Source organism: Anoplopoma fimbria, chromosome 3, assembly GCF_027596085.1.
Source record: "Anoplopoma fimbria isolate UVic2021 breed Golden Eagle Sablefish chromosome 3, Afim_UVic_2022, whole genome shotgun sequence".
Taxonomy (NCBI): Eukaryota; Metazoa; Chordata; class Actinopteri; order Perciformes; family Anoplopomatidae; genus Anoplopoma; species Anoplopoma fimbria.
In genome coordinates this window covers 14603994-14748172 of record NC_072451.1, presented here as the reverse complement: position 1 = coordinate 14748172, position 144179 = coordinate 14603994, and the positions used below count along the sequence as shown (strand labels likewise).

Genomic DNA, 144179 nt, shown 5'->3' with positions numbered 1-144179 from the left:
GAGAAAAACACAATGTTCATGGCAAGGTCCCCTGAAGTTAAATACAATTAGCAGCAAAGAATTACTTTAAAACCAGCGTGGGCAGTAACGTATGTGTACCAGTGATACTTTTTTCAGAGCGTTCTAAAAGATTACAAAAAAATTCAATAATAACATGTACTTATCCCATTAACAGTTTGCCTTCTTTGTTGTTGTCTAACAGAGAGTTAGCTTGTGCAGGGGCAGAAAGTGTAGGGGGACAGTTAGCCTACCATGAGACGAGAAATGTGAGAGAGAAATTAATAACAATGACACAGGACACACTTAAAATACCAATGGTAAGCATCACAAAATTGTAAAATTATCGTACATAATGGCTTTTCTTCTCCTGCATGGTGAGTTTTTGTTACCGACATAGCCAGCTATCCACCATTAGCTTTGCCTACATTTGGCAAATAGCTCATTTTAGCTTAGCCCCAATGCTGCATGTGGTCAGTCATAGCGGCTAAGCTAGGGTTAGCTGTTTGTCAGTAAATATCTCATAACCGTAAGGTTGCTGCTTGTAAAACCACAATGCCATATTTTCTGTTTCTACATATGTGAGGTTTGTGGAAGCTTCTGGGCTGTTTAATGGTTCTTTAAATGATATTCAGAGCATCAATATTGTAGCAAACAATGTAAAGCTATGTAAAGAAATATTGGATTAATGTCTGCCTGAGTAGAAAATTAAGTCACTCTCCCGCTGTGTGTGTTGTAAATCGAGCTTCCCTGTGCTTTGTTGACATAGCCAGGCCGGCTGCACATGCTTTTTAGTGCATGTAAGTGAGCGTGCCCAACTGGCTAGCTCCCGCCTGCCGCTCTACACTGCGCTCATACAGCGCGGTCAGTACCGATGGCGTCGTCGTGGAAGCCGGTCCCCCTCAGGTAAACACTGTTAGCTTAGTCAGCACAGTTGCCTCTGTTTGCGCTGTTAGCACAGTTAGCTGCGAGCTGCTGGCTCAGTCGTTGCCATGTTGAGAGCTATGTGGAGGCAATAGAAATACTCAGAATTTCTTATTGAGCAGCTTCAAATGTTAAATGTTAAATAATGCCATAAGTAATATAGCGACTCTATTTAGCTTTTTAGTAATCTAAAGCAATGTAATTACCTTTTCAATAAGTAATGTGTAATGAATAACATATGATAATACATTTTTCACATATTCATGTCATGACAATATTTTTCCTTTAGAACGGCTTGAAAAATAAATGTAATCCTCTGCCAGACAGCACTGAAATTGCTCATAACATTCCTTTAAATCATGAGTCATGGTGGTGGGAGGACGAAGGTGTACAAGTGAAGAGCAGATGAAAGAACATGCAGATCAGTCACACAGCACAGCTTGCATTACTTACATGTACAAGGATAATGAAGGTGGAATCCACAAGGGGGGTCAAATCTCACTTAGCTGCACTGAAACAGAATGAGGCTACAATTAGCGGGTTAGCACACTGCATCTGAAATCACGAAATTTCATGTAAAATTAGGTCATCTCTATTTAGAAGTCGTATTAAAGTGATTCTGTTTGGTGCGAGTCCTAATCAAGCAATGGAACAACAGTTTTTCAATTTGCTCATTTTCATTGCTTTCCACTTCCCTGTTCCTATTTCTCAATTCATTCCTAAGCATTTCACCATGGTTTTACACAATTTGGGATGACTTTAATAAGCTTTGTGACAAAAGGTGTCAATGACTGTAACCAACGATTAGGAATTAAGTTCATCATACTCAGGAAATTAACTATTTTTCTCTGAACAATTGAATTGAATTTGCTTGTGCAGATGGTAACTCATTTTTTATCTATTTTTGGTGTTATTTATCCCTTCTGTGTTTTGGCTCATCTTTATTAAGGCTGACAGAAATTCTGTGAGAAAGGTAGGAGTGATGGTGTGTAGGTGTCTGCTTGGGCTGTTGGTGATGCGCATCCTCACGGCTGCATGTTCCACATCAGCTGCAGACGTGTGTGTGTGTGTGTGTGTGTGTGTGTGTGTGTGTGTGTGTGTGTGTGTGTGTGTGTGTGGCCATGACAGAAAGAAACCTACACTATAAGCTGCCACCCCTGACATAGGAGTCCTGTAGGAATTGAGTAAATCCTATTGTAAATTTGCCTCCTCCATGAAGATAATTGGCTTATTCCTGCGTTAAATAGCCGGTCCTGCAGGACACTGACTGGGCTTAGCATGCTCCGTGTAGACACTGTGTCTGTCGCTCTGCTTCTAAGGGACTTAGAGGCACATTACATACTGAATTACTGTATGACAATGATGAACTGATAGCTGAAGAGCACAGCCCAGAGCTCCTGTACAGGGACTGTCATGCGCAAGTGTCTGCAAGGGCGCGAGTTCGATTCCCGCAAGGTGCCTCTCTTACACTGTCTGGATTCTTTGCTGTTTGATGTATGAAGAGAGGTTTGAAGGAACAATCAATGCATGTCCGAGACTTCAGAGCTACATATCCTCATGCCTCTTAAAGCTCTCAATTTCTGGTTTTCATGCCCCAGTCTACACAACAGTTGAAGGCCCTCTGTTGAGCTTGGATGTGGAGAAAGTGTTGCTCCAGCCTTACCTAAATCATTATCCATACATCAAACACCATCTGGGTTTCACTCCGTTACTTTGAAGATCCCTTCCTCATCAGTCCTGTGCCTAAAGGAAACAAGGCAGATAAGTGTGCGCTTGCAAACGAGCTTACACGTGGCTCGTTCTTAACGCTCGTTTTAACCCTGTAGTTGCTCAGAAGCATCACTGGCAGCGGCTGCCTCTCTGTTTCTTGGCCTCTGGGCAACTGCTTATAATGAACCCTGGCCCCAGCTGATCCAGCAGCTCAGAAGGAGGGGGGGGGGAAGTACCAAAATGCTCAAACCAGAAAATGAGAGATTCGGAGATGGATGAATTGTCAGCAGATGTGCAGCTGTGTGTGTGTGTGTGTGCGTGTGTGGGAATCTAGAGAGCTAGCATGCACATTCTGGGACATGACCGAAAACTGTCTAGTTAGAGTGCATCAGGAAATGGATGAAAGGGAGAATTCCCCGCACGTAGCGAGGGAGGAGAGAAATGGAGCTCAAAATGCTTCATCTGTGTGTGTCCTGATGGCTGCTCAGTTGAACAAAGACTACGGTACCTTTTTTTTCAAACCGGTGCTGCGTCTCCGTCGAAACCTGCCTCGGACACGCCGCAAGAGAGAAATGGTTTGAAAGCAATTTTTGCAAAAGGTTGACTGATGATATTGAGCAAATGAAATGGAAGCACCTCGGGGAAGGCATTTTGAAGCTAAAAATACAGAAGCAAAGGGGATGTTTGTTCATGCTCAACCAAGTGTCAAATTGCGTTGATAAACACCGTGATTTTTAGCTTGGTGTGAAGCGCCTTGCCATGTTATGTGTTATGTGCAAGCTGCATTTTCTGACTGCGTCGAGTCCCCCCCCTACACGCGTGTGAAAACATGTGTCCAGGTGTGCGGTGCATCTGTGCCTCGCCGGGATCATGAGTGGCGGGCCGCAGAGCGCTTAGGTTCATCGGCGGCGTAATTAATGCGGCGCGGTTCAGTTGTCACGTGTGATATTTCAACGCTGTGATCTACTTGAGAGGGCCTTTTTGATGAATGGCCAATTAGAAACAGACTCCTCAAGCCTGGTGGCTGACTGATCTCTTTTTAATGGCATTCCTGTTTCTTTGATAAAATGCAAAATGAATCATCGATACCCCCGGCCCCCAAGGAGCACCGAGCACAGAGTGTAATTGTAATTGGGTGTGTAGCGGCGCTTTGGGGTCGAAGCTGTGCCTGTCTGTGTGTGTGAGAGCACTTTTGCGGTAATGGTGGTGGTCAGTCCCGGTCATACTCTGATGCACATGGCTGCTTTTTCCCCCATAGCATTAAATATATATAATTCACTAGTTATGTGCATCTTTATTCCTCATTCTGCATCATGTGCATTTCTGGGACTGTGTATGAGTAAGGCAGCCCAGCTGCACCGATTGAGTGTCATTGTCACAGATTTTTCATTTTTCTTTGTGTTTGATTGCTATTAAAGCACACTTCAATTAGGCTTTCAAATTTCCTTTCCCATGCTTAAACTGCGCCGCTGTGTTTTTGATGCTTTAATCAACAAAAAAAAAAAAGTCTCATTTTATATGAGTAATTAAGGCTACAGAAAGTAAAAGACCAGAAGACAAAAGAAAACTGCTTGAAACTTTCAAAGAAAGTCGTTTTTCTTCTTTATTTGCCAGCTCCTCAGGAGATGGCCGAGATGTGTTTGCCGCCTCTCTGAAGGGGGTGCCATGGCAGGGGAGGGTGTTGTTTTAACTGAAGCTGCGAAAACAAGGTGCGTGACAATTTTGAGCAAGCAGCTAGCATCTTGAACCAAAGGCCCCCCCCCGCTGGGAGGCTTTCGGACCACTCAACGGGCAGCGAAGATCTTTGCTATGCCATTTATATTTTGCTGCAACGCTTTTACTGGGCTGCTCAGCCGCTGGGGACACCTCGCTTCCCCAGGCAAACAGAACAGGTTCAGAATGAGGTGATTAGTGTTGTCAAAATGTCACTGAACCCCCCCCCCCCCGTTGATGCCGGAGGCTTTGGGACAATAATCTTATAATAAAAAATCTCCGAGGTTTGATGCGTGCCTTCCTCGGCCTCCGTTCCTCAGCTCAGCCCCACAATGCGTAAGCGGCTTCCAGCTGAAATTGCGGACCAGACCTTTCTCTCTCGGTCACAATGGAGTCCTGCTCGACAGGTAGGCACTCGGGAAGATACAGAGGGAATCTTATTTTGTGGATTTAGACTTCATAAACATCATTATCATCTCCCTCGACCTTGAGTCGCTGCGCTGTTCAGCGGCGACCCCAATTTTGTCGGAAACCTTGAATGGTGATGCGTGCGGTCTCTCGGGCAATTGAGTCAACAAAAATGTTTTTTTTTTAAGTGAGCGGAGTGTGCGGCGTGTGTGCCTGAAAATGGGGGGCGCACATGCATCCACGTACGTATGCTGACTCAGTAATCTCTCTAGCTCGCTGCCCGGGATCCGTCAGCATCTTTTCCTCCAAACAAAGTTTTCTGACTGTGCGTCTGCCAGATACAAACTATGTAGAACATTAGTGTAACAGCCCACGCTCTTAGAATACAGATTTGTTCTTGAGTGCACGCCAAACGGCCTCTATATTTTATGAGCCTTCTCTCGACTAACATACCGTCTTGAGACTAATTATCACGGTCGCACTCAAACACAAAGCTCGTTTATTATTGCATTGACATCACATTTGTTTTGGCTTGGCCTACATGGCAGGGACTTCATAGCGCTGCGCCGCCCGAATCATGTTTAGAGCTCGACAGAGCATGCTTTCGGATGGAGGGTCTGTTACATGCTGTGAGGCAGAAAGGTTGTTTGTACTTTACAGTCTTGACACTCGTCTCTCTTCAAGTGGACTGTAATTCTCTTCCCCCCCCCCCCTCCTCTCGTGCGTGGAGGGCTGCTACACACACACACACACACACACACACACACACACACACACACACACACACACACACACACACACACACACACACACACACACACACACACACACACACACACACACAGAGTGAGCTGCTCACTGGGGAGTCATTCTTAGGAAGCAGTTTTCCTCTCTTGGCCTAGAAATGCCTTGATACTTTTTTTTTTATTATTATAATAATACTTTTCCCCCCAGCATATTGTTTCTGTACACTGATTCCAGCTATTTTTATACCTACTGCAAGACTATTAATAAAAGCCTGAGTAATGTTGAAAAATGGAAACGGTACATGAAAGAGGAGTTGAAAATTTAAGGAAACTTCTAGTTGTTTGGAGAGAAATAAAAGTTGTTTCAACTCCCAAACACATCTCAGTCTATCTTATTGTTTAGGGATGCATCACTGATCCCAAATCTTTGAATAACGTGAAGTATTTTACCGATCTACAAGAAGAACATCCCAGCATGCACTGGGTGGAAGGCAGGACACATCCTGGGCAGGTTGCCAGGTCTTTCGCAGGGTAAGAACAGACAGACAAGCACAGATAGACTCACATACATGTCAATCCACTAAAAAAAGAGTTTGAACTGTGGCGCTTTCAATGGAATCCCTAAAAATACAATTTTGGTTAAAGGGCAAAAAACATGAAAACAGGGCATTGTAAAGAACATAAAACTAACAGACTTTAAATGAATAGAAGCTAAAAAAAAAGCCTTGAATACAGTCATCTACCTGGCCTGCTTCCAGACTTCTGCATCGCCACACACAAGTAGCTCCAGTGTATCGCCCATCGGCGTCTGTCGCTGTCCATTGGAGAAACAGTTGTAGCGTTGTTGCTGGTAGCAGATTCATTTAATATTATGATTTATAAACCCATAAATTAGTATAAATGAAAGATGGTACTCGGCTTATGCCATAAGCCACCATTCGTGAATGCAGTTCCTGAATATGCTTAATAGTTAAGATTTTGTCATTGTTTTGTCATCTCTTCTTGGATATCCGCTTCACAGTCGGCCATAAGTTTGGTAAGAAAGAGAACATCCTCCTCCTATGTAGCTAGCTAGCTAGCTGCCTAGACACGTTCACGAAAAACTACCAACTGAAAAAAACAAAACGTTTTTCTTAATCAATGTCAAAAACTCCCACCATTGGCCTCTTATAAACAGATCTGTCCTTGGGTATAAGCTTTAATTAAAATTTGTCTACACTACATTTAACAAAAACGTTTCACTGCTTTTGATCCTGTTCTCCTCGCATGGGATTAGGCCTTTTTTGTGTCCTACTGTAACACTTTGACTTGTCACAGTAGGAAAAGCAAGGTTGTAAATAATAAAATGAATGACACTTGGAATTAGGGTTCTGGTCCTGCACATTGCTGTCCCACTGTCACTCTCACTGGAAACACTTGAATAGAACAGGGACATCATTAGTGTTAACAACACCTGTGCTTTTCCTGCTACGACGAGTCAAAATGTCTGCTTTTAAAAGCACTATTGCTTTAACAGCCTCAGGAGGTTGAGTTCAGTGACCTCGACAATCTGCCGGCAGAGCTCTGCCTAACTCCAATCTAATCAGCCACAATAAGTGAAAACACCTGTGTGGGTGTGCCGAGCAGTCGAGGTTTATGCAGCTGTTCAAAACAGCTGAATATCCTTGATATCACTCAGTGCCACCATCAGCTAAATGAATCCCTATTGCACCCCGACAGATCTATTTCTGGTTGGACAGGGGTTGACTATGTATCACCACACACACTGGAGGGCCAACGATATATTTAATCTTGTTGTAAAGGTCATACAATGCAAATCGCGTTGGTGAATATTTATGCATATCCTTGATTTCTCCCAGCCGGAATATTTAAAAAAGAAAGTATTATTAAAGACGAGGAGACCATGAGCCATATCAGTTTGAACCTCCGTGACCTGAGGACAGGAGATGTGAGGGAATGGTACAAAACTAACGTTAGCTGGCATAAGTTCTCCATAGCCATGCTGATGTTAGAGTAATTAGTTAGTCATTTTCAGTATTCACTTGGTAAGATCTACCCGGACGACGGTAATGATATCCTCCATGGCACGGAACAGGTTAGTTAGTGTTCCACCTTTTTTATACTGCATGGTGGCTGTTCGCATGGTTGTGGGGGGTCAACAAATGAGATATACTTTCAGGACGTATCAAAGACTTTGGCTTAACTGAACTTTTCAAATCCAAAGAGGCTCTGAGCTGTTTTGAGAGGCAAAGGCATATTTTTTTTCGCATTGCTGGGAAATTCACATGGTGACAAAATAAGTCAATAAGAATCTATGAGAAAAAACCTAGAGTTCCTCTTTAGGGAGCCCCGCCGAAATATATACCTCCTACTGTTTTCATAGAAAAAGACGTGTATTGCAGTGCAGGTCTTGTTCAGTAGAACTCAGCTCTCCTGTGGCTCCCCTTTGTTTAAAAATCACGAATGGCACATCATTTGAAAGCCTGCCACGAACATAAACCCAGTATGGCACAGCTGGAGCAGATTGTTCCTATAGCTGCTTGACATTTTTTCCTCATCCACAAGTAAATAAATCTCGACTGTATTCAAACTGTAATCATATGTTCTCTTGTGCTCGACGACCGAGGTGTTTGCTCACCTGTTTGCCTCTTTGTGGGTTGTGTTGGAGAAGCTTTTCATTGTGGCAGCATGCGCTCTGCGTTTTTCAATCGTGATCACTGGCTGAATGTTGGCTAAATTGGCTCATATGTTTTATGGCCATTTACGTCTGAATACTTTCCAAATTGAATTTCTTTGTTCTCCTTTGAGTAGTTGAAATGCATCTGAACGCCAAATAATCTTTATTTTGTTCTGCAAAAAAATGACCGTTCTGGTGCCCCCCCTGATATTGGACCCAATACCAACATGAATCAGCTCCGCTCCTCTTTACTCTGTTTGATGTGTTTTCAGTGTGTCAGACTGACATGTTTACAATTGTTGCTTCGTTCCCGTGTTGTCCCATACACATTAACATTTTCCACTGTTCTACTTTTGTCACCATCTCTTTGCGTGCATCGACGCAGATATGCTGTGACATACCCAATATGGCAAACGTCAGCAAAGACAAAAGGACGCACTTGCAACAGATACTCCTCCGATCTGTAGATGTAGGTATGCACACAAACCCTCTACATATGCAGGGGGGAACAGCTGGAGATCAAGTGTGTGTGTGTGTATGTGTTCTGGTGTGACACATCTGGGTAGAGCGACGGGGGTGAAGGGGGGTCCTGACAGAAATGGGCTGAGCGAGAGCCTGTTTCTGTTGTGCTCTGTCACTCTGAGGCTTCTTCCACATGCCCGCCCTTCACTGTGTGCCTGACGCTTCCGCTAGCTGTTAGGTAACCTGATGCTAGTGCGTGCGTGTGTGTGTGTGTGTGTGTGTGTGTGTGTGTTTGTGCGATGATACCGCCACTCTCACACGGTTAAAAGCGTTGGAGCGTCGGTGATGCGTGGCATCGGAAATGCGCATGCGATCGGGTCCCATGAAAGATGGAGGGTGAGAGATGAAAAGGAACACGACACAAGGGGCGTGAGAGAAGCAGCGGCTGTGTGTTGTGTGTAATGGACGGAAAGTTCAGTTGACGAATGAGAGCATCGGTGACATCATCGCAATGACATGCGACCATTGAGATGATGTCAAAGGCCACAGCAAACGCAAACCATTCCCATTTTGTGTTAAATTCCATTTCTTTGTCTCTCTTACCACAATGTGCTTATAATAAGTTATGCTTTCAGTGCGAGATAAAAAAATCAGTATCAGTATTTCCTTTTTTAACTGTGTGAGCTCTCGTAGTAGTGTGTGTGGGCTCCCAGTGGGGATTGTATTTCGGTCGGTCAACCCTGGCCGATAACAGACCACTGTGCTCGTCACATCTATTATTGAAGGGACGGGAAATTGATCGGCCCTAATGGCGAATGCTACCCTGCCTTCCTCCGTCTGCCTCTCTCTACGGCTGCGCTCCCTGCGTTATTTGTCCTCCATCATCCCTCCTCACTGTCGGACTCCCCGCTACCATTGTTTTCAGTCATCCGGTTACTTTTTTTGCCTTTGGTTCCTCCCTTTCGTCTCTCAACCTCCATGCCTGTCCCACCTCCTCTGCAGCGTTCTCTGTATTCACATCCCTACACTCTCTTGATTCTCTTTCCTCAAAGTGAAAGTTTAGTGTGAAGACAGCCGCTATGTCTCAGTTTCTCAATTACTGGCCTAATTTGACTTCTAGTTGTCTGGCAAGCTCTTCTTCTGTTGAAGTTGTTGTTCTACAATGTATCAACACAACTCTTCCCCCTCAGTTTGCACAAGTGAGTTGGAGCCCCTTTCACCCTCCCTCGCTGCCTCCCTGCACTCTCTCTTCACCCCCCTTTGTCCTCATCATCCATGAGTCACGACTCCGGCTCACCTTTGATCGCTTTCCCTGGGACCTCTTCACCGCAGAAAGTCAAGTGTTTCATCTTTGTTGTGTGACAATGTGACTCAGGAAAAGACCACGCGCTGCCAGCCAACACGGCTGTTCGCGGCGCCGAGAAGAAGAAAGCCTAATTTGAGCTCAATTCATCATCATGGCAAGATTGCCCTGCATTTATTGATAATTGCTTTTTTCCGTTTAAAGGGACGGCGTTTAAACCGTCAGTCGTGTAAACATGAGAGATGCAGCTGTTGCCGCAATTAACTTCTCACTTTCCCTAATGAAAGGATTAATCCGCCAGCAAATCTCTCGGCTTCCTTTCAAATGCCATGCCTCCATTCAGCTGGCTGCCAGTGGAAGGAAGGCGGGGCCGCGTGGTACAGAATCTATAACCAGCAAAAGTCACATTCATCTGCTCAGCCGGGGTGTCACATCATCAGGGTCCCTTTACTGCCGTGGAACAAGAGAGACCCTTAACCAACTGCTGTTTGATGATTTCCTGAACGTAGCCTTCGCAAGCGTCTGTTTTCGCAAGCCGCCCCCCACACACCGCCTCCCCTCCTTTTCTTTGCTCTAGAATCGCGAGCTCCGATCTCTGTGCCCAGTCCCAACCCAGAAAACACACCATCGCCTCTTGTCAGAATCCCTCAGAATGGACGCCAGGGAGTGCTTTGCGAAAGCCAGAAAGTGAATAGCTGTCTCCTGTTGGAATAAGATGTGTCTCGGCAGCCAGGGATGAATGACAGCCCGTTGACAACGGAGCAGAGCTTAGGCTCAATCTTTGAAGCCATCGATCTGATGCATTGATCATGTCTTTTTTTTTTTGGAAAGACGGGAGACAGGCGACAGGTGTGGAGAAGACCAGATAGATCAAATCCATGACAAATGCCAATCACCCTTCCTTCTCTGGTCTGGCCATTGATCAGAAAGAGGAAGCGCTCCATGTCAATGTCAACATCTTCTCCGGCTCGGCTTTTAGACGTTAGTTTAGATTGGGAAACTGGTTAAGGACCATTTCGTTTTCACACTGGCTTTTTTTACAAAAAAAAAGAGCTTTAAACATCACATTAAATGGACTGTCAGCCCTTTAAAGACGCATAGTGTTCAAGCGGAGCACTTAAGTCGCGCTTGTATTAGCTGATTAGCATCAGCTGTCTCATACGTGCTTCACAATCACTGGCTCATTCATCAGCTGTTTGGGGTAGCATCAATCATATTCATCCAGGTGTACAGCACTGCAATTATAACATCATACTTCTCACTATTGCTCTGCCATCCCAGCCTCCTCCCTACAGTATGTGCAAGGTTTTTGGTATTGTTGATTTAAGTAATATTTAATGTCTGTGTGTGTTTATTGAGGGATTTTTTCTCTCTATCCGCAGAAGGCTCACCGCTACTCGGATTCTTAGAGATCCCTCAGAGAGCTAACCTAACCTTAAACCTGTTTGCTGCAAATATTCATATGTATCTGAATGTTCTCCGGTGGAACAAAGAGCACAAAGAAATTACGTATTATGAGCATCCTCAGTCAAGGCTGCCGCTTGACCGTGTGTTCCCATACATAATTATGAAAAGGATGTAACGAAAATGGTGAAAAACAAAGCTTAGAATAACTTAGAAGTTAAGGTTTTCAATTCATATTTAAATCAGATATCTGCTATCACAAAACCCTGGGGTAGATCTGCTTATTGCTTTCACTCAACAAACACCATGAGTTTGTTTCGAAGCGGACTGAAACCTGCCTTTTCATGAGGAGTTGGCCCAGTTGTTTTGTCTGCACCAGGTTTTGATTGACTGCTTTCACAAATGAAATTCAAAAGCTAAACTACTATAAAAACCATCAGCGGATAGTAAACTGTTAATATACCGATCTCCCGATCTGTTTAAATGGACTTTTAGCCATACAAGATTATTTTTGCACAATGCAGGGATTTACCCTGATCAGTCAGTTAAACCAGATGTGTGTTCAGCTTGTGTCCTACTCAGCAGCTCCCTGATGAAAAAATGAGTGAAAAGAAGCGAGCACACAGTAACTATCCTTCTGTACACAATGCATATTTTCACGTCTGTCCGCAATTAATTATAACGGTGGTCCTGCTGCAGTCCTGACAAATAATGTGCATGATCTAATTAGTTCTCTGTGACACATCAGGTTCAGAAAAGTGCAGCAAAACTTGATTTCCCCATGTGGGTCCGTGCGACGATGCAGGATGACAGTCACTAAAACTGTCCAATGGACGAATTACCCTTTGGTCAATTTAACGCCATGCTAACAACTCTTTATAATAAGCCAGTATGAACAAGAACTAAAAGGCTAAAATATGTATTTTTTTCCCTTGGTCCGGACCAAATTAATTGAACTGCAGGTGTGAAAGGTTTTTTAGACCCCAGCAGACTCTGTGATTGACAGCATTCACATCGGACTAAAGGAGCCCAACCACTCGGACAAATGTTTCTTTGACGGACCAAACAGCTTTGGTCTGAAAGCACCCTCAAAGGTGCTCAATTCAAAATTCACATCATATCTAGTGCCGCCATAGTCCTCTTAACATGGCAGCCAAAATAATGAGGATAAATAATGATGTTTTTAGCCGGGCCGAAGCAAGATGATAAAGGAGCCCAACCACACAGAAAAATGTTTGTTTGACGGACCAAACAGCTTTGGTCTGAAAGCACCTTAAAGAGTGCTCAATTCAAAAATCACATCATATCTAGTGCCGCCATAGTCCTCTTAACATGGCAGCCAGCAGCTAACAGTGCAAAAAATGGCAACAGTGTCGACGGAGCTAACACTGTTGGCCTGCAGGGGGAACTGTAGGGTGGGTGATACGCTTCCAGCCGATTATGGAGCCAGCCGGGCCAGCATTATCAGCTGTAGCGGCCCTATGAGAGCAGTGCAGAGCAGCGGCCATGAGAGAGAAGCAGTGGGGCACGCTCACATGCACTAACATGCATTTAAAGGCACAAGCGGCCATCCTAGCAATGTCAGCAAATCACAGAAAAGCTTGCATAACAACACACACACAGTGGGAGAGTGACTTCATTCTCTGCTCACGTAGACTTCGCTCAACGATAGTTTTACAAAGCAAATAGCTGTTTGCTGCTATATCAATGCTCCACATATTGTATAGAGAAGCTTTAAAGATTTTAAAGTTTGGTAGGAGTCGATTGTAAAAGGTGGCTAACCTCTCTCCTTCTAATATTACCCGAGTAAAGTCATTTATATGGCTTCACCCTCCTTGGTTATTAGTCCATCTATTGATTACGACTGCTCTCGCTAAAACAACCATTATTGGTCTGACCCAGAATGCCGTGTGTTAAGTGGCTGCTCACTAAATAATCGTCTCTGCGGTTGGTTGGACCCACAACAATTTAAATTCATTATTCCGTTTTATTTGTTTTGCTATTTTGGGATCTGTAGCCCATTTTCCTCATTTCTATCAAATTTGCATACATCATTGACACAGCCTGTGTAGTGTGCCTAGTTTGCCGAGGTAAGTGTTACAGGTTATCACTCCGAGGACGCTTTATGCACAAAGGCAGCGACAGAGAGAGGGACTTTTATCTGAGACAAACACCGAGTTCTTATTTATGCGTTTCTGTAAATTTGTGCCTCTTGTACTGTTTGTTCCACTTGCGTTAAATGAAGTGATATTTGAAGGGGGACTGAGTACCAGACTGCGTGCGGATTCATAAACAGCTATTGTCTTGATCCTGGGCTTGTGGACCCCTTTATCTATGTCATTAATAAAGTCTCTATATCGCTGCCTAGGCCTCCCACAATCCCTCCGTTATAATCTCACTTCAGAGCTCCACCCCCCCACCCCCCTCTGACCACCGCAGTAGCCAACTCATTTAAAAAAAATAAAAAAAGATTACACAACTGCCCTTCTCCGTATCTCAACCTCTTCATCTGTCACTCTCTAGCTCTCTCTTTGCTAATCCAAGCATCTTATCTCTCAGCTGTGACTGTCTCCCAACTGTCCACCTAATTCTTTCCGTCTCTCTCTCTCTCTCCCCCTCTCTCTCATTCTCTCTCTCTGTCTGTGCCTTCCTTGACTTTGCCTTTGCGCTCCTTACACCCCCCGTCTCCCCCTCCCCCTCCTCCCCTTTTGCGCATTTAGGGCTTCAGATGGAGTTTACTGGTATGACAGGCGATCATCAACAGAAGCTACAAAGCGTAATGGGTGCATGCACGCACTCGCGCATGCACGCTCAGCATAAAAGCGGGTGAAAACACAAACACACACACAAACGCACACACACACACACGCAGTCTCTTTCACGGCTGAATGAGCATCCTCTCCCCGCGCGCCTCGTTCTCTCTGTCTGCAAAGGAAGAGAGAAGGAGAAAAAGTAGCCGGCTTCGGACCCTCAGCAGATAGAAACTAATGACTGTCTGATTAATTCATTAGCCTGACACTTCATTGCCTGGCTGCTGGAGTCAGTGCTGTTTACTTTTTTATTATAGACCGACCCCACGTACACTGTCTGCTCCTAACACTCAGGCTTTCTGTCCTCTTTTCACTTCATCTCCGCAGCCTAAGAAAAAAAAAGAAAAGAAAAAAATAATGATGTTTTTAGCCGGGCCGAAGCGAGATGATAAGCTGTCTCTCAGTGCTCTTTGGCCGACTCTCGGTGTCTAGTTTTTCCTCATCTCCATCAAATCCTTTGTCTTACTCGCAATCTCTGTTCTCAGCTGACCCCAACTGTCATGGAGGCACAGACTTATTTAAAGTCTTATTTGTCTAAGGACAAGAGAAGCCGGGACCCGCTCCCTCGCAGCCCTCTGCGAATTCAGATTGATCCACAGGCTGATTGGTGATTAGCCGGCCCTCCAAGTTCTATCTTTAGTCAGACATGGAAAACAAAGTCGTTCTCAGAGCACACCGGCTGGCCAAGGAGTTTCAGAGATGAGAGAGCAACAGGCCTTGAGACGTGAGGTTAGCTAACTTGGCGCAGGGAAGACAAAAAAAGTGAGCAGAGCAAAATGGAATCCAAGAGTCAAGAAAAAAAAGAGAAAAGAAATGAACGAGCCGAGAAGAGATAGCTATCCTAAATGAGAACAGTCACCTGTGGGGAGTGATAAGAGCTGGCAGATGGATGGAGCGATAAATAGACAGATGGGTAGTTAGATAGATGGAGAGGGCTGATTTGCTGAGATGGAGAGGTTGAGAGAGATGATGGGCAGATGGGGTAAGGAGATACGGAAGAAGACAGGCGAAAACTTTCTCCCTGTGCAAGCGCTTTCAGGCTCACCGTTGTCTCTCGGGTTTGTTTCGCCAGTCAGTCAGCCTTCTCTCTCTCTATCCCCTCCCTGCCCCCTCCATGTTTGGCCTCCGTCTCCTACCGTCACTCACCCTCCCCTTCCCCCACCCCTTTTCTCCTCCTCGCCGTCTTCGTCTCAGCCACCACTGCACTCACGGGATACTTTTAATAGAATTAGGCTGCTCTTGTTATCAGCGGAGCGGGTAGCTACAGAGTGAGGCGAGATTGAAACAGCGATTTCCAATTTGAGATTGTGTCACACACATCTCCCTGCGCCCAGATAGCATCAACCAAATCGCTGCCACCATCTCTCTCTCACTCACTTTGTCCCCTCTTTTGCCTGTCTCTCGCCCTCCCCCTCTCGCCGCGTATTTTAGCCGCACGCGTGCGAGGGTGAAACATCTAAATGCATACATGCTTCCCTTTCTCTTGTCGCTCCGGATTCCCCGGCTCCTCCTGACAATTTATCTCCTTGTCTCTTTCCCTCTCATCCGGGGTGCGTTCAGAACACAACGCTCTTTCTCCTCCCAGGTCACTTAGTAACTTCGCATGCAGCTCCACTTTTTGCTCTTTTTGTCCTTTTTTTTTACACTTTGTGTTTGTCTTTCCCACTCCTCCCACACTTGTTCACTCCTCATACCTCCACCTCTCTGTTGGCTCTCTCTCCTCTCCCGTTAATCTGCTTCTCTCCTCCCACACCGCCTGCCTTCGCTCCGGTTTGCCGCCTCCCCTTCTTCTTTCATCTCGTCCGGTGTCACTCTCTCTATCCCCCATGAATATCCGTCCTCCCTTCATCCTCAGCTCCCTCTCCTCATCCCTCTCCCCTCTGCTGCCTCAAGGCGTTAGATCCCTTTGACTTGTCTTGTCAGGTCTTTGGATTTCTGTCTTACCTCCAGAGATATATAGTGTGTGTGTTCATGCAGTACAGGCCTCATTGCTTGTGGCCGTGTGCGAGTTTGTGTACGAGCCTTTCGCTTGAGAGACGAGATTGATGCTGCTGCTGCTGCTGTGTGTGTGTGTGTGTGTGTGTGTGTGTGTGTGTGTGTGTGTGTGTGTGTGTGTGTGTGTGTTAGGTCCTTTACTGGTTCCCATGGCCAGAGGACCTTCTCTCTTCAGCACAATGCCACAACTCCACCTTTTGAAAAAGCACGATTGAAGTGCAGCCATAACACGCAGGCCCTCTTTAATATCCTCTTCCATTAGTCAACCAGCTGAGCAACCTTGATTCTCCCACTTCAGTTTAAAAAAGTTAACTTCTCTCCAATATTTCTTAATTCAGCTAAGCCCCGCCCCCAGCTGCCGTGGAGTCCACACTGTCACTAACTGCACTCCCTGAATAGATATTATCAAAGAGAGAGCAGCAGACATAAGGGCCTACATCATGAGTTTGAAGAACATATCCAGGATGTCAAACTGATTCGGCAGCAAAAACAGGTTAAAAAATTAAAGATAGAAGCTAAAGTCTACAGATCACAGTATAAAAGTGAACCAACACATCGCCTGGGGATGGAGACAGAAGACTGCAATTAAGGAACAACACAGTTCCTGTTAAGACTGGTATGTCTTCATGCAAAAAGCAAGAGCAGCATGTGTTTACATCCAGTAGTTAGCGTAGCATAGACGTGCTAACTGCTAATGTTAGATCCACAGGTTTTAAGAAAACGTAGATCTCCTTCCAACCTCTCCGGGTAACGAGTATCACTATTACACAACGTTTAACCATGACCAGCTCCAAATCCACTGAACAATCCAGAAAATAAAGGACATCTTAAACAATTGCATCAAAGTCTTAGTAGCAGAGCTCTATAGTTTTCAGACCCTAGTCGTAGCTCGCCAATGGTACGCTATGATTGGCCAGTCCATGTTCGAAGGGCAGGACTAAGCCAAGGGTCAACTGCCAAATCCGCAATGTGTAATGGTTTCCTTTGCACACCTTCTTGACTTCTATATGGCAGTGAATGCAGAGTTTAACCAGTACCTGCTGTGTGTCTGTCTCCTTGTTGTCTCCCACCTCCTCCTTTTCTCCTTCATAGAATGAATTAACTTGTAAATCTTGTGTTGTTGTGCTGAAGCTTGTAGTAGCTTTACTAGGAGGCACTTAAATGGAACAGAAGGACAGGTCTTAGGTCGGCGCTGTCAAATGATTGTGAACATAAAAGAGTGGATAAATGAAGCATAGAGGCAGGAAGCCCACTCTTTTTGAGTTATTCGAGTTTTCAGCTCATGGGTTAATAGTTCAAATATGCACAGCAGAGAGTTGCAAACTAACTTCTATAATGTAGGCATTTTCATGCTGTATACACCCACATGCATGCGTGAAATGTATATGTGCACATGCAGCTGAAAGTGTTCTCTCTTTTCTAAGACTTGCTCAGCTACACTCTAAACAGCATGTGCAGAAGGCTGCAGCTGAGACTTTCATGTCTGGAGTAGTCCCTTAAAGCTTATCGGGGGATAATAAGATGTGGATACAGTATTATAATGTCAGCTGTCAAACGCCCACATGCACCTACACGAGGTTGTGCGTCTCCCTTTAACTGCAGCAGAGAGAATCTCTGTAATATTTTGTTCTCTGCTGTAAGATTTCACCTCTTAGCTGGTTCACACATCGGGGGGAAACAAGCAGTGCGCTGAGACGAGAACTGTTTTCTCTCTTAATTGCAGTCGGATATCTACTGGCTAAAGTAACTTTTTACCCTAAAGATTGCTTGAGACATTTCATCTAGTAGAGGGAGAGTTGTCAAAAGGCGAGATGGGGTTCTGGGCCTCAAATCTGATGCTTTAATCCCTGCTTCCTTTGAAACGACTGTAGTTTTATGTTTCTGACTGTGTGTGCGCATGTGTGCGCCGGTATTGCAGAGAGATCCTTAAGACAGAGCTTTTGGTTCAGACTAAAGAGGACAAACCCCAATGTGTTACTTATCTTTTCAGTACAGAGGTTTAGGGCTTAAAGGTGCAGTGTGTAGCATTTCAGGGTATCTTATTGGAGAAATGGAACATAATATGTTTTCATTAGTGTACAATCACCTGAAACTAAGAATTGTTCTGTTTTTGTAAGCTCAGAATGAGCCCTTCATATCTACAAGGGGTCCTTTTCTTGGAGTGCTATAGTAGCCTAGAACGGACAAATCAAACACTGACCTTTTTGTGTTTTTTCATTACCCAAAGCTTGTGAAACTGCAGTCATATGAGCCACAGAGTGTGAAAACCTGGTACTGCCAACCGGCGTCTGACTTCTGTTGCTCCTAAAGTAGTGTGAATGTAGTAAGGACGGTCTTTGAGCTAGGTGAACGGCGTCACCAAGGTTTCACATTTGACTGCTCACGTTACCACAGTCTTGGATAGGGAGGAGTGAGCATAAAAAGTCAGTTTGTTGCATTCTGCGACCACACTGCTAGATGCCACCACTTATTACACAATGTCCCTTTACACTGAAATAACAGCAACTTTATATGTTGAGGTTGAAAGAAGAAACAAGAAGTTGAAAAAAGAACTGACTTTTGTCAAATTAGGGGGCTATCTACAATGTTAAAGGGTAACTTCAGTATTTTTTAAATTCCTGATACTGCTGCCAAACTCGGCTCCTCATAATTACAGTCTGAATGATATGACATGAAGTCGGCATGAGAGCGGAGTCAGTACAGCCCAACACCCAGAAACTCAGTTGTATTTGTAAACTAGTTGTCTTTCCATTTATATTTATATATGGCTGAAACAATCAGAAGCCTAAGAAGTGTAGGCTGAACAAGTCTTCACTCCAGCTCTGTAACATGAGATTTGTATCTATCAAATATTCCCAAATTTCCTGTGGGATGAAAAAAGTTTAATCTTAAAGCTTGAAGCTGCTTAAAGCTTTGCATCTGCAGTCCCTTGGCAGGTCACGATTAGAACATACACACAATTATTTACGACACTAAACAACCAGGATAGGACACTTAATGTGATCATATAGAAACACAGAGTATAGGCACACTAATATAGTGAAGTGACTCGTTTAGCCGTGAATGATGAATTCCTGACGGGAGTGATATGATTACGTGGGCTGTTTGTCCTCGGATATCTTACCCTCCACGTCTCCGTCTCTCTCTCATCCTCCCCCCTCCCACCGCGGCAATCCATTCCCCTCTGAAAGTGACACTTTAAAAGGTTGATAGCTCTTTGGCCAAGTCTCAGAGCCTCAGATCGATGGCTGAGAGCAGCGTCGTGGTACCCCGCGTGTCTCACGTCTCCAGACGCGGGAGTTGAACTCCACACGCCAGGTGAAGATGCTTTTTTCGATTTGTTGCCACCGATCGGTCGTCGAGTCCCCGTGGACGGGAAATGGACGACGGGTGACATCGTTTCGCTTTTCTGAAACCAGCCGCTGCCGTATTGTTTTAGTGGAAGAGAGACAGATTAGAGTGCAGTTTAACACCACTGTGAGGATAAATGGACACATACAGGCTACAAAGACAGATAACAGTAAAAAAACAAGACAGAGAAAGCCACACACGAGAATTCATGTCCTGAAGGTGGACTTTTTTTGTACAACATTCATGGGTATAAAGAAGACAAAATCTTTGTTTTGACAAGAAAGTTTCCCCCTCCTCCACTCTTCTCCTTGCTGTTTCTTATTGTCATAGAATTCAATCAGAGCACTCATTCTGGCTCCTATAATTACTCTACCTCTTCTGTTCAGTTCGCTGCTCATGCACAACGTTGCGGTGAAAATGGAACCCATTTTTAGTGTGACAGCGGCTTCCGAGGTGTGCAGCTGATTGCGAGGGAGCTGGAGACAAGGGAGACACGCAGGGAAGGCTGGCTGTGCTCAGCCTGCTGCCTCTGTTTCTCCAAAATGGTAACCCTGTGGTTACCAGTGATCTCTCCACACTACCTAGCTCCGATTTAGCTCCCGCTGAGCTCCCCCACACCCAGAGGAAGACCTCCAGCCGGGCTCTGCTGCTTTCCTCCCCAAAGCAGCCTGGTCTTGGCCTCTTTGTGCAGCCAGCCTGGCCTTGGGGGAGCCGGGAGCCGTGGAGCTTGGATGGATTACTATCCAGGGGTAAAGCCCTGCTTGGGGTGCAATGGGAGAGGGGTAGCAAAGGCCCCCTGGAGGTGTGCAGCCAGCCAAGCCTGTTTCCACACCGGCTCTGTACACCCCAGGGCCTGTCACACGCTCAAACCATGGAATCAGGGACAAGAAGTAGCGAGAGCATGAAATAAAAAAAACACACACACACGTTTTCCCCCCATTAGAGACACAATGTCTCAAAGTTTGCAGCTTTATTCTCACATTCACATGTAGAGCATCACCCGCAGTGTAAAATGGCAGAGCTGAGATCAGGCTGTGTTAAAGTGTGAACAGTATAAATATTCATCAGTCGGCGAGCAGCAGCGTGGAGGCGAAGCAGTGAAAGATCTCAGAGGAGAAACTGAGATCTTGTTTTTTTATATCCTCACTGCCGTTGAAACCGCCAGTATCGTGTCGGAACATTTGCTCCGCCACATTAAGATATCTATCCGTGTGACTGTAGGTGAAATCTATTATCACCTCCTACCATCCTGGACCCACACTGGTGGCTTTTTGAAGCCCGTTTTTTTTGTTTGCTTAGTTTCTCTCAGGCCCACAGAGGAAAAAACGCAGGCTCTTAGCCCACTTTCATAAAGCTGGATGATGCTCCGCCTCCTGCTGTTGACCTCCCACGTCCCCCCTTCAGGCGCTGGATTGCGACCCAGCATGCCTGGCCCTTCGGGGGCCCTCTCCTCTGTCCTTCCTCTGAGCGCGCTCCCCTCGTATCGCTCCATCTCCCTGAGTCTTTATCACCAAAACACAGCACACCACATTTTAATCATGCCCCCCGAATAGAAGACACTTTTCCAATTAATGGAACTGCCGGTCTCAATGCACTGTGACTCCGCGAAGCCGCACTGCGCAACCCGGGGCCCAATAAACCAACGCCGCCGCTTGATGTATGACCGCCTCACAAGTTCTTGAATGTGAACAAGATGAATTTTTTTTTGTGGAAATAGAGAAATCTGTGGTGAATGAAAGGCTATTGGGGCAGCAGCAAAGAGGGGGGACGTGAATGAGTAATGCTCCGATGAAGCTGCTGAGTGGGCCAACAGTGGATGTCTGTGCTGGCGCTGGGCAGCTCTCGTGCATGAATGTGTAGAGTCGTATGAATGCGAAGCAGGGGTATTACTGAAAAGGAGCATGCACGCTCAGCAGAAAGCCACCGCGGATGAATAGTAAAAGGGTCAAAAACTGCTGTCATCACTCCAGATTGTGTCATTCTAAAATCAGGATCCAGTGGTAGGTCATTCGGTCACGCAGCAGACAGCCCCTGTTATCCTCCCAGTGAACTGAGTTATTTCCAACAAGTGAAGGGGTTTTAAAGAATGGGTTTTTGGTTTCCATGCCTGGCACTCTAAACAGCGAAAGGAAGTTTAGCAATAAATGGAAGCGTTGCAGGGTTTACTCTTGCTCCTGTATCAGCGCTGTATTTCTGGGATATATTTCCCAGCATGTATTTATAGCTCAGGGTTCATTCCAGCTTAGACAGGGGGCCTATCACTTTCCCCACAAACACACAGCGGTGGTGAGGGGGGAGACATGGTGTTGTGTGCGTGCGATTATATTCGGGTGAGAAGACATGGTACACGCCCTGAGTTATTTCTACTGGAGTTCGAATGTATGTGTGGGGGGGGGGGGCCTCTCATTTTAAGCCGCTTGTGTGTATGCATGGGCACACTCACAAGAGCACAACACTCGAGCGGCAGACGCCCTCCCGCTGCAGCTCTTTATGCATCGCCACAGTTTGCCTTTCTCGCTGCTTCGTATATTAACTCGCCCTCCCACTCCATCAATCAGCTTGACACCAATCAGCGTGACTCCGCTGCACGGAACATGTTTATGAAACGAAATAATTTTCCGACGCCTCACTAGTCTCAGAAATATGTGGAGCATTTATATACCTGGCTCAGCTCGAGGACACACTCTTTCGAAGCAGAATTAAGAGGGGGGAAACGGCGTCTCTCTCCGAGGCTGACAGGGAAGGTTGAACGGGAGTATTAAGCAGAGGTAATTGAATGTAGATGTAGCAGTGCACAGTTTAGTGTGGGGGGATTAACCCCTTTGCACCTCTGCTTTCTCAACCAAGCGTCTGGCATAGAGGGTGGTGAAGTTCGGGCCGCGGTGGTGAGAGGAAGTTGTTGTGTTCATCTGGAACATATTTAGAGTCCGGGGCCTGCGAGACCGCCATAGTTGAACTCAGTTCATTGTTATTTATCATGAGTGACGGGCAGGGAGGGAAAAAAGCTCAACACCTTTCTGCGTGAGCAATGGAGCTGTCTTATTACCCACAGTTAGGGAGCCAACTGGGTGCTTACTAGAGTTATTTTCTGAAAAAAAGACAACAATTCATTCCTGTTTCTTTTTCTTTACTGTTCTAGGGCGATTTCATTATTTTTAAAGAACAGCAGAGAAGGGATGTGAAAATAATAGAAAAGAAAAGTGCCGATGTTGGATTAAATCTCTACTCGTCCATGATGATACAGCAGGTTGACATTTGGAGCAACGGTCTCGACTTGAAACCCGTTTTTTTATAATAACATTGAATCTGACAGGATAAAGCAGATGGAACCTCATCATGCTAACGTCAGGATCTTTTCAGGATTCTGCAAGCATATCAAATCTTTATTTTATTTTTTTCCTTTATCTTTCTATTTGGCTCCAAAACTTTGTGAACCTTACCGCCATCGTGTTGGTATCAGAAGGTCATTCGGTGAAACATGGCCGTGTTGTCGTCCCGGTGAGGATGTCAGGGGCGGGCCATGCGCTCCGCCAGTAATTGGTTTTGAAGCATAATAAAGAGCAGGGTCAAGTTCCCATGAGCCGAGGTCTACCAGTAAAAGGAGGAGAGTATACGTAGTCAGATGAGGTCGAAGGAAAGGTGTGAGAGATCACATTTACCAACTGAGAGGCAACGCAAATCTTCGAGATGATAACGACAGGAAGGAAGGAAATAAGAGGCGGCGCTGTCAATGAGAACGGAAGTAAAAAATAGTACTTTCATTGCGCCAAAGGGACTTTGTAGTACACATGAGCAAAATCAACAAGAGGAGAAAGTGATAGGAGGGATGAGTTGAAAGAGCCAGAGAGTGGACGGAGGCGGGGGGGACTGAGCGGGGATAAAGGGAGACAAAGTAAGAGAGACAGAAACTAAGAGGGCTACTATGTCTCCATCTAGCTAGTTTCCACCAATTACATTCATGTCAGCGTGCGTCCTGGATTCAAAATGCAACAACAGCCCAGAGGGGGGGTCACTCTCCTGGTGCACACTCAAGAAATCTCCCTGCCTGCCACTCCAGCTTTCTTTGCCACACACGCACACACACACACACACACACACACACACACGGATACACACATCCACCCACACATGCAGACGCTGTATATGCACATATCACACTCGCACACTTAATAATCTCATCACTCCCTCTAGCTTTGTCTCTCTTTGTCACCCACCCACACACACACTCACTCAGTCACACACCCACCTACCAGCCAGCCAAACACATTACCACCCAGTATCCACTGACACACACACACACACACACACACACACACACACACACACACACACACACACACACACACACACACACACACACACTTCGGCACACACAAATCTCCTCTGTCACTTCCCTCCACTGTCTTCCAATTCCATTTCTCTCACTCTGTTCTCCTCAGGCTCTCCATCCATCCATCCACCCCCTACTTGTCTCATTCTGTCTACACACACACACACACACACACACACACACACACACACACACACACACACACACACACACACACACACACACACACACCTATGCCTAAATGTGCGTGTGTGGGTCTCAGTGCGTGTGTGCCCTCCTCTGAGATGATAGTAATAAGGCCGGTGATTGCCGGAGATGGAGATGAGGGATGGCGCCTATTGATGATGGTTCCTGTGACAGCCAGGCAGCAAGCTAGAAGTAGGGCCTTCATTATTAGTGGTAACAATAACAGCAACACTCGGGCCGTAATTGAATGAAGAAGGGCGCTGGCAGCCAGCCTCGCGATCTGGAGGTGGGTGGGTAGGAAGAAAAAGAAAATAGGATGGACAGGGGGTGGGAGTGACGGCGAAGTAGAAGGATGATGACAGAGGAGTATGAAAAAGGAAGAGTGCGAAATAGAAGTGGGTTGTTGCCTACAATGAGGGAGGGAATGATAATGCACAGAGAAAAGAGAGAGGGAGGGGGGGGAGAACAGGGAGGCATGAGATGAAGTGGAAAGTGTGAAAGGCAGCGGCCCAGAGAGTGTTCTGGAAGGAGCATGACAAGGTGCGCAAGAGAAGCGTGGACAATTAGGACATTATTATTGAGTGGAGAGATTAATAAATAATTGACAACATTCTGTTTGAGCGGCGAAGACAGGAAAAATGAGGGCTATAAAGAACAGGGGGCTGCCAAGAGAGGAGGGAGGAGCAGAGAGGGAAATATAGGAATAAAGAGGGAAATACATTAAGAGAGTAATACAGGCATAAAGAGGGAAATACAGGCATAAAGAGGGAAATACAGCAATAAAGAGGGAAATACAGGAATAAAGAGGTAAAAACAGGAATAAAGAGGTAAAAACAGGAATAAAGAGGGAAAAACAGGAATAAAGAGGGAAATACTGGCATAAAGAGGGAAATACAGGCATAAAGAGGGAAATACAGGCATAAAGATGAAATACAGGCATAAAGAGGGAAACACAGTCATAAAGAGGAAATACTGGCATAAAGAGGGAAATACAGGCGAAGAGGGGGAAAAAAACATTACAATGACCCATTTCCTTGCAGATCAGTTTTAATTTTTTTGCTCAGGTTTTCAGATATTCAAGATCTCTGCTTCAATCCAAATACAATGCGTCATGTCCCACTCTGTCCTGAAGTTGTATTTTTCCTTGTTTCATTCATTCATTTCATTCATGTTTAGTGCTTCCTGTTTTACTTCGTTACTATCAGTTTTGATAGTCTGCCCGCCCTGATTAGTTTCACCTGTCCCTTATTAGTCCTCCCCTCTACTCACCTCCAGCTCACCTGTTCTCACTTCCCCAATCAGCCTTTCACTATATATTTATCAGCCCAGTTCCTTTGCTGCTTTCAGGTTTGTCACTGTTGTTTACAGCCAGTGAGTAGTGGTTCAGCCGTTTTCTAGTTATTCCACAATGTGTAGTGTTCTTTTTCTTTCCCTGTTTACCGTTTTTCGCCTACCTGCCGGACCTACTGCTTTATTTGGACTGTTAGTTTATTTATTGAATAGATCTTTGAACTCTTTCTGCTGATTCCTCTTCAGTTCACATGTGTTCCCGAATGGTAACACTGTGGAGGTGAATGGAATTTAGTTTGTGGTGCTCACAGGAAAAACAATAACTAAAGAGAAATATTATTAATCTTTGATTGGGTTCTTTTTCATGGTACAGTGAAAACCGCCGATAGTGATCACGTCTGCTCAGGTCTAATAAGCAGATGATTATTATAACCAAATTTGTATCATTTTCTTTTTCATTTCTCGTGCAGATTACCAGCTAATTGACATTTGTATATTTATTACATGATTATAAAGTAATGAAATTGATAGCGTTGCTATTTACTCTTGTGAATTGTATAGACTGTTTCAAAATACAGTACAGCTGTTTTCAAGTGCTTTTCATACCACAGTACTGTGTATAATTAAAATACCGTACACTATAATGCAGTGCTGTATATAAAATATAGCTTACTGTAGGCCTGCTCAAAGGGACATTACGTGACCGGGAAAGAAAGTAAGTCCACTTGAACGATTAACGAGAAGGGCAGTTGATTATCCAGAGAAACAAGGACGACAGGTTGTTGTTGAAGTTTTTCAATGCTGTGATCGCCACGAACTCTATTCTATTCCATTTTATTGTGTTGGACGCAGAAATCTCTAGACTTCAGCGCATTAAGCCAAAGCTATCAACATGACTAGTTACTCACCAGAGGTCAGTGACAAAATAAATATATATATATATATATATATATATATATATATATATATATACAGTGGTGTATAAAGTACCCAAAAGCCATACTTGAGTAAAAGTAAAGATACCTTTACTGGAAAATGACTCCAGTAAAAGTGAAAGTCACTTATTAGAATACTACTTGAGTAAAAGTCTTAAAGTATCTAATATTTACTGTACTTAAGTATCAAAAGTAATTTTCTGATATTAAATGTACTTAAGTATTGAAAGTAAAAGTACAAGTAAATGCTGTTAATAAAAAAGCAAAGGGTTAGAATTTTGAGAATTATGAAGTTTATTCTTTTAAGTGCTGTGGCCACCATGACCAAGGACAAGGAGGTACAAACAGAGACAGCAGCCTAACATACACCATGTGTAGCTAAACTAGAAGATCAGACACCTGTCTCCCCCTCCCCCGCCAAAGATATACTCCACCCTGTGGGAAACACTAGATATCTGAACAGGTTTATGATAATTATGATAACTAAACATTAACGTTGCGGCTCATGGGATTAATCTTAATTGACCTCAATGTGTTTCCTGAGGTTGGATGGGGAGTGTTTGAATGCCAGTGTTTCAGTAGCTTTGGGCATAAGAGGCTCTTCATCCGGTACGAAGAGTCTTTCACTCCAACATAAGAAAACATTTCTCGTAGATATGGCCACGGGTGTTGGTCTTCGTCTCCACCGTGGTTTGTTGTGGGAGTAGCAGGTGCTTTCGTTTCTGCTTCCATCATGAAACCAGTCATCGTAGAGTGGAACTCTACTCATGTGGTCGCTCGCTAGCTGGCATCACTGGGAATCACTGGGAATCACTGGGAATCAAAAAAACGCGGCTTTGAGAGCACTTGTTTGCAATTGCGCATTAACGTGATTAACCAGTGATTTAACTTGCTAGCTAGGACCACTGATTCACTAACCTGCTTGCTTGCAGTCTGTGTTCCACCACAGAACCACAGGTCTGTGTTCCACCACAGTCCCGACGTTGGTCTCATGAGTCATTTTCTTTCTAAAGGTAGATTTGATTTTGTAGCGAGTAACGAAGGTTTCAGGGGAAATGTATCGGAGTCAAAGTATCAGTTCTCTTTGCAAAATGTAGTGAAGTAGAAGTGAAAGTCAACAGAAATATAAATAGTAAAGTAAAGTACAGATATCCAAAAAAACGACTTAAGTACAGTAACGAAGTATTTCTACTTCGTTACTATACACCACTGTATATATATATATATATATGTTATGTCAGTGAACCGATCCTTTAAAAGAAAGCAGTTAAATCCATGAAGCCTGTGGATAAAGGTGATGTATGAAGGAGGGATTTATTACAAGCAAGGATAATAAAAAAAGACAACTTTAAACTGCTATTAGGAGACATTGTAAGTGTAATGTGATAAGTGTGAATTCATTTAGTGTTTGTGCAAGTAGGGATCTGCATCTCGGTGTGTTTATGGCTCTATTTATCTCTGTGAAATTCGGGACTCAACAAGAGATGGCAGTCAATCTGTGACTCGCTTCCCCCCTTTCTTTGTTTTTGACAGACTTGATTTAGCAGTGTAATGGCTCCACAACCAAAGCCGCTAATCAAATTGTCGCGGGGCGCCGCAAACATGCTAACAACGCAATGAAGACAGGTCCAGGGATCACGCTAACGACATCATCACTCATGTTAATAACGCAACGTGCTTTTCCAATGCCCTTTCTCTCTCTGCTGGCATTAAAAAACACAGAAAAAAAGAAAACGTAATTGAGTAAAAATCAATTTTTGCATCTGCACCTTGTTTCCGCTCCGTCGTGGGAGAAGGAATTTATTAATCAGGGTCAAATCACGCTTTGCCTGACATGAAAAGAAGTGAAACAGTAAGGGGAGAATGGAAATTAGGTTGTATGGAAGAGGAGAGTAGTGGGAATAGGGCTCTGATGAAAGGAGGAAAGACGGGGGCCGGAGGTAAGGGGTTGAATATTGATATAGAGATAATGTCTGGAACGGAAGAATGGAAGAGGAAGAAAAAAAAAAGAGACGAGCGAAGAGACTGACAGGTCTGTCGGCCGGCACCTGGGGTGGCTTAATGACAGAGGGAAGCACTCTGGTGGCGACTGCAGGAGCTGCCCTGAATTTTTCATGGCCGGCTTCACGGTGATATGGCTGAGAAACACCGTGATATGTCTCACCCATGTTCCTCTGAGAGCAGCCTTTCATTAGCCCCGACCCGACCCGAGATGAAAAGCGTCGTGGAGACGAAGTCGTGAGGAAATAGAAGTCGAAATTGTTTTGAAAAAGAAGGCCAAAAAGAAAGTTAATACTGAGGAAGCTTGTGAGTGTATTTATGGTCCTCTATAAAATAAAAAAAAGCATTCGGTCTTTGCTGTTGGGAGCTGTTATGATGGATCCTGGGTAATGGAGTTTTGATGGATGAGCGGTGTCTGGCCAGTGCTGGGGTCTGAGTGGAGGGCGGGATACGACTGACTCCACATTGATATCTGACCACTAGAAATTACAGCATCTCCTGCCTCCGGCTCCCCATTCCCACCGTGTGTAGCTCTCCTGCTAAATTGTTTAGGTATGTAATATTGAATATCCCATAACTTTTTATAAGTGCTATAAAAACGACTGCAAACCCGCAGAGACAAAACCACAGAGGAGCCTCTGAAATCCACTTTCCCTGTGATCTCAAACATCAGATATTCCCTTCTGGCCCCCCTCCTTTAAAGACCGCAATTAGGCGAGGTAAAATGATAATGTTTTCGACTTTAGCGTCCCATTGGTAAACATTGCCGTTAGGATCAATTAACCAGCGGCTAATGAGCATAGTGGGGGTCTGCCTCAATATTGCACCATTGTTCATTGGCGATTTTTAATTAATGGGTTTTTGAAGTAAAAATCGCAAAAGTTTTTTAATTGTTTTTCTTTTCGATTTGAGGGGAGGGAGGGGTGGGACGAGATCAGAGTGTTAATTATAAAGCAGAGGCTTTAATGTGAGGAGGATTTAGACTTTTAATTAAAGAGGAATTTGATGAGACCCACAGACTTGAGTTATATTGCCACGCAATCCCCCGTTATTCTCCCTCGCCCCTTCCTCTTACTATCGGCCTGCCTTCCCCTCTGTTTTACAGCTTTCCATCTTCTGCCACTCATCTGGCTCTCTCCCCGCCCCTGTATGGTGTTGATGTCTCCCTCCTTGCGGGGTGTTGCTATCAGAAGCCGGATTAGGGACTTTGAGAGCTCTGCTCTGAAATGGTGGAGATGAGGCCTTGGTGGGGGGAGGACGAGGAGACGGAGGGAGGAGGGCAAAGGGTGGGGGGACGTCTCTGTCACTCCATCGGATTTTCCAAGATTGAATTAGTGAGGTTTAGACAAATCAGAGCCCTTTTTGGACATGTTGACAATGTAGCTTTCTCCATTTTTCGTCTCTCTCCGTCTCCCCTCGCACAGCTTTGCCGCCCCCCCCCGTCTCTCTCCGTCTCCCCTTCTCCCCTCCCCATCTGCCCTCTCGTAATGGCGCATAAGAATGTTTTCATAGCAGTGATAAATTAGGCTGAAGTGATTAGCGTGGTGTGAAACGTGATTACATACTGTAGCTTTGCCGATTTGTCGAACAGATGCCCTCTACCAGCTAGACTTTGGTAGGTTACCGTGTTAAACCCGGTCTGCCCCGCAGCTGGGGATCCCAGCAGACACACACAGGTTAATTGCCTTGATTGTGGATATAACTCCAGCGTACCGCCGGGGAAATGCAACCTGCAGTCCATTTTGTTATTGCGGTAGCTGTACGCACGCCGTTCACGACCACAAGCACAAACACACACACCTAGAATAAAGCCTGTTTGCAATCCTGTCTTTGCATAAATAACGGAGGACTGAAAAAGTGATAGCAGCTGGGAGGCAGCAATAATGTGGGATATTTTGGTGTTGAGTCTTGACGCCGTCACTTTTGACACCCAAAATTGACGACTGAACTTGTGTTTAATCAGAGGAACTCGATATTTGCCAATCATCGGGATTAATAGGCCGGTGATGTAACTTCTATCAGCGGCAGTAAAGATGTCAGACAGAGTGCGGTTATTTTCCCGAGGAGCGACATCAGCAGGGGTGGAATAACATGAAGGAATAATAACTAGAGAAATGGCTGACCTCCTGTTGTCTCACCCCTTCCGCCCGTGTTGCTGTGATTACGCCAATCACTGTCATTAGCATTCCCTGCGATTAATGTGATTCCTCATGCTTTGTTGCATGCATGCTAATGACTAGCAACCCACTCCCCTCTCCTTCCAGCAGCACAAACTGTCCGGAGCTTAACCCGACTCCTCCAGCTGTACTGTATTAATCCACTCCTGATTAAGGCGACAACCTGACCCAGCGTCCATCCACGCCGTAATCAGCCCTTATCCATTTTATCTCGATGCGAATCTCATCTCTCATCCATCTTTTCCTTCTCCTACACTCATCTCATTTTACCTATATCCCCTATAAGAGGAGGAGGATTTGGGATTACCAAATGCCAATCTCTCCCCTCATCCCTGTATCTGTTTAACTTCGTTGCCTCTCGTCACGTGCGCGCTCTCCTTATCTGTTCATCCCACTCTATCGCTAATCTTCATTTTATTTTTTTGCCCACTTCTATCCCTTGCTCTCTGCATTAATGCATTTTGTTGCCTTTATCTGACTCTTAACGTCTCCCACTCTGATCTCTTTGCTCAAGGTTTCACTTCAACTGTATGTTCTCTACAGAGCAGATTGAGTGCACGGGAACTACAGCGAGAGATGCCTTTTGGCTTGTAGCTAGTTCTGGTATCAAGTACCGGTATTAAGGTCTCTGGGGAAGATTTACTACTCAGATAGGATTTGGAATCTGCAAGTAGAGGAAGATATGCTATTATTCTGAAGAGATTGGAAGATGCTTTTAAGATGGTCACTCTATATATTTTTTCAACAAACAGCACAAGTAGCCTGTTTTGCTAAAGGCTGTAAAGGCGATGTAATCTTTATGCGCATGTTCTGTTTTTAGCCAAGTTAGCAATGTTCATTCCCCTTTGGTAATCCCTTGACTAGCGGTTCATCGGGTTAAATTTTCACTTAATCCCAAACTTTAGTTTAAGACCAAAGAAGTAATAATTAGCATGCTAAAACACTAATATAAGATGAGGGCATGGAATTAAAACTGCTGAACATCAGCATGTTAACACTGTGAGTATGTTAGCATGCTGACCCTAGCGATCAGCTCAAAGCCTTATTGCGCCATATGCTGCGTCAACACCACGAACAAAACAGCAATATTCTACAAGCCATTTTCAATGGAAGCCGTTCACGCCACTTGTCGCTGCGTGAAGGGCATGACGCATTGCTATCAAAGCTGAGCTGGTCTCAATATTCTTTTCACACTCCAATGACCGGCTGAATCGTCAACCAATCGTATAGCATAAGTGTAGCCTCACATAGCAGTTAGCATGGCTGTAGGCTTGTTTAAAATGCAGCAGCTCACCGTTCACAAATGGCCTTTGTTTCAATGCACTCTTAATGTTAAGGTCCGGACTAAAAAGCATCTTTTTTTTCTCCGGCATTGCTCATGTTTATCTACTCAGACTAATTTCTTGATGCACAGTATTTACAGCCTTTTCGTTTTTTTCGATCCTTAAAGCTCACTTGACGCAGGATAGCATTCATCATGATTATGCCGCCCTGATAATGAGAAATAGTGGAATTAATATTAATTTGTCGCTCTTATTCCACTGGGACTGTAAAATGTAAATGGGTGTCCTCTCGTGTGGCACACCGGCTTATGTGCAATCAAAGTGTGATTCAAAGTAAAAGTGCGTGGGGCTTCTTTGAAACCAGTGAGTTAGTCAGCCATGTAGCTTGCAGAATATGGCCTTTATTCTTGTTGAATGTAAAACTGCAGTTATTAGTACAACCTGGAAGTCAAAATGATGCAGCGCTGTAGAGACAATCCAGCATGAGGAGCATTAAGAGCGCAGGGATGTTATTTTCCCCTCCCTAACACTTGTGGCTAAGACGTTTCGCTAATTAAGGTTTTTTCTTATAGAGCCACAAATGTCTTTTATTGGCACAACTTGGAGAAAAAAAGCAACATATTTAGATTTTTGAAACCGCAACTAATTATTCTGGTGGTTGCTCAACCATTGCATTTGTTGCTGTGATTCTCCTGAGCTCAGTCTGTGCTTTTAAGTAAAATGTTCCACCTGGGGTTTGAAGTTGAAAATAACATCAGGTGTGCATTGGACAAAATTAGTGTCCCCCCCCACACACACACACACACGCACTCACAGCTCTGACACGGAGTCTTGTGCATGGTGGAAAATTAGAACACAAAATGGTACATAATGTGTTTCTCATCCTTACGTGCTTTGGATGTGCTGCTTAGAACCGAAGGAGAAAATATGTATTTTAGCATTTGTGAGGTGATATCAACGTATAGGGTACAGTTTCCACTCCTGGCCTTTAACTTTGCAGTTTTATGAATCCCTCTCCGTGGTGCCGTAGCCTGCCAACAGTTTGCACTGGTGCCTCTGTTGATGGTTGTGAAAAGTGCTTTCAGGACCCCTGAAGAGTAGAGGGGGAGTGTTGAGTGCAATCGAGTACCATCACCCAAAAATTCATCAAAACTCGAAACATGAAAAGGTTAAAAATGAGAAGCTGCTTTTGCAAAAATATGGTACGTGTAATAAATGCGCACCTTTGAATAGCCAACATTGCGTTTTTTTTTAGGCTGAATCAAATCCGACCTCAACCAAAGGTGTTTTTGTGCGTCTCGACGCATTCAAGTGTTGCGTGGGATCGTGGCCGCTAACATCTGCTCTGCCTCAGAGTTTGTGCGCAGGTAAGGACATGGCTCAGGGTTAACAGGCTGGGCTGAATGCAAAAGTCCCCAGAGCCTTTTGAAGTGAGAGCCAGCGGAAAAAAAAATAAGAGCGAGAGGTGGAAATGGAAAGCGAAAGAGAGACATGAGGGCAAAGCAGGAATGACCTCTGCAGCTGTGTTGATGACATGAAGCAGAGTGAGAGGAGAGACGAAAGAGAAGAGAAGAGGGGAGACAAACCGAGCAAGAAGAAGGATTAAGAAAGCAGCTGGTGAGGATGATCCAGGGGAGAGGCGTGAGGGGAGAGATAGCGGAGAAAGAAGGAGGTAGAAGAAAAGGAGGTGCGAGAGATTGATGAGGGAGAGTGAGAAACTAATTCTCACTTCACTCTGGGCTGGAAGATTAAGGAAGATTAGAGAGATAAAGTGAGGGAGGGGGAGAGATGGGGTGATAACTTCTACCACATGCCACAGAAAGATCTTTGAATGCCTAATACCCAGAGACAGAGAGAGGCAGAGAAAGGGAGAGAGAGAGTGGGAGATTATGAAACAGAGTTAGAGGTTAAAAAAACCCAAAAACAACAGAGTACAGAGTGGATTCACCGGGAAGGAGGAGAGAGACAAAGAGCTGGAGTGACGGGAGGATGGATGGATAAGGACAGGAGCAAATCAGGCTCAGAGGGGTCCTAATAGTAGTGATCCGTGAACGTATAAATGTCCTTTATATTAGAAGCCATTGCGCAGTAATCCATGCCATGGGAGCACGGATACAAAATCCAGGTCATCTATATACCTCCCCAGCACCCGCTTTCACCGAGTCTGCCCACTGGGATTCATTCTCTTGTACTGTGCAAGTCTGTGTGACGGTATCTTTTACATTCTGTTCTTTGACTTGCAAAAAGGGAAAACCTATTTTCCATTCCCTGCCAGTGACATCTATTTATTCACTCTCTTGACTGTTGGTGCAAAATTTCAACAGCTATAGGCTGCCATATATTTTTTAAGGAGAAATGGGGTGATGGAATGAATGCAAAATAGTAAAAAAGCACACCAAGACATGCGCGGGCGCATTATGCGGATGTATACGCGCCTCCGCGCACACATCACGACTTCTTTGACAGATGTATGTGTCAGCGTACGCGCACGCTACCACAGAAGTTTCTGTTGGGCAAGGAAGGTAAAGAAAGAGAGGGAGAGTGCTGCAGTGGCAGACTCAATCCGTCATGCAGGATTACAGTGTAAGCTTCTCCACGGCCATAGATGTGGTTTTTATGGGAGAAACACAGGGCTTTTCTGAACGCAGCGGCCCCTGCTATCCCTGCTCCATATTAGAGACAAAGGGAGAGGGCGGAGGAGGGTGGGGGAATTCTCCCCCTGCGGTCCTCGCTGTCTGATGACTGCTATCTCCATCCCCGATTAGGGGGAGAAAGGGGTTGTCCGGGGGACATGTTGGAGGCCGACCTGGGCTCCCACCTCGTTGCCCTCCCGTGCCGGAGGTGGGATCAGTACTGCGCCAATGCCGAGGAAGAGGTGACCTTGGAGAAACTCTGCTTCCTTTTTGATGCTGGGATTGGTGTGAAGCCTTTTATTTTTTTGAGAGGCTATTTCTGCTTGTGTCTGTCTTGTAGAGTGTGTGTGTGTGTGTGTGTGTCTGTGTGTCGATCAGCCCCCTGCGTCTTAAATAGAATTTATACTCTCAGTGCTGGAGCGGCGCCAGAACATCCCAAACATAACACAGCATGCATGTACCCCGCAGAAAGAAATCGCCCTGAAAATATAACACGGCCAAACTTTGATCTCCTACACCGCCGTTGCAGCACACCACTGAGACTGGGTAAACTTGGATTGGAAATCTTCCTCCAACTTACACCCACAGCCTTGTTGTGCCTGTTTGAACTAGCATGGAAGGAGGTCCCAATAAAAACAACGCAGCCACAAAAATAGTTGGAAAGCGAAAAACAAAGTGAGGATGGTGAACTGCTTGCCCACGTAGCAGAGGATGTCGTTTCAGCCGACGACGGCCCCTGCTGCACTACTGAGGCTTCACTGGATACTGCGCAACATCTTGCTGCACAAAGCACTCAGTTTTAATTTCTACATCCTTTATCGGATCCTCACCCAAGTGGCCCCGCGCTCCAACCTGCCAGAGACAGCGACTTAAACATGCCGCAATCTGCTCCTTCTCCCTGAGCCGCTGGAAACTGAACAAAATAAACAAAGTGACCCAAATAGAGAGAGACAAAAGCGAAATTAATTTGAAATTGGGGCCACATCATTAGAATTTCAAAAATATACTGTCAGTTATGATGCAGAAGCAGGAGAAGACCCAGGGAGCATGAAAGTCATACTAAAAAGGGGGGGAGAGGGGTTTATGCTAATAAAGCCAGGACTTCAACGAGGGGGATTAAAAGCTGTAACAGTACAGGCTTCCAGGCCCACGTGTTCACGGCATTCAACCAGCGGGGCGGGCTACGATAAAGCAGCAGGACACAACAACATCCTTGGGATAGATGGTTCCGACAAAACACAGATAACGAGTCAGTGGTGAATAGATGCAAATGAGCGGGGTACCGTGTTCTATCTTTGATTTGGCAGAGCAGCAGCCAGTTCCGGCAAGAGCATGGCCGCAAAAAACAAATGATAAAGGCTGGTCACTAATCCCCTCCAATTATTTCTACTTTTCTCTTCTGTCATTTGCTGTTACAGAGGCTTCTAAGATTCTTCTTTAGGCCCCTTGTGAGGACCCAACATCCAGGCTCGACGGCGTAAAAGCCTGACGTCATAAAGGAGGGATAATGCATCCCACAAAGGGCAATATCAATGTCCTCTTCCTCTAAGGCATCCATGGTGTTGAACACACAAAAAGTGACAGAAGTAGCTGTGTAAAGAATAAAAAAGAGCCTCTTAAATCCCATGCTTTTGGCTCAGGCCCTTGCTCGAAAAGGAATAATAAAATGAGTGTTTTTCTGCAACTACAAGATCTATTTGAATAATTTGGGATCATAATAATGACACCACTTGTGAGATTTCTCCAGAGGTGTAAGCATCAGTATATATGTTACTGGGTATATGTAAATGAAGATTAAGCATAAATACAAGATTTCCACCTAACACAACTGTTCACTTTTAGAGTTAATATCCCTTTGGAATGGTGCAGTTGCAACTCAAACCTCTAGCAAACCATACCACAACATCTGACCATCACTGCCCCGACTGATGCTAATAATGTAAAGCAGCTGCCCAAATGGCATAATCTTCAAATCTGCCATTTGGGTACATCTGGGTACCATCTGTGCCATTTGAAATTAGTTCATCTAATTCCCATTTACATGTCACTATAGGCATTCATACCAACTATATACATTATAGTTGGTATGAATGCACTCAAAAGCACTCAATCAGAAGGCTATACATGTTCCCATTCAAAGAAAACCGTAACCCAGTAGTCTATTTGGACAGCTCAATGCCTTTAGGTGCATGCGGTACCACGATTCTTCCACCAGATGGAGACATATAAGGCTGAGGATAGGCTATTCGATGCTGGAGGACGGCTTTGTACAAATAAATACAGATGGCTGGAATGGACTCTAAAATGAATCAAAGACTAGCCATTAGCTGCGTTAATATACACTCACACGCACACCCTTTATTAAAAAAACAGCAAAGGGTTAAACATAGTTTATGGTTATGGCTTTATGGCTGCTAGTTCCATGAGTTTTGGTTGCAGAGTATAATTGCATATCGTTTGTACGGGTAGCATGAAGTAGCAAAATCGCTAGAACCGCTATGCGGGCATGTACCGTTAGCTTGTTAGCATGTTTTGCCCTGTGCTCATTTCGTTGCTTGGTGTTGGAATTGACGTTCAGGTAAAAACGGTTACCATGAGCTTTTAGCGGAGCTTCTTCCCATACTGTGTGTATGAAGGATATATATGTTGCTACATGTTAACTTGTCTGGTGTTTGTTGCGTTTTGTGCAATTTCCCCACGATACTGAGTCTAAAGGGACGTAGTAAACCTTGTCCTAGCAAACCCTTTCTCACCTCTGTACACCTAGTCAATCACTGCTTGAAGAGGATGTCCTTGTCAAATTGTTGGTGTCTGAAAGTAAATAAATAAATAAATGAAAGCTCACCTCAATTCCAAGGTTAGAAAAGTGCAGGTGCTGTAGCCTTTTCACAGTACCTGTAAGGAAACTTTGTGTTAAATATGCAGCTATAAAGATCTCAGGGCATTTGTCAAGTTTGCAGTCATTTAAATCATAAACCAAATATATAGAAGCATACCAAAAATCCATGTTACCTACCATGAAATCTAAACCAAACACCTTTTTGCTGGTTCGGAGTCATTCCTCTGGTGCTACTACAAGCTAAGCAAATGCCCTTTCACCATCAAAATATCACACACCTGTTGTTGCAACTTTCCCCACCTGGGAATAGTGGAACCCTAAACTCTGAACACCCGCGGAGAACACATTCAGACAAACTTTTTGTTGCAAAGCGGGGGCTTATCGATTCTATCAGACGCCCGTTAAAAGCTCAATCTCGCATCCTTCCAGTCGCCGCCTGCCCGGATGGGAGATAAACATGAAAAAGATCCTTTAAATGTAAATTGAGGAGAGAGAGAGAGTCGGGCCGATTAAGGTGGAACATTAAGTGTCATTACTCACTCTCCCTCTTGGCCAATAGCCTTGGTGCTATCCTACAATGTGCCATATCTCCCTGGCAATTCATCACACATTATCACCGCCAACCTTGGGTGTGTTGTGTTTATTCATCTCTGAAACGACCCTCTCTCACCTCCCTGTGTCCTCTCCACCAGCCTCAGTGCCTCTCCCTTGAAAGGAACGCCCTTGAAAGGTAAACAGTAGAGTGTGTGTGTGTGTGTGTGGGGGGGGTCATGAATTAAAACCGAGACAAAACATCTTCAAGTGCTATGCAGTAAAGTGCCTCTCTTCCCAATAAATGGACTAACTTTATTAACCTGATCAATGATGCTTTGCGACTTACGGAGATGATATGTGAGCACACTCAAGCCGAAAGGCTCCGTCAGTGGATCATTTTCTCACAATCTGACAGTTTACATGAAAAATTCAGTCTTTTCTCATTCTTTCGCACACATCTGGATACACCACTTTATCCATACTATTCACACAAACACACACACAGACAGCTTTGGGGAGACAAGTTCATCCGAAATTCCCAAGGACTTTTGCGGAAATGTCAGCCAGTGTGTTGAAAGGATCAGATAGCTTTTTGATGTTGCACACGCAGTCAGGCAGAAGATGAAGACAGACGGGCTTGATAGGCATCAGGTGTGATTTTGGTCACTGCTTTGGCAGCTGATGACTCAACATTCAGAAAAAGGCAGACTGAGCAATGAGACAACGTCTTCCTAGGTAGAAAGAACAGTTGCTCAAACCAGACGAGCTGCCTCAGACCAAAACATCCCCTGACCTTTGTGCTTGAAGATCATTGAAGCTGATCAGTCGAGAGACGGCACAGAAGCCTAAAGGTGGAGAGATGAGGTTGTAGTTAAGTAACATGATCATCACTTTTGGTGGCCATGTGATGCAGTCAGAAGCAGGATCATCCACCACGAAAAGAACATTATCTTTTAATTATTTTAATTAGAGTTTACAATATTTCACCTCAGTACTGGTGTCATAAAAATTTATTGGACTACATTTGCGATTAAATCAACTTTACTGTTTTATTTAAAATACTGTATCCGGAGTAGATATGATCACATCGGATTTAAAGTTAAAGCTATTTCTGCAAGGGACATCTGCAGCCAAGCGTCTTATTACTTTCAATGGTATATGTCATTTAAACTTAAGTTTTACAGTTCATGGTGTTCATGGATTGGGTCTATTTGCCCTTTGATCAAGTCATTGTCCATCCCTCTCAAGATTACTTTTAACCAGAGCCAATAGGGTGATTCACAAACTAATGTTATTAATGGAACTCGGCTCCATTAGTGGTCGATAGCTTTGCAGCCTCCAGCAGTCACGTGGGAACGCACATCACCGCTTTACATGGAGGCTCCATACACATAATGAGGTTCAGTTTTGCTGAAAATATCTTTAAACTAATTTTAAATGACTTTTTTGAGATTTTTTATTAAGATTGATTTAGACATTTTTTGAGGGCTAAAACTTTGCAGTCTTGCAATCTGACAAGTCATATTGATTTCTCTTCAGTGGCAACAACAAGCACTTTTCATTGACCGTCAATGCGCATCCGCTGAAAGTGCTTGTTTTTAATTTTGAGTGAGTTGCCCTGAGCAATTACATTTCAGCCTGTTTATCACCTGATGGCTGCAGGGTTCTTTCTCAACACTGGACCAATTTCAAAAGACTTAGACACATAAAATATGGAAAAATAGGGTCCTTATTAAATAATAACAAAGTTACAATTTGCATGCCTGTCTCCTATAAATTACATTTATGCAATACTAATTTTCAACCGCAAATAAGTTCTGCATTATATTACTTTGTAATGGTTGTGTTTAGGCATCCACAACACTGGTGTAAGCTAGAGAGAGATTGTGGTCTTGGTTTAATACAGAAAAGGAACTTTACCTTACCTTAACCTTAATGTAGTTCTTCCTTTGCTTAAAAACAACAACAATAACCCAATAATATATAAAGGTAACTTCCTAGAGACAGAGTTGGGGAAAAAGAGAGCACTGCTATCAGATCCTTCTTCAGTTACCCAGAGTTTAGGTATCCGTATCAGAAGGGAAGATGTTGGATTGGTGCATCCCTTGGTGGATTAATAATTAATAGAACAACATCCCATGTGAGAAAACAGGTGAAGTGTTTTTATTAAGACCACTACCGTCCTGCTCCTCCTGCCCTCTACCACCCCATCCAAATTTAGCTTTTCTGCTTTTTTGGCTAAAATAGTTGTCTAGACTTTGCATGTTTCAGTACTCTTATGGTCTGTTCTCAGCTTCACTGTTGCCATGTTACAATATTTAATAAAGAGACAATTTAGACATACAACCCTGCTACTTATGCATGCTTTATAAGTTTAAAAGGCGTGAACGATGGGCAGAATATCGCAGTAAATCAGAGGCGCTCAGTGGGTCAGCGCTGTCACTGTCGGCACAGCCACACACTCTCAGCCAACACTTTACATCAGACTGAGAACCACTTGAACCCATGCCAAGGCAGTAAGATATGGGCAACAAATGTTGTCCCTGCCCTGACCTACTGGCACGTCTCCTGGCATTGTGATTCTCTGGACCGTCTCCTGTTGAGATTTATTTGATCTTTATGGCACCTCTCACAGTTTATACACTGTAGCCCGAGATAAAACAGCAGCTTAGGAGCTTGCTTTTGCGGTACACATTAGAGCCGGAGCCAGTTGACCCGTCTCTTCGGAAGTTCAAAATGTTGGTACAATGACAAAAAAGGTGGTACAATTTTAGAGCATAACTAGATATTTTCAGATAAACTGCACAACTACCAAGTCTTAAAGGAACAGTATGTAGCATTAGGGGGATCTATTGGCAGAAATTGAATATTACAATAAAGATTGTTTTCTTTAGTGTATAATCACCTTTTAATAAGAATTGTGTAGTGTTTCCGTTAGCTTAGAATGAGCCGATTATATCTACATATGGAGCGGGTCCTCTTCATGGAGCCAACTGCCATGTTTCTACAGTAACCCAGAACGGACAAACCAAACACTGGCTCTAGATAGTACTATTTGCGTTTTAACGTTTTTGCGCCGGCTGTCGTATTTCTCCTATGAAACTTAGCACACAGTAGAAGTTTCAGTCGGTTGCAGTGTGCATCCTCAACGCTAGCTGCCGCCAAATCCTACACACCGGCCCTTTTACTGGCTAACAGGTTTAAACGGTGCGTGATCAGTGTAAACTCGAAAGGATTTACAAATAGCTGGTGCAGCCCAATCCTGCGTCTTATAGTAAAAATGGTTTTAGCACGACTGAACCCTCTCCTCTCTTGCATTCTTTCTGGATGCTCGACAAGCCTCTGACTCCTGCCATTTAACGTAACCCCCATTGATCTAGCTGAGAGCCAAACAAATCCAAAGCCCCCCTGTCGCAGCTCTGTTACAATGAGTCTCTTTAGTCTTAATCTCACCAATAGGCAAACAGCCACCCATAAGCGGGTTGAATTTCACAGCCCTTACGCCATGCAAAACTGTAAATTCATTCCACTGTTGTTGTTGTTGTTGTTGTTTTTTTGTTTTTTTACTGTAAAGCCTGGGCTGTCACATTGTTTACCTGCTATTGCTGCTCCACTCGTCCTCCATAAACCTCCAGCCTTTGGGGAATTATCTTATGACCGTATAGATGCTGGCGCTATGTACTCTCCCGTGGGAGGTTAGCACCTGCTGTCAGTATATCAGCGAGGACGAGACAGAGACAAGGCCGGGGACAGAGGCGAGGAAGGTGCTCATACATTAGCGGAAGAAAAGCCCCAGCTGCTTTTTTCACCTCCTCACACACTGACAGGTCCGCTTTTATCTGCCAAGGTTCAAGGCGAGGACGGAGGTGCTTTATGGCGCTTTTGCACTTAAAACTACCAGCTCCGTCTTCCAAGGAGGACTCGCCGCCTGCACCCCCCACTCCCGCCCTCCCGCTACCTGTCCCACTACACCTCCCACAGCCATGCTCTTCCTTCATCTCCGTCTCTATTCTGGAGCTCACCTTTGTTTCGTCCATGCATAATTCTTTTGGGGTGGCTGCTATTTCTCTTCCACTCCTGGTGTGAGAGAGCGCTCCCTTTCTTCTCTTTGACTTCACTGCGTCCAGAGAGGCAGTCCCAAGAGCTTTCCTTTAGATATAAGGGGCTAGGATGAGGATTTCTGTGCGTCCGCAGGAATGTAAAGAGTGTTCAGGTTTTGTGTGTGTGTGTATGTGTGTGTCTTCTCAAACCTGTATTTGAAAAGGCTGGATGAATGTCGCTTTGTCCAGGCATTTATTTATGCTTTTTTTTTTTTTTTTTTTAAATGCATAAATAAATGTTGCTGTTTTTTCCCCAAGAGTGTTTTTTCAACAGGGCTTGAAGTCACACAGCGGGCCCTTGTTCATTGTTGTGGAGAGCGTGCGGCGTGGGCGTGCGGCGTGGGCGTGCTGCTGCGGTTCGCCTGTTCGACAGGGGTGACCGAGAGAAAAGCAAGATAGACAGGCAGCAAAGGAGGTGAATCGTAATTAAAGGTTTCAGTCTTGTTAAGTTGGTGACAGCCCACGATCGATTGCGAGGATCTTCCTCCAATACTAACGATCGAAAGGACCATTTGAATTTTAGGAGGAATGGGACCAGTAAGGGGGGAATTAATTAAGATATTTGAGACCCCAATTAATCAGGTCAATGAGAAACCTGCTGTAGGTGGTCAGAACTTACAAAGAAACACAGTACAGCTGGTTTAGAACTCTTTGAGAATATACCGCAGCGATGCATTTCCTATAACTCTCATTATAAAGGGAGAATCCCCTGGAGCTAGCATCTCTATTTACTCTACTAGAAATCATGCTACCGTATGTAAAGGCCAGAGATAAAATCCCCATCCCTGCTGGTTCCACAAAGCATGAAAACAACAATTTTGTCGTACTACATTATATTAAACTCTAATGAGGAAATATGAGCTCCCCTGCGCCACAAACCAGAGCACCCAATTATCCTCACTTACGGCCGTCCAGGCCGATGCACCCAGGGTAATGACACGACAACAGCTCTCCCCAAAGGTGGCCACAGCACAATGTGAGAGGCTGTGACAAGGATCAATACGCTACAGAAAGGCCTTGGTTCTGCTCTGAGTGGAGTTTTGGATCGGAAAAATGCTGTGGAAGATAAAAGCATAAAAAAGATTTTGCTTCAAGAGTGCTTCAAAGCTATCCTCGCATTGACAAACCCCCCCCCCCCACGTGAAAAAAGAGTTTTAAATTTGTGCTCAGCTGGCGACAGTGGCGTGTTGATATTCGGCCCTGCATGCTGCCACCTGCCCCAGGCTTGTTAACAAGGTGCCCGTGGCAATGATTGCCTGGCCATCAAACTCTCAGCGGATAAGTTCCACCGGAAAGGAGAGAGGAGCTGCGACATTGAATTCACCCCGATCGCCTCCTCATGCTGTACATCTGAGATAACACCAAGCAAAAGACCAGGCCTCACATCCTCAGCACTGGCCCCCATGATGTTAATGCATAAGTTATTCTGTAAATCCCTGCCCAGCATGTCGTCCCTGGTCCTACATAAGTACCGAATAGATCCTATTTGCCGCATTTTTATGATTCGAAATTTATATGTATACGCACAATTACGGCGCTGTAGCCCGTCGTCAAGATGGTAGCCAGCGAGACACCTGTCACTTCCAATGTGCCAAGGCCGAGGAAGGAGATTGGCTGATTGATTGGAGCCTCAGAGAGCACAGAGGGTGAGGGACGCAGTGACAGGCCTGTGATTGACACAGATGAGGGAGAGGAGAAGAGGATAGGAAAGAGCGGTGGCTAGAGGACAGGATACTAAAACAATAACCAGTTAAAGAGAGGGGATAGAGGGAGATTTAGGGAGATGGATAGGCCCGAGGATGAGACAGGTGGTGAGTGGGAGAGGTGGGAAAAGAGAACGCGGAGGAAGGGTGGATCATCCTTTCTTTTCTTCTCCTTTTTCCCATTACTGTTCATCAAAAGGCTTTACTTAGTGAAAGAGAGACTGAGCGAGAGAGAAAGAGAGAGGAGGCTGAGGACGTTGAGGAGAAGATGAGAGAGAGGAAAAGGGTGAAAAGTATTCCAGGAGGAACATCCCAACTTCAGTCATGCCCCAGTGAATGTGCTGACAGGGTCTGTCTGCGCCACAGCGGAGCAAGTGTCATACACATGCCACACCACGCTGCACAGGACAAGATGGAACTGGAACTACTTAACCCAGAGCACACAAGTTTCACCCAATATCTAAACAAAGTTTTACAGAGCTAGCTAGTTTTTGTTCACGCGGAAATGTTATTTAAAAGGACCCTCCACCGATTTTTACACATAAAGGCCAGCTAACTAACAGTTAACTATTCAACATATAAAACCAGTTTCATTATGTCTCCACATTTTTAACAGAAGGCCAGTGTTACACACTTGGGACATTGAGTTTGAAAGATGGGGTCATTTACCAGGTGGGGGAGTATTATTGAGTTGCATCATGGGAAATGGATCCATTATTTTTGGAGCTTGACCCACGGAGGAACTAAAAGTCAGATATAAAAGTCCTCCAACGCTGTTGAAGTGCAATGCCCAAAGTGCCTGAGTGCCGCCTTTACATTTTTTTTTTAATTACACATGCACATTCCTGTCTTTGTCTGCACATGGTTATAATAAAGAAATTTCATATCCGGCAAATTGCCAAATTATTGACTTGCCAGACGTGTAGGCTGCTGTTACTGAAATACTACAGAAGCGTGCCTGCTCTTATCTGAAAACAAGCACATTGATTGATATCTGACATTTTGATATGGCGTAGGATTTCCATCTGAGGCTCGAGTGCATGCGAGACACGCTGAGAGCGTGAGTCAGACGTGTGAGAGCCGAGGAACCTTTTCCATCACTCAAGGCGCCGGGTACAGCAAAGTGCATCTGCAGCTTGCATGCTTGTGTTGGGATTCTGACTGATCAAAGCACAATATTAATCCAGCTAATTAATCACTCATCAAAGTGATATGAGGCAAGCTGGTCCCTTTTTGCACTGCAGTCCAAAAGAAATCCTTGACAGTTGTTCCCATTAATAGCCGCTCAGAGCGTTTTCTCACAGTGTTATCATATCTTTTTCCATGTAAGATGATAACTTTGTAGCCGTCTATCTAATAGATATGAGAAAAAACACTTGGGTCATTATGGAGGTATGAATGGATGTGTGTTCTGGGCCCAAAAAGCCCTCTGTGCTTGTGAAAATGTGATTGCTGCTCTGCTAAAAGGGCCGTCCTGCCTGCTCATCTGCGAGTTCTCCTACCTGTCTATGCCGCTCCACTTTTAATTAACACAGTGCAATGATTAGAGTTTTGACTTAATTATCTTTATCTTTATTCTCAGGGTGTCCAACCCTCCGTGGGAAACTGAATGAGACGCCACGCAAGAGGAGTGGGGAAAAAAACTGCAGAAAGAGGCTTGGTGAGATAGAGGAAGATATTAGGGCAGCGCAAAGAAAAAAAAAAAAAAGGAAAGGGAGAAGGATTGACTGACACCTGCCCTCCAGCTCAGTGTGAAGGGCACGGAATGAGAGAGTGAGAGGTGGGGTATGAAAAGAGGGAAAACAGAGGAGAGAATGAAGACAACCGGAAAACAAGGCCTGCCTCACAGCAAACCTCGATCAAATTAGGACATCTCGCCCCAAGACAAGATGATTACACGAAATCTGCTCCTGTTGGTTTCCCTGTGCCTGTGGGAGGGGCTTTTGGGAGTTTCATCAGCCAGTAAGATCGTACGGAGGAGAGGAGTGGGCGGATCGCACATGCTGAAGCTAGGGGAGAGCAGAGCCACAGACCAATGGGACGCAAGCGTGGACGCCAACGCAATGCCCGTGGTGACTCTTAGGAACCTGATAGGTCACGAGCAGGCGGGTGACACCGGCTCTTTTACTCATTCCAAAATATTGCAGAGTCATGGTGCATCATCGGTGGCTATCAAGGAGAGGCAAGCTTTCAAGCCCAAACGTGAGGTAGACTCTGTCAATAAAAAAGAAGTGACTTTGCACATTTTATCCAGTAACAAGGAGCTAAACCAGGATGTGAAGAAAGTCAAAAACAACACCAAGAACTCTGAGACTTCCACCAGAACAGGAAGGCCTGAGAAGACATTCGCAATCCGCCATAAACCAGATCTACACAGCAATAAAACCAGGTTTAAATCAGGCTCGAGATCCAGGACCAGACCTGATTTGGGTGTCCATACCACAGGTGTGCCGGGGAAAGGATTCAGCATAGATTCAAACCGAAAGCTGAACCTCACCGGCAGCTACGGGGTTCTGAAGCTGCTGTCGAAAGAGAACCTTGTTAGGATCGTCAATTCCCAAATGCAGAGCGCACCCAGCCTCAGCTTCCCGAGCAAGGGCAGCCGGAGCAGGAAGAGAGATTTGATTGACGTTAATCACGGACAGTTAGAGGCTCAGAGAGTGTCGAGACAAGATATGGCTGTCACTCAGCCTCACACTGGTTTTGATAATCAGACTGCATTTCCTTATTTAAGCCCAGTCACCACCCCAGATCTTAATCGGGACCAGGGAGCCAACAATCATATTAATCCACTTACTGAAGTCGACCCAGCTTTAAGTAAAGGGCAGGGCAACTTGGGGAAGCAGGGATCAGATGGTGGCGATGGCAAGAGCAAACATATCGTCCGCTTACTGTCAACACCTCGCAGCGAGGTCAGTCTCAGCCCCGAGAAAGAAGTAATAATCACCCAAACAGAAGCACCATTTCCATCAACAAAACATCTCCCACTGCATGTTTCCTCTGAAACAAATGATTCTCCGCCGTCTGTGCTGACAGCGCAACCCCTGGGAGTTAGACCGGGGAGCAGAGTTGCAGATCCCCATAGAGACCCATTAACGGAGTCAGTTCTCTCTGCTCAAACAGAACTCAGCACAGCTCAGTACCCTGCAGATGAAGACAACCAACCTGTCAACAGCAGTCATGTCCTGAGGCTCCACCCTGCTCCGGAATGGAGACATGACGCCAAAGACGCCGGGGCGCAAGTCTCTGCCGATTTGGAAAATGGGAAGGGCCTCGTGTTTGAGGAGGCCGAGTCGGAGGCGGAGGAGGATGAGGAGGTGCACGACCACATGGAAGGGACCGGGCCGCGCTCTCGCAGCAGGAGGAGCTGGATCTGGAACCAGTTCTTTGTGATCGAAGAATACGCCGGGCCTGAACCTGTGCTCATCGGACGGGTAAGGAAAATGATCAACTTCATTCATCATTCAAAAGGGTTGTGAACTATTTTATGAATATTTAAGACACTCACAAGTCTCTTACATGGCTTATATAACCTCAGGTCCTTCTCTCAGGTACACATCTCATACAAGAGGTGCTTAGCATAATTTAACCCCTACAGTCACGCCCATAGGTTTTGTGTGTGTGTGTGTGTGCATTGTTATTAATCTGCAATTGGAATTGATTTACATTGCTCCAGCATGATGCGGTGCCTTCCAGGTAGCATTTAAAACTTCAATGAATCAATGGTTTACTGAGGCGCAACAAAAGCCCCAGATCCCGTCTGCCCAAGGGGCTGGTCATGATCGGGACCAATCTGCACCCACCAATGGAAATTGACATATCCAGGAGAATTAATAGCTTTACTTTTTCCTTCCACCATTGATCCTCACCTCAAGGCAGAAAGCAAGAGAGACCGAGCTTTCCCTCATTTCCCTGTAGGTCAAACCTGTCAGCTCCCCTCTCTCACGGTCAGAGGTCTGCAAGGTCCCGCTAATGCTATTCCATTCAGACTGATTTACACTTGCTTTGACAGGATTTATCATCACGTTCTCCCCCGGCACAACACACACACACCGGGCTGTAGTCCTATCGCTCCGTAATTTATTAGAATCATTGACTGGGCCTGTCTCGCCCCCAGTGCCTGACACCTTTGAGCGAGCAGGCGGACCAGCTCGGCGAAGGTCACGTGGACCGGGCAGAAGGCTGTCTCGGAGCCCTTGTTTTGTAATGGCTGCCCTCTCGGTCCAAAGCATGCGCCAACTGTCTCAGTACCAGACTGTGGTGGATGAGCTAATTTATAAGCCTGTGTGGCCAGTTTGCTGAGCAAATGAATAGTAATGATCCCCGTGTGACCGCTGCAGGCTACTGCAGGCCACTGCGTTAGAAGTAGGGGTGTGTGTGTGTCTGTGTGTGTGTGTGTGTGTGCATGCGTGCACATTCGAAGGTGGTTAAGGGCTCCGGCTCCATGGGGGGTGTCTCGCGCTTGATAAGACAAATGCGTTTTTAGGTTTTATTATCCAGGAACACACAGGTGGACAGCAGCCTGCAGCCCTCACACACAGTCTCCCTGAGTGCGCCGATGATTAGCCAACATTTAATTTGGCTATTTTTGCCTCTGCTCTATGACTGATGACGGTCTGAGCTGAATGCTATGAAACGCCGTTAGTGGCCGTGGAGAAGGAGCAAGAGCCGACGGTCCAGCTTACAGATGGCGCCGCGTGTAAAGCCATTAGTGCCAATCTGCTGTGTCAAGCAGGTATTTATGCCAGCACATTGTATGGCACTCAAGGAGGGAACACCGCCAGGCCACACACACATGCCCATATGATAGGGCTGACACTTGGAGTACACCCAGAACGCTATTGTGACTGTGTGTGTGTGTGTGTGTGTGTGTGTGTGTGTGTGTGTGTGTGTGTGTGTGTGTGTGTGTGCGTGCGTGCGTGCGTGCGTGCGCGCGCGCCGGTGCCAGAGATACGCATGATTAGGGCCCTACTGTATCAGACAGTGACGGCACACATGCATAATGCTCTTATAGATCTTAATACGCTTATGAATTTTTAATCTCCCGCTCGGCTCCGGCGCAGCAGGGCTATAGGTAGAGAGATCAATGCGGACACGCTTTTTTATTTTTTTATATCCCTATCAGGGACCTGATAGTGTTTCAACAGAGAGAGAGCTACAACGGAGAGCGTGAAGAAATCGACTGCACAGGCCAAAGCGGCTTCACCTGCCAGATCCAACGCGGTCCAAATTCCGGCTCAATCAGCTGCAAACACTCCTCGCCTGTGACTCACAACACGTGTCTCTGCCTTGGTCAGCTATACCGAGTCCACGCTCACACTCAAGACACACAAACCATGTACATCTGAAGGTGTGATTGTGTATTTAAATGTGGACTCTATTTAAAAATCCACCCCCTATCACTGATTCATGCTCGTTTTTTGTTGTTTTTTTGTATCTCGGGAAAGTTCAGTCTGGTTTCAATCTCTACCAAAGCTGGAAACAAGAGCCAAGGCTCTTATCTGTGATGTCAATGGGAGACAAAAGGCGCTGCTGCTAAAGTGATATGGGCCAACTTTGCTGACACAGTGACACTACCCAGTATAATTTTTGTATGGATATTTATAAGCACTTTTGTTGGAAGCGCTATAAAAGAAACAGCTGGTATTAAAACTAAAATAAGCAGCCAATGAGTCGCCAGCTGTCCGTTCGAGGTTGTTGGAGTGGCCTTTGAAATCTTTTAATACCATCACAGATCTAAGTTTTTGTGTATCTACGTATCTTCTTTTTGGAGGGTTGATCAGGTTTGCGAGAGTTGCCAAAAAAGGGCATCAAAAACACTCTCTCTCTCTGTCTCTCTTCACACATACATGCACATTTTCGCACACGCGCTCACAGGCACGCAGACGATGCCATGTTACTATATTTTCTCATGCTGAAGTGTCTCTGTCCCGTGATAATTGTGAATTTAATTGATGCTGTCACATGGTCTGTAATGGAGTTTCAAGTGATTGCAGAGGCAATGTGAAAGAAACACAGATTTTTCTCGAGGAGAAAAGGCGCCTCAGCAGAGCTGGGATTAAGAAGAGAAAAAAACGGGAAAAAATCCACCACTTTCTGATTAGCTTTTCTTCCTCTCTTCCTCTCCTCTTGAAATGCAAACTCCCTAACACCTCGCGTGGGGAGGCAACGTGACATATATACAGCAGTCTCAGCCTCTCTGGGAGAAACACCTCCATCTTGCCCCGCTTCACCTTTCATAAGAAATGTGAGCGCTACCTGGCAAGTCGGCGAACACGCATAATGTAATTCACCAGTGCAACAGGAAACGGACCCAGGCTATCATCATCATTAGCATATCATTAACATCAGCATAAGCATACATAATTCATAGTTAGTGAAATACGTCTGTATTACACAATTAACATTGTTGCGCTCACACTGCGGCACACCATGAACATTAAGCATGCAGACATCGCTGTGAATCAGTAATTAAACACGCTTACATTCTGACACACCAAACAATGCCGACCAGTTCCCAAGGTACGTTGATACTTAGTTCTCTTATTATGTTGAATCATTCATTCACAGTCACTGCTGAAAAATTGCTCTGCAAAATGCAGTTAAAAGATTGCTCCAGCCCGGAGGCATTTAAAGCGAATGACTTAGTTATTGACCGATCTCCCGCGTCTTCGTGCGACGCCTCCGGCTGCAACGTGTGCACACATGATATTACGAAAGCGCTCGCAGGAAGTCGGCGGTGTGATGAAAAGGGGCGAGGAAGTTAAGTGCTGGTGTTTGAGGCTGTGTACGTTCGCATGCACGTTAGGTTTTTTCTTTGATGCTCACTCCAGCAAAGCCCCTTTTAGTCATTAAGTACATTCATTCACGAGCGATGTTGAGGTTAAGTGCTTTTACTAAATGATTTATATTTCATGTTACATATCAGAGGGGAACATTTTTCCTGTTATTTCACATTTGTTTCACAGCCATAGTTACTAGTTTTGCAGATTTTACTTACAAAACATGTATAATCAACAAAAAGGGTATGATGATGTTGTTGTCGATGAAGCTTCAACACTAAATTAAGTGAATTAGCTAAGACTGCACTTTGAAATGCTGCTTGCTTGTAGATGCATCTGTAATACTAATCCAATATATGATATAGTACTCTGAAAGGGGTCACTCTGCATTGAATACTTACACATGATTATTAACCTGTGATACAGTGGTATGATTTCTTCTGTGGTTCTGAAGGAAATCCCTAAAGTTTAAAATAAAATTCTGATATCATCAGGGTTATGTATTATTAAAAAAAAAGTCTGCATTACGAAGGGGGAGCGTAGAGTTTGTGGCTATTTACCAACACTGAATGTGCTATTGAGTTGCATCATGGGAAGTGAAGTATCCTGTGTTATTGGAGCTTGATTCATAGTTAAAAGCAGGATATCTCTACCACTTTCTTAACATGTCTGTCTTTAGCAACCCAGGAACTTTCCCCAACTTTATGAAAGAAGGAACAACGTTGCTGGAAAATGTATTGTGCTCCGTTGTATTTTGGACAGAATATCTGCTCAAAGTGCACCAGTATTCATTGGTTTGGCCATAGCAACCAGAACTCTAGTCTCAAAGGGTGCTCTGATAAGAATTTTCGGGGCCAATCACTGGGTCTATTTGAAGCCTTTTATAAGCATTATTTATTTATTTGTTTAACTATTTTTTTTTTTTAAATTAACATTGTATAGTATTAGAATTAAGAGATGAGAAGGTATCAATTGACCACTGTTGACAACATGCACAATCGGTGGCCAACCTTTAACTTTAAGTACACGTTGCAGACAATACTTTTTGTGCTCTCACATATGAGAAACTTTGAATGCAGAACCTTTCCTGAGTATGTTCACACTGCCGTATTGCTACTTTTACTTCCTACCTCCCCTGAGCCGAATAGAAGCTGACACAAACACACAATTTTAAAATCAAATTTATGACACAAACACATCACAAAAGACAGAAAGCTTGTAAGTCCTGCTTCAAAGTCATAAATAGCACTAGTCAGATAAAAGGGTCCTTTATGAAACTGGAGGAGAGAGGAGAGAGGCTTCGACTCATGCAGCGAAGAAATATAAAAATAACAAGAGTGTGTGATGGTGCCAATAGGAGGGCCAGCAACTGTAAACACACACCTCCTGACAAAGAACTCATCAATAATGATAAAAAAAAAAAGAAAACACATCTCCTTGCGAACAGCTCTGTGTTTTTGCGTGCTTCCACTCTTCCACTCCCTGTAGACATCATTTAGCCTCCGGGTACGAGCACAGCAGGGGTGAGACAGCAATTAGAGAGTTACTACAGTGTTGGAGGGAGGGAAGTGAGGGGGAGATAACGAGGCAGAAGAGAGCGAGATTACCGTCGAGGACGAAGAAGGGATGACGCGGAACAAAAAGGGGGTAGAACAGGAGAGAGCGCAGCGAGAGGTTAAGAAAGAAAAAGGGGGATGTACGACACTTTAAGGGCAGCGTTAATGGCATGTGGATACTCAGAGCGGATGGGTAGGGGAAAGAAAAGCGAGAGTGGTGGAAAGTGAGGAAAGGTTAATAGCGTACAACTGGCAGAGGGGAGGAATGTGTGAGGCAGTTTAAGAAAAAAGAGAGACGGAGAGGAGAAGGAGATCACACACGTTTCTGAAGCTGACCTCTCAGCTCGACCAGGCCTGGAGCGAGCTGCAGAAACACAGACAGGAGAAAGAGAGAGAGAGAGAGAGAGAGAGGGTTATGAAAAGAGGCAGCAGGGAATCCAGGGCATCAGCGAGGGGACGGGCCTGGTTTACACGGAGCAAAAATACAAGAGAGCATGGGAGAAAGAGTGACAGAATGGAGGAAGCAGTTAAATACCATTTTATTGCAAGCCCCCATGGAGGCCGCATTCAAATCTGAGTCTCTGTGCTGAGTGGGTGCAGGATCACATGGAGAAAATAATAGATGGGATGACTGAGGGAATAAGGCTACGAGGAAGAAAAAGAAGAGGGAGAAAAGAGAGGAGAAACTGTGGAGTCTATTTAAGACGGAATTCAAAGGGAACACAGCCTGCCTTTCTCTTCTTTACTTTCAATCTCCCCTTCTCTTTACAGCGCGCATTTCATCTCGGGGATAATGTCGAACAAATCAGCAAAGCGAGCATCTGAATTTAAAGCATCGTTCTCCCCAGATGTGAAAATGGCGGTATATTATCTCTGAGAGTGTATGATCTGCTTAGAATACATCTACATCATTTTCAACTTAATATAAAATATGTATGTGTAGATAACCCTGAACATTTGGGTTAATATGTGCGTTACAATTCACCCCAAAATCAAAAATACACAGAGTTCCTCTTACCTGTTGTGCCATTTATAAATCTAGATTGTTTTGGGCTGAGTTGCCTAGTTTGGGAGATTTTGGTCATAGAGATGTTGGCCTTCCCTCCAATATAATGGGACTTAATGACTCCCTTGACTTGCGATGCTCAAAGTGCACCAAAAAAATGCAATTGATCAACTCGACAGCTATTTGCAGAAATCATGACCCGTTTAGATAATCCAGAGACCTTGTCGTGAGCAGTTTCATGTAGGAACTATGGTTTAAAAGAAAAGAGAGTAAGATTGCATTTTATTGTGAGCCTGACGGACCCGGTACCGATTCATCCCTGTGGCGAAGTTAGTAGTAGTTGGTTTAGAGAAGATCTGCATGTTATACTGTTTTGTAAACATGGATTCTTCAGCTTTTTTTGGATCCATAAACCAATTTGTATGTTGTCCAAACTATGTCTTATTGCAAAGTATTTTAATCAGTCTACAATAACATGTTTGTTATCGATGGAAACTAGTAAATGTCAACCAGTCTAATGCACCTTAACACATCCTCAACTCGTAACACACACAAACACTAGAATTAGGGAAACAAAGCAGTCAAGCTTCACATTTTAACATCACAATAAGATATTTAATTCCTTATTTTCACCCAAAAGGGCAGACTTTAGTTACATATGGTTCTACAGTGAAGTTGGGGATTCTGGGAAGTCACAGTGAGCCTTAGGGAGGAGAAAGCAGCCATCTCAAGAAAGGCTGAATTGCATCATTCTCTTCAGCTTGCAGAGACAACCTATGCAAACTTCATAGAGCAACGAGGGCCCTTCAAGTCTCCATTTATCTGCCTGGATGAGCTCTTCAGTCATATATGAATATCGATCAATATCCAATGTATTTATTACTACTTCATTGTTTTTGAGGAGATTAATGTTATTTGTAACATGACTGTGTGTAATATTTATACTATTTTCATCAAATTTACATTCCCAGTTGTATCAAAGGGTAGTGGAAGATAACCTGTTGCATCATTATCTATTGGATCTTGGTGATAATGGTGCTATTGCTTCTAAAATGTAGATTTAGTACTGGGGCCAGGATAAAAATAATTTGTTTTTATATTGCATCTCCATTTACTCTGTAATGGTAATAATAATAGGTTTACTTACAATGGATTTCTCTTTCTCAGCTTCTTACCTTTCAAAGGAGACCAGAAATATCCATATAAGCCTTATGGTTGAGGTATTTTGGGTGTTTTTTTCTTCCTAGGGATAGGTCTAGGGCTTTCACCCTTCAAGGTTAGTCTAGCAATGGTGAGACAGTGTTGTTAAGCAAGTGTGCAATAAATTTGACATAGGGAACATGTGAAGGAAAGAGGCTGTGCAGCAGTCAAATTCATGATTATGCATAGCCCAGCGTGAGCTCTGTGACCTTGAGCTAATATTTATGCGTTGGCCTGGACAGTGCACTCCACTTCTCCCCATGGCCCTGAAGGAGGCGGTGAGTCAGGGAGCGAAGGGTACGGCAAGAGAGAGAGAGAGAGAGAGAGAGAGAGAGGGCAAAGGAGGCTGAAGAAGAGGAGAAGTCACATGACAGAAGGAGAGAGAGAAAGCTGTAAGGTGACACAACCCTCAGATCTGATCAGTTAATCATCACTGTTGCTTTTCACGTCTGGTCTGTACGTAAGCTTATAAATACTACCTAGTTACCAGTTGATGAACTTTGTGGTATGTTAGGCTTTTTAACAAATCTCAAATTGATATTATCAAAGTATTCAATTATTAATTAGTGTAGAGAGCTCCCATGTTAACATTAGTGCTGTGATTCATTATGTTGTTGGGTGAGCTTCTGAACTTTAGTTTTCTTGGACTGGATTCCAGCACTAAAGGCACCAAAAAGTTGGAAATCTAAATATGGTAACATAGCAACATGATTTTGATGATGACGCATCATGTTTTCGGCTCGTCTATCCATCCAACCGTCCATTCGTCCATCCGTATTATGTACACCATTTTCGTGAATGTGATATCTCATAAACTCCTGGAGTGAATTTTAATACATCTGGCACAAACATTTTAGGAACACGTTTTTGGTCATAACTCAAAGAATGAATTTGCCGATGATGAATTGTATAGAGAACATATTTACAAGATGATACAGATACAGACACAGACACAGACAAAGTATACAGCTAAAATAATCAAATGTTAGCTTGAATTCAATTGAATCTGCTTGTCTCTACAGCAATGCAGTGCTATGGTGCTGTAATGCTCGTTGTAAAAAAAAGGATGGATATGAGTTGAGGTCCAAAGCTTTTTGCAGGTAAAAATAACATTTTTCCAATGTAAAAATAGTGATTGTCATGCTAACATGATCAGGTTTAGCAGTAACACTGTGTGAACCATCTTAGTCTAGCCTGTTAGCTAACGCTACCTAACTGAGAGGCAGTGTCAGTCATTAAGATTTGGCTAGAAACATGGATATATCATTTTTTATCTACTTATTTAGAGCATTAAAACTTGATTCCTTGCAAAACTAAATTAGCTTAATTACTCAAATTTTGTTTGTTACGGTGAACAGGTAGGCAAACAGTTGCCTATTTACACATCCAACAGACACAGAGCAATATTACCATTCATTTGAAGTCGTGTTTCTGGTAACCTGGCAATTGTAAATCCAGTATTCACTCTCTTTTAGTTCTGTTTTTGGTCTCCACTCCTGAACAGAATATCTGGCTCTTTGACTGCTAAATGCTCCCCTCTCTTCTCCAGCTCGTCTGTCTGTCTGCTGTTTGGTGCTGGGCTGGCAGCATTCACTGGGTTTACGAGAGCTTTCTTGTTGAAAGCAGCTGCTTGCTGAGGCTGAAAACAATGATAAAAGCTATGAGAGTGAACAACAGCAACACTGTGAAACCAAAATAATGAGCAGGAAGACACTGAAACACTCTGTAAAACGGAGCTGTTTCATTCGCTGTTAACATAAAATATTAGAGCAGCATTAAGTTTTTCTATAGCATTGTTATAAAAACATGAAGTATTAATAGTCCTTGAACACTTTTCAGTGTGGAAACTGTTAGTTTTGTCCAACAGCTGGTGTGGGTAGTGGATGCCACAGAGAGAGGGACGAGGCTCGGCCACAGAGCGGAGGACGAGGTCCACGGCAATGGCAGGTCAGGAGAAGAGAGCAAGGGTCAGGGGTGAACGGGTGATAGGTGACACCTGATGGGAGAAAGAGGGGGTGACAGAGGTGAGGAAGTAGGAGGAGGAAGATGGGAGCTGGGGGAGGGAATCTTCTCTTCGGCTTGCTGACAGATGCAGACACAGAGGTTAATATTTAAATGCATCCTGTGAGGCAAACACACAGAAGCGCTGAGATAATTAAACTATAGTGACACACAGTATTAATAAAGCATGTAGTAGATACTGTCCAAGGACTCCACAGACAGTTTACAACAGTACAACACTGTGCGTTCCATATTTTTCAAAACAATATATTACAAAATATAATATCGGTAGATTGCCTATTTTATCCTATGAGTATCACAGTCTTGAACAGAAGATGTACATTTTTGACAAAAATTTTCCCCCCTTTCCGAAAAACTAATAATAATAATAAACTAAAATAATGAAAAAGATAAACAGTGTTTGAAATTCCCTTTCATGACTGCACATTGCTCTTTGTCCTTTACACACACACACACACACACACACACACACACACACACACACACACACACACACACACACACACACACACACACACACACACACACACACTTTTGGCTCCCGATGGTAGAAGCCATTCCTCTTGGCAGTGGCACGCGGTGGCATATATGTGGGCGATTTGCCCTTTAAATGTACAGCAGTGAGTTAAGCCTCCAGTGGCCTTTTCCGAGCTCGTCTCCTTCGGCTAAAAATATGATGTGAAGTATACACCACCAGATTGGAGCACTGAAGCCATAAAACACAAACAATCGCCCGGACGAGCCTTGACACACAGGCACTCACATACACACTCACACAACCCCCCCTCTCCCCCCCCCACACACACACTCTCTCTAATACATCAGCTGATTATGATAATCAAAAGTGGGATTTGCATACTCTGAGGCTAAAAGCACAGTTTTGCCCTGAATTATGTATTGCGGAGGAAGGGAACAGTGGCGAGATGCATTGAACAGCTTATGGTGCAAAAGGAAAAGTCTCATAATGATGAATAATGAATGTCCTATTAGGAAGTGTGTGTGACAGAGAGGGACTTTGCGGTCTGCGTGTGGGGTGTGTGTTGAAGTGAAGGCCACACAGCGCGCCCTCCAGAGACAGACAGAATTAGATCAAACGAGGGAACAGGGCAACATGTCCCCACCACAAATGAATTAAAGGTGCAATCATCGGCGCTAACCAAACTTCAATGCTGGATCAATGGCAGATCAATGCTAAACAATTAGCTTGCTGCTCCTCGTGACATATTCAAACCGCGTCTCGCTGTAAGACAAAAAACAAGGAGCGACAGGAGACTGTTTTCAATACCGCCTGACATTTTACTGTGAGTGCAGAACAAAAGGGAACCCCCCCCTCCTTCACACACATTTGCTGCGAGAATGGGTTTGATTGAAAGTTCAGACGGGATTTAAAACTTGTCACAGTACAAAGGTCTGTCTTCTGAAGTCACAAGTGCTCCTCAGAGGCTGGCTGGTTTCTGCTTGTTTCTGTGGTGTGGCTTACAATGGAGTGCTTCTGCATATTTGGAAGCCGTTTTTGTTATGTGTGTCTGCATTGATTAGAGAGGAGAGGCGAGCAGTCCAAATAGAGCGAGAGCATTTGCATGCGTGTGTTCGTGTCACACCTGTGAGAAACACCATTTGCATGCTTTTTATGGTTATGTTTTATGTGGTTATAATGGTTTGTGGTTGGGAGGGTTTTCACATAGTGACAATTATCTTTGTTGGAACTGTGGTGAAATAATTTTAGTTAAAGGAGAACTTGGATCTTATTCTCATAGTTTGGGCTTAATTTGATCTGTTATGATAACATTATACTGGAATTGTGTAAATAAAGATTAAGATGTAAAAAAAAGCCAACATGTTATGTAAGTAATAAATCCATCATTGAACTGGAAAACTGTGAGCAAAGTTCAAACAGACACACTGAGGGGCGAATTCACCAAAGGTTTGGGTGTCTTTTGCAGGCCGTTAAACCTGCACAAATACACAAGGAAACCTTTTAATTCTCAAAGCACCCAATAAGTGTAATATGCCCCTCTAATTGTGTTGTCAAGAAAATAGCTTCTCAGTCTTTCTGGGGTATTTGCATGTCTTTCAATGAGGTACTATGCATGTGTTTGGTGCAAAATCGTCCCCTTTTATGCAAATGAGCCTCATTCAAAAAGCAGTCCAATTCACAAAGATCAGCGCTAAAAGCCACATGCAATTACAGTGAAATCATTTGAGTCTTCAGAGAGTTGGTGGTGACTGAAGTGCACTGACAGATGTTAAATCCTAAAAGCGGGTAGCAAAGGCTAATTTGGTAACACATTATTTTATGGGTTTGTAATTTCTGAATAATATACTAGTAATTTCCTGGAAATAACCACTTCATTTGGTAGCATTTACAGGAACAGTTGAATAACAGTGATGAATTTGTTACAATAAATCAATTCAATTGAGTGTTAGCATATCCAATAGTAATTAAACGAGTTATTCAGTCATTCAATTAAAGGTATATTATGAAGGATTTTACTAACAAACAATGCACTGATACAAAAGTAATCCCTCTCAATCATCACTTATGACCCAATAGAAGTGTGTGGCGCTGTCTGTATCTGCAGAGACCTTGCCCTCTGCCTGTATTTTCTTATTTTCTTCTTTAATTCAAGAGGAAGCTACAAAAATGGCAATGACAAATTGCCGAAACAACGCGAATACAGCTAGGCGAAACGTCAAGCAAAAAAAAAGCTTGTACCAAAAACGCCAGGTGTGTCTCTGTCTCTTCTCTCCCAAACAAAGACGAGTTGAATCTCACTCAGTTGTCCCTCCCGGCTCCCTCACATTCAAGACGGCGGGAGGGATAACAAAATAGGGGATTTTTTTTCTTTGTGCCTAACTTTAGTAGAATTACAGATTCTCCAATTCACATTGAGTCCAAACATTTCTATGGAAGTCTGCTTTTGAACCACAACAAAAGTTTAAATGTGGCCCGAGTCAGACAACGTATGTCTTGCTCGCTAGTTTCCCCTACTGGCCAGTTAAGACAAATGAGCAGTCAGCAATCAATGACGGTTTAAAACAACAAGAAACCTTGAGCAAACAGTCATAAAATGAGCACAAATAATATCGGCCTGGCGGAGATAATTAAATGAAGGATAAGCTTGGTTTCTTGTTAAAAAATTAAGAAAATATTAATACATAAAGGCTCAGCCTCTTTCCCCAACCTCAGTCATTTTCTAAGAGTCCCTCACCTCTTAAATACCAACTGCACTGACCCAGTTAATCTCACCCTTGAATTTCAGAGCCATCACACAAGCCTACTATACCTATGTCCACACACTCGCTTGTGTTGGGATATGTGTTGTATCTCTCTCTCTCTCCTGAGGCCCAGATGGGGATCCATTGCTTCTCCAGATGGGAGAGAGAGAGAGAGAGAGAGAAAGAGAGGACGTCTGATGAAGGCAGAGCTGATCACAGCCGGCCCAGAGAGTTGTTGACTTTAATTACTAGTCGCCGTGTAGATGTTGGCTTCGGCTTTGCGCTTTGCTCTATTAACCATCCTGCACTCCCTGGCCTGCTCTCAACTCTTTCTTCTCTCTCCAGGTTAGGCGCTGCTCGCTCTCACAGGCACACACACACACACACACACACACACACACACACACACACACACACACACACACACACACACACACACACAACACACACACACACACAAACGCACACAAACACACGTTCTAAGTCACGCCTTGGCTCCTTGTCCACTCTGTGCAATGACTGTGCCAAGTGGAGGTCCAGCCAGGGCAGAGGGAGACTCAGAGTCATTACACCTCTTTCTTTAAAGCTATAGTGGCCACCACACACACTCTCTCTCTCTCTTACTCTCACACACACACAAACACACACACCTGGCAAGACTGTTAAAAAAAATGGTCACGTAAGACACACATGCACACACACATAAAAACACTCATAGCCTCAAGCAAAACTAATGATATCTCAGTGGTAGGTAGTCTGTCCCTGAGGCATGGTTTCATTTCAAACGGGCTCTCTGAACTCTTATGGGCCCTGTCCCAAATTAATTTCTGCTGCTGTTTCCCCTGATCGGCCCCGTTTTCTTCAGACACCTCTCTGAATCGGCGGGCCTGCTCCAAATCGATTGGCTGACCCTCTCCCCCCTTCTCCCTGCTTGACACTTCCTTGCTGATATGAAAGAGCTGGCGATACCCCAACCCCACCTTTTTTCTGGAATTTGCCTGGCAGGCGGAGCTCGCGGTTGTCCTATAGACCTGCGGTTCTTTTGAAGTCGCCACCCAGAAGATGAATAGTTTCCCCTCCACTTTTGCAGAGGAGATTGGGGGATTGTCTTGCACCTGCCTGCATGCCCTTTCAACCTCTACCTGACGCGTTCCAGGAATTGCACCTCGCCGGCCAATCGCAGGGCTCGGCGGCGCTGCTGCGCCCGATTGGTGTTTCACATGAGCCGCCAGCCCATTTTCAACCGTTTGTAATTTTTCCTGCTACTGTAACCTCGCCTCCCGTTTTCAGCCTCACCCAAGCATAGCGACCACACACACACACACACACACACACACACACACACACACACACACACACACACACACACACACACACACACACACACACACACACACACACACACACACTTGCTGGATTTGTGGGGGAAGACAACCACATTCATTAGGCTAATGCACGGCTGTGGGAAAAAAACCCACATTTTCCTGGTGTTTTTATGATTTATGTTGCAGCAGAAATGTGAAATTGTGTATATGGGGTATTAGTTATTTAAATGATTTAGAGGTTGGCACAGAGTACTTTTCCTCCTCGCTTCATGATTTATGGTTATTGCAAAAATGTGAAATTGAGTATAGGAGTATAAGCATATTACCTTATGATAATATAAGTAATTGAAGAGATTTAGGAGTCTGGGGAGGCTGGGTGTTGCATACACAACTGGCGTCACTGAAAATAGAAATGGCAGCTTATCATGCTGAAATCACTCTCAAAGCAGGAGGTGACACATCGGTAAATTTGGCTTTTGTGGCCAGTGGCTTCATATTGTTTGGCTCTTGATATATTTGATGGCATATCAGCGGGATATGAAACGCAGGAGTTATGAGGTGTAATATTATTCAAGTTAAGCGGATGTGAAATATGGCGACATCCACTTGTTGTTACTGTATAATATTGTTTGGGATATTCTCGCACACTGACAGGTTGCTGAAAGATATATATTCCGAAGTCGTGCCACCTCTGTAGCTACAAAGCAGCCACAGCCATCATATCTGGTTAAGTGCGTTTCTTATTATACTTTCCTATTAATCTTGGAGGAACAGATGAGGGTGAGAGGTCAGCTTTAAATGGATTTGGTTTCCTTCGGCTGGGCTCCCCTGCTCCAGAATGACTCGGAGCTGTGCTTTCAATCAGCGCTGCCACCGCTCACTGTGGTAATGATGGCCGGGGCTTCATTAAGAAGCTCGTTAAGTCCCCTCGTTAAGCTGCAGGGCCGTTAAGACTTTGATTGTAAATGGCTCTTCGTTAAGAAGAGTGAGGGATCCGGGCTCCCATGGTGGTCCTGACCGGCCGGGTGTTTTGGCCAATTGGCCCCAGTTGCTCCCCCTCAGAAGATGGAGGATGAAAGCAATCTATACTCAGTACAGGATCAAATGAAGTACTTTTCAGTGAACTCGTGTGACCCTGGCTGCAACGATTCAGTGACAAAACACTATAAACCTACAGAGGTGGCAAAAAACAAATAAACAAAGCAAGCCAACATGATTATGATGGTATAACATGACTTAATAGCTAACCTGCATGTTGCCAAGACACTAAAGAAATTGGCCCATTATCGGCTGTGCAGTTCTTTCAGGCGTTCAACCTCAAACACTTTTACTCGCCCTGTAATGATTGTACACCACTTACTCGTTTCATTTTGAAATAAAGTGAATTTGAGGCATAAACCAGTTTGCCCGAACCTTTGCACCACCTTTTCTGCCAGGTCTGTATATTGTTCCGGAGCTACCATGCGGAGGTTGTTTGTTTACTTTACTTACTTAACTACAGATGGTGCACCAGTCTGTGTAGAATCTAGATTACTGGATTTGACTTTACAGGGCAGGTCTTAATTGTGCCATAAATAGCCTTATGTATAAGCCTGGTCAGAGTTATTGTAGGTGTTGTGTGGGCTCAAACAGCAGGTAAAAACGGGAGGTTTAGTTAGAGAGATAGGGTTGGTAATCTTGAGTAACTAGCAAAAGTACGACACATTTAAAAAAATTCCAACCAGAAAAGCCAGCTCAGTGTTGCAAATTCATTTTTTAAAGAAAGTAGCTTTCAGCACAAGCTCCAAAAGTCAGAACACAAGCAGCTAGGTAGACAGGAAGGTAGCCCGTCCAGATGCCACATTTTTTTCCCTTTCTGTTTTGTCATTTGATTCATTGATTGTTGTCAGGATGTAATGAGAATGCCCAATATGTCAAAACTTTTTTTTTTTCGAAGTACCTTCCCAACCCTGCCTTTAATGTCAAGAACATATGAAATATGCAGACATGTAAAATCTGGCAGGAACAAATGTCTCGACTTCAATAGCAGAAGCTACATGAGGACTGGTGTTTGTAGGCAGCTGATCATAATATAAGGGATGATGAGCTGGGGACAGCTGCTTTTCGGCCTATATAAATGCATTTTGACATGCAAAGGAATGAGCCATAGTTATTAGTAACACCTGTGCTTTCCCTGCTATCACAAGTCAAAGTGTCGGCTGGGGGAAAAAAAACCTATTGAGAAGAGTGTTTGAACTGGCAGGCATTGCAAATTGGCAAAAAAAAGTGCAAAAATAAACTGAGATGCTGCTGTTCCCATCAAAAGTCTATATTGAGAAAAAAGTTTGAAACGATTCGCTGCTCAAAATCTGTGTCTGGGAGTCTGCACACTGGACAAAAATACAATATAGAAATGTCAAGGGAAAAATGTTCAAAGCACCTCTGCATCATAATTCAGTCCACTATGGCTGTGTCCTCGGTATGTTTTACCAGAATGTTTCCTCAGCACGGCTCACACTCTACAAGGCACAAACACACACACCTGTTCATGAGCTCAGCAGAGTTGTGCATGAGGATTGACATTGTTTTTAACTACATTTTTGCTTAATGGTTGGTTAATATAACAGCTGGACAGCCGACACTTGCTTTTGCAGCAGTGGTTTAAGATGTTTCTTTGGACGTTTTGATTATTTTCTTCGTAGCGATTTGATGCCGCTAGTCCCATTAGACTGTTAAGTTTCCACAGCTAATGTTGAAGGGTACAGTGGTGAGTCAAAGATGTCAGGTGACGTATCACTTTGACTCATGGTCACTTTAGCTATGGCTTCAATATTTCCTTGGGCTACCTTTAGAAACAGAGCTAGCATAAACATGCTAAAGCTAGTCAAAGCTAACCCCTTGGTTAAAGTTAAAGACTTGACCTTAGAATAACATAAGGCCTTTTTCTAGTTTCCAAAGTGCATACTGCTCTCCTACATCACCCTCCATGTTGGCTGGAGGGCTTTCAGATTCCCCACTTTGCATTGCTATTTAAATAAAGCGATACTTTGAAGGTGAAGTCTTGTTTAACTTTTGACTTTGTGCCAAATTGTTCACACACTTTTTTCCACCTCCAGACAATCTGAACTTATGATTGCTTTCTTGGCCATAAACAACCATCGTTAACATCCGTACTCATCGTTTACCCCCCCGGGGAGGCCGGCGTATCCGTGCTATTTCCCCCCAACACCCCTTGAAAAATGGCGATCCTCAAAGTAAATGATTTCGATTCACAGCATCCATTCTCATTTTGTTTTAGCAGATGTGCTTAGCTGTTGCCATGCAACAATGCTCTCCTGAGCTAACCCACCCATCCCTCTCCTGCTCTTCTCTTCCCCCGTCCAAAGTCACAATGTCACACTTTCTTGCGAGCGGCGGCTAATTTAGCACTCTCTCTTTCTTTTCTTTTTTTTACCGGTCACAGTTGCTATTCGACCCACGTAAGTGCAGGGGTAATGAGATTGAATCTTGATGTGCTGGGCTCATCCCGCTGGCGTGTCTCTCTCGTCGGGGTACAGAGGACAGTGTGGAGCCTTCCCCGATATTACCTCTCCCTGCATGAGAGGACGCTGGTCGCTCCGCTGCTCCGCCATCCCCGCCAGGCGCTGATCCAATAAAACCCAACACAAGGCTGTGATCGATACGGCATGTCCCACTCCCATGCACCCCTCTACTCTCCCTCATACACACCTATTAGTCAGGGAATAATTGATTGGCCCGCTGTTCATTATTCCTTTGATTTGGTGCTTTCATTAAATAGCCTGGGTGCTGCATGTGCGCGGACTAGTAAGCTCTCGCTGTCCACAGCTGCTGGGAAGTGAATGGAGGCTTTAAGGGCGAGGAGGAGAGTGGTGGGTTCTGGATATCATTAGTGATCAAGGAGTTGGTTCATAAATGTTCATACTGCAGGAATGGAGAGATGAGGCACAGCACAATTGGAGGAAAGTGTGAGTGTGAGAGAGAGAAGGAGGTATTGTGCCTATTTCTTGTCTGCCTCTGTTTAAATTCATTATAACCTAGAGGCATGCCGAGGATGATCTGCTTGTTTTGTCTTCAATGCCTGTCTCAAAAAAACAAACCTCATTTTTAACTTGTGTTTATTTCTGTCTTTCTCTCCAACCCCTTACCTCTCACATCGTTCCACTTCCTGCTTCCCCCTGTTTTTCCTTTTTTCCGTCTTTGCTTTTATTTTACATATCCTTTCCTCTACCTTCTTCCTGTTCCCTCTCCTCCAGCTCCACACCGACATGGACAGGAATGATGGACGCACCAAATATGTCCTGCGAGGCGAGGGGGCCGGCTCGGTCTTCGTGATAGACGAGAAGACGGGCAACATCCACGTCACCAAGCCACTGGACCGGGAAGAAAAGGACGAGTACCGACTCATCGCCACGGCCACCGACAGGCAGACGGACCGCGCCCTGGAGCCCTCATCGCAGTTCATAATCCGGGTTCAGGACATCAATGACAACCCGCCTATCTTTGACGAAGGCCCCTACACCGCCACCGTGCCCGAGATGGCAAATATAGGTACTTGAAGTTGTCTAAATAAGACATTAGGTTATCATTTTTCAAGAGAACAAATAAATCAGAAAATATATTAAAAAAAATTTTTTAATTTAACTCAATGATTATTTTAAAAAATAATATTATGTAGAAATCCATTTTATTTTATTTTATTTTTTATCGTGACCTTTTATTCCAATGGCACTTTTTCTTTCATAATGCCACTTTTCATGGCAGTGGATTGTCACCAGTGAGGCACCTTTCAGCCAATTAACATGTGTGACCAGTAGTGATGTGATGAAAGACTCTTTTCACAGAATTGGTTCCTTCGAGGTTGATACATGTAAATGTATGGAACCTTTCGAGTTTTGCTAAATATGTTCTCAGTGCCTCGGTGATACGCATGTTCAACAGACTTCTCTTCAGTGCATTCCCATCATGAAGCGTTTTAGGTGTCTTAAACAAGGCGGTTGCCAACAAGTGGCTGAATGTTTAGTTTTGGAAAAATCCCATTGACCTCTTTTGGAGGGAACCAGTGTGATGCTCACTTCTTGTTGGCCTAAATAAAATACATCATCCCTGCAGCACTCTGTACAAATTCATAATAATGAATTGACTTCAAAAATGTCTTAGAAACATATTATTTATTAATATATTTACTTCATAAGTCTTATTTACTCATAATTATATTGACCACTCTGGGGTTCCATAGTATAGAACACACGTTATAGTTTCAGATCGTTTTCTAATTCCTGTGTCCTGAATTGAATCATTGTCCATAAATTAATTTAGTCTACAAGGAGAACTGCTGGGAGCCGTCCCCTAATATGATCATCTGAACTTTCTGCTGTGATCCTCCCGCTCAGTCGTCCACAGAAACACAATTTGTTGCATTACATGAATAAATTGCGATCGCAACGCCATCTGCCATCCAGACAGCAGCGAGTAGTTACATTTTTCATTCACGATAGAAAGGTGATTACGCTTAATCTTTGGACCAGAGGACAACACGGGGGCCCCGTTATTAGAGTTTGACCAGGTAACCTTGTGCAAAACTGAACACGAGGTAACATAATTACAATCCTGGATTTGGAGAGGCTGCTCATTTGGCTGACTGATCAAAAGCTGTCCTTCGCGTACATTTCTTTAGCTCATCTCTCTCTGTCCTTTCTCTGCTGCGACTGAGTAATGAGGGCAAAAAAACATAAAAAAAATCATAATGGCTGGGATAAGAACTTACCTTGATTGAGCGTTTTTTGAAGTCCCATTCTTTACATAAACTAAGGCTGTAGGCCCTGTATTGGTTTGCTGTTTAATCAGAATAAAGTACCACTACTGTCAAGCTCAAGAATGACGGATGTCCCCCTTGACCACGGCTAGACAGCGCGCTTTATTATTTCGATCCCATTTCTCTTATTTCTTTTCAACAGCTTTGATTAAGCAGTCTGTAAAGCCTTCACAAAAAAACTTCCCTCACGCTGAGAAGAATGTAAGTAATGCAAAATATCAATTATTGACTGCTAAACTACAGCAATAATTGACTCAGCGTTGGAAAGGTTTTATACCTCCGTTAGATTAACTGTAATATAAACAGTTATTATGAAAAGCACTTCAAGTGTGACATGAACTAATATTTGAAATACAATATAAGTATGAGGTTTTGGCAGCTGCAGCTATACGGCTGTTATGCAACGCGGCACTGATGTAACATTACTGCCTGCTAGGATTCCATTCACAGTGTATTGCCATTTTGTACCCAGCTTTTTTAGCCTTCATCAAATGGCTATTGTATGGAGGGAAAACCTGCTGCACTGTTAAATACATGGATAGTTCTCAGAATAATAGGTTGAGCGAGGGAGAATTTATTTATAACTAAAGATGGAGTCTGAATACTCCATCTAATATAAAGACAACTTTGCAGCAGAGCTTATTGCAGCCGATGGAAATAATTCCTGACTCTGGATTGACTGTTCCCCAAAGTTATTGGCTTTAATTGGCGCTGCGTGTCACCACGCTGCGTTCACAGCGAAAGCAGCAATCTGTACGAGTGCTCCAATATGTCACAAAATAGATATAAAACATGATAAATTAGATTATTAGCTCTGAATTATTCAAATGTTTTTTTTTAAATGTACATTAAAAATACCTATTTACATGATCAGTTCAAATTCAAAAAGTCCTTAAGTCCTTAATTTTTTCTCAATCCGCTTCTCACTATGGGTGATGTGATCCTTTCACTACACAATCGTCAAGGCCAAAATAATTCACAATAACGTTATCGCGATGACTTACACTCTAATTACGAGTGTAGGGAGGTAGAGAGAGAGTCTGTAATCTTCATTTTTTTAAATCATTGTTATTGTCAAAATGGTTATATCAGGACATCCCTAGATCCTAGATAAACACACTGCTTTCTGCCAAAGTTAAAACAGTTTTGGTTATTTGACATGAGAGATTTCTGTGTTGAGTTTTTTTTCCTCTGGGATCTTCTCACCAGGCTTGGTGTGGGCGTGACCTAGTTGGTGCACGGTGATGTCACGTAATTCTGTTCACCAATCAGAGATTAGAAGCAATCTGATACATATTGATGCTTCGCATAACATCAACATCCTACAGATGTCAGGGCAATTTGACTTGAATGTGGATTATAATTTTGATTTTTTTTTTGTTTAAAAAAGCTTTGTATTTTACACGTTATTTAGTGACCAAAATATCAGTCTTCCCCCATCCAACACATCCATCTGTTACCGCTCATCCTTCTTCAGGGTCGGTTAGAGGGGAGGCCAGTCTCACCCTGGAGGTCGTCGTGAGGCTATCACAAGACTGACACATAGAGACAGACAACCATTCACACCTTCAGGCAATTTAGAGTCCTTAATTAACCTATATGTCTATGGCCGGAGAACCCGAAGAAAAACCCACACTGACTGGGGGGAGAACATATGGAACTCTGGCTTCTCCAGACATCTATACATAATTGATTGAGTCACTTTACCTGTTAGCCTACAGTTTGATCTACAGGTTGAGCAGCCTCCCACTCAAGCTAGCTAAGCTAACTCACCCATCAGCAGTAACCTAACTCTCAACAGCGTCATTTAGCCATGTACCACTCTGACAGTGACTATTCACATATCTTACAAGCCTCAAACATCAAATTGTCAAAGCCTCGACCAACCCACTACATAACAGCTTTTTGTCATTGTCCTGTCTAGTGTAACAGCAAGTTCTGTCCCCGAAAAGGAAGCGTAGTCACGACGATGAGCGATGCTGGTATAGTCTATAGCCATGAGCCATAAAACTCTTCTATTATATCTTTTTTTTAGGGCATGGCAGAGTAACAAATCACATTTTTTGGATTTACTGTTGGTTTAACCAACTACACAGCACAATTTAGCACATGTTTGAAGTTTGAAGACATGTTTCAACTTCCTCCGTTTATGCTGTTGCCATTTAAGTGAGACCGGATTGTTTTCTCCCTAAAAGAGGCGTGGTGAAGAGAGCCGACACTGGATGAAATATTGCTGCTCTGATTTATCTGATGGCAGTCGGTTGTTTGGTAACTGTCCGCCCATTGTCATTAAATCACACCCACACTGTTCTAATGAAGCAGGTAAGCTTAAATGTTGTCTGTGGAACTCTTAGATGATTAACAAACTATACTTATAGATATTTTACCTTTTTTAGTCATGAATATTCATTTAAAGACATTTTTCCGCGTTTTTAATGCAGCAAATAGACATAAATAGAAGGATATGATCAGTCAGGTAAACAAACAATAAACGATGAGGCCACTATCTGAAACGATTCCTTCTATTCTCCCGCTGCTGAACTCCGTGGTGATTTATCACAAGCACGTACGGATTAAAGAGAGCATCAAGTGCATTTTCATCAACAGCGCTGTGGCTTATAGTCAAGGTGAAGTTCTACACACAAGGTGAGAATTCATCTGTAAAATGAAATGTGCTGACATTTCCACCGCTCTTCATTCAGCACATTACAGCTCAGTTTCTCAAAGTAGTCTCGACTGTTTCATTTTACTGAGGCGACACTCATATCGTATTCAAAACAAGCAACATTGCATGCCTCCAGCAATTTCCCAATTAGAGCACTTAATAAACTGAAATATAATTAAGTGAAAACAGTTTAACCTGCTCTCGGTGTAATGAATGAACGACGCGGCGACGCGTGTCCATATGATATGTTTATAAGAGGCCTATTTGATCTCTGCCGCGTTTCCCTTTAGGCTCGAAGACTTCTGCAAAGTCAAACGCACTCTGAGAGCAACTGTGCAAACATTTACTAATGTATGAGATCTGGCAAACTGGCAGGCGGGTGCGAGAGGGAGGAAAGTGAAACATTCCCTTCTGTATAGTTTCAGCACAGCTTTGTGTCCGCGTAGCAATCTGCCCTTTTCAGATTGTAACACCTCCATATAGTTTCTAAAGGGCCCTCCGTGCAGTTACGAGCTAAAAGCGGCACAAAGTGAAGGGCATTTGCGCTACTACAGTTTCTGTAAATGTAGGCCACGTGCTTTACCTCCCATTAACAGTCCCCGGTTTCATACTTTTCACATAAATAAAGTGTAAATTAATCGTGAAAGCACATGCAAATGACACATCTGACGTCATCAGGGAAGTTTTATGTGAGCTCTCAAATGCACTTTTTCTGTCGGGAGCAGGCGGGTCAGGCGGTGCTGCTCCATTTTATTACTCTTTCGGCATGAAATTGCATCTCTGTTTCCGCCTGCTCGGACCAGACAGAGAAAATTTCATGGCTGGAGTCGGCGGATGTGCACACACACACGCACACACACACACACACACACACACACAAACACACGGACCTCTCCAAAACCCCCCAAATCAAACTCAAATGCGAATGCAATTCAAATTCAGTAATGGGTTGGATTAATGAGGGATTTTTAATAACACTGTCACCACAGCTGCTAGTTGGATCTATGAGGTATTTTCCCTTTTGTTGATTAAATACCTGTAGACATGACACACTGCTTACGCTCCATTTGCAGTCTCTAATTCAAATGATGGGGAGCTTGTATAATTATGCACAAGCCGAACAGTTTGGGTTATGATACTTATAATATGGTTATTATTATTATTATTATGGGGAGCCCAAGTTATGTGATCGTGCAAAAGGCTTAAACATAGAGTTGTTTTTATATTAGTATGCAGTTGTGGCTTGATTGTGTGCATGTAAATGTTCTACAAACATATTTAATCATTTGAGCATAAAAAAGTACAAGCAGTAGAAATAGAAACCTGTATTGTACTACATAATCTTTCTCTTAGGGATGCTTGTATTCATATTCAAGCCGTGTGTACCGCGTCGCTGCTTTGGGATCTGCTCTTTTCCAGAGAAGAGCAGTCTCCTCTCGGCTCATTAGGAAGCTGTCGGGCGCTTTTTAACCGGGATGAGGAGCTGACACGATTGGGCAAAACTGGAACCCCACCTGCAAGTAATCTATTCCGCCCACCAGTCCCGTATTCATACAGTTCCAGCCTCTATTACACATTGCAATGTGAACCAAGAATTTTGTGGTCACACCCACCCGCACTAGCAGCCCGTTTTGGGGATAATAAAGCCCTCAGTTTGCATATACAGATACACTGCGAAATGCTTTCACTGTAGCAGAATTTTCAGAATGATGAAATTCAGCCACTACGACAGTCATGGAAACAAAAAAAAAAAGTGGGTTTCTGGGGCAAACACCATAAAATCCATCAAAAGTCTATTCTCGATACCTCCGTGGGTAGAAATATTTCTACCCACTGTATCTGAGGGTACAGTTTAAAAATTCCTGTTTAAACACTTCCCTGTTTCCTGTTGGCATTGATGTATGGCGGTGTCTGTGTATCAGATAATGTTTATTATTCATTATCATTTTCCCCTGAATGGCCGAGGCAGAGCGCACGTCACAGCCACAGTGACCTGATAGTATTTCCCTGACTGAGGGGTGATCATGTACAGTGTGACAGCAGTGCTCGGAATAGGAATGAAATAAGAGGAAGAAGTTTTTTTGTTTTTTTTGCAGTGAGATGTTGGAATGACAATAACTGCCTGAGATTGTAATTCAGAGTGTGACTGCAGAGTGCCTGTAGGAAACAGTTTATATGTACAAAAAAGTACTCTAATCTCCATTTAAATTCCACTCTGCCCATTGAAAATGTCTTCCACTCTGAGGAGCACTCTTGCCATTTTTTTTTTATAAAAGCAGAGAAAATTGCTTCTCAGGAAAACTTTCGAATTTGCCAGAAAAGACGCTGGTATTTTTGGGGGAAATAATTCACCCCTCTAAACTGGCTACTTTAGCAAAGTTCAGCGAGTGTGGCCCGAGGTCAGTGCCTCTTAAAGGTTGTCGAGGGCCACTCCCTGCACCGAATTGTTTAATTCAGATTAGAATAATGACTCTGCCTGCAGCCTGCAGGGCCTCGAGGAAAAGGACGAGGGGGGATGCAGACGAGCACTATTTAGTAATCCTATCGGCTGCCTCGCGAGTGTCTGCTCCTTGTGGCGGCTCAGTCTTCGGATTGAGTTGTTCAGTCAATCACAGAATCGATATTTACTCGACGTTTCAATATTTACCAAGGCGCTTTGCAGCACGCGTGACTGAGGAGATATAGCTCTGCTGCGAGGAAGATCCTGTCAAAGACTCGTTACATGAGATTATTTAAGGGTGAGGGACGCTGATGCAAGCTGGAACCGAGTCAGTCCCCCCCCCCACCAGCTTGAAATTTTTGCCTGCAAAGTCTTTTGTGTTGGTTTCACTCGACTGGGTGCAAACATTGTTGCCAGGCGTGTATCTGCATTCTTGGAGAATAACTCACATTTGAAGTTTAACCTTACATATGTGTGTAAACAAACCAGGGAAGGAAACCTATTCCTTTTTCCCGAGAGGACGGACGACTTAACACGCGTTCCAGATGGATGCATGTCAGCGCTAACGTTTGATCCCCGCCTGGTTTGTCTGTGGCTGTGCGGCGTGGCTGGCGGGCTGCATACCAATTAGTTTGCCTCCGCCTTGCACTTGTTGCATCAACCCTCTGTTTGATCCCTGAGAGTGATTAGTTTTTTACTGCTGTCAAAAGAAACATTTCTGTCTACTTATCTACTTATGCCCCCCTCCTGCACTTATCTACGATATCTATAGTAGAGGAATAAAATATAAAAATACTTAATGGGATTCAATAGCAGACACTTTGTAGTCTGTGAGGGAAGCGGTTTGGTGAAGGAGAGCTTTGAAATAAAAACAGAAAAGTCGCAGATAATGATGTTATAGTATTTTTATTTCAAGCTGGCAAGAAATGGAGAAGGAAATCAAAACTGAGAATGGATTAAAAATATTGGCCAAACACCTGAAAACAAAGAAATCAAGGTTCAAGGTTTATTACCAACATTATACTGCAGGTGTGCTTGCCTGCAAATAATATAGTTTAGACGAAATTATGTCTAAACTGGCTTGTGTGCAACATCATGACTGCTTGTGTTTCTAGCCTCCTGATTTTATTGAGTCGTTGGTTCAGATCTCAGAAAATCCAGTATGTTGTTATAACAACCAGAAACTAGGGGTAACTGTGGGTGAAGAAGTACTCAGATCTGTTAAACTAAAAGAATACTCAAGTCAAAGTCCTAAATTCACAATCTCACTCAAGTATTATTGCAAAAGTTTTACCAGAAAATGTACTTTGCACATCGTTAAGACCCAAAACCTGAATTATCCTTTAATTTAGTCACTTTTCCAGTGTGGTACAGAAGAGTGTCTCTCTCTCACACACACACACACACACACACACACACACACACACACACACACACACACACACACACACACACACACACACACACACACACACACACACACACACACACACACACACACACACACACCACCTATCTTCCCCATAGTGATACTGTCATGGCTTTGATCAGAAATAAAGTAGCAGCTGCTCCCACAAATCCCCTTCTTCCTCCTATCTCGTCTGGCTCCAGTCCCACTGGAAAAAGTATTTCCACTATAATATAGACATATACATATGTGAAATGTGTTTACTGTATTTCATATATATATTTCTTTGAAATGCCCCGCTGCCAAACTGACACTCCATGAGCCGTAGAAAGACGATTTAAGGGACTGTGAGCGGGAGAAGGAGGTCCGTGGAAAGAGACAGACGGTCCGATTGAGACGGGGGTGCTAAAGGGAATTGGAGACGGAGATGAAGAGAAATGAAGTGAGACAGAGGGAATCGAGGGGGGAGGCAGGGTGGAGGAGGGAGAGGGTGCGAACGAAGGGAGAGGGGGGATAAAGTATTTGTCACGCTGCCGTTGGAAAGAGATTGAAAAAGAAGGAGTGAGAGAGGAGAGGTTGTCTCCATATAAAGCTTTCTTGTGCTCTTAGTGCTGCGTTCTGTCCACTTAGCTCCAGCTCTGCCATGTATTGACTCTTCTCTCTTTTTCCTTTCTTTCCTTTTCCCTCTTCTCTCTCTTTTATCCCTCCCCCCCTCCTTCCTCGCCTCTCTTCCCCTGCAGGCACGTCTATAATCCAGGTGACAGCGACAGATGCTGATGACCCGACTTATGGCAACAGCGCCAGGCTAGTGTACACACTGGTGCAGGGCCAACAGTACTTCTCTGTCGATCCCCAGACAGGTGAGTGTGTTTACATACCAGTGCGCGTGTGTTTGTGTGTGTGTTGTGTGTGTGTGTGTGTGTGTGTGTGTGTGTGTGTGTGTGTGTGTGTGTGTGTGAATGTGTGTTGCCTTCACAACACACATGGGCATGAGATGTAAAAGATGCGCAGATGTCTGGAAGCAAATACACACATGACCGCGGGCACTGCAGAAAAGCAAATATACTCAAGATGTTGAAACGCAAACACACACACACAGACTGTGTGAGCAAACAAGTGAATTCAGGCCTGAGTCGTGAACACACAGATGAGCATGTGAAAATAGATCGACATGATAACAAACACACACACACACACACACACACACACACACACACACATGCAGGTGTGCATGAGCATACAAACACAGGTGGGGCTAAGCATCCGCATGCACAATCAGAGAAACGCACATCTGTCTTTTTTTATATATTTTTTTTTCTTTCACTCGGTTACTCACAGAAAATTCATGCCAACACACACACACACACACACTCAAACTCAAACTAACATTTCCCACTTGTGCATCCCTCGTTCTCTTGTCACACTTAGTCATCCATCTTTCCCACTTCCCTTTTCCCCACGGCTTCAAACACCCTCCTCTAAAATACACACACACACACACACACACACACACACACACACACACACATCTCCCCCTCTCCCAGTCTCGTCGTGTCGTCCCCCCCCCACCCCCTCTCTCTCTCACCGGTTCGCTCCAGTATGAGTTGGCAGAAATGTATTCATGCTGCCAGTTCCTGTGTGCTCGCAACAAAACCCAGCAGCAGGCCTAATGTTATTATTTCTGGATGACGCCAAAACAACAAAAAAAGACGTGTTCAAAAGAGAGACGTCAGCGGAAAAAGGTCTGTGAACTGTTGCACAGGGCAGATTACAGAGGGCCTCAAAGGACCCGTCTGCTTTGTGTGTGTTCTCGATATGCCTCCTTGTCTTGCCTGTCACCCAAGGGCACACCGTTTTTGTTTTTTTTGTTCAATGGAGGGTGCTTTATTTATTTATTTATCTCATTTTATTATGATTACTTTTTTTATATATATTTTTTGCATCGCAACTCGGTAGGGAAATCATTGCTTGGCTCACCTAGAAAATGGAGCTCTAACTGTCTGAAGCTTCAGATAGCTTTTTGATCGACAGCGCACACAGAAACACTTAGCATTTAGCTCACGGTGAGGCTGCAGAAGTTGTCTTTTTTTTTTTAAACACCCCTTACTCCTGGGAGCATGTGCCTGCATGCCGGCGTTCAATTTACCCACGCGACGGGGTCACGGTTTGCTATACCTGTGTTCCTCATTGAATATGAATGTTTAGTAATTGATTGCTTTGACATGCGAAGACCTCTGCAACAAGTGAAGAAAGCCCAACGCCTTTTGGAATGCTAATTGGGGAATATAAACCCTAATCTCGCCCTCTGTGTATTAGCCTTGACACCGCGCTATTAGACGAGCTTTGGTATTCTCAACGCGTCCGCTTCTCTTCTCTCTGCTCCCGATATATCTCCCCCCCTTTTTTCAATCACTCTGTTCCTCGTCGCCTCCATCACCCAAAGGTCCCATTCCAACCGCGCGCTCCGAGTCGAGCACGTTCAGTTTTCCTGGCTCATGAATTCCGCTCAGAAACCCAGACATATATATATATATATATATATATATATATATATATATATATATATATAATATATCCCAATGTGTTCGTTAGCATTCAAAACAAGCCCGTGCCGAATGTGAATCACCTTGAGCTGGCCGAGTTCATCCGCCCCGGTGTTTTCTTTTTCTTTCCGGCCGACGTCGGTGCAGCGGGAGGCAGCCAGGCACTCGGATGTGTAAACATCCAATCATACGTAGCAGAATGAGGTCGTTTGCACGGAGGAGGTGATCGATGTCGATTGCCTGTAAGAGATGTGTCTCGGCCGCGCTGTGGAAGAGCGTGAGATACAGAACCAGATTTTACGCTCTGTCAGCATGTCTGGCTGTCTGTGTCGGGTGATTTATCTCCCCCATATGAGCTTCTTCACATGTCTGTGTTTATGTATTTATATATATATATGTGTGTGTGTGTGTGTGTGTTTCTGTGCGCCTTTAACGGGACATTAAGTAATGCATTGTCGCTGTCAAGTGGAAACTTGGTGTCTCCCTGAAAAAGCTGTCAGAAGAGGCCTAGTCATGTCTTCAGTCTGATGACAAGGCGCTTTGACTTTGTCCAATAGGTTTTGAAAGGGTTCCAAAAGCCCCAAGAGTTCTAGTAAGAACTTGATCTGTCAATCAAGAGCGAGGGGAGTTTAATTACTATAACACAAGCTAAGGCTTTTCTTTAACACAGAAACATCTTGATGACTCTAACCATCGATATAGATCAAAACAGCTTTTTTTGTTGACTTGAATTGAGTTAAATCATAGCCGTCTTATTACGATGACAATGAGCTGAATACACTAATGGAAGTAGGCACAGCTTTCTAATAAGGCATACTTTATAAAGGGCTAGTTGTGACTTAGGGAAATACCAAGGCCTAATAAATGATTCATTATTGATTCATGAATCAGTAATTAAAGCCCGGCTGATTCCAGGGTTTCTGCAGCAGATACAATATTGATGTTTGAGAGTTTAAAACTTTTGGGTTACCCGGTTGCAATGAAAACCCATTTCTCTTCTGCGTATCTTACTCTGTCTTTGTGTCTCTCTAATCACCCAGCAATGAACCGCTTTACCGGTTACCCTTTAGAGAAGAGCCGCAGAGCAGCTGGACCCACCTCCGTGAAATAACAACTTATTCATTTATCCATTTTAAACTGCGGGCTGAACGGCTTATTGGAAAGCATGAGCCCCACGACCTTTTATTAACGACTGAGGAACACGTGTAAGTCTTTAACAAGGGGTCACGGCTCTCTCGGTTCATAATAAGCAATCACATCTGCTGTTATAAATGTTAATAAGTCATTAATAAAAGGTCACGGTGTCTATTAGGGTTCTCATTCCACCGTTTCATAGGGTACCTAGTTAAAGTCAGCTGCTGCTAATCCGGTTGTCTCTAAAAAAGGTTGGGTGTTTGTCACAGCACAGTCTGAACTACATCACATTGTTGATGAACCGACAGAGAAAGCAAGTCATGCTGGACCAAAAGTAATTATTACAAATTACATGTTACAGAGCCACAACGCATTAATACATCATTAATTAACCATTATTGAGGTCATTAGTCACAGCTTGTAAGCCTAATTGAAATAATTATTTGTTAGAAGGTGAAGGCTACAAATGCTTGGTGAAGAAATGAGCTATTGTGATGCAAAACATGTTGTGATACGGCTCTAGTAACAGAGGATAGTCTGTAGTTAAAAAACTGTAGAGTAGAGCTGGACGAGATCCCAATGTGCAGCTTTTGTTCCAAAATGGAGCACCGGCCAGAGAGTGTATTTTGGAAGCCAGAGGGTTCAGAGTCTGGTAATCATCGAGTCATAAATATTGATCGAAAAACCCTTTTAGTCCAAAAGTGGATGCATTACGGTCTTTTTGGTGCCATTTGGCCGCAGCAGAAACCTTATTTTCCACCCTGACGCTAAAAATGTGTCTGTTTTGTGCGCTAGGCATTCTGCGCACGGCCGTACCCGACATGGACAGGGAGACCCAGGACCAATACTTGGTCCTCCTCCAGGCCAAGGACATGGGGGGCCACCTGGGCGGATTATCTGGGACCACCACCGTCACCGTCAGGCTCACCGACGTCAACGACAACCCACCACGCTTCACCCAGAGTGAGTAACTCGGCAGCACAACGCAGACGCCCACACATGGGAACAAATGACTCCCAGGAAGAGACAGGCAGCACAACATAGGAGCTCAGAATGACATGCATTGACAGGCTTTTCTATGCCATCATATGTACAGTAATTGTAGCCCCAACCACACACACACACACACACACAAATACACTCACCATGCTGTTTGCAAATACTTCATTATGGTCTGCTTTACCTAGCTCGGAGCACCAGACCGCCATGGCTTCACCTCATTAGAAGACTCGAGCTGTCAGTCACTGTATAAGTCCTAGAAATGACTTTTAATGACTTTGTTGTGCTTGCATTAACTTTGTAGTACTCATTATATGGAGAACGCCATGAGAGAAAATACAAACAAATACCGGGCTGCATTACAGCACAAAAACAGTGTTTGTTCTTTTGCCCCCGAAAGCAGAAGACTCGTCAGACCTTTTTGACCTGCAGGTCCTGTCAGGATTTTCACAGCAGCAGTCAGGCAGAGGAGACTCCTGCAGGGCTGCAAAGTGCCTCATCAAACATTCAGTCAGGGATTTCACTCGCCTCCGCCATGATAGATCAGCCGCTATTTCCAACTCCTTTTCACATTATAGGAAAGATTCCCACTGCACCGCTATTTAGGCCGACCTAATGGGCTTCCTAAATAACTTTTTGATGGCATTTCACTTCATTTCACTGTTTGTGATCATGGCGTTATTTAGTGCAAAGGGAAGATGCTGTGTGTCTTATATTGTTGATGAATTAGATCAGAATTTTCCTGTGGCCTGGTCTACTGTTGTATCAGTGTAAACTTCATTTGAGCCAAATTAGTAATGGCCGCTGGTCGCCGTGAGTTTTTTGTAATTAAGCTCTTCAGAAGGAGGCAGATCTGCTCTGGCGTCTCCATGTTTGTTCCTCAATGTTGTTGGATGGAGTACACTGATGTGACTCACAGGTCGATGTATCAATCAATTCTGTTTTTGTCATCCCCCCCTAAATTGGTAGGTGCGTCTTTCATTACCTTCAAAAGGACAACCCAGTTACTCCCCCTAATGAAAGCGATGAATAGAGGAACCAAGCAGCCTTGGTGGCTAGAGTTATTTTCATCCTTTACTCACTGTCATCCTTTCTGCCATTTCTCATCCAAGCAAGATAATTGCTGACCTTTATCCAATTAAAGTGAAAAGAGTCAATGCTGTATTGCTTCTTGCACAATTACATTTGATTTTGGATTTTTTTAGATGGGCTGATGGGAAAGATAACTTACTTTTCCATTAACATTTTGCCGAAATTGAGATAATAAGAGATATATCACATCATTTCAGGGAAGAAATATAATTGTTGTAATGGTTGACTGATTTCGAGGAAAAATGTGTAATGATTTTCTGAGTAGCAATACGATTACAAATTGAAATTGTTAATTATTTTTGGATAAATGAAACTCAAGGCTTTTAATCGTGGTCCATATAGTATTAAAGAAGACAAGTTGTTCCACGTGAAACAGATAAGATGCTGTTACTTGTTGACGTCCTCCAAGGATTCAAACCAGCCAGTCAGAAAAGTCAATAGGCTTGACTTGTGTTCTATTGAAAAAATTGACAATTTAGCCAACACAGGCCCATTACTAGTATACTGAAATTACTTGATAATATTCAAATTTAATTGATTATTAACATAGTGTGTTATCTACAAATTCATTTTTAGTGTAAACTAAACCAAGCCATGTCTATCAAAGTGATGACATCTGACCTATGACCCCCTAATGATACCATTGATGTATAAAGAGACCTGGATACAACATTGAAGGTGCCCCTTTCCTTCCTATGAAAGTTGCTCGAAAGTTCGACTTTTGAGTGTAAAATTATGCAGATCTTCTGCATTTTGAATGTTCTGGAGCTCGCTAACATGAAAGGAAGACGGAAAATATTTTTGGGCCAATAGTTGATGGCTCTGCGCTTTAGCTGCTTAAGCTAACGTTGAGGTTATCTTCACAGAAACGGCAGTCCACAAAACAATGGATGACCCAATAACTACGTCCACTTTTTATATACAGTCTATGTTTACAGCTGAGAACTACCAAGCTAGCTGCTAGCTTCCTGTCCAAAACTGACATGAGGCCATCAGCTAGATCAGGGACTTTCAAAGTTTGACGCTGTGAGGATGCCCCCTTAAGTTAGCACCATCCAAAGTATGCCGAATTACCTCTCATCAGTTTTCTGTTTGCAATGATTTATTGACTGTGTAGACAACCATTACTTTGATACTGAAGACAACTTAAAAACATGATGATCTCAAGAAGGATCTGGAGTTACAAGGAATATCTTCTTTTTATTATTTCTCAATGAATTTATTGACATTTATAGGTGAAGGACACTGGAGATAATGCTATCCCCTGAAAGTGAAAGTCTCACTGAAAACTGTGTATGAGCTCTATGTGTTCAGATCCGACTGAGCCATGACTCCAAGAAGAGCGAATTATGATGCAAATTGTGGCAATCCGGAGCTAATGGTTTTAAAGTACCTTAATGGCCTCCGTGATCCATGTGCCACAGCCGCCGCTGCAGCTCCAACTGCTGACTGCGTGGATAAGCGGGCCAAATCAGCCGGCAAACTACAATAACTAACTTCCAGCTGATTTCAGAGCGCCTGCGTGCACCTGTCCCTTTCAGCTCATGCAGCATATCTGCCTCGCGTCTCTCCCTCTGCATACTATGTGAGCAAGGCGCCCAAAAAAATGATAATAGTTGTTTTGCCGACACAGAAGAAGTGTTAATTAGCTGGGTAAATTTGTCGGCAACAGTTGTCATTCTAGCTGGTAAATTAATGATTGCGGCTAGAACTTTCACCTCCTACAGCTTGTTAAGACACTTTTGATTATGTAAATTATAGTTCATATCTCTAAAATGCACTTTTGATATAAAAGTAGTACAGAATTAATCTGTTGGTGCAAGAAAAGTGCTGTCAAGAGCTGGGCAGGCACGCGCTGAGGGTTTAATCCAATAGACCATTGGCTTTAATACCAAAATTGAACTAATGATGGCCTGCGGTGGGAGGTTTGCCAGGCGAGTTGAACCCTCATCAAAGCTGGTGTTTTGGACCGGGCTGCTCCGAGGACCAGAGGGCTTCTTGGAGGAAAACGGGACTCGTTCTGATCCGTCTGGGTGACGAGAAGCCTTGTGGCTCTAACGTCTGCTCTTAAACCTCACAGGCCTACCAAATTTGTCTTTTTGCTTCTACTCGTTTTGTTAGTCTCTCTTGTGTGTGTTTCCCTGATCCTCTGCATGCCTTTTTTTTTTCCTGCGTTCCCTTACGCGCTCACCCTCCCTTGTACTCGTGTGAACACCATCAAAGCGAGCCGACCCTGCTGCTCTACTCAATTACACACCCAAGCTTTTAAAAAGACACCCTCAAATCTGGCCCCCACGTCTTCCAAGGTCAACACTGCTTATTCCTTGTGACATTTACCAAAGGAAGAGGATTACACCGGAGCACATGAACCAGGTATCGGCTATATATTATAGCCTTAACAAGAGGAAGAAAAAAAAAAAAGCCTGCTTTGCTGGCTTTCCTTCTCACAGCTTCCCTAGAATTTCTCCCAATCTAAAAACATGACTCGAGGAACAAAGTGGGTTTGTTATGTGTGAGGTTTTTTAATACTGTCAGGGGACTTCCTATGCCTGGAGGAGGCGTTATAGCGGAGAGAAAGTAGGCTGCCGTACAGATTGAAGTTGTTGTTAACAGTTAAATGATGAGATTCTTTCAGACACTTCATTGGCAAACAGAACACTCTAACCACACTTTCCTTCTGGCCTCATTATCAAATGGAATACACAAGGCTCCAAACTTATTTGGACTGCAACGTGTTTCTTTTTACGTTTTAGCTCGGCAGCTTTAAGCTTTCATTTTACTTTTTTATCCATATCAAATGCACTTTTTCAAGGTAGAGGCGGTTTGAACAAATATTTAGACAAAGTAGTCGTTTTCTAGTAACTTTAGTACCTGAAAAGATTATTTGAAATGTTTTTCATGCTATATTTGCTTTAATACTTACTGGACTACATACTTCTCAATGTACTCGAGACACATGTCAGACTGGGAACAGATACATTTTCCTTTTCCCAGTGCTCCTTTTAAACTGGTAGTTAACAAGGCAGATGGATAAATTGTGCTAAAGTGGAGTTGCTATAACCGTCTCACTCCGCGTCAACTCCTTGCCTGATTAATCTCTTAATTATGGCAGAGCTGTGTGGAATACATGCTTGGCTAATTGTCTGAGAGTAAACAAGGGTGTTGGGAATCAAATCGCATCTCAAATGATCAACTTCCTGTTACAAAGCTTCAGGAAGGGCACAGCAGACGACTTCTTGCTCTATGGGGAAATTAAGACTATGGGACTTCCGCGGCATCATATAGCTTTGTAGTTGGGCCATAATGTCGTTGTTGGGCTGATGTGAAATTTCATACCCTCTCTTCCATGTAGTCATTTATTCAGACATGTTTTTTCATGTTTACTGTTGCTGAATAATTTATGGCTGTGTGTTCGTGCTCCACGGCTGAATTCTCTGCAGCATAAATTGAAATTAAAAAGGCTCGGGCATCGGCTTGAAGTGTACCTAAAAATAAATTGACCACTTAATGTAATAAGGAGAACAACTTCTTTATTCTAAACCACTCTGGAAAGTAGGTTATTTAGAAGGATAACTCTGAAATACTGAGATGCATGGAGAATATTGACGTTGTTAAAAAAGCCTTTTTAAAGGAATGGATTTTCCATTAATTTACCATTAAATATGGAATCAACAAATGCCGCAAAAATGACATCCATCATTACCCTATAGTGTCTTTTTCTTCTTCCTTAACTTCCACACCTCTAACATACACACAGTACCAAAATTAGACACGAATATTGTCTCGTAGTTTCTGCAATTTCTACTTTGACGAGTGAGGAAATGATAAGGAAGACAGCTCGAACAAACACAGAAGAAACAAAGGTGGAAACGAGAGCTTTTTCACATCGGAAAAACACAAAAATAAATGGCCCAGTTCTTCCTGTTGCATGAGAACATTCCCAATATTGCAACAGAAAACAAGCTTATTGCTTTGCTTATAATAAAATACGTATCGATGAACTACACATTATGAATAACTGAGTGAAGATCAGGTGAGTACACTGTAGATAGCTGGTTAAAAATTCCAAACAAATACACAGAATGTCAGCAGAGAGATAATTAATGCATCACACCTTGAGGTTTATCCCGATAAATTTCTTATTTATTTCTCATCTCCCAGCTTTATTTCAATGTTTTGTTTGTGAATGGCCAACTCAGTCTTTGAACATTGTGAAAGATACCCCAGACTACCTGTGAATCTTAACATATGTTCTTTAGGACTTCAAGTAAAATTTGTTCTTGACCTCGAAAGAAGCAATTTTATGAGGAAACAGTCCAACATCCATTCGCATTCCTTGACAAGGAGCTTTCAACCACATCAAACCGCATTTAACAGTGGATCAAATCTGCTCCGTGGAGAAGTCCCAAAAGTCTAATGGGGTAAATCATAACAGCTGCTGAGCTCGTGACGGATACATCTCCATGACAACTGAACAAATTGAAACACCATGCGATCCTGTTGAAGGCTTCAGAAAAAGAACCATGAGATGGGATGATTCTCTCAAACTAAGGCCAAGGCCAGGAATGAAGATTAAATAAGACTAGGTGTCATTTGTTACTTCTTCACCTTTTGACTCATCCTCAAATACAATATCGGAACAGTCCTTGACGCTCACTGTGTTTTTGTTGTTAAAATAACCTTTATGAAATACTTTTTTAGACACTGCTGCGGTTTATTATCCTCATTCAGTGGATCAAGCACTTCAGAAGTGTGAGATTCTGAAAGAAGATTATGTTGTACTCTTCATTGATCCTCCTGCTGTATTTACTTCATACCACAAAACATTTCATTCATTAATCTGAACAGAGAACTACCTAAAAACACGATGCTGGAGCGTAGAAAAGGAGTCCTGCAGTATAGAGAAGAGAATAATTAAAACCACACCACCTTCAAGAAATCCTTTCTTCAGAATACTGCCGTTATATATTAACATGAACGAGACGACCTTGGCTAAAAACCTCTCAATTTACAACTTTTCGAAGATGATCCACGGCTGTGTTCTTCTGTGAAATGTCACTCTTCGTATGCTTGTTCTCGTTGAAATGTCAACATTCGATAAGTGATCCGTCCCAATCCCCTCGTATTTGTACACCAAGTGCACCTCCTTTGTTAATCCGGAGGCCTTCAAAGGGCAAAACACTCACTCACTGCCTTGCGACAGTTGGTAGCGGCACTTTGTTACAGTTTAACTACACACACAGAAACTCCCCGACGCATCTGGAGACTCATAACTTGTGCTCCCGCAACACTTTGCCTTTTTTTTTTTTTTTTTTTTTGCCGCTCTGCCTCCGAGAACTGTTTGAATAGCTACAACTCTGCTTTCGTGACAAGTCCGCAGACGGAGACGCAGGTGCCGCTTCCCGTTTTTATGTGGCTCCCGAACAACCTTGGCTTGCCAACGGTGCCACATAAAAACGTTGAGGGAGCCATCACTCTCCCGGCGGCTTGATGGATGGAAAGATAGACGGGCTGACAGATGACTACATAGGTAGAGCCGATAAGATCAGTGTCATTTTTATACACCAGGGAGATGAGGGGGAGCGATAGAAGGGAGAAGTTGGGAGCAGGGCTTCATCATAAATATTACTAATTCATTTCCCTGGAGAGCGAGGCTGCAACAGAGAGAGAGAGCGAGAGTGAATGGGAGGAGGCAGGGAGGGAGGAAGAGGAGGCGTGCGCACATCTTCTTATATGTGGGTCTATTTCGCGCTCAAGTGTGTAGTTTTTTTATGTATTTCTTTCTCCCCGAGAGAAAAAGGTGCGATGAAGTTGTCAGGAGAGAGTGAGACAAAGGGAAGACGCAAAGAGGGAGTGGGTGAAACGGGAACAGAGAGGGAAAACGGAGGAGACAAACGTACAAGAAAGGGTGCGGGGGAGTCAATGAAACGGAGGAAGTCAGGAGGGATAATCAGGGTATTATGTCCTTTAGTGAGAATGAGATGCAAAAAAAAAAAGAAGGAGAGTACAGACAACAAAGAGGCATGAGTGGGTGAGCTAGAAGAGTAGTAACAGAATGACTTCACCTCGTGTGATTTCTGTATCTGTTGCTCGAGCTTCTTCTGGAATACGCCTTTTATTTATTTTTATTTTTATTTTTAAAGACGTGCTCACGCATTCAAGTCACACGCACACACACATGCACGCGCTCTGGCATCATCGGTCCAAGTTCTGGGGGACAGGGAGGCGACAGACCTCGTCATCTCCTGTCAGGCACTCCTACAGACACACATGTATTCTCTCTCTCTCTCTCTCACACACACACACACACACGCACACACTTTCCTCCTGACTCCCACTCTCTCAGTATGTGTGCTCTTCACACACCCGGTACCCTTCGCGTTCCCTTATCGCACTCTCTCCCATCTGTTCCTGTTTTAAAACGCCCTCTCCGTGCACAATCATTTCCAGTCAGCGTGGCAGAAAGTGTCTGTGCTGAGAAATCCCATTTGTCAAAGCGTCCACTCTCACACATCTCGCCATAAACCACTGTGGCTGTTGTTAATGAACATTGGTGCCCACTGCCAAGCCATAGCACCCGTTTTCGGGGGTTTTAATGTCGGCCACCGAAGTCTCTTCAAATACTGTTCTTCAATTATGAATAACAGGTTATACAATATTAATGCTTAGAGTAACGTTAATGGAGCGTTAAGTTGCCTTTTTCAGTTTTTTTCATAGTTCTTTCTATGTTGCATTGGCACACTTAGGGAACACAGAGAATGGAAGTGGAATAAAATGTCCACCGGTCATCATTCTCTCTCACATCCTATTTAGCAGTCGCATCACATTCAATATCATCTAATGCCTATTGAAAATAACTTGTGTCCTCCTCAATAAGGCATCGATAATGAATTTAGTTAAACGGCATGACTAATGTGCATTTGCAGACTAGTAATGGGCTCATCGGAGTTAAGGGGACGTCTGCATGCAGGCCAAATCCGGCCCAAGTCGAAAACCGCCCACGTTCCTCGTCGTCCCGGCCAATGATCGCCACCCACGTCTCCGCATTGTTCGGTGCTGGCACGATAAAGACGTCGACTCTTTAAAATGCATGAAAGCAGAGTCCCGGGGGCAAGCTCACCAATGCGTGAAGGAGGGAGAAGGGAGACGGCAGCACGGAGGGACGGGGATGAGGTGGGGAGGAGGAGGGAAACCGGAAAAACATAGAAAGGAGAGGAGCAAAGCTAATGGCTTCGTGGCGACAGTGGTAATAAGGCCAGCAAAAAAAAAATCACTTTATCTTGCGTGGAGCTGATAGGGATGCTGGGAGATGGAGTGAGGCAGGGTTTTTTTTGTTTTTTTCTTGTGGTGCACTTGTAGGCTGTGACGCAGGCAGACGTTTCTGTTTACATAATGCACGAACATGTACGCTCCACATGAAAGGGAACGGAGTAACTGTGTGTGATTTATTATTACAAATGCGGCTGATTCTGTGTGTGTAAAGACGTCCTTGGACACATGCGGTCTTCGCATTCAGTACATATGCAAAATCTTTACATGCAGGTATCTCAAGGCGATTCTGTAGCGCTGAGGCATAAAAAAGTACTCCCTGAGATGGCTCCTTTACATCACTACGCACAATTAGGCCTGCCATTGAAGTGCCTTCTTTTTGCCTTGGAGCCATCGGTGGCACAGTGCAGAGCTCTGCTTGGATAGATTCCCCCTGCCTGGGTATGAATGCTGCTGCAGCCCACCAACTCTATTGTATGTTGTGTGTGTCCACTGATGTTGAAGTAGCACGGTCCTTCAGCTTTCTTTTTTTCCCCTTTCCCCTCTTAACTTTTGCACATGTGCACAAGCAAACAAATGAGGGTTTGCACTGGCATGCAAGCCGAGCAGGAACCGTGCAGAGCTCCCGATGGGCTTTTCTCCCACAATCCCGTGCATCCGAGAAAGAGCCTGAGGAGAGATTCATCGTGCAGTAATCGCCCTCATACAACACAAGGTTTCCAATAGACCTACGCGAAGGCAATCCAGCTTTACGGAAACCCAAAAGGGTCTTAAATTCTCCACACTCTGAGAATTTCCCATTCTCGCAGCTTTACCTGCCATCGCAGAGGGAAAAACAGGGAAATTTAAAACTTCATTAAACTCCCACGCTGAAATAGAGGGCTATTCCTGCCCCTGTTTCTTTTCCTCTTCCCGACTGTATAAGCTCCGGCTACTGTGGAAATTAGGTGAATCCATCACACTTCCTGCGGCAATGCCCGGCTCCTTTTCTCGCAGAGAACTAGGGAGACAGGGCGCAAAGAGACTGTCTTGACAATTTTATTTTTTATTTTTTTGGAACTACTTTCTCATCTGACCTGGCAGTGTGCCCCCTCACGCAGAATAATAGCAGCTAAAGCCATTCTCTTTCTGCCGAGCCATCAGTGAGCCATGGCGAGCCGGGGTAGAGGAAGTGATTTCCATGTTAATGGGAACCTTCCCCAGCAGCGTCGGAAACCTCTCCCTGCTCCCCTCCCCTCCGTCGCCCCCCCACCCCTTCCACTCTCCCCCGTCTGTTCCGCGCATATCTGCCTTTACCTGCTGTCGTCCCCGAGCACTCAATCCTTCTCTTGTTGTCTCGCGACTTTACCTTTCACCTCTCAGCCTCTGTTTACTTCTCCTCTCTCCCCCTCCTCTCTCTCTCTCTTTCTCTCCTCTGCGCTCTCTCGTTTTCTCTCTGTCTAGCTTGATGAATGGAGTCGCTGGACTGTGAGAGGTACGTCCTCAGCGGGGCGTGGCGGGCCGTTGCTAGCTGTCTCACATCGATGTGTGTGTGTTTGGGTGTTTTTGTTTTCTTTCCCTTTATTCTGCCTATACACACAAGTGCAAATCCTGCTTCACACACGAGCCCATCGAATTGGATCCTCGGTAAGAAGTTGGACAGAAAAGAACACTCTCTGAGAGTCTCTTAAAAGCCGTCATCCCCCTTGCCACCGAGAAACGACACCGATGTCCACTCGGGCGAACATGTACAATCCCCACCTAACCCTCTGAGGATCCCTGAGCAGTCAACTGAACACGCTCCCTGAGGTCTCTGCCACCCCCTCCTGCCCTCTCCGCATTCCTGACCCTCTCATTCTCCCCGGGGCTCAGTCAAAACATGACAGGCAACGAGCCAGCACGTCACCCCCCCTTCCCCGAGATATGCTTAGTTGCTCCATCCACTACACGGTCTCTGTTGGAAAAACGGCAGTTGGTAAACTACTCCGCCACGGGGATGCAAAATGTATCACCTCACCCCTGAGCTCTCATCCCTCATACATAAAGGCTGGTAAGGCCGGACCGATCGACACTCCCCACCCCAACGTTTCTTCTTCCTATAATTCATAAATAAACCTCAACATATTGGGTGAACAGATGATCATCCCGTGAGCCAAACTGGTATAAAGTAAACTTTTGGGGGGGATGCAGAGAGACAGACTTGATGCCAAGATGGCCCCCGCTGGGACTTGTGGGAAGCTGTGGCTTCCAGCTGTGTAAATAGGTTACAAATAAGCACAAGTGGCTTGTTGTAAACGCTCAACTTTCAGGATCTGGAACGAGAGCTGCAACAGAAGGACGGCTGATGGTTAAGAAAGAGAGGATATAGAAGGCCCGTCCTGAATGTAACCTCCTATAGTGGCTCAAAGGAGTAAACAAACTGTTATCTCGGCTCCAAACTGTTCATTGTCGCGCCGACTTGCAGAGAAAGAGTGAACATCCACAGTCTGGCTTCATATAAAAATATCCGTCTAAGTTTCTCTCTGTAAGTAGTGTTTTTCTCTTCCCTGACATTGTACAGAGCCGTGCACCTGCACTGACATTGTTTTTCCCGAGCTGTACCGAGGCTCCCGTGCGGTTCAACTTGTTGTTGTAACTGCTGCACTTGCAATTACGGGTTCAATTCTCACCAGGCTCGTTTTTTTTGTCACAGAGCATGAATGCGGAGCACGCTGCTTTGCATAAAAACACGCTAAAACGGCGGAGAGGGGAAGGCTAGTTTCCAAACGTAATCTGTTCCACATAAACCGCTTGAAATCTATTTATCTATATCAATGCAAATTACCCCCACAATCTGTGCATTTATATTCATGGTGTTATCAACATCTGCGAACATTATCTGGTGTTATGACGTATGAAATGATGATAATTGCAATAAAAATGACTTGGGTAGTGCGACAAGCACTTATCTTCTTGTTCTATTTTACTTATCTGAAAACCTATCACTCTAACCGCAATGCATTGCAGCTACTATTTCATCAAGATCAGATAAATTTTATCTCAATCATGCTTCTTAACTCAGACATTTTATCCTCTGTACAGACTCTCTCCTCTCTTTCTCTGACACGTTATGGATCTGGCCCCGTTTTCAAGTGTCTCTAAGTCTTTACTGGCCAAAACTTCTCTGAGTTCCGCATTTAGGAAGAAGTAAAAGTATTTCCACAACTTAGAAAATGTTAGGTCTTTTGCCAGACACATCCAGGAAGATTCCTCGGGAGGATGGATATTAACAGATGGCAGTGAGATTATAAAGAAATGCTGTTGTTGCAAATAATAATTTTTTCAAGCGATGGCGAGAAGAAAACTACCTTTGAAACACTCAAGAGAACCATCAATTTCTGCAGGAAAAAAAAAAATCAAACTGATCGCTGCAGCGTCTCAGATAATGATTCTTTCATTTATCTCAACCACTCAGTGTGAAGTTGTGGAAAAACAAGCAGCGTTATATTTCAGAGATGTATTTCTCAACAGCTTGTGGCATTACAGAAAAAAATGATTTATGGGGATCACCTGTGAGGGCACGTAACAAGAGGTGTAGGGCATCGGTGTAATTGCTGAATATTACACAATGCAGCCGAGACGTGGCTCGAATTAAGGCACTGTAAAACTAAGCTTGTACTGTGCTGTCTATACATTTATTGTCTGAGCCCCTTAAGTGTGTCTGCAGTGTTTACTTGCAGTGTGAAATGCCTTATTGGTAAAGGTCACTTTTTTATTTGAGCTATTTCTGCATTTTTGAGTCATGTTTTTGCATTCACCGTGGTGGTGCAGTGGTCAGAACCATTGCCTCACAGAAAGAGCATACTAGGTCTGAACCTGCAGGCCTTCTGGGGTGTTTTTATGTGGAGTTCAGTTTTTGTGACTGTTTAGCCCTGTGGCTTCATCCAATGTTGGCTGCAGAAATCTACAACCCTAAAAAGGATAGGCAGGTGTAGATCATGGATACGGAGCTTGGATAGCTTAGTTTCTAAGTATCCAAGCCTTAACTCAAAATACGTGGCGCATTTTGAATTTCTCCCCTGTTTAATGTCAAACTGCAATTGTCAGCAAAAGTACATATCATCATCATCATCAATTCTGTGGTACTGCTCAGAAAGTCTTACCTTACACAGAATGCAGGACCGTCGCAATGTCACGAGCTCACACAAAGAATTCATCTTGTCAGGCTTCAGAGAGGCAACTGTTTGTTCTAAACAACAATGGCGGCTACTCAAAAGACGTTAGCGTAGATGCTGCAATAGCATAACTTCTGTCCAATAATGGCTTCTCAGATGGTTCCGTGTAGCAAACCATCTGTCTCGTCAGGTAACAGGAGTTCGGTCCTTAGAGAGTAGACTAGTTCTTCTTGATGAAGAAAGTGTGGGAAGCTACATGCAATAACTATCAAGTCCTATGAAGTGGGAGTGTTCTTAGTCCTAGGTTAACTCAAACTCTTGCTTGATTAGTGTGGTCCGTTTGGCCTGGCTCTAAACTGTCAATCCAACCTCGGTGCTGACCAATCAACCTAACCAAGACTACTTGAAAAGGGTGAACTCTGATGTTGTCTGTTTGTGGGAGGAAATCAAACAAACCAACAGCAGGATTTCTGCTCTGATTATGATAGCAGATATGTGATCATAGCATGGTTTCAAAAGCTAAACTACTGACAAATCCATCTGCTGTTCTTATAATAGATCTGTATAAGCCCATGTGTATATCAATTGCTTTCCGTAGTAACGCTAATTATTTAGCGTATTTTCCCTGATTCATAGGTTAAAATCTGTTAAAATTGCTGCTTGTATCCCACACTGTACTTTGTCAGTTCAGTGAGTCCATTAGGAAGTGTGCAACCGGGATCCCTCAGTAATAAGCACCGAACCATTACTGTACAAGAAGCCTTCTTTTCCGCCATGTCTTACTTATTATTCTTATAGTCGGTTATTTCTTCGTGAGCCCTTTGAGACACATGAGAACATAAATATACATATTGCGTTTCTCAAACCCACTGGCCTCAAATAATGTATTCAATCTTTGTTAATCACTTCACACAAACAAGCCTGCAGGAATATTCAATATCTGGTTTAATTCTCTTTGGTTCGTCTCCTTCTTTACAATCTCATAAATTGATGCTTTTTGTCTCGAGAGGAAGAACTTCTCATGTCCAGTCTGCAGCACGCCTCCAGGCTGGGACGACACCTTGTGTTAATTAAACCTGACCTCTGTATTTTCCCCGCTCTGCAGCAGAACATTCTGGAGGGAAAATTGGGTGTTTGATTTTCCTAAAGCGGGTTGACTAATTCCATCTGGCTCCAACGCTCGGCTGTGGTTGCAAAGAGTAATAATGATCCTGGTGATAAGTTAAACAATTAGGTAATAGGCAATAATTTCCAATAATTGTTATTCTCTAATTGAGTTTTACATCTTCAGAGCCCAAAAGAAGGGACGGAGGAAATTAAATGAAAAGGAGGAAACTAATTAAAACGGAAGTGGCTAATACCAGCACGCTTTTTCTTTTTACTTTTAATCCTTTTATTTTCTCCATCCCTCTGTTTCTCTTCTTCTCTGTTTTAATATTTCATCTAAAGTTCAGCGCTTTCTGCTTCAATAGACAGTAAAATCACTGCTGGAAACATTGCTCTCAGTCACATCTCTCTCTCTCTTTTTCTCCGTTTCTATTTCACACTCACAGTCCATTTTTCAGTTGTTTTTTTTCTCCCCTCGAGCTCTCTCCATTCATTCCTCTGTTTCCCTCCCACAATACCTTGCAGGTGGAAGGGAAAGTCCAACTGGTTCGAGCCGGCCTGCAGACTCTCTCTTCCCCCTTCAAGTGGTCACATCAGTCAGTCACTCAGCCAGCCAGCCTGCCACTTTGTCATTTTATCGTTTTGTCAGTCAGTGCAAAGCTTTTTAGCCACTTGATATCGCAGAAAGGCCGGAGCAGGAGCTGGATCAGGCGTCCTTTACATAACCTGCCTGCTGGATTTCATACAAATTGAACTTAGAGAACGTGACCGTTGCACAAAGCTCCATTATATAAGTATTGTAGGAGAGGATTGACGCGGGGTGAGTGGACTCCACGCCGTTTAGCAGCGTTTGCACTCAGGCACCTGGCTGCGCCCACACCAGTGTGCAAGTTCAGACATCCACCTACTAATGGACTAATGGACACACACACACACACACACACACACACACACACACACACACACACACACACACACACACACACACACACACACACACACACACACACACACACACACACACACACACACACTCACTCACTCACACACACTCCTACTCTAAATAGAGCATTAGAACAAGGCCCAGTAATGGCTAATGGCCTGTCTCCCTGCACAAGTTAAACAGCAACATGCAGTGTTTTATACCTCTTGGCCTCGGAGCCTGTGAAGGAAAATGTCCACGACGTTTCATTATTAACCCCATTAGCGCGGTGACAGAAGGTGTCGCTTTCACTCTCACTTTCACTGCGTGCGGTCAGATTTAACCCTGTAGTGGCTTAGGAAAGATAAAAAAGAAGAAATTCTGCCTGTACAGCAAATGCTGCTCCCACCTCTCTCTCTCTCTCTCTGTCTCCGACACTCGTGATGATGCCTTCCGACGCCGGCCTTTTTCCCTTAAGCCCTGTGTGATGGACTCCCCCACCCCCATCCCCCTCCCCTAAATGGATGCAGATTTTATTCAGGCTATTTTCAAAACCACTGCGTGCACTTTAGCCAGCTAGACATTTTTTTTTAATGACTCCAGCCCCCGTATCCCTACGCCTTCAACCACCGCCAGAAACACTTCAGATGAGACGCGGCGGAGTGACACGCTCTTATTTTTTTCTATTCCCCCCGCCCCCTCCTCTCACCACCGCCCCTCTCTTCTCATCTCCTCTCAGTGCTTTTACCGAGACCACACTCGTCTTCAAAAAAAGTGGTTCCCCGCTGTTTTTTTTTTTCTCTGTCCCTCTCGTGTTGCATCTTTCATTCCCCATTTATCCGTCACAGTCTCCCCCTCTTCTTTTAGATCATCCCCGGCCCCCTCCCCTCCCCTCTCTGACCAGCAGTTTGTCAATTTTAAGCTCTTTTTTTCTTTTAAACTGCCTAATTAACACTCACCACCTGTCATCTCATTTTGTTTCCAACTAATCCCCCCTGCCAGCGTGGCACTATTCAGCCCGTCACCTGCAACACAATAAATAAACTGGCAACTGATTGTTCAAATATTTGTCCCTTAGTTCGTCTCTGGGAATCAGAGCGGGACGATATGAATGGGAGAGACGTGAGGAGAGCATCCTCTTGTCTGTGATCTAGAGGCCAAATGCAGCACTGGGTGGGGGGGGGATTTCGCTCTTCTCTCCGTGGCACAATTAAGGCCTCCTCAGCGGGGGGGCACCTGCATTAGCGAGACGCGGTGCATTGAAGCGGTGCGCCCATGCTGCTTCCTCTCAGCCCACTCTAATGACTTTACCTGCGCGAACAAAAAAGGCAGAGGACAGATCCCAGGCGCTCTCTATTTTCATCCGGCGTGTGATTGTATCAGGGAACCTGTGCTGCCTCTTTGAGCCTCATCATGTGCAAAATGAGCTGGGAATCTCTCCCCGCCACTCACCTTTTTTTTTACTCTCCTCTCTCCCTCCCCTGCTGGCTCCCTCTTTTCACCCCCTCCAGTCCATCACAGGTGGAAATGATGTACGACTTGTGTTGCCAGCAGCTCTCCCGTGTGAGCAGAAAGCTGATAATGACTGAGTCTACCCTACTTTGCCGGCATCACACCCTCCTTTGTCACTCTCTGTGTGTGAAAAGTGTGTATGAGAGAGAGAGAAAGAGTGTGTGGGCGTGCGTCGCCAACGTCTCACCGCACAATGGCACAGATCAATAGAAACCGCAGTCTCTGACTTGTAAATAACTTTCCTAATTCGCTGTCCCATTAGCAACATCCCGGTTTGGGTTTGGAGTTGCCTTGGTCCCGGCCTTCTGGTGCTGCGTCAGTCAGTCAGTCCCAGATGGTGGGCTCGGTAGTCACGCCACAAACACTGGCTGTTAGTGTTGAGTCATTGGCAAATGCAGCCCCCCTTTCCAGTGGGCAGAACCCCACCCCCGGTCCCTGCAAGGCCATGTGGGCGTTGGCACACTCGTTGTGTGACACATGCTTTCTCATATTTTATCGTGTCATATTAAGTATTTTGGGCCCGATCATTTTATTTCCAAAACAAGTAAATAAAAGTATTTGGGCGCCCAGATTTTGGAACTTGGCTCTGTTTATTTTTTTTTCTCCCATTCAGCAACAAGAACATCAGTGAGGTGGGACACTGATGGTCTGATTCATCCAAGTGTTGTATGAGGATGACGTTAGAGCTCTGTGGAGGTTCTCCCACACCGAACCCAGAAACATGTTTCTATATGGCATTGGTTCTGTGCATGGGGGCATTAAGTGCTGACGAAATGAGTCCTCAAACCCAGAAATGAGTCAGCGTTTTTGCACTTCTATGTCCCACGTCTCAAAGCCAATGGTTTTCTCAAAGTTTTTGGTTTGATGCTTGAAATAAGGTCTGCGCTTGAGGGATTTAAAAGTTTTGTTCAATGATATATAACATGCCAGTATATATTTAGAATTTTGAATATTTTACATGTCTTCTTGGATAAAGGTGGTTGCCATCAGGTGGCTAAATGAGACTACTAAACCTTTAAAGCGCCTTTATCTCCGTGGTTGGACGTGAAGTCATATGGCCACGGTCTAGTTCCTTTTTACCTGACATTTTTTTACCTCTGCCGATTGCATTCACACTTGAAAAATCATAAAGTGGTCATTTGTGAAGATTATCTTGCTGAACAAAACATGTCAATATAAACTAAAAGTTTGTTTGCCAATCCAAAACCTAATGAAAAAAAATCCCATCGGCTTTTTGTTGAAGGAACCAATGTAATGCCAACTTTCTGGTTGGCCCTACAAAAATACATCATCCCTGCAACACAAACTGTTGAAACCACATTGTTGTCTAGAATATCGTAGTGTGATGCAGCACAGATTTCCTTTTATTGAAAACAGCCAGAGTTATGTCCACATCCTTTATACAGTGTAATTTTACTAGCACGTAGGGAAATTGACAGCTTTGGTGACTGGGAAACAAAAGAAACAATGAAGTGTATGAAAGTATTCAAAATACTGAAAGAATATGAATCAAGGGACATTTGGCGTGCAATCCTTTTTTATGAAAAGCAGCACTGCAGGAGTTTATTTTGTGTCTCACTCTTTAGGGCTGCTCACGTACTACTTTTAACTTACCGTAAAGTACTTGTTCCTCAACTTTCCCTTTCAAAAATGTAGCTTTGAGTCTATAAGTTGTGGTAAGTGCAGTGGAAATAGCCATTACATCCTGTACATTACACATTAATCAGTGGGAAACACTCAAGAGCATCTAGTGTAACACCTTGAGTAAATTGCAGAAGCGGGGAGGAGGAGGAAGCAGTTAGTTCACCAGGAGGTAAATGAAGTAAAGTGGTAAAAAAAAAAAAAAAGAAAGTGGGTAAAGAGCAGACTGGAGAGCAGCATATGGTAATGGTGCCAATTCATGGCCCTTTAGAGCAGCAGGGCCAGCAGTGAGCGTTCTGCTGCTGTCGCTCTCGCTGCCTGTAATGTGTGCAGAGGAAGTACTGCAGCGCCAGCCAGCAGATCACTACTTCAGCATATTTAACTATGAAAAATAAATCACATTCCAGTGCTAGTGGTGAATTGTTGTGTCATTTGTGCTGTTATGCAATCTCCGTGGAGAGGAAAAAAAAAAAAAAAAAGCAACATTGCAGCAGCAGCCAGAGAAGGAAACACACTAATGAACGAATAATACATTTGATTTGTGTTGTGTTTTTCAGAGGAGAATTTCTCTCAGGACAGCAATTATTAGAAGCCAATCAGGTAAACACAGAGCTGGGAAAACAGCATTGTTATAAAAGGGCAGCTTATTGAAGAATGGAGAAACTATTAGATTCACTGTGGTTTCATCTGGATCAAGAGGGAATTTGTTCTAATCCAAGCAAATCCATCCTGGCTGTTTAGAGAGCTGTCCATACAAATACACTGACTCTTATTGGCACAGCAATAACATGCTGATTCTCAATACGATAACTGTTCGTCAGCTGAGGAAACGACAGACTTGATGATGTTCTCCCTCCGTCATGTCTATTGATCGTTATCCCATAGTGTTCCATCTGTGGCATGTCATAAAAAAAAACAAAAAAAACAAAACAGCAACTTCTCCTGATCCTGTTCAGTATTTAGTACTTATCTCACAGATGGATGTCCGTATCGCGAGGCGGACACTTTGTCTCGACAGTGTTGTTCGATTTCTGAGGAAAAAACAAGAGTCTGTTGTAACGGGTGGTGTGTGGGCCCAAGTGCAGTACGACCAGGAGACAGGGTAATGTTCAGGAGCTTTATTCAAAGCGGAACAAACAGCAGGTAGACAGGCAGGAGATAACTCACGGGGTATATTCCACTCTAGAGAGCGCTGATCCGTCAGCAGAGCAGGCAGACAAAAACCAAAAGGAGCAAAGGCTAATCTCGTGGTCGGGGACAGAAGGCTGAGTCGGTTAACCGGGGCAGAGGCCGTTTCTCAATACCAAGTATGGTCAAGTATGGACTTGCAAACTTGCAAGTTCATACTTGGATAGTTCGACTCGGGAGTACAAACTCCCGAGGACGGGAGGACGCAGTACGGTCATTTTGCAATTGGAACAGCAGCGAACTTGATGACGTCACCAACGTCACGACGTCACCAACTCAGCTCGTCGGTCCCGCCTACTCCGGTTATCTTCAGTCATATATATTGACAATAAAACGAAATATGATATAAAACACAACCCTGCCTTTTTTCGTTTAGAAAATATTAATATGTATATATTTTGTGTTACATCTGCAACCACAACCACAGAGACACCGGAGCCAGCGGCACATCTGGAGAGGCCATGCCGAGATCAGGCTGCTGTCAGTGGGCTACATGAGCACCACCGCCCGGTCTCCTCTCTGGTCCTCTCATATCTCCGACAAACGTCGGCGCTTTTTTCAAACAGGCTCTATCTTGATAAATTGACCGCATATTTTAAGTCTTAACAACTACATTCTCGCTTAAAAAAATGTTAAAACTAAATTCCGTTACACAACAACAGCAGTATTTAGACAATGATAACTGACAGTTGTGAGCCGTCTCCGCCACTGTCGTCTCTTGTTTGCTGGTGAAATGCATTCTGGGATACTTGGCTGTCCAAAGTCCACACAAGTCTACTCCGATGCATCCCCGATATAATGGGCGGAGCAAGGACACTTCCGGGTATCTGGACCGTACTTGGCTGAATGCGAACTTGTGTATTGGAACAGTACTTGGGCCGCGCTAGATGACGTTTCACAAGTTCACAAGTACAGAGAAGGTCACATATTGAGAAACGGCCAGAGGCAAGGTAGGAATACCGTGGTCGGGGACGGAAGGCTGAGTCAGTTACCGGGGCAGAGGCAAGGCGGAGAAGTCCAAACAAGCGGTGTCGGCAACGGGAAATCAGTCCGGGGAATAACGCTGGAAGGTCTGGCATAACGCGGAGAACGATCTGGCAGTGAGTGTGTGTGAGACTGGGGTATTTATACTGAGTTGAGTAGTGCAGCAGAGTGAGCAGGTGAGAGTGATTGTGCTGACGAGGTGGGTGTGGCAGACAGGTGCACTGCATGAGGCTGATTAGGTGAGTGAGGGAGAGTGTGGTGAGAGAGCTGAGAGAAATAGACAGAGTGCAGGAAGAGTGAACAGGCGTGACTGTGACATCTGTGTTCTGTTCAGACAGCAGAGTCAATAACTGGAGGTGTTTAAAAATGTGAGTAAAACACAACACTTAACGTTGACTGCTGTATGGAGGGCAATCTGTTCCATGAGATGTAGACAAGCATTTTGGGAACAGGTTTGGAACACGCTGGTTGCACCTTTTTAACCGAGACAATGATTGTACTCCGACCTTAATCGAGTAGGGCTACCACAAAGAACGTTGAGGTCCCATCCTATGTATTGTTTTCTGAGAATTCTAGCATCCAAAGGGCAGTTTATGCTCTACAAGTTAAACTTGAACATGGTGTTTTGTTTTTCTGATTCAAGACATCTTTGTGACAGCAATTAAAAAAAATCATACCAGCAAATATATGAATTGAATGAATAAAGCATAAGAATCCAGATAGTTAAGAACTTCTTTTTTGTGTCTGGAGGTTTGGAGTAGCATCGTTTGGGGACACAACCTTAGTTTTTCTAAAATCCTTGCTGCTCTGGTTTTAACTGCTTAAAACCTAGGTAGAAAAGTAATGCTAGATTTTGAAAACATCCAACCGGAAAAACCAAACCCAACATTGCCAATTCTTTTCCAATGAAAGAAGCCAGCAGTGTTAGCTCCAAAAGTCGCTTCATCTGAGGACAAAGTCGCCAAGTCATTAAATTAAGGCTTTACTACTGTCCTGCTACATCCACAGAGCATTGTCACAGCATTTGATGTATATATTGCTGTCCGGTTTAAAAATAATTTCAACAAATATAACCAAAAATGTAAAACTTAAATTACCCACTGTAGCTTTTACCAAAACATAACGGAACACATGACGGATCTGAAATCTGTGATGGTCCTGTGTGTTTTTGAAGGGTATGACAAATAACCAGTTTTGTCGTTCAGGTTGGACGACTTGTTGGAATCGAGAAACCCCCTTTGTGTGCTTTAAAAAAAAAAGAAAAGAATCGTGACTTTAAGGAAAGACAACAATCAAACACCCCAGCTGATAGCTTTGCCCGCCGACGCCACTCTTGATCTCCCCATCCTCAAAGTGAAATAACCTCGCTGTTTGTCTCGCTGTGATGTTGTCACATTTACAGAACTCATCTGACTGCGCGTTGGCCCAGATAGCGTCTTGTCGACGACGCTGGCTATCTTTTATTCTGTCAACCTGATGTGTTTGTGCGATGTTGTTCTCACACACACTTACAGGTCTATCTGATTCCCTCAGCTTTAGCGGAGCAGATAACAGCTCTGTTTGAATGAGCCTGTCTGTTCCGTGCGTTTGAGCCAAATAGTGATATCTTACCTTTTCCCTCACTCGATTTCCTACCACACTTATTCGTGTGTGTGTGTGTGTAATAAAGTGGTAGGCAGATATATGAATTTATGTGTGCATGTGTGCTTTTTATGCAGTAAGGCGAGTTCACAGATGCACTCCATATTTTCATCAGATAGGTGCATCGGGTGAACGGTAAGAGAAATGCACTGCGTGTGTGTAAACTGCAAAGCCAGCAGAAGGACTGTAATAATGTGCTGCTTTAATGGGCCCAGCTGTAAAAGTAAAACCAGCATGTTTAAACATGATGGCAGCACACATGAAAGAGCCTCTTATCTTGATTTAATTCTTGTTTGCAGAAGGAAGGAACGGACGGTGTTGGCGATGAATTGTTAGCTCATGTCATCAACTTAAAATGTTTGGAGGGAGACAAAGCAGCTTTTCTTACCTGTAATCTTTGCTTTTTTATTCTTTATCTCTGTTCCTGCTGTTTTTTTTAAATCCTAGCTTCTTTTAATTTAGTTATTTTTTACAGCCATATTTTACTTGGCTTTTAATAAAGCCTCAATGCCAAACTCCTACTCTGCCTCCCTCCTCTTTTATCTCTCTCCTTCATCCTAAATTAAATGCTGCCTTATCTGAATGGAATATTGCAATCATTGGCTTAGCGCTATGTGGGGAACAGCAATTTTTAAAAAAAACGATTCAAAAGACAAAAATGTACTGTATAATGTTTCAATGAGGTGTTTCAGCGCTCATGCCTGCCATGTGTCCCTCCCAGGTATGTGGTCCTTCTCCGTGTCCGAGCTGGCCATCCCCGGGGCAGAGATAGGGCGCATCTCGGCCGCCGACGCCGACCTCGGAGAGAACGCCAAGCTGGAGTACACCATCCTGGAGGGGGAGACCGGGGAGACGTTCAACATCACCGGAGTGAACCAAGAGGCGGTCATCACGCTCAACAAGGTGAGGGAGAGATGACGGAGAGGGAGGGGTGAGGCAGCACGGGTAGAAATGTGTGGGTTAACTAAGGTAAAAGGAATAAGGGCAGGAGAAGAAGAACAGATTGAGTTTTGTTTCTCCTGTGAGTCATAGCATAGCTAACAACATGTTGCCTAAGCCCATTAACCTGGAATTACCTGGATGCACACAAAGACACTGTGTAAGCCTGTACCATTCCACGTGATTCATCTCTCAGCCGCCTTTTCAGCTGGGGTTTTTTAAACAGGTGATCTATATTCATCTCACCCTTTTCTATTTATTTGACTCCCATCAGATGAGAGTGGTTTGATGGGTTTCTGACAAAAGAATTTCCTGCTTGATTCACTGTGAACCAGCCTCCTCCTATCAACGTTTCCATCTGTTTACAGCAAACACAATGAAGCGTCCGTACTCGGTTGGAGCGTGACGCAAATGTTTGTCGCGGCGGAGACGGGCGTGATTTGCAGCGTGAATGTTTTGACCAGCGTTGAGGTGTTTTGACAACTGCGGTTCAGCAAAGGTTTTTTTTTTTTTTTTTCCCCATGTGGAGCATTGTGCATGTACAGAAGGATCAATGAGGCGCTGCCTCTTCATTCTGAGTTCAGCTGGCTAACAGTTCCCTTTAGTGCAATTTAGGTGATTTCAATTTGAAACATTCCCTGTCGTCTCCAATAATCACATTCTTATGAGAATGCAGGTGCACGTGGGGTGGTTGGAGGGATGCTGCCACCCACTCATTACCTGTAGGGCTTATTACAATACATAACGCGTCGGTCACGTCTCAGGAGAAAGGATGGGGGCCTCCTAGCTCACATGTAACGTAGACTTAATGGAGAGAGGGGGCGCTGTGTGGGAGGCTCATCTGAGATATGATGCTTTCATTTCAAATGAGCCCTACAGACACTTCAATGTAAATACACATGTCTCTATTAATGCTGTCAGCTTCCTCTCTCCTCTATGGGATGCCAGTCAGGTATCCTGTGCAATATGCCAGAACATAGTGTGTTCATGCGATAAGAAAAATGTGAAATATTGCTTTCTTTAATATAAAATATCAGTCATTTTGCCGACAACTAAATGGTAAATGGACTGTACTTGTATAGCGTTTTTCTAGTCTTCCGACCACTCAAAGCGCTTTTACATTACTAATCATTCACCCATTCACACCCATTCATACACTGATGACAGAGGCTACCATGCAAGGTGCCCATCAGGATCTATCTAATTAGTCACACCCATTCATACACCGATGGCACTAATATGATGGAGGCTTGTAATACAAGTAATAAAATAACTAAGCTTAAAACATCCATTACAATTCCCCAGAGACCACTGTGGTATTTCTGTATTGCTTCTTTTGTCCAAATCCATTAAACAATGATAGAAAACAGATAACATCCTTACATTTGAGACATGTCTTTGCTTGATGAATGACTTAATTTATTAGGCTATTATCAAGGATTATCATGTTTAAAGAGATATGATTATAATCCAAGTGAGGTGTTCATCTAAAATGATTTCTAGTCCTCCATTCAAAAATCTAGTATCTATGAATACCCAAATCTTGTTTGTTGCAAAACTGCTGGGCTCATGGAGTCTACTCCACTAAAAGGCCTGATCTCCTTGTGCACTGGAGGCTTCAAATTACCACCATTGGGCTGCATGTTGGACTGTGATCACTCAGATTTAAGCTGAGCTCATTCTGCACAGTGAAGGTCAAACATCTAAATTAATTAACAAGAAGCCAAAACACATTTCTGAGTGGAGCAGGATGTCAGAACTCTACAGTCAATCCAATAATCGATCCGTCCAGCACCAAATAATTTCCTTCTGTTAAACAGTTGGAGTCAGTCATCCTTTCTTACCTCACTGTATCTTGCCAGTACAGTGAAAACTTTATCTTCAAAATTCGGCAGTTTTAAATTTTTCAGATCTGTTGAAGTGGAAGAAAAGTCTGCAAACTCGTATACAATTCTTTTTAAAAACTCATCAAAAATGTTCCTGAAGTTCCCTGAAAAGCTTCCATTTTTTTGAGACGGCTTGTTTTTCAGAGAGCAGAGACATTCTGCATGAAATACCAGTGATTCGGCAAAAACATTGCTATTTGTATTGAAAAGCCCGTATTAGTGAAGCCGTGAGTTATGGGTGTTTTTTGTTTTTTTTACCGTTGAGCACCTGTGCGCACAAGTATTTCTGTGTGTGCGCGCGTCCTTGAAGTCAGGTAGCCACGCACTCCGTTTGAATCCATCACCATGTCAGCCCTCAGCCTTGGGTTTGTAGGAATTCGTTAAAAAACAATCCGCACCTGGAGGTGGTGGTGTGTAGAGCGGGATTTCCAAGCCCCGCTGTGAGCTCCTTTGAAGAGAAGCGGAGAGGCAAGGAGAAGACTGGAGACGAAGGAAGAAAGAAAAACCTAGAGGCAAGGACCAAGGAACGAGGAAAAGGAGCAGGGATGGAGAAGGTGGGGGGGAGAGAAGATGGAAGCACAGAGGGGAGGAGTGTTAAAATGAGGTCCTGAGAGGTGGTGACAGCAGAGAGTGCAGTATAACAAGGGAGTAAGAGTATGAAGGAACCATAGAGAGAGAGACGTGGAAAGAGAGAGAGAGAGGTGCAGAGACAGCCAGAGCTGCACAGTCATTGACAGCCAAGGAGAGAAATTAGCACAGCTAGAGACCAAGAGGCACAGGGAGGTAGAAAAAAAAAAAAAAAAAACCCCATCCAGTGCGACAAGCAGGTGGAAATGAAGAAAAAATAAATAATAAAAAGGAGAGTTAAAACGGAGGAAAAAAAAAAACTTAGAGACTAGGAAGTTGGCAGCATGGCAACAACAAGACGGAATGAAGAAGGGACAGCAGGGAGGGAAGACGATAAGCGTGTATAAGAAGAGTCGATCAATTCAACATGTGCTGGGGCAACCGAAAAAATAAAAAAAATTACATGTAAATAAAAAACACACCTCCCACCCGCAGCATTCCTCCCACTGGATCCATCCTCAGCGATCTCAAAGACAGAAACAAAACGTACAATTAGTACTTCAACGTGGCCTCCTCCATGCTGTTTTGTGTTGCTTTAATCCCTCTTCAAAGGCACCAAGAGAGGCAGAGAAATAGATTAGGCCAGCATAGCTGCTATGGGTGAAATATTAAATGAAGCTCAACACTCACGGGTTACATGCGGATTCAATGTTTTGAGCGCCTATAAGTGGAACATATAGCGAGTATTTACAGTTGCCGCAAGGCAGCGTGTCAGAAGTCAGCCGTGGAGCCAGCGGCATTGGGGATTTTTTTTTTTTCGGTGTAAAAAGGTGCTCCAGTAAACTCCTCACATGAATAAATCCAAAAGATCTGAGTTGAATGGGGTTTAACCTCGCCGGGAATCCACGCACAACTAATGAAAAAACATGGAAGATAGGCAACGGCTAATAGAATTAAAAACAAACAAAGCGTTAAATTGGCACTAAGCTCCCCCTCAGTTTCCACTTCGTTAAGTCAAAGCAAAAAAAAAAAAGAAATATAACAATGCAGCCACATTTTCAATTTTTTTATGCATGCATGGGGTGTGTTAATAATAATAATAATAATAATAATAAACATGCCCTGGCATCCATTTTGCCAGAGTCAGAAGGCTTTCAAAGTGTGAAGAATTTTACCAGTGGAAGAGATGATCTGTGTGTGTGCCCCCCCAGAGAACCAAAGGATTTCTGAGCCAAACAATTTGTGTTGCCACAGAGTCGGCCTTGACCTTGCTGGCCAATCTCTGCCGCTGTGGGCTGAATCTCTTTAACCGTTGATCTAACGATGCACACACACACACACAGGAGAAGACACACAGAGAGGAGACACACACCTACACAAGTAGCAATAAACCACAGAGAGTGAGAGAGAGAGAAGAGAGAGAGATACAGACTCACACATCAGAACAGCACACTTGACCTTGCGGCTCGGTGTTTAAATGGTGGGGAACCGAGGCAAAAGAGCTGCAAGGAGGTGCGATTGCACATTTCGAAGACGGAGCGAGGGCTCTGCGGTGCCAGTCCTCACCTCAGAATGACGTGTCGGATGGGAGGCGGGCGGGAGACTGAGACGAGGAGACGGGAGGTGGGGGTGAGGGGGTTTAACAGCAGATTAGGGAAGAAATCTAGTCAACAAAGGGGAGCTGGAGGAAGGTGTTTGGAGTCAGTTAAAAAGAGGCTGAGAGAGAGTGTGCGATTGCAAAATGGAGGAGAGGGCAGACGGGGAGTCAGACGCATGAAGACCGTGGGAGACGTGCCGATGAGCAGAGAGAGAGGCGAGGGAGAGGGAGGGGACAGGAGAGAGAGACGCGAGGGTCATTAGCAGCCTGCAAGTCAGGGTGCAGAATGAAGCAGCCTGCTGCTTATCACTGCTTATTTACTGTCAGTCCCACAGAGACCCCCAGCAATAAAAAAAAAAAAAAAAAAAAAAAGATTTCCCTCCTTCCACATTCTCCCTCTATCTCCCTCCCCCTCCTCCATCCCCGCCATCACCACCCTTCCTCTTCTCATCGTCAGCCGCTGTCTCTCTGCATTGCATTACTCTCTCTCTCTCTTTATCTCTCTCTCGGTCTGATCCCCCTCCACAAATATGCAGGGCAGGGAAACACAAGCTAAAACACAAATAGATGCAAACACACACACACACACACACACACACACACACACACACACACACACACACACACACACACACACACACACAGTCTCCCCAACCCCATGTCCCCCAACCCCATGTCCCGCCGCTCGCCTCGTCCTTGCTCTGGTTCTGTCTGGAGGCCATGTCAGATGGTGTGTGTGTTGTTTGTCTGTGGCTCTGACTCAGACCCAGGTCTGCCTCATTCAAATTCACACACACACACACACACACACACACACACACACACACACACACACACACACACACACACACACACACACACACACACACGTGTGAAGATACACAGATATCCAGAAAGATACATGAGCACACAAAGTGAGCATTCACATTCCTTTTCAAATTTATTTCTCTTGCTTTATTCTATAGTTTTTCATTCTATCCCCTCCCCCGACCGGTCAGCTCTGTTATTTACTTTTAACATATTGCTCATAATGAATGTACATATTGCTGCTAATGGATTTTTGATACAGCGTGTGAGCAAGGCCACAGTGTAAGTAGCAGGTAATTGAAGAATTTGCATAACTCTCTCCAGCAAAGGAGCTGCTTGACACAGCTCTGCAGCAGTGCCCCCTAATGGCCAGAGGCTAACATTAACTGGAGAAACAACTGCTGGCTGCAGGTCGAGCATTCCCTGAAATCAATCAGTTAATCCAAAACTCATCAGCTGTTGCAATGAGGGGGCAATTGGAAGAGCAGGAGAAAAAAAAGATGTAGAGTCTTGCCATCAGCTTGGAAAATCAGACTTTGATGATTCAATAATGTTTTGGATGCAAGAGCATTCATAGGCACCGATGCAACAGAGAAACTTTAAATAACAAACTGCCATAATGCTCCGATTTCACAGCACCTCATTACACATGTATACTGAATTTAATAACGGATATAATAAAGTGGGATCACCAGACGCAACACAACGCATGTCACAACATTGTTAATAGGAATCCAGCAGTATCCCGATTCAGGTGGTTTCCCCTTTTGAGCTATGTTTTCAGGGTGCTGCGAGCTGTGTAAGCCTGCTATTTGTGCGCCTTTCATTCCTCTCTTACCTGGGGGACAAGCGAGCCGACGAATGTGTCAGTTTGCCTGTTATTATTTCCATATGCTCTCACTTAAAACGGCTGGCTAATCCTCGGTCACACGCCAGCAGCGCGCCCAGGATTATCTGTGTTTGTTTTCTCACGCCGAGGAGAGATTGTGTTAATCTCCTCACAGGGAGAAAAAAAGAGAGAGGGAGAGGGATGAATAGAGAGAGAGAGAGAGAGAAAAAGAGAGAGACCAATATCTTGCTCATAACTAGAAAAAAAAAAAAGGGAAGACATGGGACATCTGAGAGTGCAATAAAACAGAAGACAAGAGACAAGTGACAGAGGGAAGGGATGGCGGCAGAGGAAGAACAAAGTCAAAAGGGAGATTTAGAAGAGTCTTTGTTCTCTCGACTCTGCAGTTGTGCTTGTTGGCAGAAATGTCCAAAGCTGCATTTGTCATCAGACAAATGTGATGTGTGATCTTGATTTAGAATGCATGAAATCAAGAAAGAACTCAAGCTGGCAGCAGGGACAGCAGGGTGCTGAACAGACATGCACAGACACACGAGCACACACACACACACACACACACACACACACACACACACACACACACACACACACACTCACATACTGGTAGGTGAGCACAAGAATGCAATCTTCTTATTATACATCATGTATTGAAGAGTCGGGGAAAGGCACCACCTCTGTGATCTGAAGCCTCGCCCTGCAGTAATGAACATTTATTGTAATGCACACACACACATTTTCTCAATAGAGCACGCATGCCTATGGGTCGGCCTCCCCGAGAAGCGATGTATTATGTATCGCCAGTCTAGCATGCAGGTTAGCTAATTAATTTCTGCTAACTGTGAGGCGAATTTGAAAGGGAAATTGTATAGAGAAATCTGAATTGTAAAAAGGACATTGGGAGCATCGCAGGACACCAGAAGGTTACACTTGTAGAGTGTGTGGGTGTGTGCCTGTAAAGGGAAGGCAACATTCAATAGAGATAACGGAGTGTGTCAGTATGTACTGGGTTCTTTTTCTCGGTGAAAATAATCTGTGTTTTTTATTTTGTCTGTAAGAGGTTGGAAAACAGTAACAACTAGAAAGGTGCACTCAGTAGAGTGCAGATCTCTGCCCGGTGTGTCTGCAACGACCGCTGCTGTATTGTGTGATTAAATAAATACAACCTACAATTGGCTAACTCCCTGTCTAGACACTAATGGGCTGTAAGGCTCAAAAACAAACAGCTGAGTTGTCAGTTAGGTATATCATACAATCTTTCTGAAAATAAAAACAAGCTCACCAAGCATTCTGCCAGTGTAGCAGCGGCTGCGTGGCGGCAATTCACTCATCATTCACATCATCAATGTGTTTACTGGTAGTTCCGTTAGCTGTTAGCAGTTAGCCAAACTTACCGTCAAAAACACAAAAAGTGAGCCAACTGTTTTACCCTACTATGTCTGTTGGCGCAGTGTAATGCCTGGGGGTCAGTGATGCACTCAGCTGCACCAGCCGCCCCTACCGGCCGGGGGTTGACTAAGGGGTCAGCAGGAAGTCAATGGATAAAATGGAGTATAAAAATGGCAATAAAAGGTGTTTTTGAGAAAGTGCGAGTCACAGCAACCACGAGAGGTGGTTTGCTGCAGCAGAATGCAAGATTAGCCACGGACAGACATAGAGGTGCACACTCATTCACGCACACACGCGACTGATCAGATTATCCTCCTGGCGCAGGTTATAATAAAAATGTCCATCAGATTTTTCGACAGTAAAAGATCTGAGGTTGCTTTGGGCTGTTACCAGTCTACTTATTCTTGATCTTCAGATGTTATATCTAGGCATTAAAGTGGCTGGATCTAGTTGGCGAGTTCAAATGAATTAAATTTGTGAGAAAGCCGGTTTTCTAAAAAATATATAGACTCATGGTCGCAATTGTAGCGAGGCACACTACGGCCAAGCAGACAAAGCCCGCTCCAAAAAGAGAGTTAATCTGGGGTTGGATTTCACCTTCTGGGGAGCACCCTAAACCTAACCGCAGTCTACAATCGGTTTACAAACCGCAACTGACAAATCCTACTCATTCTGCTTTTTAAGGTGTGTGTGTGTGTGTGTGTGTGTGTGTGCTTCTGCAAGTTCCACACGAGCCGTCTGAGCACTTGTGCGTGTGAAAAAACACTTGCGAGGAATGTCCACATCTGTTCACTGACGTGCAGCGGACAGAAAAACACACAAAACCCCACAGAAAAACAGTCGGCCCGCTGGGTGATAAGTGCTTCCTGTACGGGGCGGACGAGAGGAGAAGGATGGGTGTGTGCGTTGCGGTTTGTCAGAGCTGGCCCCTGTCGCACACACACTAGAGGGCGAAAAAAGGATGGGTGGGGGGGGCTGGCGTGTGATGGAGTGTGTGAGGCGGCGAAGGAGGGGGAGTGCTGGAGGGAGGGAGGGAGGGAGGGGGGGGGGGAGGGGGTGATGAGTGTGTGCTCACAGTGTAAGTGACAACTCTCCTCCTCAGACAGATTGTCTCCCTCTCTCCCTGTAATGGGGACCCCGTTAAGGAACCCTTTTCCCGCCGTCTCCCCGCTTAAACCCCTCCGTCTGCACACACACACACACACACCCGCTCTCATCTCCATACACAATTCTTCTTGTTTATTTATCTTTCCCGCAGAGATATCCCCCCCCCCCCCCAAATTGCCAGCATTTCGATGCCTTTCACTTCGCCCTTTTCTCTGCGTAATCTTTAATCAATCTTCTAAAACTGCTGATTTTTCTGTATAGCAGTTTACTCTGGTTTACAGCACAGAGAAAGGCAAGCAAAGAGAAGAGGAAATAGAAAAAGAGAGATCAGAAAGGAGGGAGAGAGAGAGAGCGCGAGCGAGAGGATATCAATATTCCCACTGCCGCTGGGATTCTCAGAATGATTTTTATTATTTATTTTTTTATAGTCTGCATAGCCAGGGAGCCTATTTATCCTCTGTCCAACATGGTTCTCTGTGCCAATCACACTGAGAGGATTCATATGCACACTTACTTTAAGAGCACACGCACAGTGACAGAGGATCTGAGGACACGCAGGCTCAAAAGGACCACTTGTACTTGAACACATGCCCACACCAAATACCTCATACAAGTACCCAAACATTTTAGAAAAGGTGTGTGTGTGTGTGTGTGTGTGTGTGTGTGTGTGTGTGTGTGTGTGTGTGTGTGTGTGTGTGTGTGTGTGTGTGTGTGTGTGTGTGTGTGTGTGTGTGTGTGTGTGTGTGTGTGTGTGTGTGTGTGTGTGTGTGTGTGTGTGTGTGTGTGAGACTGTGGATGTATGTGATTACCTGCCTGTGCCTCTGCCCTTGCTACCAATCATCTAGGCAAACCCGATCAAAGGCAATTTTTTTTTTCTGCTTCAGAGGCGGCCCGCTGGTGGGAGCGCGGCGCCGCAATCACACGGACACCTCAGACAAATAGGCTTCATAACTTCTCTGTAACAAACAATCACTGCGAGCCGAGCCTTTATCCCAAATGAAATCTCTGCTACCTGTGTAGATGCGAGGATACAAAGGAATTTTTTGTACGCTTCTTATAGCCAGGTACGAGTCTCCGTGGTGATGGTAGAGTCGCCATGGTGATGGAGATGATATTCTAAACATGGGCTTTAAAAAAATATATATATTTGTGTGATTCTGTTTTTCAATTTCAATGTTGCTCACGGCAACTGTGTCGACATCGAAACTATCGTCTGCACTACCTCTGAAAGTGAAATCCATTTTGTTCGCAAAAACAAGTTTGTCCAAGTTTTACTCCCACAGTGTTTCGCAAGGTCTGAGACTACTCCCACCAACATGTTTCTAACATTATAACAAAACACACTACCTGCCAGGTATCCACCAACACGGTTCCAAGTGGGTTGCCGGCTCTGCAGCACCGAACAATGTTGGCGCCAAATGCAAATGTCCCAAGTACTGTCGTGGTTACATCCATCTGTGCTGCATGTAGATAGCGGCACTCCTACGGAGACGGCAACATTCAACTCCCTGGCAAGGAACCCTACAGCTATATGCATCTAGTCTTTGCATGTCAAGAATAATCCAACAACAACTCGGAGCAATATCAAACCGACATCCAAACCTGGAGGAACTTCATTGTCGGAGCTCCTGAAGAATCCTTTCAACCTTTTCTCGAGCGTCGGGGAATCTCATTGGCAATGCCGTAACATTTTCCTACTTCACACGAACCCACCATCTAAAAAGTCCATCCACAACAACCTTCAAAGGAGCACTTCAAAAATGCCACACCGTGTACCGTAACCATGGTAGCATTATTTACTCCATACGATTCTCAGCTGATTTTGGATGTGACCATTATTTTGCCTCTGTGAGCTCCTATCTGTTGGAATAATTAATTATTTGCCATACCTCTGCTTTTGATGTCATTTATCAGTCATCTGTGGAAAATATAGTGTGAGAATTGGAACAAATGAAAGCACAACACACTTTATTGGATCCAACATTTGTAACAGTGGCATTTGCAAATCTTTTTGCTCCTAAAAAATGTCTCATTTCAAATGAAGTACCTAAACCTTTGACGATAATATACCTCTTCATTAAACATCTTAAACCCTGCTAACTAGCCTTCCTCCGCTGTCCTCCCCAGGCGGTCGACTATGAGAGCCGGAGCTCCTACTCCTTCTCTGTGGAGGTCCTCAACCCCATAGTAGATCCTCGCTTCCTGCGTCGGGGCCCCTTCAAGGACCGGGCCTCCATCAGAGTAGCGGTGCTGGATGCGGACGAGCCTCCGAGGTTCTCCAGAGCTCGATACCACATGGACGTGTCTGAAAACTGCCCGCCGGCCTGCACTGTAGGCCGGGTCAGCGCAGTCGACCCCGATACTGGGCTCACCAATAACATCAGGTACAGTATTGTTTTCTTATAAAAAGCTGAGATTTATGTGGGTGAACTCAGCTGGTCTACCTTACACTGCATCTTCTATTATACTCTTACTGAGGTTTTTATCAATGGAATACTTTATGATAAAAAATACTTTATGATAATTTGCTTAATTGCCGAAAGTTAGCTAGCCAGCTAGCATGGCTCTGTTTGTACCGGTTTCACAGTGAAATTAAATATAAATGGATGAGCTTCAGAGGTGCTGGGAGGTGTTAGTTAGTTAGTTAGTTAGTTAGTTACCATTGGACAGAGCCAGGCTAAATGTTTGCAGTCTTTGTGCTAAGCTAATCAGCTTCCGGCCTTAGCTTTATATTATTTATTTGAGCATACAGACATGAGAGAGGTATCAATCTTCTCATTTCACTCTCAGGAAGAAAGCGCATTTTCCAAAAATGTTCCTTTGAATATTCAAGTTATTCATTCTGTTTTTATGTCCACAACGAATGAAAAACCAAGCACATGATGGTGCTGCGAGTTGTATTTCTTATTTATTTTATGTTTTAGAGGCTAGAATTTGGGTTTGTTGGGGATTTTCTTATATTGATTGTTTTAAACAAGGCATATGTAGTTTTGGGGATTTAAATCCAAACTCAGCTCTTCAATTAAAAGAAACAAGACACCAGCGCTAACAGCTAACCAAATAAAAATAAGACAACCAAATGCCCACTCAGTGTTCCCCTGGAGTCACTGCTTTTTGCAGACGTTTTTTGTTGTCTGGGAGGCGAGTGATTTGCCTGTAACAACCACACAAAGCCGTGTCCCAATTAGCAGCGGCAAAAGTGCTAAAAGTGAGCGTGTGGGGAGGCATGATAGTTGGTATATTCACAGAGATATTTAGATAATCGGTGGCACTTCAATAGAGCTCCTATCAGATGCGATAATCTCCCTATATTAATTCTTTGGCTATTTGAATGCAGACTTCCTTATCGCTCCCTCGCACACTTGCCCCGTGTGCTTATTTCACTCGGCACCCCACTGCCTCCTCAATTTGCTTTTTCCTTTACTTATTATTTTCTATGCTTTTCTCTGCCCCCTTCCCCATTTCACTTTCATTCACCTCCCCTTTTCTAAACTCCCTCCTCCCACCCTACTTTTTTCTTCTCCAGGTTCTCCATTGATCCTCAGTCAGACCCAGAGGCTCTGTTCCGTATCACCCCAGACACCGGCCTCATCACCACAGCCATGGAGCTTGACCGGGAACGCGACCACTGGCACAACATTACTGTTATCGCCACCCAGAGAGGTCAGAGGTCCTTCTTAGCACACTACTAAACACTGAGACATCACAAGAGCTCGTCCTTTGGATCATTTCTCTTTTTCAGAGTTGAAAATCTTAAAGGGGACCCACATTTTTGCAACAACCGATACCTGCTCCCACTGATGAGCATTAGTGTGTTAGAGGTTTAAGGAAGTGTAAACTGTAAATGGCACGGTATCTGAAAAGCACAGTATCCAGTGTGTGATGCAGTTCACTAAGCGGCTTAGCACACCAATCATCGAGCCGTGAGGGGAATGCTGTTTGGCGCCACAAATTGTTTGTTACAGCTTGCCCGCGGATCAATTGATCCATACCGCGTGAGTTATCTGATGCTACGATAGATCCGTTCTCATAAGGATTCAACTGGAAACAAAGAAGCTTAAAGCAACAAATCGAACGTATCCTGTGCTTTACGAGCCTAACTTGGCTGCAAAGGAGAGCGGCAAACGCCTTTTAAATTCCGAGCGAGGAGTTTTCAGCGAACGCTGAGGCACTTCACAGGTTGTGTTTCAATCAGTGAAGACACCGCCAATGAGCAGATGAAAGGACAATCACAATGTTGGTTTAGTAGCTGTTCTGCAGCTTTCAACCATGATCAAGGGGAGGTTGCTTTTGTCAGCTTTTATTTCCAGGGTCAAGGATGAGCTTTGAAACAAAGAGATGCGTTACATCAATAAATTAAGAAGTGCTGGTGTTGACCCTGTCAAGTACATCAATTCATAGTGGTAAAACGCTATAAGAGCCATAGTTTTGGCCTTGACAGTGGGGGGGTGGGGGGTTGTAAAAAGCATTGACTGCAGCGGAAGCATGGTTTAGTTTTAATGATAAGGCTGGCGGTATTGTATGTTTTTTTTCTTCATGAAGAGACCAAAACTAACAATATGTAGGTGCATGTCCCATTGCTCCTAATCTGTCTGCAGTAGTCATTCTCAAGCCTGTTGTCTTTAAACGGATACATAATCGACTAAAATAAGAGGGAAATGTAGTTTTTAGCAAACATCACTCAAACAAAAGAGAATTTGTTGGAAACTATTTTATAGCTGCGGATTAGCATACGAGTTGCTTTAGTGAGTATTCATGGCAGCAGGCGTTTGTGGGACTGACTAAAACTACACCACAAGCTCCATGTTCACAATACCGACTCAACATTTAACCCAATGCAAAAACTAAATAGGCATCTATGACACAGTGGAATCAAATATATCAAGCTTTGAATACACAGGCTATATTTGTTAGCAAGATCAATTCATTGTAGATTTGCATCATTTCAAGGGATAAACTATGATGATCAAGTAAAGCCTTGGCCACTCATTCAAGGTCCTAAAACAATTCAGCTGACCTGAAAAGTGCCTCTTATGGCTCCTCAAATGTATGATTGTTGACTCTCAGAAATGGAAAGTGGAGATGTGTAACAACATTTAAGCATCTGACTTTGGCACAGAAAATAATTTTTTTAATAACATTTAAAGTTCTTTTTTTAGCCCAAAACATCTCCTTAATCACTTACCTTTTGTGCCTAAACCTTACATCAAACATTGTGTTGGCAGATCAGAAAACAGTTTTAGAAAGACCTGACAAATGATGATGCCAGATCAGCAAATGCTCATACATCACAATGACAAACCTTATTTTCCTTTTCAACGTGGTATAACTTCATTTTAAAATTAACACCAGCCTCCTGCTGAATCATGGCTAAGTTCTAGCATCCATTATTGGCAGGCTCCAAGCCATTATTTGGATCTTCTTCCTCAGCGCAAAAAAAAAAATAGTTGGTGTAAAAGTTTTGCTGAAGAATGCAGTCCAGCGGCCGCTGTGTGCGAGGAGAGGGAGCTGTCTCTCCTGCCAAGTCTTGCTCCGGACAAAGTTAATCTTTACTTAAAATCTACTCGGGGTCTCATGGTGGCAGCGAGTGTTGGTAGGACAGTGAGTGCCTGTCTTGAATAATGAGCTCTAGCTAACAAACAGACTGTCGGAGGCTGTGTTGACAGAGACCACAGTAGGAGCCAGGGGCAGGCCAGCTCACCCCGGTGGCATTGTAGCTAGAGCTCATTTTCAGGCGACCAGGAAAAGCGGCCGCTGTCAGCCGTGACACAGTGTTACTGCTCCAGGTTTGGGAACATGCTGTGGGAGGGGTGTTGATTTCCAGAAAGTGTGTTGCAGGGTTGCCTGCTCAGATGAATGGGTGAAGATGTGTGCTTGGGGAGCCCTGGATTGTGTCCCCACGCAAGAGCAGCCTCAGATGTTACGGTGAATGTTCAGCTCAGAGTGTGACGTTTCAAGCGTGATGGGCGGACTTCACGCTAACAAATGTGTTTGTATACATCCAAGGGAGCGCGGTGTGGGAGACCCTCTGCCAATCCGTTTAAACTGCATGCAGATTGACTGCTTTCTACATCCCTCTTCTGCTCCGACTCTCTCTTTCTTAGAAAACACACACACACACACACATGCTTTGGCGGGGAATGCAACAGTTTGATATGGAGAAATCTGACTGCTGTGGAAGCATCAGTCGCACCTCAGCTGGGAGCCCTCGAGCCGTAACACGAGCCAGATGAAACCAAATGTACTGCTGTATTTTTAGCCGACTGTGTGCTCGCTAATGTAATCCGAGTGCCGTTGAAGTTCCTGGACAAAGACTGAAAAGCTCAACCTCGCCAACGAGGACAATCGAATGGGTTTAATGGAGTGCAAACATGGTTTTTGTTTCATTTTATTCATGTATTTTTTATTTATTTTGTCAAGTACAGCTGCCTGCATGCTTCTCAGAATGCTGTATTGTAAGCTGCCTGTTTTGTGATTGGCTCTTTCAGACAATCCCAGCCAGGTTTCCAGAGTTGTGGTTGCGATAGAGACATTAGACCTGAATGACAACGCACCCGAGCTGGACAGGCAATACACAACGGCCATGTGTGACTCATCCTCCATCGGGCAGGTCAGTATGTGTTTAAGTGGCCTCTCATATCTGATTGATGGGTTTGTCTGAATGAAGAGGTCCCCTACAAAAATACAATTTAATGCCCCAATTTGTAAAAAAATAATATTTCAAGAGTGAAATAATATTTCAAGAGTCTATTTTCCTTTTCCACTGCAGGAACATGACAAAAAACAATTTGACTATTTTCACAGGATCTGTTTTTGTTTCCACTCGCCTTGGGGACAGGTCTCCGGAACTATTTGATTATATATTTTATATATTACTTATATTACCATATTAATATTTTGGTACATGCATATATCACCACATTTGGCTCATGTGGTGATTTATGCATTTTCCAGGTACGCGGTCAGTTACAAAGGATGTTAAATCGAACGTAAGCCAACACCAGCGAAGGCCACTGTCGTTCATTCATTTTTTATTTATGGAAGTTAAATGTTCCTTCTCTCTTAATAACAAGGAGATGCTGCAATCATCTGGCAAATTCTGCTGTTAAGTGCACCAAAACTTTATTGAGTTTACATTCATACATTCTTTCTTTACAAACTTCAGTGTTTTGATTACCTGACGGTGTTTATTTTTAGTTTGATGCATTTTTTTTAAAATAAGTGCACTTCAGATTTACTTTAGCAAACAAAGACAATGCATCCAATAACGTTGAATAAAACGTTGAATAAATGTTCATTTTAGTTCAGCAATTTTTTGTTTTATTTTTAATATGGATGCGAAAAAATCAGCATTATATATTGTCTAATGGCAGCCCGGAAAAAAACGTATTGGTGGAACTTTAGTCGGCAGTGCTGCTGAGGATTGTGATTTGTCAAAAGGGTACAAGATATAATAATAACATAGCCTCACAAAAAGTGCAGGTTGTCAAGTTCCTGAATTGGAATATGGGCTGTATGTGTTGCTTTAGACTACTCATGTCATGGGGGTTTGGGATTGAATTTTTTTGGGGGGGGTCCATGTCCAATGCTGCCCACCACAAGAGTTTTCCATACGTCCTTTAGATGCTGCCACCAAAATCAATTTCCAAGACCTACACTTTGTGTGTATGATACCTTTTTAGTTACGTTTATAGCTTGACACTTTTATCCAGGCTGGAATATCTCAACTTTTGGATGGATTTTTATAAAAGTTTGTACAGACATTCGTAGTCCCCAGATGATAAACTGTGATGTAAACTTTGTTGATCCCTTCACTTTTCATAAAGCACAGCATCAGGTACTCAATCTGGTACCTGATATTCCCATCAGCCTCAGCTGTAGTTTGTGTTTGCTGCTCATCATCACATGTTTGCATGCTAACATGCTAAACAATGATGGTGTGGTAAATATGAGACCAGCTTAACATCCGAACAGTGATGTCTCCTATGAAGAAATCAACACTTCAAAGCAGTTTTCATTCAATAAGGATGTTATACAAAGCCATGCCTATTCAACCATAGGAGCATATGAAGTTCAGTAGTACATCTATTCAGCTATTCCACAGCATACAGCTAAAGTGTTCCCATTCACCACGGAGGGAGGTGAATCCTCTATGGCCTGTTATCGGAAAAGCAGCAGCTATTCAGAGTGTAATTAAACTCCAGTCTGCTCTCAGACTGTCTCCCTCCTTCCTGCCATCCGTCCTGTTTTTTTATTTTTGTTTTTATTTTTCTGCATCATGGTGTTCTTACTTGATCCTGTCTCAATTAAAAGAAATCATCTCTGCGCTCCTCAATCTCTCCCTGGAAGCCATCTTTTGCTCTCTCACCCCCCCTCCCCCTCCATCATCTTCAGTATTCCACGCCTGCTCCGTCGCCATAATTTGGTGTCTCGGCCCATCTGTTGTTGTTTTTTGTTTTTTGCTGGTGTTTTTTCATCGCTCAGCTCGTGCCTTTGTTGTTTTTCGCCACTAAATCTGTGATTCTGTGGCAACGACGTTGCTTTTTTGTTTTTTTTTGCCTGTGATGTTTATGTTTACGCACGCCGTGATGCAAAACAGTTCAAGAAAGAGAGATTATGATATCGTCGAATGTGTTTCGGGTTTTGTGCGTTTCTCTCTCTCTCTCTCTCTCTCTCTCTCTCTCTCTCTCTCTCTGCGTGACTTAGTCATTAGCCAACATGCGTTTGAATATTCACACCCAGCAACTGATAACATAATGCGACTGTACAGAACAAATGTTTCCCGGGCCTGCAGACACTGACTAACTCGAGGAGCATGCGGCGCCCCTCATTCCCCGCGTTCAGTCTCATAACTAGCACTCGAAAGCATCTCTGAGAGGACGTCTTGCATAATGACGACCAGAGTTTTTCATTAGAAATAAATTACCCATCAGCTTAGGCTGCGGGGGAGATTTTTTTTTTTAAGATACAGTTTGTTACGATTACCGACTGTAGACTCGGCGTGGATGCCATTACCAAATTGAAAGCCACACTGCGCTGTGTTTGTGGAAGGGCAGTTATTTATTGGGTGTGAGTATCTGCCCCTAATTGTTTGGCTTGTTTTGATTCCTGCTGACGTCGGCTAATGGTTTGGAGCTAAAAGCACTCTCTGTGTAACCGTTTCTGCTATTACCTTCTTTTTCTCCTCTAGCCCCCCCCCGCCCACCACCACCACCACCACACACACATACACATATACTCACATCCCCCCTCACCCTATCTCCTCTGCTCTCTCTATCTCTGGGTTTCAGGTGGTGCAGGTGTTGCGGGCGATTGATAGAGATGAGGGAGGGAATGACAGCACTGTGTATTTCAGCATCCCTCCGGAGTCCAGCGCTGCCCTCAACTTCAGCATCAGGGACAGTGGAGGTAGGCACTCAATCTTCTCCTCTCTCTGTATATCTCTTAATTCCCTTTTTTTGTATTCTCTCCGCTCCCCTGACAGACACGCACAGGTTCTCCCCTACTTTGTTAAGGCTCTTAATCCCACATTTTCTTTCTGCCTTTCTCTTTCCATCTTCGTCTTTTCTCCTATACTCCCCTCCTCAAACCCCTCCGCCTCCCCCTTTCCCTTTTTCTGTCTCTGCCTCTCTCTTCCACCATCCATCTCCCAACTCCGGTGGCCCAATTGTTTTGCTTTGTTATGCTCCCCTCTTTTATTCGTCCCTCTTGTTTGCCTTCCCGTACCCTCCACATCTATCTCCTCCTCCCCACAACCACATATGCTTACTGTTTTACAAAGAAAAGCTTTTGAAGAAATCAGAGCTGCTTCATTTCATTCACTTCAGCTCAATTGAATTTAGCTACTTAGCATTTGTTTCTAGTACATTCTCTGTCTGTTACGCTTTCTTTGGCCCATTTTTCTCCTCAAAGACACACACATACTGCATGTACAGTGCAAGTACACACTGACATAGAGAGATACAAAGTACAATACAATCATGAAATCACAGGCGTTCTGGCTTGTTAATTCAAGGAAGCGAGTTTAGAGATTATTTATGCTGAAAACAAAAAGAAATAAAAAAGAGAATTAAATTAAAGTTTCTTCATTCACCAACAAGTAGTACTGTGCTTCATTCACAACCCTTTTGTATCTTTGATCATATACACATTCATATTTTTTCATGCATAAAGTCAAATTAATTTGGAGTGGAATTCCTTGAAAGCAAACACAGGGATTTTTGCAGTCAGTGTTTCACAACGAAACACATTGTTTGTATCCTTGAGGCCTAACAAACATGCTGAATAAAACATAAAACATTTGCAAATTTAAAGATTTTGAAACCTGTGCCTTTCACTGTGCAGTGCCTCCCTGATTACATCAGCTAGCAGTGTTTTTCTTTTTTCACCTCTTGTTGTTCTTCTACACTTTCTGATGCCTTGTTGGACCGTCAATCAGTAGAATACTGTGAAACTGAGGGACGTCTACAACTCACCTGCACTAAACAGTTGCATTACTGGCAGAAATCACTATCTGAACATTGCTACAACAGTGGTCTTATTTAGTTGGTTTAATTCATTGGTCAAGTTAGCTAGAGATTTCAGTCCTCTATCAAGCTGTAGCAAGTCGATTAGGCCCATATAGTGTATTAACTTCTCATAAAAACATTTCAAAACATTAATTTTGAGTTTTGGCCATTCGGGGACAGTGTACAAAAAAACATAACACAATATTGTCACATTATCACCTACTATTAGCATTTATAGGAAGTCATGTCTACGTCCACCAGATGAATGTCATATATCCACTCTCCTTTTAGCTTTGTTTTGGTCTCCGACAATTTCTGAGGGAAAGCTCTGGTTCTTTGGCAGCTAAATGCTACAGCACTTTCACCAGGGTGCCGTGCCATTGTTCAGACCGCTAATTATTCCAAATCCCCAACAGTCCAAATAATGTCCCATTGAACCAAAAGCTCATTTGTCCGACAGTCGATTACCCCAAAAAAGGAACCGTCATAGTTCCGAAGTCCCATTGCTCCAAAAATACAAAATCTCTGTGCAATAAACTCAAAAATATTGTTAATTATTTAGCAAAATTACGTCATGGGACCTTCCCAGTTGTGATATATTTTTTCTACCATGATGAAGGCATGACCCATCCTACTCTGTCTCTGATTGGCTTACCCTGATAATCTTGCACTAGACCTAACTCACCTAACTCATGCCTAACTTACCCGAGGGCAACGTGTAATAAAAGGCAGAGTGGCTGGTTCATACGCTCCTCAGCAGGAAAAAAAGAAATCTGGAAGCTCCTTTGAGGCGATTCTGCATAATAATAAGCCTTATGCTTCTGTTTGTTGTATGGAGAGTGAATTTAAGGAGTAATGGGTCTTTGGAGAAATGGGCGTTTGTTATCGAGATAACGGGCCGTAGGAAAAAAGGGTTTCTGTCCATTGGGACCATTTTTAAACAATTCGGGTTTTGGAATAATGGGTCTTCGGAACAATGGGCAGCTATTTGCTAACTGTGACGTGTGTTTGGGTGCTGAGCAGATAGCTTGCAGTGAGTTTATATGAGCTTTTTCACTAAATGAGGTTGATGATAGTGTGAACCAACAATAAAGTTGTTAACTAAAAAAACGCAAGCACTCCGTAGAAACCATGGGAAAGGAAGAGTTGGGCGGTGGGTTCAGCAGGAAAAGCAACCCCGATCACATTACGTAAAGTTATTGGACTCTATGTTAAGTTAAAGAGTATTGATTTACCAAGTTATTCTGTCCCGTATTCTGACATGCTCTGGTAAGACTGTGGATCTGGAGGATAAACTCGCTGACATGTGGAATCAAAGGCCTCTTTGAAGTGTCATCCAACAGTAGAACTGAGAAAAAAGAAGAACACGTTCTGATCTCATTTGGACAGCTCCTCTGACAAAGGCGTGCTGCAGCATTTGCTTTGTTAAGAAAACGCTAATGACTCCATCTGTGATTCGGATCAGAGAAGATTGTTTTGATAATTGAGTCTGTTTTATATATGTTTATAAGAATTTGCAGGGCCTTTCATGCCGATTTAATATGGTTAACGGTTGTGAGCTCTCTTATCCGTCGCCTTATTTTTTGCAGCTTCTTACAGTTAATTGAGAGGGAATCTCTCTCTGTAGCAGACACTTCACTGCTCTTTTGTCAGACCAACAGAGGCCAGAGCATTGTTGTCGTTGCTGCTCCCTTGTGATCCATCATCGCTGAAATCAAAAAAAAATGGATGCATGGGCTTATGATGTGTTCCCCGTGTGAAAACATACCTGCTTAAGTCCTTTGTGGTATAAATCAATGATCTATTGATTATAGTCACAAATTTGCAAACACAAGCACAGTAATTTATATCTATCATTTCACAATTGTGCAATCCTGCTGCCATTCAGCACAGAAAAAAAGGAAAATTGCACCGTGCCGTTAACAACGGATGAATGTTCTCCTTTCAGGCCCCACGGCGAGCCTGGTGCTGCTGTCCCAGATACAGCCGCTATCCCGCTCCGCATCCTCCACCCTGACGCTCCACGTGCCGCTGGTCCTCAGGGATGGGACGTCGGGCCTCACCAGCACCGGGACGGTCACCGTGTCCGTCTGTCCCTGCCTGAGAGGAGGGGCCCGGGCCGGGGACAAGGAGAAGGACAAGCAGACGGAGGGCGAGTGGGACTGGGAACGAGAGGCGGTGTGTCTCCCTCAGCAGTCCACACTGCCGTCCCCCGGGCTCAGCACCGCCGCCCTGCTGGCCATCCTGGCTTGTGTCGCCACTCTACTGGGTAAATACTTTAACATCAACATGAGGTGATAACAACAGTGGAAATTAAAAAAAAAGTGTAATAATAATATTTTTTTGTACCTGGAAAGCCCCTTACTTATATAACCAACATCATGATATCACTACAACATTATTTATGAAGTTATATCATTCAGATTTACTGCCTATAAAGGAGTTTCATGCTAATCTAAAAAAATAAAAAGATGAGTAAATAGCGTTTAAGGCTGTTTACCCTCCACTGCATCCCTGGGTGTTTAATCTGCATATAAATATAATGGATGCAGCAGCGTAAATATTTTCCTTAGTCCCAGCTGCTGAATAGTGGGGTTTACTTTTCCTCGCAATTTTGGTCCAGTCATCTCCTCTGGCAAGGTCGCCACTAATCACTGCTAAAATAACAATTCTGAGTGATTATCCGGGCCCTCCGGTTTTTGATAGCGGCATAATAAAATGTCACTGCCACCTTTGCAGAAACTCACAAATGCTCAATTGGATAATGTGGAGGTGCTGGCTCGTGGCCAGCATCATTGTAATTTCTATTCAACCCGTTGGATCACTACTCATTCCTTGGTGATAGGGGCATTATCATTCTGGAAGAGGCTGGTTCAATCAAGACGGAAACGCAACACGGCGTGAAGGTGATCATGCAGAGTGTCTTTGGATGTCTTTTGGTGGGAGTTTAGAATTCAGTTCTCCAAGTGACAAGGGCGGTCACTTTCACGAGGAAATACACACAACTTCAAAGCACTCGCCTCAAGTTTGGGGCTTTAAATAGAAGTAGAGCTTTGTGCCACGACAATATTGTCTTTCTCATCTAAAAAAGGTTGATGCTAATCCCGAACAATATCACTGGGCCCCTCCACAAAATGCCAAATGTTCTTACAGAAGCTCAGACAACAGCTCCGTCAGGATCCAATCTGGTTATTAGAAAGGGGCTTGGCGTACATAAGCGGGATGTCGAGCCATTTGGTAACCACTCGTCAGGCCCAGACGAAAAGAAAAATATATGTGAGTCATGGCGTAAAGTTGATCCCTCAGATTGTTTTGAAAGATTAGAGATTTCCCACTCTTTTATAGGAATCGTTAGATCAGTTCCATGGAAACCAAATAATGAAAACTCCAACAATATCAAGTTACTGCGGCAGCTTAACCACCTGTGGTACATCCATATGGAGACGCAAGGTTTGGATTTGTCCACATGCCTTAACAATTAATTTATTCATGGTTTATTTGATAGGGACAGATACAGTATACATAGACAAACCAAAAACAGCTTTCTGATGCAATTATCATAGTGTTTATAACGGTTGCAAGTTTGCAACTCCTGTCCCTGGAAGAGATAAGCACAGTGTGGTAAAAAGAAAGTGAACTGAACACAGCGGGATACAATACAGCACACATTAAAAGCTCTCTTATAAACGTGTGAAGTGTGAATCAGATTTCAAGTGATCAGGCCGTGAGTTCCAGGACTTTGTTCCTTTCACAGAAAAAGCTGTCTGAGCAAAATATGTTTTGCAGAATGAAGCATTAAAATTGCCACTTGAAGCTGCTCTGTTGGATCTGCTAAAGCTATGCAATCTTTTCATGCATTTACAGAAAGGCTGAAGTCCATTCAAACAGAAGCTTTACAGAATGCAAATCAATAGTTTTCATGGAGCTTTAATAAGAGAGATAGGCCTACTCGGTATATCAAGAAATTGAAGCGATGGCATTAACTTAAATATAATCAATTATTTATATAGCACTTTTCTGAAGTGTTTTTCAGAAACAAGCAGATAAAAACCAAAGAAAACATTTACATAACAATAATAAAATACAAAAAACAGATCGTAAAAACATGGGGCCATAAAATAAAGGCTAATTTTCCCTTTCCACTATAGCTTAGCTTGTCTTTAAGACAACAGAATCCACAGTGATCAACTAGAAATGAGACTGTTGTCAACTTCCCTTTATTTGAAAAAGCACTGCAAATTCAGAATTTTGGGGTGTAGTGAAACCAGGCAGCAACCTCCAGGTTTGAGAAGTGACGCAAATGCAAAAGAGCCAACACTTGCATTCTTTCTAATGGCCATCAGGGGGCGACTCCTCTGGTTGCAAAAATAAGTCTGATTTTATAGTGGTCTATGAGAAAATGACCCTACTTTTCACATGATTTATTACCTCAGTAAACATGTGTTTATGGTCTCAATCGCTAGTTTTAAGTGTTCTTCACTACAGCATGATGTTCATTGAATAAACTATGGTCCATTTAGAGTCAAATAGATATAGCAGGGTATGCTTTCGGTCGGGGCTACCTTTTGATTGACCAGGCACTACTTTTGGCTTACTTTAACTTATTTTAACTTGAACCCTTTGACAGTGTGTTCGTTATGAGCTCAAGAAAGTTAATTGTAACCTTTTGGTTGCCTAAAAAAATCTTATTCAGCATTGGCTTGTACTCAGCTTCACCCTCTATTGTCAATTCTGGTTGCAAAAAAACAAGATGGCAACGGTCAAAATTCCAAACTTGAGGCTTTGAAACCACAAACCAATGGGTGATAATCAACGTATCTATGTATTTACCGTGTTAATACATCAATACGTTGATTATTCTCTTATAGTCCTCGAGGCCCCTTTTTAATCAGGTGTCATTTAAAAAAAAAAAAAAGAAGAAGATACTATAGATTAAAGATAGTATTCACTATATTAACTATATACAAGTAGAACATTTCCACATTTTAAACATGATGAACAAATAGCAGAACAAATCCATCTCCCAGGGTGGACTTCTATCACAGGTAGCCTTGTTGGACGAAAGCTTCCAGGGCTTGGTTCTTTGCCCACAATCCTGGGTCAAATGTAGCTCTCTGCTCTGGGAATATGGAATAAGAGTCGCAGGAGAATAAAGCGTCCTTTTGCCTGACTGGAGCTCAAAGTCAATTACTCAGTGGAGGCATGTAGCGTGCTGATATGAGATACCAGCCCTCTAACCCCAAGGCTTTTTCTGTATTTGTTTTTGTCTCTGTGTCTCACCTCTTTGTCTGACTGAATATGTCTCCCTTCTCTCCCTCTCTCCTCTTCCTCCTTCCCTTTATTTCCCCTGTGACTTCTGTCCCCATTCTCCCTTGTTAATCATTCTTTTTCCAATTTCTCTCCTTTGCCTCAATATCCTTCATTCCCACCCCCAACCCTCCACAGCAGTGAGCGCCCTGTCATTGTCGCTGCGCCGGCAGAAGCGCGACTCCCTGTCCCCGCTGGAGGAGGACGACGTACGTGAGAACATCATAACGTATGACGACGAGGGCGGGGGCGAGGCCGACACGGCCGCCTTCGACATTGCCGCGCTCCAGAGTGCCCCGCACAGCTCGCGCTCACGTGGCTATCGCACGTTGGACAGCAGGAATGTGTAAGTAGACTGTGTGTGTGTGTGTGTGTGTGTGTGTGTGTGTGTGTGTGTGTGTGTGTGTGTGTGTGTGTGTGTGTGTGCGTGTGTGTGCGTGTGCTATCTACATCAGAGAGCGTGCTCACATGTTCCCACATTTATCACAATTGTTGTTTGATTACATCAAACATCCTTGCTGGCCTCTTATCGTGTACGAAAATAAAAGTTGGGGAGGAAACAAATTTACCCCCTTCAGAGTAAAAGCTTTCATCCTAATCCAGCACTTAATTGATCCACTCAAGTAACGGATCGAGCCTTAACTCTCAGATCATAATCAGTCACGGATCAAAATGCTGAGACAGAAGGCTATCAAGCTCTGCAGTCCTGGGAGACCACTTTGTTGTGCTCATTTTGTTAAAGCTTGTTTATGCTCTGCTACATCAGAGGGCTCTTTGCACCCACTTTGATGTCTCTGCGAAACATTGTTATTGCCTTTGGACTAATAATTAGCTCCATATGGAAAGGCCATAAACAAGTACAAAGGCTGCATTAAGTTTATCGAAAATAGCTTCTCGCAATTCATGGAGGTGGACACACAACATGACAAAAAAAAAAAAAAAGACTTTAAATCTAACGCAATCCGTTGCAATACCCCTGCAGTAACCACTACCTTTGTGATGTTTTTAATGTTTTGTTTTTCTTGACTCAGTGTCACAGACGGTTGGATAGTTAAACTTTTTGGAAACTTTGAAGCTGCAGTTTGAGGTTCTGTTGTATGTGAGATCTTACGGAGACTTTCCCGTCACATTTACACATGCATCTCTGTTTTCATGGCGAGCAGCGACAGTTTCTATAATATCTCCTGTGGCTCTGGACGGAGCTTTTGTGAAGTCTGAGAAAGTAACCCTGATGATGTTGGATTGGGTTTAGTGACTACAATTTCTAACAAAATGCCTGCGATTGAACAGTTTGGAATTTGGTCTTCATACTAGAGGCTAGAATTCAGGGTATCTTGACCTTGGCTGCATCATTTTCGCTCTTTTTTTGGACATGTGGACAAATAGAAACCAAAATATCTTACAATGTGTTTATAATGAGAAGGGTCTAGCTGCAGAGCTTCATTCCTAGATGGCATTTCATCACATTTTCTTCACTGGAAGGGCATCCTAGAGGGCACCTTATCAGGTTTTATCAGCCATAGGGCATCCAAGATGGCACTTTTGCTCTGGTTTATCTCCCCTCCCTCCTCTGAGTCCACCAGTGGGTGGAATTCGTGTGGCTTGGACATGATACTATGTATTAAATATACTTTCTGTAGGCTACTTTAGTTTTTAAAGATAAGCGTGATAAATAAAAATAAAAGATACAATATGTGGCATGTAAATATTTCTTTATAAGGACGCAAAATAAACACACTTGATTTTCCACCATGGGTCCTGGCGATGCAGCAGGTGCAAACAGAGGAGATGTCCAAGCCTCTAGCTCTGTAACTGGACGCTGTTTGATGTGAAACTATGCTGTAAAAACACCACAAACCATGATCTCAAAAAAAAATACTCTCAAATTGATCAGAGATTGTGTGTACTGGTGGGCCAGAAAGTTAAGACATGTACCAGTTAGGCAAATGTCCCAGTCTGTGTTAACACAGACATTTTATTTCCTTTCACTCTCTATTGTTTGCAGTCAAATAAAAATAAAAAATGACACCAACTCACAAAACATTGTTATGATAAATTAATGAAATATTTTGCGTTGTGTATCACAGACGTTACGCCCATCAAAACCAAGACAAAGCCCGCACCTACAGCTGGGCTCAGAACCCGGGCGTGGAGCACACCTACTCAGGACCAGGAGGACCCCTCTATGGTCGCCTCTGTTACAGCAGCCACACCCTACCGGTCCTCCGACGCACGCCAGGCGGAGCATTCGAGCCGGGCCTGGCAGAGCTGGGGTACCGCTATCCCGGTGGCCAGCCGGACCACTCTCTAGTCATCCAGAACCAGGGGGCCATGGTGGGGCCGATGGAGTCCGGGGCGATATACATAGCTCCCACCGACATCAGCACGGGAAGCCGAACGGGAAGCCGAACGGGAAGCCGCGACGGGACCGCACCCCAAAGTGGGGTCAGCACGTCGGACGGTGGGACTCCGAGGACAAACGACAGCCAGGAGAGAGGAGGGGGGATGGGGACTGCAAGCAACTGTACAGAGGGGAGCAGTGAGGACAAAGGGAACCACAGTCAAGATGTGGACTGGGTAAGGATCACTGTGACCCCACTTTTACACCAAACACCCAATTTGGGATTATAGGTAAACTGATCTAATTTGACCCCAAATTAGCTCATTGATGAGCGGCCAAATGCGTTCTCGCATTGATAGGAGGCTGGAATTTAGCTGTGCAGAGTAAATTTTTTGCATTTCAAACAGTTTTGTTATTTTACTCTTTGATTCGGTCTCCTCAGTCTTCAGAGAGAAAATGTATATTGTAATTGTCTACATAGCTATTTTGTAGGATGTTACGCTTTAGGTAATAACATTCTTAATTCTAATTTGTGCAAACGATGCATACTTGCATGTTTGGTTTGTGAAACTGGCCCATGGAGGGATTCAATGCCGCAACAAACTTGGATGGGTGGATGTTTCAGGAAGGAGAAAAAGGTGGCAGACATTGCAATGAGTAATGATTAAATACCAAATAAACTATTTGATTAATGATCAATGTCTGAATCGGAGAAACCATTACATTTGAATGAATTACTTAATTATTAAATTAAATAAGCAAACGAGTAAGAAAGAAACTAATTAAACAAATGGTAATGATGCATACTTGCACGTCAGGTGTGAAACTGCCATATGAATGGACTCTGTACTCAAACACAGTTTAATGGATGGATGGATGTTTCAGGAAAGGAGGAAAGGTGATAGACGTTGCATCAAATAACGAATTAAAATTGAATGAATTGCTTGATTAATGATAGATGGTTCCATTGGAAAAAGCATTAAAGTTGAATGAATGACTTAATTATTAAATTGAATAAGCAAACGAGTAAGTAAGAAAGTAATTAAGGGAAAATAAAATACTTATTAAGTTATTTTTCATCTGGATGCGGTGGGAGAAATGTCCGGGACCATGCAGGAGGAAGTTGATGATTCAGATATATCAGCACATTAATGTCCTGCTGTTAGTTATCTTTTCAATGTCTTGTTTTATTTATTAGGCCATAGATAGGCTGTCTGGCCCTACCTTTATTTCATTTTCTAATATTGTATCTCTTCATCACTTCCCTCTCCATATCCCTCTAACAGTGCAGTGTTAGCTCATTCTAGTGTTCAATTAATATCTCTGGCTTCTTCCAATTCTGCCTTTCTTCCACTCTGTTCGGCTCAATGTCTGTCCCTCCTTCGTCTCAATCATCTTTTTTTTTTTTTTATCATCTCTATCCGGCACTCTATCGTCAAAACTCCCCCTGTCTTTCTCCATGCCTCTCATCAAATGACCCCACCTCCCATTTTGTGTTACTGTGACCTAACCTAACAGAACCACACCCTTCCCCAACCCCGAACTGAAACCACTCGTGCTCGCCTACGTTCCCTCCAGGTGCAGTCGGAGACGCTACCCAGGGAGCATCACCTCGTCATGACCCGATCCGGCTCCATGATGGGCCAGGGTCACGGCGCAGGAGGATGGGTGTGCGACTCGACTACCCTTCCCTTGGCGGGACGCAGGGCCTCCCGCTCAGGGATGTCCCCGAAACGCAAAGGCTCCGGTCAGGCCGAATCTGACTCCAGCGGCCACGGAGGAGGTGGAGGAGGAGGAGGAGGAGGAGGGGGTAGTGGGAATGGAAGTGGGGGTGCCTCCACAGACGGACAGCAGCAACCTGCCAATGGACGCAACTACGCCACTGTCCTGCAGGGGGAGATGTCTGGACAGAGGGACTACCCCGGCAGCTTGGGGAGAGGAGGACTGGAGATGGGGAGCAACTTTGTGGTGGCAAGGCCAGACAGGGAGGGCGGAAGGATATCATCCGTCTACCCGGAAGCAGCTGGCTTTATCGGGGACTGGCGTGATCGGATGGGTCTGGGGGGGTATGTTTTGGGCAGGAGGGATATGACCCCCAGCTCTTTCCCTTCCCGGGGCAGCCTCGGGGAGCGTACGGCGGGGTGATGGGCTTCGGGCCCGGCTGGGTTCCCGGAATGGAGGCCGCGAGAGGAGCCCCGGGGCCCAGCGGCCCCTCCCTAGCACTGAGGGTGGGCGAGTTCCTGCGCCTGCGTCTCGCCCAGGTCACCTTTGACCCATCGCAGCCGCCGTACGACTCTGTGCAGGTGTACGGCCTGGAGGGCACAGGATCCCGTGCCGGATCCCTCAGCTCCCTCGAGAGCGAAGGGGAGAAGGATGCGGAGAAGGAGGAGTGGGGGGCGGGGCTGGAGGAGTGGGGCCCCCAGTTCCAGAAATTAGCCCAACTCTTCAAAGATAGGGAGAAGGAAAAGGAGGAGAAGGATAAAGATGAAGCAGGTGCCAAAAAGGAGAGTGAAAAGAAAGACGAGCCGGGGAAGACGGAGAAGAAAGAGGGAGGGGAGCCGGCCGGGGAAGAGGGGAAAGACTGAGGAATGATAAAAACGAAACAAATAGGGGCAAAGGGGGTGAGAGGGAATAGGATGATGAAAAGGCAACCAGAGCAAGAATAATGTGAAGAGAAGTTAAAGGAGAGAAAGATGAAGAGGGAAAGTAATAAAAAGAGACAGAGAGAAATGAGCCTAGGGATGGTGGAGAGTACGAGGGCAGGGAGGGAGTGATTGATGTAATTTAAAGCAATAAGTGTTGAAACGCTGATATGGTTGAGCACAGATACTAAGACAATGCAGAGGCTGCTTCTGCTCGGGGGCAGCAACAATTTGTTAAACGCTTTGGACAAAGAAAAACAACCCAAACATCCAAGACTCGATTTAATTCAACTCACAAACGTACACGGAATGAGAAACAGCAGGGAAACGAGAAGAAAGACGTTTTCTCATCGCGTCGGCGTGTATGTGTGTGTGTGTGTGAGAAAATACAGATGTGCGAGCAGGAGTGCATTTGGACGTGTGAGTGCATACGTGTGCATATCTAACGAAGAGAGAGCAAATAGCGGCAGGGAGAAAATCATGACACCCAGAGACGATTTAAAGATGAGAACGAGGATAAGTTAGCTGCAACATTAGTTTCCGGGACAACGTGCAAGAAAAAAAAAACTTTCAACGAGGAAGTTTAAGAAAACTAGGATAACACAAGGGAGGATGTTATATGTAATAATATAAAGTGAACGGAACAATGGACGGATGTATAGAGAGAGGAACGTTCGGGGAACGCGAGACGATTGTACAGAAACTACTAAACTTACTTTTCATTCTGTCTGCAGTGGCAGAAAAGTGAATTATTCAGCTCACTACTTCATTCCAAATCAAAATTATGAATCATTTAAATCCTGCAAAAGATTCTCCCTCCTCTCAGCCCACAAGGAAAACAGACTTTGTGAAATATGTAAGTGATTTAGGGATGTGATCGCCCCCAACACCTCAACACCCCACCCCTGTCATCCCTCAAGCTTTTTGCAGTCGAGTGTTGGTATGTTTACAGAGGTTCACACACAAACACACACACAGACACAGAAGAACTGATGAACACCATAAGGCTTTGATTGTACTAAAGTGAATTATAAAAAGCAAAACCATCCACGAGTGTTCCATCTGCCACGTGGTGTGACAATGACTCTATTATTCATCTCTTAAATGTTTTTATGGAAGAAGTCTCCCTATTTTTTATGCGTAACCCCACTGTAGTCCCACTTGACACGTCTTGAGGACAGAGTATGCATGATTGTATGTATGAACCTAAAAGAGTCAATCAATTCTTTTTTTTTTTTGGAACACTCCCAAATGAAAACGTCCACAGCTCTGTAATTAAGTTATGGGGTAACAACACCACAGAGGCTCCCGCGACAGGCTTTTTGTTCCCGTTAAAGGTCAGGATGCAAATGAGCTGGAGTTTTCAGCTTGGAATGCACTTTTTTTTTACCGTGTGGTGTTCAACAATAGATAACGAATTATGTGAAAGATAACAGTTGTTTTGTAAGATGTCAAAGAAACAAAAAAGATACAATGTTTGACTGTACGTAAAAGCATTTCAAATGTAAATACCACTGAATATTATTGCTAAAAGAGAGTATATAAAATGAATAATGAAAAAAAAAATCTAAAACAGAACTTGTCCATAAAGGAGCACTGTCGGGACCGTCTGTATGTACTGTAGATTAGAAATGGATTCACTGAGCCGGACATAGCCTCCTGGACTGAAAACAACACCATGTATTCTACACCTGTGTAAAAAAGTGAACAGGTTTGGTTTGCGGTAGCACTCGTCTGAGATGGACAAGCCAGAGATTCAATTATACATGTGCCCTCTGGCAGAAGTTTGTTGAGCAAAATAATAGAAACCAGAAGCCTCATAGCCGGTCCCAGCGTGGATCCCAGTGGGATGAACGTCTAATGGAGCGAGGCGGAAATTCCCCTGATGGGCACACAACAAAAAATCTGTATCTTTTCCCTTAAAATCTGGATTACTATTCTGCAAAAGTGGAATGAAACACTTAAACGGAATTTGTAATAAGTCTCGAAGTCAGCTCTGTCATAAGTGTTGCACTGCCTGAGAGATATGAAACAAAGTTTTATGGTAGGTAACTTATCTCTAGAATTATAATAAACTGTACAGTTAAGATTTTTAATAAAGGTTGGGAAAGTGACTGTCCATCAAATGTTATCTCTCATGCATTTCAGGCAATGCAACTCAATGACCATATTAATATTGCGTTTTGCTGTGCCTTGACCGCTGCATATAACTTAAGTCAAGCATATTCTCAAATTCTGTTGAATAATAACCCACCAGACTTTTTTTTGCGCCCCCCAGGGGAATCTTTAGCCTCATGCCCCAACCCTGAATGTGGACGTCTTTGGTGTGCCATCGCAGAAATGTCGCTGTTTGTCACCGGTTTGTTGTAAAGCCACCCACACAAGTCAAGCTTTGCTATTGTCGCCCAGTTTGGTCCACCCATAATCTTGTTGTCAAGGATCCGCTTCAGTCGACAGTTCAACCAGTCAGGAAGTCAGTGCACACTGACCCGAATGAAACCCATACACACCTCTGTACCCTTTAGCTGAGCCACAGGCTTGTCCATACAGTGCCACTGTGCAAACTGCATGGTATCAGGACCAATGTACAAATACTGCACAATAACCGGAGAGGAGTGGGGAGGGGGGGTCAGAACCTCAGTGGGGGGTCTGAGTCATAAGTCATTTAGCTGATCAAATATACCTAAACACCCCAAAGCTACATTAACCTTTCATCAGCTATGAGACACTAATCCAAAGTGACAAAGCATATGGCCCATTAGACACTTACAGTAATACTGTGTGCCAACGTTAAAGGACAATTCTGGTTTATTAAAACTTGGGTCTTATTTTCTTAGGTTCAAGTTAAATGTGGCAAGAAACACAAGCTTAATAGTCTATAATGAACCCCAGGTCAGCCAAACTTATTTTTAAGAGAAAACAGAAGCAAACGGTACAAATTATTACAAGTAAATGTCTATTGTAAACAAAGAAATAGAATAGGAGTAGAACAAACAATGTTTTCCATGGTCATGTAAAAGAAAATAGCACTTGGTGTTAGTTATTATGTTAAACCCCCAATGTCAGTGGGGCTGTCCGCTAGTTAGCTAGTTAGCTAGCTTGTTGATTCAACAATGCTTAACTGCTACACAGGTAACAGAAAGATCACATTGCTGTCTGGCGACTAGCAACGTGCTTTCCAACACTGAGACAAAAGTGTGTAGATGAATCATAAAGTTAAATTGTACTCATTTAATCTGGCCCTGTCAGCTTTGTAACGTTACTACTCCACTGCTCTTTTAAGTCGATACTGAAAAACCTCACATCAGTGAGTTGCCACTTGCCACAAGTCTGTTTATTTTATAAGGAAGTTAGCTACAACGCTCCGACCTGCTATGTTTGAAACCAATTTCCTAGTTCCAATTTTAATCTAAGTTACTTGAATGAGGTTCTCCTTGTCCCATTAAACTGTGTTTATTTGATTCCCGAGTTCAAACTTTAAATGATCTGCATTACCAAAATCCTCTTGGCGGGAGTAAGACTGACCTTTAGCCTAAGTAAAACAACAAGAATTCCCATCACAAATGTTTGCTATCAGAGTTGCAAATGTACTATATGGCTTACCTGGATACAAGACAGAGCCTTAGGGTGCTCTCCCTTTTGGTTTACCTCCACATATATTGGTTTAGATCTCACTAAACTACTGACTTTTATTTACAACCTTCTGGGTTGTCAGACCTCTCTCCCTTTCTGACTTTGTTGTAGCAATGTTGCCATTTGCTTATTCTCATAAAATAGTCAGGTGTGTACAATGTTATAACTCATAGAAATGGTGGTCAAAACTACAAAAACAAGACTCAAGTTGTAACAGACCTGAATCATCCTTTAAACCTTATTTTATTCGAGTAATATGTCAATTGATTTAGAACGGAATTTAATATTGTAATACCACTGGTAAACCTAAAATGACTGCCAAAGAACTTGGAACCATTTTGTTATGAGAACGAATATCGTTTTGAAGAGCACTAATGTGTCGCTTTGCCAAAGCATCATCTGGGCAATGTTTTCTTGAGCATTTTGGTGGAATGTGCCAACTTTCTGAGTCTCCCAGCACACAGCAAAAAAAAGCTCTCCTCATTTTCATAACAGTGTCGCCAGTTCTGGGACAGCCATTGCAATAGCAATTAACATGGTATACCAGTAAGTCACCTTTCTTGCCTTTCCAATTATGTGGTTTATTCCACAGTCCTGATTGGCTGCAGGTGTTTCATCTCTGTTGATTGGTCTAATTCAAAGTTCTCCAATGGCTGATTGGTCAAAATCAAAGTGATGATTCTCCTGATTTGTTCTTATTTCGGAGTTCTGGAGTGCTGCGCCGACTAAACCTCTCGACTGAGCTGATTATGCCACCTCCTGGGCCCGGCAAATTGGTTCAATCAACAGCGTGATTAGTTGAATCAGTTCTTTTTAAATAGAATAAAAGCCTGCGGTCTCTTCCACACTCCCGGCTCAGATTTACTGACCCAGAGTGACTGATGAAAGTGGACCTGCTAGGCCATTTGTCAAGTCGTCTGTCCAAAAAAAAACCTCAATATACTGAGTATACTGAAGTCACTCTCAAAGAATGAGAGTAGCTAGCTTAGCATTTAGAGAGGTTGACATGTAGCTTAAGGGTGCAGGTTAAAGGTCGTGACCTCTGGCCTCGGTTAAACCGCTCCGGTTCTGGGTTCTCCCCCCCCTCGGGCGACTTCATTGCTCCTGCACGATGTTGATACAATTCCACAATTGCGTGCTGAACAAAGTGTATTTATTTCTGTTGTACTTTTTCTTTTTGTAAATTTGAATAAAAAAGGAACTATTTCAAAGAGATGAGTCAGACCCACTCTGTGCTCCTTTCTGCAGTCTCACGAGTTTCTGGATAATCAGACTGCTTGTGTGTGTGTGTGTGTCTGCAAGAGAAAGAAACAGAGTGAGAGTATGATCGAGAGATGTTCTGTGCAGTGCATACAAATGCGCTCAGAACTTGCGAGCATGTGTCTTGTTGTGAGTAGGTGGGTGTACCTGGTCAAATTGGCCACTTGAAATTTCAAAACCAAAGACAGCGTGTGTGTGCGTGTGCGTGTGTGTGGCGTGTGTGTGTGTGTCTGTCTGCAGGATGAAGGAACACCTTGTCTGGTCTGATCCAGCCCGATGGGGGGATGTAAGGTCAGTAATAGAGGACAGACAGAGAGAGGTCTGCAGAGCAATCGCGCTTTCAGACAAATAGGGTTGGGGGGTGGGGGGAAAGAGAAGTTCTCTGTTTATTCGCTGGCAAAAGAAAAAGGCAAAAAAAAAAAAGAAAAAAGGACATTTCGAACTCAAGTGCAGCAGAAAAATAGAGCAGACCTGACAGCTGCAAACCGAATAATACAAGGCCCCTTCACCAATCCTTGGAGCTTCCCCCTGTGCTCTGCAGCGCATCGTCCCAGTTCGCTGATGGATCGGGGTGATGTGCGCCCGTCGCTGTGTGACTGAATGGCTGGTTAAAAAGATTTATTACAATAATCAAATATGAAGGAGGAGGATTATTTCTACATGATGGTTTAGAGAATGATCGCGTTAGCCGGGTCTCCGCTTGATTACAATGATAATACCCGCCTCAAGTCAAGGAGAGGGAGAGGGAACGGGATTTTGGGGGGGGGGGGGGCGTATTAGCACTTAATATGCGAGTCTGTTGCATTACATGAAACCGTATTTATGATTGGGTTAGAGCTGATTCTGCTGAGCTCTGAGGAGAAAAAAAAAAAGTCCCTTGCCATTTCTTGTGTGTCTGTGCATTCCCATAATTATGAGATTCATGGAGCTGACTTGCCCCCTACGGAGGCCAACATCATGTATCTAAAGAGGATGTGAAGGCAGTTGGAGGCAAAACAGAGCTTTGACTGGCTTTAACCCCTCCTGCCACCAAACTGATAAAACACATCAACATGTAACTGACACGACGTTCTTATCGATTATGCAGCTCCTATATGTGAGTTTATCAGTCTGCCCGGAGCGTCAACACCGCATTGCAGCATTCTAGGTGAGTTGCTGCTGTCATGGCACTGTCAATAATTACAGCATGCATAATTGATCATAGTATAATGGCGGAGCTGGAGATAAAATGAGCTTGGTTAATGCCCGTACACCGGGGAATAACTAACTGCACTGTACTGGAGAGCTACGTACACACTGTGCTGCAGGATTGCATCACAGGACACACAAGTTAGTGTTTGTGTACGTGTGTGTGTGTGAGAGTGAGAGTGAGTGAGTGAATTCAAGTACATGGAGATTCCTCATTCTGTTTGAACCTTACTGACACAGAATCCCTCTGGCTGTTCAGCACAGTGCGAGTGCGCAAGACACACGAGTTGGTGTGTGTACAGTATGTGTCTGAACTTGTGCCTGCATATTTTTGCACCTCAAGTACATATAGGCTAGAACATTTATAGCACAGAAACACAAGAAACGTGCATGGGGAGGTGACTTTCAACAGCCAAGGACCTCAAGTGTAAGTTTGTGGACCAGACAGCCTCCTGCACGGTAATTAAGTGTCTAACAGGCCCCAAATACTCTTTTCCACCAAAATTAGTGCTTTCATGTGAGAGTTTTTTTTAACACAGGGGAAAACGAATGATCAGTGAGATGAAACAACTGTTTCTTTCAATGGAGTCGGGTGGATTTGAGAAGGGCATATAAGGACTGTTTCTTTTCACATCTAACCCTGCAAATTCAGGGCTTACTTCATCAAAACCAAAGTTGGCGATTGTTGGAGACTAACCAAGGGGATTTTGGTCAGTGTTTGAATTAACCGGTGGCAATCTGGAAGTCCCTTCTACCCCCATCCCCCCCATATCCCTGCACAAGAAAGAGGAGAGACAATGTCCTGCTTTAATCCAGGTTCTCACGAAAGGCACTGAATTACATTTGTCCAAAGGTCTGTTTGGGTCCATAAACAGACGTCAAGATTCAATTCAATTCAGTTTATTTTGTATAGCCCAGAATCACAAATTACAAATTTGCCTCAGAGGGCTTTACAATCTGTGCACATGCGACATCCTCTGTCCTTCCCTCACATCGGCACAGGAAAAACTCCCCTAAAAAACCCCTTTAACAGGGAGAAAAAAGGAAGAAACCTATGGGAGAACGACAGAGGAGGGATCCTTCTCCCAGGATGGACAGAATGCAATAGATGTCATGTGTACAGAATGAGCAGCATAACAGTTCTTAGATACAACACATTCAATGTATATGCCATAAATGATTCATATAATAAGACTACTTATAATAACAGCAGCAATTATTACAGTAGAATTATAGCCATGAAAGATGGCTGGCTTCACACAACCTGTTGAGGCTCTGGCTGGCTCACTACGTCTCTGGCACTCACTACTGACACTTATGAATACATTTTTGCAGTTTGTATGATGAAAACAGCTGGGCATTAGTAAGCTTTTAAAATACATTTTAGTGACAATTGCAGGTGGCAAAAAAAGAGAGATCTATTGAGTTTGAATGGAGTGTGTTTAAAGACAATAGTTGAAGTATAACTACTGTTGTCTGACTGGAGTCTGGTAGCTTTGAGGAGGCCATATTATTATTATTATAACATATATTATGGTTTGTACATCATGTATTAAAGTAATTGTCCACATCCCTGTTGATTTTATTATCTCTCAATTAATGGCCACAATTCAAAACTTTATTAGTCCAAACAGTAAAGTTGTTATATTACTACAAGTGTTGCTGAAGTTTTGACCTTGTCAGATTTTATTTTCTCCACCAGGAGGTGATTGGTCTTGTGTGTGCGTGATTGAGTGTGCACCTCTCTGCCTGTCCACAGCTAATCTTGCAGTGTGTTGCATCAAACTGCATAATATTTTGGATGGCCAGTTATGGCTGCATGCTCTAGAGACTTTTGTGGTTGCGGTGACTCACACTCTCTCAAAACACCTTTTATTGCCTGTTTATTTTGCCATTGACTGCCTGCTAACGCCTCACTCAATACTATTAAATGGGCCCCAGCCAGTAGGGGCCGCTAGTGATAAAACAGCTGAGTGCATCGCCAGCCCACTGCTGCTACTCTGCGCCCAGAGACACAGTAGGGGAAAACAGTTTGCTCACATTTGTTGTTTAGGACTGTGTGTTTGGCTTCTTCTAATAGCCAACAGAACTAATCTTGCACATACTGATGAGTACCTCGCTGCAACTAAGCCACTGCTACATGGGTAGACATCTTGGTGAGTTACAAGCCCATTGGTGTCTTTAGTGTCGGGTTAGCCAATTGTGGGTTGTATTCATTTAATCACACAATACAACAGTGGTTGTTGCAGACACACCTGGCAGAGATCTGCTCTCTACTGAGTGCACCACAGTGTGTCATGTTTCCATCACTGCCTAATGGAACTGGAGAGGATTAATACCGGTGACTACTGGAGAGACATTTGTCCCGGAAATGAATGCAGATTGAAACCTTTGCGACTGGAGACAAAAGCCATATGTTAGTGAGTGTTCTTTTTTTTTCCGTCCAGTTGTAAACCGGCCCCATTCCTCCACATCGTCTCTCCTCTCGTCTTTCTCTTTTCATCTCGCGCTCTCCCGCTCATGCGTTTCACTTGGGACGCTCTCAGAACTCACTGGCTCATTCGAAGTGGAAAATTAAATCTTCATTAACAATCTTAATTAGAGTTCGATCTCCCCATAGCAAGCCGACAGGGAATCCATAGTGTAACAGGGGGAGACCTGCAGCACCACCGGCAAGGTGGGGGGAGGATTAGAGGGGGTAATTAGTGAGTGGGAACTTCAGGGTAAATTACACAAGAGGTATTTACACTTCATAGGCAGGGGGAACGGGTGGAGGAGGCGCATGATTTAAGCGGCCTGCTGGTTGAAGGCGGACTCTGGAACGAAAGTCCAAGCGCTCGTGCGAGGCGTTGGTGACCGCGCAGTTCTCGTTTCTGCATTGCTGGCAAACTGGGGCTCAGCGGCAGCGAGGGAGGGGAGGGGAGCGGGGTTAAAGGGGTCATTATAAGTCAGGAATCTACATTGGAATTGCTTCTTGTCTTACTTTTTGGTGACATGGTGTTACATGAGGCGACATAATCCCTGCTCCCATAAGCAGAGAGCATTTGCCTAATACCAGACAGTAATCATTCAAAGACACGACTCAGCTTGCAGCCCAACACTCCCTCTCTCTCATCCACATTTACATACTACAGCACACTATTTAGCCACTGTGTTGGCTAAAACAATCATGTTCCAGCACAGTTAAAATATGCATGCCGCTGGTAAAAAATGAATGCAGGAAAATCCCATTTTCTTGCTCTGGACGTCTTTTCTCCCTGTAGCTATATTGTAGTTAGCTGTCCTATCAGAAACCATCAAAATCCTTCTGCAGCCCTCTTTGTGGAAGCAATGAGCTGAAGAGAGGAGGAATTTGCCGCGGGGGGAAACCAAGACTAGCCCAGGACCTAATCCTGTGACAGGAAGTCTACAGAAGCAGCGCAAAAGCCTGGCCTAAGTGAAACTGTATTTTCACCCCCCTGCAGAATAGATTATTTGTTCAGCTGCTGCCACATTTTTGCAGAGAACATACAGATACACGTGGCCATGAAATATTTCCAATACGCTGAGGGCAGGAGATAGTGTCTGGACCTTCGTTTTTATTTATCTGCTCCACGCGGTTTCCTGGGAACTGAGCTGGTCGACTGCTCCGAGCGGGGCGATCATATCTGCCGTAATGTGGTTGTGGCGGCTCAAGACTCAGGAGAAAAGTCTGCTGATGTGTGTGTGTTTTTGTGTGTGTGTGTGTGTGTGTGTGTGTGTGTGTGTGTGTGTGACAGACTCTATTTACACAACCGATCGTTACAGGCAAAAAGGAGAAATAGAACATGATAACCAATTACAGACACACAAACACAGAGAGAGAGAGAAAGAGTTAAGTGTGTTCATTAACCCTCTTTGTCAGTTTGGTTAATTGTTCAATGAAGTGAGTGGAATAATAAGTTGAGGGGGATGTTATGCCGTTAGTGGAATGTTCATGGGGATTTATTCTCATCAGCTGTGCCTCTTATTGTCCTACATAGATCATGGAGGGAATTTAACAGCTGAGGGCTGCGGAAAAGGCTGAGCCAGTGTTTGATCAACTGCCCACTCACTAAATACCAACAGACACTCAAACTGTGTGTCTGACCATTAAGAATTCTCTTGTCATCTGGCTGAATTTTTCTGTGCAGCACTATAGCCATGCCGAAAAAGACATATCTGTCCATCTTCAGGCTGTTCTCATACACTGTTCGGATCTATACCAATCTAAAGTAATGCGCTATAATTCATATATAACCAACGATATAACCACAATTCATATGCTACTAGCGTAATTGTGTGCCACAACAGGTGACGTAGTCTAAAGAGTGTCAAAGTCCACATAGGGAGGCGTGTAGGTAGAGTGGACTGGTCTAAAAACATATGACTTTCACCCAGGATTCCACTGTTCTTGTCCACTGTGAAACCCAGAAGTCAAGGTTGACTTATTAGTCACGTAAAATGTACTTAAAGGAGCAGTGTGTAGGATTTAGTAGCATCTAGTGGTGAGGTTGCAGATCAAACCAACTAAATCACTCCTTCCTTTCCAACATAAAAACTCAAAAAGGCTCTTGTTAGAGACAGTGTTTGGGTTGTCCTTTCTGGGCTACTGTAGAAACATGGCGGACTCAGTGAAGAAGACCTGCTCCCTGTGTAGATTTTTAACGCTTATTTTAAGCTAGCAAAAATACAGCAATACTTAGTTTTAGGTGATTATACAGTAATAAACACATAGTTTTGAATAGGATATTCCATTTCTGCTAATAGGTCATCTTAAATTCTACATGTTGGACATTTAAGTAACACAGATTCCATAATTATTTAAACGCAAACAACAATCTTTTCCTAAACCTAACCAAAGGGTTTTATTGCCTAAACACTTTATTGGCTTGCACAGGCACATTGGTCGCTCGTGTTGCTGGACATTCAAATAAAAAAATAATTAAAAAAAAACTTTGGTAAGATATCATACAAACTGTTGAGGACACGTTGTTGTCTGAGTGAGCTGGAAATATATTGTCTGTAGTACAATAGTGACAATATAAACTAAGACAATAAAAAGGCCCCGCATTCTGAATTGATTTATTTAGAGCAGTATAGTGTGACGTTTTAACGTCATATCTTCAGCAAGATCTAGAGAGAGACATCATATAAAGACCCCAGCTCTGTCTATTAAATGGGTACTCAGCAATATATTATTGTTCTAACATAAAGTAAGAATAATCAAAATTGAAGCAGTGGTTTAGTGTAAGGGTGAGACTTTTTTTCACGCTTGTTTTTTTTCTTGTTGGCCCCAATATGTTATGCCTCCATCAACTACATGACCATACATATATACAGTGGTTCAACTTAAATATTTGATACACTTACTCCATACCACGTTTGGGATCCAAGCATTACATGATATATTTAATAAAATGCAATATAATAAATCCATCTTGCTAAGAAAAGTACAACTCTGAAAAACATGGACACACACATCAATAGTCCTTAACATCCCATTTCCTTCCTCTTTCCCTTTAAATAGCTTTAAGCGTGTTCAAATAATCTCTGTCTGATAGTGACTGATAGAAATTGTGTAAAAGCTTCTCCAGCTCTTCACTGAAGCTACAGTATATGAGTGAAATATTTACTCCCAAGCCTCCATGATGTTTATGCCTAAAGCATTTATCAAATGAAAATATTTGAGATGCGTTGCGCATCATTTATACAAATTTCCCCCTAAATTCGACTGGACTGATGTGGTTTCTTTGGGAGAACTCTGGGATCTCCACTAGAATGAAAACTTACAGTAATTGTCAGCACATCGGTAAACAGAACAAGAAACTCATCATTGTAAGACAATAAGTCAAGACGAAGATAGGTTATAAGCCAAGTGGCCCATGTGCACAGTGGCAGCATAGGAAGACCTGTCTTTTTAACAAAAAAAACGGCAAACAGTACAAATAATTATTATTTACGGGCTATTGTCTTACCTTCAGAAGTAATAATTGGTAAGTGGAAGTTAACAGGCCACATTATTTTTGTGCTAGTTGGATCTTTTTCAGCCTATGGTTGTCAATATGGAATATTAGAGATGTGAGGGAGTAGAATTAAATATCTCCTTAGCTGCATGCCGGTCCGCTTGTTGGATGTGTGGTGCTGTCCATGGTGCTGATAATGCAAACGTCCTCATGTCACTGTTTTAGTGACTTTTTTTGACACTTATAACTGACTTCAGACTGGTTGTGTCTGAAATTTAAGTTTAATAGCAAGGTGAGACTGCATAACTTTGGCCTACTTTGCCATTCATGTAAATAATTATTACATTCATTCATATCGGCTGAGGCAAAATTGAAGTGTTATCGTTAAGATTTACAATGAATAAAAATAGCACTTCATGTTTCTTGTTTAACATATACACCTGCATAATATTGAACTTTTCAATAAAAATGTGTGTTGCAGTAAAAAGTCTGAAAAAAAGACTTTGATTGTCAGGGCCCGCCCATGAAAACCAAATAAATAATATTATAATATGATATATTAAAAAAAATGAAAGTTCATGTTTTCATTTTAAATATGAATGATTTAAAATGACAATCTAATCAGTTCAAAATCAGTACACCGTGACATCACTGTTTGCTGTGGTCAAAGGTGCAGCAGAGCCCACGCCCACCAGTGACGTTGGTTGTGGTCCGAGCTGCAACAGACTTATGTCAGAGAGTTTTCAAACACCAACTCTGCAGCTTGGTGTTACTGTTAGTTAGTCTGAAATAAAGCTCATCTGTGTATGCATGGATGAGAGTAAGCTCCTCCAGCATCACGCTGTTTCCTAAAAGCCCTCACAATTACAATAATGAAGCGACTCTGATCTGCTTTGTCGTGGTGAATGTAGGGCAGTTCATTAAAGCATCGACAGCGCCACTGAAAATGAAACTGAAATCGCTGCCTGACCAGCCACACTTACATAAACAGGCCGAGTTAGCTCCATGCACTGATGTGTGTCTGCTGCCACCTGCTGGAACGATACGACTGTATTTCTCTCCCTGCTTACTGTATATTCATTCAGAGGCTGTCAGGCTCTGGAGCTTTTCCCAGCATGCAGAGGGAACACCCTTCATAGATCATCTGTTCATTACAGAGCTAACTCACTTGTACAGACTATCACTCACATTCACACCTTTGTTAGATTAAGATCCTCCAGTCTGGCTGACCTGCATGTCTTTGGAATGTGAGAAAAAAAATAATAATCTAATTCCGCTGAGACTTCACAGAGAAAATGCTGGGCGGAGACATCAAATCTTCTTGGTGGGATATTAACAGACCTGGGGGGCGGGGGTCAAGTTCCAGAACACCTTGATGTTAAGTATTCAATTTGGTTTGAATAGCTTGTTAAAATGATGTATTACAATAACTTAATTATATCTGAGTGAAGAGATTCCTCCTGAACGATGCTTTGCCTGATACATTTGTTAGTCGGGTCTTCTGTGTCTGTGTGAAATTACATTTATAAATGTTTAGCATAGCACAGTGTCCTCCAGCTGAACAAAACAGTTCATGAAACCGATGTCACTTCAGAAATCCTGAAATTAAGACGGATGTCAGGAAGTAAAGAAGCTGCAATCCTTCTTTGCGACTGTAAAACTCACTCGAAGGTATTATATTTGTGCGTGATGCCTATATTCAGCGCTAATGAGATCATGCAAGTTTTATTGGCTTTCTGTCATGTCCTCTGACGAGCACCCGGTCGGGGCCAAAGAGACAGGCATGAGTAAGGTTATGTAAAGTTTATTCAAAAAGCCTCATGTATACTGTATGTGAATATGGCCTTTTTTTATAAGTTACTTTGTGCATTCAGTACTTTAAGAGCATTAGAGAGACAGCTGATGATTGCATGTAAATGCTGTCATCAGCTGCATGGAACAAAATGGATCTGATCATAAAAACAAAACCCCTAATAATATTTATTATGATTTAAGAACCACTGACTGTTTACCATATGTAACATGTAGCCAATGTCAGCATTATTCGGTTTGATTTACCCCTAGTCTTTGTTTAATGTGATATATATTTGTAAAAAAAGAAAACAATCATGACTTTATTGAAACCTATTATGTAACTCCCTGTTGTAACACTCCAATCACAGCAATCAGACTAGACTTATTAGGTATTTAGAAGGAGTAGTGCTGTGTAAAAAGTATACTGTCAATGGATTGGTGTTGATTACAGATGTGCAGTAGAGCGTGTATGACAATCCATTGTATTTAACAGCTCAGAGACTCCAAACAGAAATAATGCATGATTTTCTGCAATGGACTTCTTAAAGATATGTCAATAATTCAAATTCATATTTATAAGCAGTTCTCATAAGATTTCAAGCTGATAGAACTATGTTATGTATGTTTAATGAGCTGTTAAGAGTGGAACATTACAGTTAAATTGTACTTTCAATAAGTCATGTTTCATCAGGTTATTTTAACATTATTGAAGAGTTTGAAGAGACCAAAAATCTGAATTTTGTGCTTGTCTCGTCTGATCGTTACTTCTGGTTAATTAAAATTACTGATAAAATCAAATCTAGTTTAAGCCAATTTGTATGAGAAAACTTGTCAATGGATTTGAGAGTGAAAACTATTTTTAATCCTCGGATCGGTTTACATTTGGATCGTGGACCTTTAAAGCTTTCTTATTTATTTTTTATTTATTTTTGCACCCTGACTAAAGTGTGGCCTCAGAAACAAACTGATATTTTCTGTTGACTGTACTTTTCCCCTCATCCACTTACTTTTCTTTTAGCACACCATGTTTTTTTATCTCAGGCTTCTTTCCCCAGAAGCCTCCCAGTCAGAGATCATTCTGTTTCATCCTCTGTCCATCAATCTGCTCGGCTCCAAACCTCTGCCTGCCTCCTACTTCTTGCCCCCTGGCTTTACACATCATCTCAAACAATCACAGTCAATATTCGGTTCCAAATAACATAAACTGAGGCATGCTGGGAGACTGCCATGTGGGGTTTCCTTGGGCATTTTTCCAACATGACACAGAGAACCTTCTTGCACTGCTGCCATGTT

The 144179-nt window shown here is 43.7% G+C and overlaps 1 protein-coding gene across 1 annotated transcript; it reads left to right on the top strand.

Annotated features, from left to right (window-relative positions):
* The first annotated feature begins 45574 nt into the window (after window positions 1–45574).
* On the top strand, window positions 45575–130355 carry LOC129088820 (cadherin-2). The gene is made up of 14 exons (XM_054596053.1): window positions 45575–46945; window positions 64875–65169; window positions 73687–73806; window positions 77419–77586; window positions 99833–100014; window positions 110378–110634; window positions 111777–111913; window positions 114739–114860; window positions 117541–117658; window positions 120707–121027; window positions 124204–124411; window positions 126153–126642; window positions 127985–128377; window positions 128527–130355. The coding sequence occupies exons 1-14, from the start codon at window positions 45575–45577 to the stop codon at window positions 128989–128991; spliced, it is 4647 nt and encodes a 1548-aa protein (XP_054452028.1). The 3' UTR covers window positions 128992–130355.
* The last annotated feature ends 13824 nt before the right edge of the window (window positions 130356–144179 follow it).

What these genes read in the sequence shown, in the direction of transcription:
- LOC129088820 (XM_054596053.1), top strand. Translation starts at nt 45,575, where the DNA reads ATGCCCGTGGTGACTCTTAGGAACCTGATAGGTCACGAGCAGGCGGGT. An exon ending in ACGTTGGACAGCAGGAATGT is followed by an intron (nt 124,412 to 126,152) that starts GTAAGTAGACTG and finishes TGTGTATCACAG; the next exon opens with ACGTTACGCCCATCAAAACC. An exon ending in TGGGGAGCAACTTTGTGGTG is followed by an intron (nt 128,378 to 128,526) that starts GCAAGGCCAGAC and finishes TTCCCGGGGCAG; the next exon opens with CCTCGGGGAGCGTACGGCGG.